The sequence below is a fragment of the Centruroides vittatus genome, unplaced genomic scaffold, assembly GCF_030686945.1.
Source record: "Centruroides vittatus isolate TY-2023 unplaced genomic scaffold, ASM3068694v2 contig_364, whole genome shotgun sequence".
Lineage (NCBI taxonomy): Eukaryota > Metazoa > Arthropoda > Arachnida > Scorpiones > Buthidae > Centruroides > Centruroides vittatus.
The window spans coordinates 5,141,470-5,263,365 of record NW_027122188.1 but is presented as its reverse complement, the minus strand read 5'-3'; the positions used below and the strand labels follow the sequence as shown (position 1 = coordinate 5,263,365).

General features: G+C 27.6%; 1 protein-coding gene across 3 annotated transcripts; it reads left to right on the top strand.

The window, feature by feature from the left end:
* The first annotated feature begins 2,870 nt into the window (after positions 1-2,870).
* On the top strand, positions 2,871-108,947 carry LOC136975146 (transient-receptor-potential-like protein). Of its 3 annotated transcripts, none has more exons than XM_067270171.1 (12): positions 2,871-3,295; positions 81,727-82,513; positions 84,433-84,675; positions 86,935-87,146; positions 87,212-87,345; positions 87,428-87,923; positions 92,299-92,494; positions 93,931-94,143; positions 94,365-94,412; positions 94,672-94,740; positions 105,039-105,154; positions 107,182-108,947. In XM_067270171.1, exons 2-12 carry the CDS (start codon positions 81,797-81,799, stop codon positions 107,570-107,572), a joined length of 2,835 nt encoding a protein of 944 aa, XP_067126272.1. In that variant the 5' UTR covers positions 2,871-3,295; positions 81,727-81,796; the 3' UTR covers positions 107,573-108,947. The 3 variants fall into 3 exon arrangements, with proteins under 3 accessions (XP_067126272.1, XP_067126274.1, XP_067126273.1); XM_067270173.1 differs by lacking the exon at positions 2,871-3,295 and adding an exon at positions 26,819-26,878; XM_067270172.1 differs by lacking the exon at positions 2,871-3,295 and adding an exon at positions 79,165-79,279.
* The last annotated feature ends 12,949 nt before the right edge of the window (positions 108,948-121,896 follow it).

Sequence of the window (121,896 nt, the reverse complement as noted above, 5' to 3'; positions counted from 1 at the left end):
CAAGTGTATAAGAAAAATTAGGCTGTATAAATTAAGCTTTTTTGGTAAAGAAAGTTAGTTTTTCTATGTAATTTGATTATACTGGTACCTTAAAATATAGCAGAAATTTAAGTATGACATGGAAACAATAAAGAAGAGGTTAATCTCATAAATATAGCAAATCTTAATTATTATATAACTTACACTACTTTTGGTGGCAATGTCTTGGGGGCATTGCTTCTATTTCAATAACAAGTGTGGCGATGAAAGTGAAATTTTAATGAAAAAGGAGCCATATCGCGGTCGAAGATGACGTGTTATGTGATGGCAGGATATACGTCACACAGTAATGGTTTATTTCGTGTTTAAATAACAGTTATTCCATGATTGAATGCAGTAAATGTGATTGCCTATAAACAATAATTTGCTAGACAATAAATTGAGAAAATACAATATATAATTTCCCATATTCTTTAAGAGTCTGAGGACTCTCTGGATGTCCTATTTTGTGTGTTTTTTTTTTTTTCCAAGACTCTTTGTTGAAAGAAGTGATAGTAATTAAAGCTTAGGGTTTTAGTTTAGATAGTGGACTCCTCAACTGAGTATTTTAATCAATAAAGATAGAAGGGAGTAGAGGATAAAGGTATTGTCCTTTAAGTGTTATACGTCTATCGAGAAAAGTATAACAACAGCCAATTTTGCTTTTATATTCCTATAAATTTTATATTATAACTTAGAAAAATGAATTGTAACCGTATGAATTTAAAAATTTCATTTATTTATTTCATACATAAGAACTTAATTTATAAATCTTTCTCAAAATAATTTCATTCAGAACATTTTTAAAACATGTATCTTGTAATAAATATATATTAAAGAATTTATATTTTGGTTATAATATATTTTGTATGGTGTAACGAGACCGGTGGCTCGTTATAGTTTAATGGGGCCCAGGCAAATTTGAATCAGAGGGCCCCATGTGTACTATGCAGTATTGACTTCAGGCATTTTCCTTCGAGGAAATTTTTGGGGAGAATGAAGGTGGGATATCGGTAAACAGATGAATACGTGGAAAAGGTGCACATTCGACGTGCATAAAAATACAAAATGAAGCATAAAATTTAACGTGTAACACCAAGAAAACGTCTAAATTGGCACTGAATATTGCCGAATTCTTATAGAGAAGATCGTTTCAAATAGAAAATAAGTTTTGTGGACTTCTATTGGATAGAAAACGGCCAGACTATTAAACCATTACTTAGAGTTTAATATATTATTTTTGAATTGTGCACTGTTTTGACTATAACCATAGACGATTGCTCAAATCAAAAATAAAATCATATAGACCAGTTATAAATTTTATATAATGAATTTTTATAATTCCCGTATGAATTGTCGGTGATATAAAATATATAAAGGTTTAAAATATTTAATTATGCTTTAAAATCCAAGATCATTTGAGAATTATTAAAGGCAGACTTTATACAAAAATTATATAAAAATTTTAATCCGATTACCTTTCGTCTTTGATAAGAAATTTATGAAAATAAACCGAATAATTTCGTACGATTCTTATTCAAGTATTTTTCACTATTTTGGAATTCGAATCGATTCTTATATTCAATGATTTACATTGAAAATGTGATTAATTCTTAAAGTATATTTTTAAAACAGGAAATCACGAGAGAAAAGAAGATTTAAGACATTCGGTAGAATTAATTGCCAACAAGCAGGTTTTTAATTTAAAATCCTTAATCCTGAAAGGATCAATAAAAGGGTAGGGAACTTTACTAAAAATATGCAAATTACCAATTACTAACCAATGTATAAATTTACATACGATACATATTTTTATATTTACTATATTTTGCTATTAACAAAACCAAGATAACGTCGAAAAAATTGTTAATTTATACGAAATGAAGCCGAGAGAGAAATATATAAAATTGCATTTAAGTATTTTCGAAGGAAAAGAAAAAAAGAAACACAAAATATTTATTATATTATAAAGATCGAAATAATTGGCTTATTAGATTAATTTGAATCATTTGCATATTTTATTCTCGTATTTAATTCTCTTTTTTCTTATACAAAATATAGAAATGCGAATCTAAATAATGTTATCGTCTCCTCGGACAGTTTTAAGTAATTTAAATATAAAATATTTTCACGTTTTAAATTTAAAACGAGTTATTGGATTTTATTTTCTTTTTTTTCCTTTGAAAAATGTTTAAAGTTATGAATCATACGTACTCTTGTTACAGTTGAACACGAAGTACAGCTTCATATTTTCTAGGTTTTCCTATGAGAAATCCACAAAATTTATCGCATTAGATTGAATAATATGAGAGAAAAATGAATATTTTCTTGGTTTACTCAATTATTTTATTAAAAATTACAATCAGTCCTCTGTTAGTGTGTTTATATTTAGGATATTTATTCATTTAAACGGATATAAAAATAAATAAACACGATTTATGGAAAGGAAAACATTTATCGTATCCGAGTGCATCGATTTAGTTGGTTGAATAAAGTGCTTTTATGGATATAAAAAAAGGGAATTTAAATCTATAAATCGAAAGTTACTGGGAACAGATGTCGTAGGGATAAAAGCCACGAAGATAACACTTTATTCTGGACATAAACCGCGGGAAATCTAACGAGACAACATAATATGTTACGAAGATTTGTATTCGCTAGCGATTGTTAACCGGGTATTGACTTTGGTAAGAATAGAAGTTACGATGCTAAGGGGCGCCACATCATCGCCCTTGGCCTACATTTAACTGGTTGAAGGGATGGAGACATTCCTGGATGTTCTGGCTAACTCCACGGCATCTGATTGGGCGCGATTTTGACGTCACGTAATTCGTCCATTCCAGTCGGCGAAACATTTACCCAGCATCACCAGCAGCATCAGCAGACGAAACGATCGACTGTTCATGAGATGTACAGCTGACGTGAAGATCGGTCCGTGACTGATTAGAAGTGCTCCCATCCAGGCTGGGGCTGTATTGACTGAAAGTATTCCTCTTTGCTTGCGCTAGAGTGCATCGTACAGTTTGAAGTATAGGCATAAGGGAGGTCACGATGTCCCGCTCGGCGGGATCGTCGAGGCTTCCAGAGGTCAGTGACAAAGTAACGGAGAATACCGCAAACAACAACATTGGGCAGGTGAGTGGCCATTCCCCCTAGCAATAGCTGGCGGGGGGGTGTCATTGCCTGCGGATCGAGTAAGTCAAGCGCCTGTCAGGTGGAAGTTATCCCATCGTCACACTCCTGCAGGATAACTTGACTGCGATGATAGTTTCAAACGGTAAGTTCATTAGCATGTAGCATCTCTTCTATCTCGGTAGCTTGCCTACTTTTACTGCTAATTCGTCTTAAAACTTCCAATGGAATAAATTGATTGACAAAACACGTTATTTTAATTAAAAATAAAATAATAATTTTTATTTTTTTTTTATTTTACATTTAGAAAAATGCTAAAAATTTCTTTTTATTAAGAGAAAAGTTGAGAAATCGATAAACGAACATGACAACCTCCCGATGCAAATTAAACAAGGGAAAAAAAACAATAAATAAAGATTATGATAATGATCTTTTCTGACTAAATCGACAGCTAATTATTTAATAGAAAAACTATGGAGGACGAAAAAATAAATAAAAAATAACACCGCTTTCGATTACGTTTTCTGACGACAACCCACTTTAAATTATTCATTATTTCTTCATTTCTAGTCATTTAATTATAGGAAAAAATGTCATTTAAGTTATTACAACTTAAAGAAATTGAAGTTAATTACTCTTATTCTATTTTTCCATATATAAATATATATATATATATATTTTAAAGTAAACATTAAACTTGAAGAAAAATTTCATAAAGAAATATTTATAAAAGGTTTTCATTGAATGTATTTTTTACTTTAAAAATATTAATATTAATTTTATAATTTTAAAGCGTATTTATTTATTTAAAAAAATTAATTTTCCTTTAAACACTTTTAGTTACTTAAACATAGTTTGTAGAGAAAGAAAAACTTTTCAATTAAGTTACTGATGGAGAAAAATCCGGGCATCATCTTTTCTTCTCCGCTTCTTTTTTTCACACAAGATTTAAAAAAAAAGACAACTAATTGAAGCATTTCTTGTGTTTTCCAGTATTTAAATTCCATATTTAATTAAATTTTACCAGATTTATTCTTTAAATTTATATATTTTATATTAATAGTGAGCTTAGAAATTAAGTAAATTAATATATATATATATATATAAATTATATATTTTTCTAATTTAAATATGTGATAGAAACATATAAATGTATAATTTAATGATATATTTCGATAGAAAATGAACATTTATTACAATTAAATTTCATGCTTTATCTTAATTAAGTATGTAATTTTAATATAATTAAAATAACTGGAAATTGGTTGCACATGCAAATAATTACTCTAATGTATTAATGTTTACATACATAAGAATAATTTTAAAACTAAAATTTCATTCTTTTCCAATTGAAATTAATTGCATAATTAAAATTATTAAACACTGCAAGAAAAATATATGATACCAAAAAAAAAAAAATTGAAAAATTTCTAGAAAAAATAACTAATTATACGTTCATTTATATAGGATATTTATGTACTTAAATTTAAAAATTTATCTCTGTAAATTAATTCATAACAATAAAGTATATAAACTTGTTAAGAGGTTAAAGTTTAATTTATAAATTTGTAGAAATGAGCAAAATTTTCACACTGTTTTGACGTATAGTACGTATCATCATTTATCAAATTAAGTTGAGAATAGGAAGAATGTCATTATGCAGTAATTCCTACGAAAGAGCTGCGAAATGTTACACGCATCATTAATAATTAAATATGTTAATATCCCATTTCCATCCTTCATGGCATATAAAAAAAATTATGGTAATAATAATAATAATAATAAATAATCATATCTGCGATATCTTGTAACTGAAACTTAACAAATATGTAAAAGTCAAAGTGTTACAGAGACATTTGATTAATTCCATGGTAGAGATTTACAAGGAAAAAAAAGAAATTAGTTTTATTGACGTATTTTATTCGTTGATATTTGTGGACGTTATTAAAAGATGCCAGATGAAATCTTCCCAAGAGAACAAGGTATCTGTTAACAGAAGGATAGTTTATATCTTGGATAAGCTTCCACTTTATCTTTTCTTGACATATTTTTCTTATAGTTTCAAATCGGACACCTCTTTTTTTACAGAAAAGAGTGGTGATTCATTTTCCGAAGGGATGATTTTAATATAAATCTTTCCTTTGAAAAACTTTTAAATTTAAGTTGCAGTTTGTCTCGTGTTCATTTATTACAAAACACAAGGCGCCCTGTCAATTATATACTACTATTTTTAACTTAATTTATCAGGATTAGTAGTGATAAATACCTTATTTGTTAGGTATTGTTAGCTTAGGCCATTTATACATTGTTTTGACGTTCATTTACTGACCTTTATTGACATTATGTTATACGAGATTGAATAGGTCATTAAGTTTGTTTGATTTTCTTCCTCTCACCCGACCCATCAATAATGATGTTTCTCCTATTCTACCGAACAATATGATTTATTATTGGAAAGAAGATACGTCTCGATGAACAATCATCGGACTTTTCTATTATAGATTGCAAAAATTGATAGATGATCATAGTTTGTTTTATTTTTTTCTGTTTTTGTAAACCCTCATACACTGTATATTGTTTTGTATTCGACATATTTCGAAATTTATCAACATTTATTTTGGCTTAGAATTTCGTTCTCTAAGCAATTGTCTTGTACTCGTCTATTCAAAACACGAACAAAATTCGATCTCTTTCGATTTTTTGGTGTAATAAATGCTTTATTTTTGCATAAAGTATATTTTTCCATCCTGTAAGGGAGTAAGTAATGAAATAAAACATAAAATTCTTCAATTTACTATCTGACAGTTTAAATAAATAAAATTGAAAAATTGGAAAAAATCTTGTGACACCGTTTCCAGAGAACTGTCACCTACTTTCGATTCAGTTATTTTCTTGCTTTCTCTTTTATCAGATTTCTTGCTGAGATTCACTTAGAGATAATGAATAACGAGTAAAATTCTGTAGATTATTTATTATCGTTTCTACCACAGTAAAATACCCTTTGATTTATTTTAATGGTACGTATGTAGATAGATCCATCCGCGAGAACGGATGAAAGAACAGTTAAAGATAGGAGTGACGAAATGAATAAGAAATAATCTTAAGTTGAAAGCACTAATACCATAAACAAACCAATACAATTCTTCTGGAGATAAAATGTATTAAATCTCGAAGAATTTCCCAAGAGAAGATGCCGCTGGGATCTTTTGAGGAAGTTGATCAAAGAGTATTGAAGGTGACGAAAAGCATTCGGGAGAAGGAGCGGAGAGGAGGGACAGGAAGGAGACAACACTGTTTAAAATCGATGCAAGTACGCATTGATATTTCCATGTTTCGTGGCTTTGAGTGATATGATCTCTTGAAAGTTTGTCACATTTGTATAACCGATCTATATCTGAGTTAAAAGAATTTTTTTCTCTCTGTTACATATATGCCACGAAAGGGGAAAAATGATGCTTTTAAATTTACTTTCATACGAGAAAATGAATCAAAATTAATATTTGTATATGCGTAAGAAACTAGATTTAAATGTATTTTAACATTAATCTTTTACGTAGATTTTTCTATATTTATTAGCTATTTTTATGAAGTAACTAGTTAATAAAAATTTTAAAAAAAGACACTTTTATATTATGTTTAAGGTAAGTAATAATTTAAATTTTAAACGTGTCAAATGAGGTAATTTTACGAGCCTAAACTTTATGCTGTTTGTAAAATCCAAGTATCTTCATGTCTTAATAAAATTGAAACTTGTTTTGATTTAGTTCTTATATGTACTGTACACCGTTGAAAGAATATATTGATGTTGGATATGGTTCTCGGTATGTATGCTTAGTACTGAATTCCAAATATTGTCGTAACAGTATTTGATCTTGTTTTCATACCGATATAAGAAATTAAATTAAAATCGTTCGCTTCAATATTGCAACTGTAGCTATCGATGTTGACAGAGATAGTGTTTCGACTTAACGGTAGAATGAGGTAAGAAAAAAAGTAGGTTATGGTAAGTTCTGTAGCGTATCTTTTACCTTGTTATCTACACGACACATTCACCAAAGTAGATCTCGAATTAACAGAAGTTAATGAATTTTACTTTATTTTTATTAAGAAAAAAAAATTAAGCAATTAATTTACATAGAAACAAAAGGGATTAGAGAAAGGTAAGTGCACAGACACGTGAAATCAAACCTAAATGAATTTTGTTGTAAAGAAAATGAGATATTTCTTTCGTTAATTTATATTTACATTTCTTAAACTATAATCGCATCCTTTTTTCCTCTTAAATTAAGGAGAAAAATAAAGAAAAAACAACGCAACAAGTATAAGAAATGAGTTAGTACAGGCGATACTGCGTGAATTAGTAATGAGAATGGCAAGTAAACGAATTTTTTAAATAGTTTATATTCGTAGTTTAGAACGAGCATTTTCCTAATGATATAACGTAAAGATAATTACTTCAATGTCTGGCATATAAATGTATCGAGTCTACGAATAGTTAATATTCCGAAATATCCTGGCGAATCAGTGTTCATTAAAGATTCCGATAGCTTACTGCTGACTTAATGTTCTCTATTCAATTATCAATAATAACTTCAAAATTCTCGTGTAGTTTATGACAAAGAATTTATTTCAATAATTTCACATTTATTTTTTTATGAATTCGATATTTTATTATTACTCTAAAAACGAATACTTACGAGTTTCAGTGTCAAGGAGTAATCTTGGTTAATGTATTTTAAAAAATCGATTGCTTCTTCTTTGATCCTCAATAGAAACATCATCAGATTTAGTACGAAAGTTAATGTTTCGTTGGAATTAACTACGTATTCAACTATCCCGAAGTAAGTTAATGGAAATTTTTTTTTTTAAAAGTTCTGATAATCTAGTTTTCACTCACTTTAAAGCATTGTAAGAAATAATTAGATTTTCTTAACTTTTAAACTGCTCAGTGTTCACGAAGTTTCGACTGTTCCATTGATCTGAAATCGTAAATAATAATCAAATTTTTTTAATATAAATGAACTCTTAATTAATGACTAAATGATAATATACTTGCCAAGAAATCTGAAGCCACAAGCTTCCATTATTTATTAATTGATTTTCCTACTTTAATGAATTCTTCAATTAGATTGAATTTCATACTGTTTGTATTGATGGAACACTTCTTGAAGCGAAGGACAATGAATAAAATAAAATATTATTTTATATAACTTAATTAGATATTATTTATAAAATTGATAATTTATACAAGCAAAATTAATAAAATTTTCTGTACAAAATATATTTATTTCATTAAGAAAACGAATAGCTATTTAATTATTGCTGTTAGAAATTAAGTCTGTTTGATTTCTGGAGGCAATATTAAATAATTACTTATGTTAGTAATAAACACAATTCCAAGTAATAAAGGTAATTTGATAATTAATAATTAAATAACGTGTTTGAGTTGTGGATATTTTACTATATGTATCTAATTCTGTAAAACATATGGAGTTTTCTATAATTAAATCTAGTTAGATTTGTTTTTTAGAACTAAATTTATTATCTTTCAATAGTTTTACTTATAAATTATAATGGTAGAACGAGATTAATAGAACAGACATTGAATTTTTGAAGAAAATTTGGAGCAACCCGAAAAAAAGTGCGTTAAAAAAATATATTTTATAAGAAAATTTAAAAAAAAAAAGAGAATCTTACAGGCTGTCCTTCAATCTCGGGAATGGAAGTAATGATAAATGCTGCAATGATAATCATATGAGAAGAATGCTACTATATTCTGCGACAGCTTGCAGGCGCATTAATGATTTATTATGGCCGTGCAAAGGCAATTATGACCGTCTAATGTCGCATTTGTATCGATGATGAATCTTATAACCTTGAAACCGACAGACATTGTGACGTGCGACTGTATAGAAAGTTTTCCATTCTCCTTAATATAACGAAACTAATTTTTTTTTTTTTTATTTCTTAAAGTCAGAGTATTAATGAAAACTCCACTTGATCAATATCATTATTTTTATTTAAATATAATTTATCTTCTCTTTTACTCCATAAAAATTCATACTTGGTAAAAAAAACTATTTCGCAGAAATAATGCAGAATTTCGGTTGTAAATGAAGAAGATTCTGATGATAACTGACTGCTTATGTCTTTAGCCATTGTCAAGTTATTTTCGTTGAAGCAAAATTTGAAATATTACCTTATCTACTTCAGTTTCATCTCTTGCACAGCCCGTCATATGGTTTTTATCTTCTGAGCTTAAAAATTATGAGTGACATTTTCAAATCCAAAATTCTCTTTATCTGGTTTTCAGACGAAAGTTAGAAAGGGGTAATATGTATTACCGAATAGTATCAAGATGTTACAACATTGGTTCGACTTAACCGTTAAGAATTCCAAATGTTTCGGAATTCATTTCTGTTTATCTGATAATGTCTGAAAGTTATCTTCGCATATTTATTATTTATTTTTTTTATCATTTATCTCGACGAATTTTTACATTGTTTTGCGCTTATAATTCTATATGAAATTTCTAATTTTAATTTAAAATTAGAAGAAATTTTTAAATTAAAATTTTATTTTTTAACAAATAATTTATATATGTGTAATGATTATAAAACACAGAACTTAAATCAAATAATTTAGAACAATATTATTCAAGAAATAATGTATAATTTCGCATTAAAATTCGCTCTAAATATAAGATCATAATAGAAATTATTTGTTTAGCTTGTTAATAATGAATGTATACAGCTTCCAATTTGATTACGTATGATAAATTATTAAGAAAAACATAATTTGATTTTTGATGTAAAATATTGATTAAAATAATAATAATAATAACAATAATAATATAAGTGATGCACTAATATTTATTACATTAGCTTAGCATTTACCTAATGAATTTTTGAAAACCTTTTTCAGAAATAAAATCTGATATAAATTAAATAAATGAATTGTATTTTTACTGGTATTTTACTCAATTTGAATACTAAGTACTTCTTTAACCACATTTAAACAGTAAATATCTTTCATTAAATAATTTAAGAGAAATAATTCCAATTTAATTTGGATAGAATGGATAACGATATAAAATTCTTAATTTATTTTAATTTACATAACATTATTTTTGCTAATGGAGAATTAAGTAAATAATTTAGTATTTTCCTTTAAAAATTGAATAATTAGACAGAATTTTGAGAATCGATTTTCAAAGATTATTTTTAAAAAACCCTGTCTTAAACCGATCTTATCAGTTTATGAAATGAAAATAATGGTTTATAATACAAAACTGAGAGTAAATTATTAATTTAATTTCATAAATTGATATGAGAGGCATAAGAAATGAACACGGTGATATACTCTCAATATTGGAATTAATATGTAACAGACAATACTAAGGCTGACATAATTAATTAGATTAGACATCACATATGTCAATAGTTTGATCTTGATTATCTTTTAGTTTAAAACAATTTAGCAATGTATGTCGTGAAAGATGATCATTTATATAATTACTTTATAAGGTATTGAATACCAATTCTTCTAAATATTAGTTTAGATAGAGTAGTGTTGGATAAATTGTGAATTAATATGATCCATACGTCGACAGTTTCATAAGGTAAACTTATTAATCATCTGCATCAAAATTATATTACACTTATACTAAAGATGAGAAAATTGGGTCACTAATATATCTGGCATTTAATAAATATATAAAGACTAGTTGCGTATGCCCGACGTTACTCGGTTTTTAAAAGGGTGGAAGATTGGCGAAGTTGATTGGGAGAGGGTAGTCTTAGTAAATAAAATGCACACAAAAAATTGACTAAAGTTAACAGAGAGTGAGACCCCGACATATTTTTCCCATAGACTTACTATTGTACCTTTGTTCCTACACCACACCAGAATGATTGCACCTTTCTCAAATATCACTTCAACGGCATCATCTACAGGATAAGAGCTTTAATTTGATACCTGAACCGTACTTTTAGCCTCAGCCGTCTATCCAAACTAAGTCGGACAAATTGAAACTCTCTTTCAATTAATATATAGATTTCTATGATATTATTCACTAATTATTTTTTAACTATTCGATTATTCTGTATTCCACATGGTTTGAACAAACGATTGAATTTTTACAATGGTTATGTCTGAATGTAGAAATTTGACTCGATCAAAATGTCAGAAATTAACGAGTAATCGATTTTAAATCCTCTAATATTGTATTACAATGAGACCATTGAGTTACTAAGTATTAAAAAATATTATAATATTAGAAGTATGTTGTGCTGTATTATATGAAAGTATGATGAATATACCGTCGAATTTTCCAATAACGATCACTCATAACAACGGCAAGCCCTAAAAGGTGGCCATTTTTCAGGAACAACGTTTCTTTTTGAAATTCATACAGAATAACCACCAAACATCGGCCATTTTTATGTTCTCGTCAGTGGCCGTTGTTCAGAGGTTTGACTTTATTAGAATGTGTGGAAATAAAAAGTCTTTGAATGAGAAAACAGATATTTTTAGAAAAACATAGATATAAACCGAAGAAAATGTACAAAACGTAAATTTAATAAAGTGTCCTAAATTTCCTTCCATTTACTCTTATTTATTGTCGTGTGTTAAGAATATTAGTTTGCAATTTGTGAAAAACTTTAAAAAAACTTTATTAATTACAGTTATATAAGCTCTGGGCTTCCATCAGATTAAAATAATCCATAAAAAGCAGTGCAAACTCATCAGAAAATTGTCTTATATAAAGATCTAGAAATGCCAAAAATAACTCTATATAAAGTATATACAAAGGAATTGCGAGTTTCGATAATTTCTAAAATGATAGAGAAGAAAAGATGAATATTCAGAAATCCATAATGATGAATACCCAGAATGTCCCCAGACGAAATATCAATCAAAATAAATTTCAAACCAATATTGATTTAGAAGCAATTACCATAATGACGATTGATGGAAAAAATGGAAATTGATGAAATTATACTTTCATAAATGGAAAAAAATTGAAATTGATGAAATTATATTCGCCACTTCCCCATTTCTATTAGCTTACGTATAAGGCAGAGACCCTATTTTAAATTCAAAAGGACTTATTTTGCTAGTGTTGTCTTCTATGCAATTTGTCAAGATGATGCATTGCAGTTATTAACGAAACTCTTGTAGATACAAGAGAAAAGAAACTTCTATTTGCAACTTAATATACCGCTTCGTAGATTAATATAACAATTGTTATGAAATTTTAAAATATTTATGAAGGAATGTTCAATTAGAAGAAAAATAAAGAAATTTTAAAAAATTTTAATGTAATAAATACCCAAATTCCAAGGATAATTATATGATTAGTATTATCAAAGAATGGAATAGGAGTAAAAGTTAATTAGCGTGACTTAGACAACCTTTCTGAAATGCTAATTTATTTTATTTGTTATTTTAAAATGTTTATATATAAGGAAATAATGTTTTAAATATAAAAGAATGCTGGCAATTGGATTCAGTTTGATATAAAAATAAGAGAATATCGCGAAGTATTCTTCTGCATTGGCGTATATGGTTTCAAATGATGACATTACAAATGTTGTTGATGGAAGCTTTTCGATAGTTTCTTACTATTTTTTCTTCTTCTTTTACACAAACCACTAAACTATCACGTAATTCTGGATTAGTTCCAACGCAGTTATTTTATAAATGTGCGCTCGTTTAATATATACACGGATTTAAATAATGTAAAACGTCAAAAAAGTTTAAAATAGAAATGAATATAAGATAAATAAATTAAATAACAATGGGATAAGATAATTAAGTATACTAAATGAAAAATTTCTTATTTGTTCTTTATGGCTATGAACTGGATTTCATGTAACAAAAAATGCATTTTGTACGAAAACTTTAACAAAAGTATTTAAGAAACTTTATTTATTTATTTTTAACTTTCATTAAAAGAAATAAATATAAAATTGTTTTATCTATTAATATAGATTTATTATATAAAATGAGCAAAAATTATTGTGGCATTGTCACAATGCCGGGCTATCCTCTGACAATTTTCTCCTTGTCGGTGTTAGATAGATGACCGGCACGACTCTACTGTTAAAGGAAAAGTAAAATGTACAGGAGCAAGCCACTACTAATTTGAGATGGAGAGCATATATTTTAAATTAAATTAATTAAAAATTGCAGCTTGGAATTTGGAATTGTGACGATGTCACAATAAATAATTGCTCGTTTAGACGTAGATTTATATAAATAAGTTCAAAATTAATATTAATCGAAATTATTTTTTGTATGAAAATTGAAAATGAACTAATTAAAATTCAGATTACATTTAATGTATTTACCCAATAATATGCACGGAACAGCGTGATGAGAATTATTCCAATTATAGTATTGTTAGTGAGTTCACGGAATTTACCAACCAATAGGACGACGTGTCTGTTTTCAAAACAAGAGAATAAATTCGACATTTTATCCACGACAGGGAATACAATAACGAATTCCGTGTCCATTCATTTTCAAACATATTTTTCCTCTTTATAATAAAATACATAAAAATTAATGGTGTGGCACGATAATAAAAACTTTAAATTATACCTTTTAGTAGGCTATTAATTAATGATTATTAATTAATGATATGAATTATAATTTAATTAAAAACAAATTTAATATCAAACAGTTTATTTTCAAGGTCTTGGAATAAGAAATTCTTAATATGGGTCAGAATTATCATGTAAACATTCATATTTTGGAAGATCTAGTGTAGGATTGTGTATTTTATACTTGGTCCTCCAAGATCCAGGTGCGGAGGCCCTTTTTAAGAGGCCTAGAGCAGAGCATTAAGAATGATCAGGGCCCTAAATCTTCTAAACGAGGGCCCAATTCGAGTGCACAAATCGCATACACACCTTTAATATTGGTGCCAATTCTTTCATAATTAATTCGTACGATAAAATAATCATTGAAATCTTTTTAATTGTTTAATGTGATTTTATATAATTTAATAAGAAACTGGATCAAAGTCTTCCCATATACAACTTAAAGCGGTTAGAATGCTGCCGTTAAATGTCTAATTATGTGAATTTTCGTATTATAGACGATAACTAAGTTAGAGGTCGGCACTTAACTTTAGTCGAACGATACAAGATGGAATAATTGGAATGATAATGACTCAATGAATAGAAATGAATTGACGGAACAATTGAAGCAGATTGAATTCTTATTGAAAACTGCTAATGCCTTAGGACATTTAGCTATAAACTCTCTAAACAACAACTTTGACAATGTACGATGCGGTGGACGTGCCAATTTATTACACAAAAGGGAATATGAAGTATCAATCATATTATACGAGATGAAATTTTAAGGTTTGATGAGTTATTAATGAATAAAATGCAGACATATATTAAACAAATCAAGGAGAATTATATTATTAATTTTAATATACAGGATAGTAAATGGTTAGTAAATTAAGACATTTATTTTGAGATTACGTATATAATTATATTCAATTTTTATATATACAGCGAGCAATTATTTATTGTGACATCGTCACAATTCCGGGCTGCAATTTTTAATCATGTTTTTAATTTATGTAATTTAAAATATATGCTCTCCACCTCAAATTAGTAGTGACTTGCCCCTGTAAATCATACTTTTCCTTTAACAACAGAGTCGTGCCGGTCATCTATCTAACATTTTTCAGGGGAAAATTTTTGAATTAAAATCACGTGAGTTCAGATCTCAACCGGAAGTTCGTATATAGTTTATTAGGGCTACTGCTCCTAAGCTTTCCATATCTGGTTTGGTCTAGCACTGTTCTTGGAAATTAAGGAAGGACAGACAGATAGATAACAGGGGCAATTTACAGCTCTGCAATTTGAAAAAATTGCAGCCCAATAGTAATAAATTAACTATAAAATACCATAAAAAATATACCACAAACCATATTTAATCTACTGTTCACTTACTTTTTATTCACCCCTGTACCCGCAGCATTATTTAATCAGATTCAAATGTAATTTTCTTCAATTTTTCGAATAAAAAGTTTTCTTTTAACGTGTATTTAATTTTAATATACTGACAATAATATTTTATATAATTTTATTTAAAAAGCATTGATCTTAAATTTAAAAAAAATCGCTATTTTGTAAAAGTAGAAAAACAAAGACTAGCCAAGTATTAATATCGAAATGTGTTTAGTTATCCATGAAAACTTACAAGAAAAGAGAATATTTAAATACACAAATCGTTAGGAATAGCGGAAAAGGATGATATATGTAAGTACAGCAAGAGTAATGCGTTGGAATAGGAAAGCGTGGAAACTGATGCTACACCATGTTACAGAGCTAAAGGTTAATTTAGTCTAGTACATTCTCTCTGTCAAATGGGTAAAGAGGAAGTATGATGATATGGATATATGCATATATGCACGATTTGGGCATTCGTTAAAATGGCATTTCCAGTTTAATGATCGCATCCTACTGGCTACATTTGCATACCTTAGAAGAATGATTGAAACTATAATATAGGTAACATCTGCTCACTGGCATATAATCATCGACAAATTCTAATTTAGTTTATTTTTCTAGAACCACAATCGTATTTTCTATATGTTTAATTTTATACCCTGGAGAATAATATTCTCTGCATCATTTGAGTAAGTTAAAGTGCTTTCTAAGCTATTTTTCCAGTTTAATATTAAAAATAAAGCTGCGAATTGTATCACCGCATACACAGTTTATAGATACAAATAAAACAGAAAAAATGAATAAAAATTGACCAAATATACTGGAATATATCGTAAACATCTTGAAGAAATCAGTAAAGTTTAATATTGCTGGAAAATGTAATGAAAAATGCCAGTCTTGAGAACAAGAAAATAGTTCATGTAGAAAGTAAAACATAAATTAATTAGTAAAATATTGATAGTAGCTATAAAAATTACATGATTTTGTATCCGAAGAATGAAATATATAAAGATTTTACTTTTGACAAATTTATTAAAATGTACTTTAAATACCGACTTAGATCAAGCAATATTCAAAATAAGATTATCTGTAAAAAAATTAATAATAAAATATTAATAGAATGAAAAACAACCTTGAAACAGGAATCATTTTAATAATATTTTATCAAGATTCCTGGAAGAAAATCGATTGCAATATATAATTTTATTCGAAAAATCCTCCGATATTAAATCAGATACAATCATATATCAGTAAAACTAGAATTCGATGCAAAATTTTTAAGATCCGAAGAATAAACATTATCGATAGATATATTCAACTTATACTTCCGTTCGGTATTTGAATATAAAATTGCAATTTATTCTTAAGATTTCCACCGATTGTTACAAGAGAATTTCAAAATGCTTTCCCAACTGAAAATATCCTCCGAGTAAACAGAGAATAACAAAGTAGTGAGCAATTGTCTTGTATCAACATCAATACATTACATGGAAATGGTAAGACTTGTCAGCAACAAACGGGAGTAATTTTGGCTGAATGCTCGATTTTGTATAAGAGTGGATTTCGACATTACATAAAGTAAGCAGAAAACGTTTCATTTTTTATAATTTATCCGGAAATATTCTTTTTACTATTGATTCCCTCTTCGCTTGTAATGTATTCTGCAAGGTAAATATATAAAAAAAAAGAATAGACTTCACAGAAACGTTGTTTACGTAAACAAAAAAAGAATTTTTAAACTTTTCACTAAAAAGTATAAAGTTAAATACCGGATAAACTGCTACTTGTATGACAGATTCGCATAGATTTCTTTAGAATAAATCATTTTTTTTTTATTTTACGTTTCTAGACGACTAAACTTCTTCATACAAATTCATTTTAATAAAAGTTTCCGAAAGAATTTAAAGAGAGATATATTAAGAGAGAGAGGGAGAAGATTGATGATAAAGTTTCTCAATCATACGAAGAACACTTTGGAAATGTGTAATGTCAATAGGCGTTTCCGTTTATTTTCAACGGAGACAGAAGGACGAAGAAGAAAATGCGCGTGTCTCTCTTAAACGAGATGGCTTCTGGCAACTTTCGATGTTTGCTGACAAGAGACAAGCGGAATTTAATTTTTGCTTTAGCTGTCGATATACCTTACATCCTATCCATTTTTCACTCACCTTATATACAGCTGGCGGTAGGACCGGACACCGAATCTCCATCATCGATAAAAGATTTGAAGTACTCGATGATCCATTGGAAATACACGGTGCTCTCCTGTTGTGCCTCCAGCTTGCTCTTCGCACAAATTTCAAAAAAGTCAAAATATTTACACCTTTACAAATAATTTTCGTCTTAAAAATTCTTTTAAATAAATGATTTTCTTATAACAAAATGAAATTATTATATAAACAAACAAACTTAACCTTAATTTATTATATTTTTTTCATTATAAAAATTTATTCTACTTCACATATTCGAAAATTTACAGAATTTTGTAAACATTTTCATTAAAAAAAACACTTTACAGTAACAAATTGTTAGCATTACTTTATAAAAATAAAATAAAAATAATATTAATCCTGCAAGAATTTCTGTACAGAAGAAGAAATACTTTAAAGCCTAAACTAAACATAAAGAGAATAAAATGAAGGTGGCATAGAACATAATGCCAGCTATTGTGTTAACAATTGTGTGAAATAAAACTTATTCAGCTATTTTAAAAAGGAGTATGATCATAAAAGTTGGAGAAAAATCTTCTACATCAAAAAAATAAAAGACAGAAGTAGAATGAGAAGTTAATACCCTTCCAAGTATAGTGATTTGATCTAACCAGTAGACCGTATCTTCTTTCGTTTCCTATATGCATTCTGCATCTTTTGTGTAAGAGAGAAACTAATCCACTAGTATTAATTATTCTTGAAAATGTTCAAAGTCGATTACGATTCCTTTTTTTTTTTCTTTTAAAATATGCAGAATTGTGATAGATAAAATGATTGTTAAAGTAAAAAACAAGTATATTATTTCACCCGATTCTTATAAAAATGATAATTTAAATAAATCTGATTAATGTATATTCCTATTCATTTATATATGAATTAATAATTAATTGTAATTTATTTTTATGTAGGTGAAAAAGCTTTATTATTTTAATATTAAAAATATATTGAGTAGATATTTTTATTATTTATTTATTGCAAAAATTATTGTCACATCGTCACAATGCCGGGCTGCAATTCTTAATCATATTTTAAACTTATTTAATTTAAAATATATGCTCTCGATCTCAAATTAGTACTGTCTTGCTCCTGCATATCATACTTTACCTGACAACAGTAAAGGTCATCTACGTAACTCAGTTCTGGGGAAAATTTTTGAGTTGAAATCACATGACTTCTATTCTAGAACGGAAGTTTCTATATAGTGAATCGGGGCCTCCTGCCCCCAGGCCTTCTATATCTAGTCTCGTATTTCATCTATCTAACATAGTTGTCGAGATTAAGGAAGGACAGACATGCTGACAGACACAGATGGACCACAGTGGGAATTTATAAGTCTACAATTTTTTTCAAATTGCAACCCAATAAATCGTAGTAAAGATAGGACTTTATATTATCGAACGAAAGAGTAATTTATTTTTATATGACATTTATTAAATTATTGGGCTACAATCTGAAAAAATTGTAGACCTATAAATTCCCAATGTTGTTTGTCTGTCTTTCCTTAATCTCGGGAACGGAATTAGATACATAAAATCCGAGATTAGATATGGAAACCTTAGGGGAAGTAGGTCTCGATTAACTATAAACAAAGTATCAATGAAAACCGAAGTCATGATTTTAAATTAAATAAATTAAGAAAAATATGATTAAAAATTGCAGCCCGGTATTGCGACGATGTCACAATAAATAATTGCACACTTCGATTGCGATTGATAATTTAAAAATATTTCAAATTCAATAAGATTAAACGTACGAGAATTTATTATCATTATACAGTAAATAAGAACATAATTAAATTACATAACAGGTATTGTAATTGTAATTTTATTATACTACTAATTTAATCAGTTGGCAGGAGTATCGTTACTTAATTTGGTTAGTTTTTATAATAAAAATAAAAATAATAATAAAAGAAAAGGTTATAGCATCAACAGGAATTTTTCGGATCAATTTTTCTGACTGTAAATCGATAATTTCTACCTGATATTATACCGCCCTAAGAAAAAGGTTGAAGCATTGGGGATCCGCCTTCGACCACATTTGATTAATGTTCCCAACAGAACATATTGAGACTAATACGTCAAGAGCAATAAGTGGATATCGTTCACACCTGAAATTTGACCCGTGATACACGCATACCCTCAATTACTAAATATAGGAAAAGTAATAATTATTAAATTATTCTGATATTATTCCGCACGTAAATGAATAAATCCGGCATTATTCGTTTTTTAAAATAAATATAGTAGTTATCGATTCCTTTCTCGGATTTTTTGATTGTATAAAACAAACTTAAAATTCGATAAAGAATGGTACCGTATAGTTGCACATAGTCTCGTCTACTGCATAAATCTATATTTTATTTATTCCTTTGGCACCGTATGATGTGAAAGGAGAAAATGTAAACAAATGTTCTAAGAGTAAAATACGTTTAGATTTTTGTTTTATTTATTTTAAATATAATCGAAAAACTTGAAAAATTCGTAAACTCCCCGCTGTGTTACAATTATATTTCATTCCTTAATGGTCCGGTTTAGATCATTAAAGATTCTTCTCCATTATAAAGCCATTGGAATCAAAACGATCCATTAGTTTATACAAGAAAATCGATATTTAGAGATTCTCGCTTATTTTTAATCCTTGGTAATTGTTTATGAAAATTTTATCTAATAAAGCATTTCGAGCGAATAAAAAATGTGTTTCTATTAAGTTTATTGAATAACAATATCAGCGTGAAAGAGAATTAATGATTTAATCAATTAAAAGTAGAATGTAACAAAGTTTCGATAGCAATTTCTTTGATATATTCTCTAATAGATTTTTTTGAATATACTCCAAAATCTGATGACAGCAGAGTCTGATTAATTTTATATCGATTTTTAGCCCAAACACTTTGATCTACGACCGCATCAAACAGTATAAGTGATTCATATCCAGTAAATTTTTCTTAAGAAATGAAATTTACTTAATTTCTAAAGAACTCATTTATGTTTTTTCCCCCTAAATAAACTAATTGACAAAAGTTTCCATTATATTATTTTCACGCCTTATCTCGTTACCCAACTCTTTTCTCTTAATCCAAACTATTAGCGAAGTTGTAAATGCCTTGAATGTTTAATTTAAAACTTGAATATCTTACAACTAGTTTCATTTATTTACTGTATTTACACTAGAATTTCTTTAAATATTCTAAATTTAAACATGCCAAAAATTGAGTAAATACGATTGGAAAACATTTAAATAAGATCTCATAATTGTCTTAGAAACTGGCTTTCCCCATAAATAAATAAATATACAACTAGTTTTTCAAGAAGGCATTAATTCTAATAAATGCGAATGGAAGTGCCTATTCTCTAAATGGTTTCAGGAAAATGGATGATATCCCAAAGTAGTAAGCAGGAAATGAATGAATGACGCGATTAGAAAATACTACAATTGTTTCTTTTTCTGTGTATATTCCCCTCTTAAAATATTCCTTGTTTCTTAAGAGGAAGAATAATTTACATTTTATCCAAATTTCTACCATATTTGCCATAATTTAAACAATTTATTGAGCTCGAAAATGATTACAGGTGTGTTTTAAAACTTCTATACTATATTATATCTTCTATATTTAATAATAATAATTATTATTATTATAAAGAAATTAATATCTTTTCTAAAAGTTAAATTTAATATTTATCGATTTAACAAAGTAAAATTTCACCTTAATTTACAGTCTAAACGAATTTAAATTAAAAAGTGAGTGGAGATTAAGAAGCAAACGAAACGAATAATAGAAAAATTATTTTAAAAATAATTAATTCCTTTAGAATATATCAAAACGCAAATATCAATTTATAAATATTAGAAAAGTATTGAAAAGGGACGTAAGTATTATTATAATGGAGAAGTATACAGTAATATGAATCATTCAACAGCCATATATTAATGACATTCAGCAAAATGTGCATATGACGTCTCAAAAGTAATTACATTTGTAGATGGAATTAATGAGATTAATCAAACTAGTTGAGAACACAAATGCAATTGTATAGCTAAACAATTCGGTAGTTAAATCGGTGACAATTAATGATACTCGTAATTAAAAACAATTATAGAATTAGAGAATATTAAATGTATACTGTATATGACACAAACTGCAAATGAATTAAATCCTGATTGGAGATAGAGGAGCTCTTAACGATAAATATGCGACATTGTCGGGTTTTTAAGTAACTTGGAGAGCGAATATCTATCAAATGTTCTCTGCAAATATAATCGGATAATATGCTCGTAACGAACGAAGTAGACATTAAGCTTTGGCTTTCCATACATCCATGAAACGATAAAAGTCGTCTTGGGACATTTCTCGTCCTGACTTCTTATCAGGTGTCTCCAGTTCCGCATCTTTCTCTCTTCTGATTCTATCCCCTGGTACTCTCAATTCGGTTAGAAAAATGTGTAAAGTAAAAATGTACTGGGTTTGTCAGTATGTCATGCTCGGATATCCTGTTTTATCTCCGGAATTGATGCACGTTTCTACTTCCTTCCCCCTTCAATCCCTTTGTCTACGTTATCTTAAAAGAAAACTTTAAAATAATTTTATTCCGCAGAGTACGACCAACTTTTTTAAACGTTTTATTGGTAAGATAAAAAGATTTTCTAAAAATAAATGTTATTTATTTTTTTTCCCTTCCCCTCTTTCTTCTTACGCTGCTTCTTGTCCATTCCCCCCTCTTCCAACGTCATAAATATTACACCGCAGAATTTAAAAATTTAAAATAACATATATTTTTTTAAATCGTTATAAAAACAAGTAAATTTAAATTCAGAAATTCTTCGAATATATTTTCTTCTATTTTAAATATTGTATATTTATAATAATAATAAGTAGAAGCGCGCTTAAATCAATATTTATACCTTAAAAAAATTCTATAAAAATAAAAATTTAGAATCAATTAAAATTATTTAAGTATAAAAATAAAGAATTTAAAATATTCTGTACTTACAAAACTTGTTAGGTGTACTATTTTATGCGTACAAACCTTGTTCGTTTGATTAATGAGTTTACCCTTTAAAAAAATATTTGTTCAGATGGATGAGATGGAAAGAAATTGTTTTACTTCTTTTCTCATCAATTTTAAGTTTGTTTTTTTATGCAGTGGAATAAAACTTAAGATTTCGTGTCATTTATAAAATTAATAATAATTAAAAAAATATATAAAGTTGACATCGTTTCATCCCTTGCCGATTCCTCGCCACGTTCTATCCCCCTTTTGAATTTATTGATATTGATTGAGTGGGATATTAAGAGTTTATAGGAGATAAGCTTTACGAAGATTTTTATTTATATAGAAATAAATGACGTGAAACATCGGGCTCAAGTTATAAACAAGACCCCGATCTCTCGATAACCGTAACACATGTAGCGTGGAAAAGCGTGACGTACGGCGATAATCTGGAATCGTGACGTGATGTATCAATGATACGATCTAGAAAAATATCCCGGATAAGAGATTATTATCATTATTATTAAATATGACAAATAGATATTATTTTTTAAAAATGTATAATTTATTATTCGATGGTTTTTGTAAAAACTTTTTTGTTTATTTTTTATTATTATTATTTTTTCCTCATCCCTCTCTTTCTTTTTTATGATTACGATCTTTTATATTTTATTGCTCATTTCAAGGCGAAAAATAATTTTATAGCTGATAACTTGCGAACGATTATGAAGACTTTTCTTTTTTATGACTGGTATATTATGAATATTTTCTCTCCTGTTATTGGTATATAAAAGTCGAATTCGGTTTCTTTGTAGCCGAAGTCATTAGTAAGAAAAATATGCCAAACTATAAAATAAAATATGCTATATTTCTTGCAGCGGGAGAAAGATATTGAAGCGATTTATTAAAAGTTTAAATATAAATATCAATTTTTCTGTCGAGATTTTTAATGAAACTGATACAGTAATGTTGGTAATTTCTTCCGTATCGCGAATTATATTGCTGAATAGTCGTTAAAATTAGTAATAATCAAATGTAATGACTATTCAAGCGCACTTCAGTGTATAAACCCGCTAGCAATTCTATTTTTCTCTTAATTTTGTTTATTATATCTTCTCGTATAGGAAGCGATGTTATCCTTACATAAAGAATCGCAAATGACTACAGTAATATAACACCGAGAGTTGTTAGAGGAAGGAAGATTAGGAATTATGGAAGGGAAATAAAAAGGTTCTTATGTACGGTTTAATTCTCGTAAAAGACCTAGGAGGTTTTTAGGATAATTGGCTAGTATAACCAGTATAAACACCTGTATACTGGTTATACAAGGGTAAATATAACTACATTATTAATCTATCGAATTTAAAATATGATATAGGTTTATCTTATATATTTAGAAGGAAATTATCTGTATATACGGTAATAATTTTTCTGTTATAAATGCCTTTCTTAAAGGTTATAAGTTATTAATTTTATACTCTGACGATATAATTATAACTTTATTTAATCATAAAACAGTGTTATAGTGAAGTGTAGAAGCTGTAAAATACAGAAAAATAGATTTAAAAAGTCAGTTTTTTTTATCTAATTCGAATTTAAAAATTATATCAATAGTTTAATGTATTTATTTACGAAATAAATATGAACTTATCATCTTTCGAAGTAGAAATTTCATAAAATAATACGCTTATTTATTATTTTCGAAGCCTTCTAACTTAAAATTGAGATAAAATTTACATTTATAGAAAGAAATACTGTATAAAGAAAGATGAAGATCTTGAAATGGTATGATTATCATCACGAAATTTAATTCTTGCAAAACAAAAATAAGAAAACTTTCTTTTGGATAAATCAAACATTTACTTCGAAAATTACTTTAAACAAATTACCTTTTGTCACGTTATATATATATATATATATATATATATATATATATTATATATATATATATAATTTTATCGCAAAATACTAAAAACAGTCACGCTATATTCAGAATTTTTATACAAATTCTTCCTTATTGTTTAAGATTTAATTAATTTATTGGTAGAACATATCAACCTTATATCTTCTTAAACAAACCTAATAAAATATTTAAACGTGTAATGTATATTAAAAACATTAATTTATATAATTAATGCTTTTTTAATTATTAATTTTTACTGCATTAAATTCATTTTAAAATAATATATTTAGACATAAACTTATGTCAGATATAAAGTTGTGAGCGGTATCGATTCAATAAAATGATTTAGAAAAGAAGAAAAAATTATGAATTTAATTGAAAAAATATATATATACATTTACTGAAAATATACTACTTTTGAGAACAAGAAAGTTATTTTATTTTTTTTAATTTTAAATAAAAATGAAAAATTCAACTTTCGATAGAAATAAGTACAATTTTAAAGAAGAGAATGGTTGGAAAAATTGGAGAGAAAACATCTGGAATATACTTGGTTGACTATGTGCAGGAAGCATTTCATCACATACCACATGACCTTCAAAATTCGATCACGACATCTGTCTGACAAAGCTCCCGAAGTAAGTTTATAATCTTTCGGTGAAATGTTGAAAATTCTTCTATTTATAACTAACGTTTATACCAAGAGATTTCCAAATAATTACTACACTTAAATAATTAATTACACTTTTCTAAATACGCATGGTTTCGACGATAGAAGAGGAATTAATCTATACAAACCCCAGCTCTAGATAAACCAGCTTAAATTTTAAATAATTTAAAATATATGACATTCGTATCACGCCTTTACGTATATTATAATTCAGAAATCTTCACTCTTCTCCCCCCCACAAAAAAAAAAAATATTGTTTAAAAATAAATGCCCTTTGGTGGTAGGATGAACAAAAGACGAATGATAATCGAAAGATGCTAAATCGAACATTCAGTCAGTTTAAAAATTGATTTAGATAGTAGTTATAATGGATTCTAATAACATTACGTTACTAGATTCTAAATATATATTTGAATTTTCACTTTATAAATCGAAGTAATTTATGGCCTTGTAATGCAATGTTATAAGGCTAAATCTGAGTCGTAATATATCCATTATAATTCTGGCTTTTTTAATGGCGATTTTTGTAATTTTTCCCCCTCTTTTAAATTACCGAATCGGCAACTTTATCGGTGTTAAATGTATTAGTGTTCGTCATTCGGTTGAGTTATCCATTACACCAATTAAAATTCTCAGATAATTCTCAAAGCCAATGTTTTCTCTAACTTAATTTTTGAAGATTTGCTTTAATAATCGGTTAATTAAAACTGGAGGAATCAATTCATTGATTTAATAATAAGAGGGGAAGAGGGGGAAGAGAGACAATCTTAGGATAGTTAAAAATCTGCAACCATTAGAACATAATTCGCCAACAATTTGGCAAAGTTAGAAAGTTTCTTTCAATAACGGATCGAAGTGAGGAGGAAACATTAAAAAAAACAAATTAAAAAAAATAAAATAAAAGATTTTGTTGGAATCTTTCAATCAATCATTGGTTTTATAAGGAAAGCTTTTCGATATTTACTCAACTTCCAAGTATCAATAAAAGTTTCTTTAATGTTAAACTATTCGGAGTTATACGCTTGGAGCGAGGAGAAATGAATCGCTCCTTGTTTTTTTTAATATCGATTTTAATTACGATTATATCGAAAATATATTAAATATATCACTTTTTCGATATCTACATTGTTATATTTAAACAAATTAATAATTTAAAACATTTATTAAGCATTTATCATCGCGTTGTTGGCAATATCCATGCGGCAATCATTACACAGATTAACCAATAAAATTCGTTTTTATAACTTTATATACGAATTAAACGTGTAATTTATACCATAATTTACATCCCTTACTTTATAAAATGAGTTTATTCGAGTAAAATAAGCGGATAATTTGATAAATTTATCGCTTTTCTATGGCTTGGATGAGTTGTATTATTTTAAACAAAACAGTTAATTTACGAGGAAACCTTTATATAGATTTAACATTTGTTTTGATGTATTATCATAACAGTAAAAATAAATTATCATAATATTTATTTGAAGTGGTGTTAAAGAAAATAATGATTTAACAAAATCCAGAGTACCGTTTCGAATTTTTTTCCTCCCTCCTCTTCGATAAAATAACGCGTAAAGTGAAGCGTGTTAATTATTTATGGAACGAAAACAAATAAATAAATATATATAATGGAGTAAGACTAAACAAGTCGATCAGAAATGCCAAAACAAAGATTTATTTACGAAATTCCTTTTTGCTCTTTTATGTTTTGAAACCTCTGGCGTATCTAAACCATTTAGTTTTCTGCACCTGGATAGACAGTGCGGATACGTCACAACAAAAACACGTGACGCAACGCAAAATTACGTCAGTTTTAGCTAGTCTAGGTTTAGAGTTGAACATTAACACTTCCTTCTATGGATATTCTCCCACCCACAGCCAAATTTTAAACGCCATTAAGTTTTTTTTTTTTTTTTGTTTTCTTCTTTCGATACTCTACTTTTAACTATTTAATAATGCAATAGGAAAAATAGGTGAGTAGTCGCTTTATTATCTTTATATTTTCGTCCGAAATTTGAGTTCGAGCATTACGAAAATTGTGCAGCTTACTGAGTATAGGTGCCACGTTCAACCCGAAAGTATTTAAATTTAGTTTTACTGTGTTTATATTGTTAAATAATGGAGAAAATTCAAAGTTTTAACGAGCAATTATTTATTGTAACACCATCATTTATCCGTGTAAATTTCTGAATTGAAACCACGTGACTTCCGGTAAAGAAGGGAAGTTCTTATACATTTAATCGGGGCTTTCTTCCACTAATCTTTCTATATCTGGTTTCGAATTACATCTATCTAATACCCTTCTCGAGATTAAGGAAGGACAGACAAACAGACGGACGGACGAAAGTGGGAATTTATAGGTCTCTAATCTTTTCAAATTGCAGCCCAATTAAAGGCGAGGATAAATTATTTGAAATTTAGAGAAACATGACATCAGCAGAAAGCGGAGACAAAGTGTCATTCCGAATTGCACACGCAGCCATTTTGATTGTAGAAAAAAAGGAGAAAGTGTTTCGACTTCAAAGTGTAAACCGCAGAATCTTGCTGATTGTGATAAACAGTAATCTATTACTCGCTGTCTACTCGTTTCTCCATTATCATCCTTGAATCTGGTGATAATGAAGATATCCGATTGTTAACGCTTAAGTGGCTTGATAATTACGTATTAAGGCATTAATGGGCCCAAATTATACAATACTTAACTCATTACCGGTCTCACTCCCGTAGTGTCAATATAAAATAAATGAAAGCCATGCATTATCATAAACATTAACTTATTCCGACACGGAATTTATTAAAGATTATTATTTAATTAAGAAGTTGAAATTGCATTTTAAAGTATAAAGTTCATCACTCGCAAGTTTGAAATTAACTTTAACTGTAAAGATAACTACAAGATAATAATTTAAGCGCTGCTGACAATCATTTATTGTTACGAATTTTGTTAATATAGTAAATTATCTATTAAATTTTCACTCATATATTCATTAATTATAGATTTTCTGGACTTATAGTTACTAAATGAATCACAAAGTTCGTCGAATGTTACGTAATTATAGCTAAATTTAGAAGATGAAACAAGATCATCCGGCTTAATATGAGTAGGAGGAGATTTTTATCTTTACTTCGGAGTATTTTTATAAAAATTTCGAACTCAGTCGGAATAAATGATGGCGGAGGATGGACTAAAATGTTTAAAGTAATCAGACCACGACACTATTTGGAATTTTTCAAAGATGACACGAGAAAAATGTGTTTAATTTGAGTAAGTTGATACGAACAATACTCCACATCTCTCGTTCTCTTGTGGATAATTCTCTTTAATTTTCTTACACCGCGTCAAAACGCGGTACACAATTTTAATAGTAATATTCTAAATTAATCTACTTTCTTTCTTTTCGTAAAATGTTATTTTTATGTAAATATTCTTTCGTATTAATCAACAACTTAGATAAATTTACATTTTATATGATTCTTTTTTTTTTCTTTTTAAATTAAATTTTAATCTTTAAACCATTTAATTTTGTACGCATTATTATACTTCGTGATCTGTAATGAATTGCATTTGAAACAGTTTAATTTTAGTTTAAAAATTATTCAAAATAAAATTCAAAACAGGATGAAATGTTGCTTTCTTTAATGCAATTTTTAATATTTAAGATGTTTACTGGTTCCTTCTTAAATTAACTTTACATTTCCATGTTTTCAAGCTATTGTGTCGCTTCTGAAAAGTTAAATTTTGATTCGAAATATATTAAAATTTCACTTTTACAACCGAAATTTCCATAGTTTGAGGTGTTGCATTGATCCAATAACATAAAAAAAAAATGATAGAAAAGTAAAACTTTGAGCCTTTGTGATCAGAATAGAACAATAAAAAGCTTCCAGAATATCATTATCTTTGCAAATTTATTCTCGCAGATTAAATTAAAATGCAGATTTTCTAATAGAAAGTATAAACAAAATAAATTTAGCAGTTATTTTTTATTGTTCTTTCAGGCTCACGAAGTTCATTCGAAACAAGTTCATTTGTATAATTAATTTTTAATTTGTTTAAAATTTTGGCAATCTTAGATATAATTTAGGAACGATTTAGGAAATTCTGTTACGTTAGTAATGCAAATTATCATCGGATTGATTTTATTCTTGACATCGATTTGTGCTCCATTTTCGAAATTCTATGCGAACCTCGAAGCTTAATCTTGATTGTATTCTGTCCATTCTCGTAAGAGTGAATTAGATTCTATATAAAAAGTAACTAGAAAGTCTCTATCAGCTCATCGATTAACTCGGAACTTAATCATCCATCTCTCCTTTTATCCAATCAATTGGCTATTCATAAGTGCATCAACGACGAGAGAACATTTTACTATTATTTGCTAACAAGGAAGTGATATAATTAAGTTCTTCGTCACAAAAGAAGATTTTGTAAGTTTTATCACCGTAAATAAGTTTTTTCCCTCCAATTTCTTACGTTGATTTATTATTACTTGCGACATTAAATTATAAATAAAACTCTATTTAAGATAAAACATAGGAAAATTCCGTCTTAAATTACTTATTCTACGTCAAAAACAATTGTAATTTTGGCATATATACGCTTTTATTTTACTAATAAAGAAGTCTTTCGTGTATATTTATATAATTTTTTTTTACTTAAAAATCCACAAAAACTTGTTTTATAAATAAATATAAGTGCCGTTTTCTTTCGGACATATAAACAGCTTCTGCTGGAGTAAATTAAATTTTATAAAATAAATATTTTTGCCATTTCTTTCTATACGATACTCAACTTTTAGTATTGGTGTTTTATTAAAAAAAAATAGAAAATTGCCTTTTTTAAAGTATTTAGAATTAGCACACCGTTTGGTGTTATTCGAAAGACTTTTCTAATACAGGCGTGGCAAACCGGTAGAACTATAAAAAAGGCATTTTCTAAGACGGTGTTGACGTGAGCAGCTGGACAACTGCCAAGTATTGAGATGAAGAACAGAAGACACACCTGAGTATACGAAATCATTCTTACCTCCACCATTATATAAACAGCAACGTAACTTGCTTTAGTTCTATCATTGGGTAGAGGATTCGTGATGATTGATTTTTACTTCATGAAGAACACACTTAATTACATCAGGTATGAAACATTTAAAAGAATTTCTGGGTATTTTATAACAATCGTAGATCATTTCTCATTGCCAAATGAGAATTATGCCGTTAATCCAATTTCTCGATGAGAAATTTAACAAGTGAATTTCTCTTCTAATCAATTTACTCGATACAAACGAATTTTTTACATATTATTTTAGTATTATTTCGAGGGGTTAGAAATTATCAAATCGTAGAATAACTCTAGAAATTGATTTTAAACGCGGAGATAAAAAATAAAAAAAAAGAAAGTCAATATTTATTTACATTAAATTTCTGAGGCGAAGTTAAGTAAATAAATATTAAATATGTTATTTTTATGATTCGAAAGTAAAAAAAAGGAGTTTATTTTCTAAAAGAATTCGCATTTTTCAAATAAATAAAACAATTCATCCGCTTTATTTCCCATTGGATTTTTATGAAACTAACTTTAACATTGTATAAATTAATTGGAAAGTCAATTTTTATATACAATCTTTTAAAAATGATAAAAATATTTTTTTAATTTCCATTAAGAAAGCATTAAACTATTATTATTATTTATTTTATAGGCGAGAGAGCAATTTTTATTTTGAATTTTACCAATCTCCTGACTGATTCTCTATGTATCTACCGTGAATAAAATTCAATATCAGTGAAAATGCTAATTTTATAAACCTTAATTTTAGCTTAATATTGTTTGCTTGCTCGTTTAATATATATATATAGGCTATATTTTTAAAATTAAGTAAGTAATAAAGTTTATTGTAATAGGCTATACCTGTTATAAAGGGGGAGAATCAGTTGATACCAACATAGTTGATTTTGTTATTTGATAACATAAGATGTCAATATATTGCAATTAACATTGATATATATTTTTAATATTGTAAAACATATATAATTGAGATCTTATATCATATTACATAACTATAAAAATTTTTCAAATTATATAAATTATTATCAATTACAATTTTTACCACGTAAAAAACACTTAGTATTTTCATTGTTGATATTGTTCGTCGCATGGATATTGTATCTATTTCGTAACACTAGTCTCACACTATAAAACGAAACTTATAATTTTTGGGAAGAAACCCTACATCTAGGATAGCACCAATTGGAGAGATAATTATTATTATTGAATTATCTTCTTTTTGTTAAGTCTTGGATAGATGGAGAAATTTAATGGTAAAAAACAAATTCTTAAAATATATCTGTTGCTAAATAATTGTCCTGAAATTATATTATACCACACAAGATTTTGACAGATAACAATTTTAAGATAGGCAGAATTCGGGAGAAATATATCAATTATGAACCTGATATAATGACTTCGGTGGAATAGTTGATATTTTTTTTTTAATTTCCCGACTTAGAAAAAAAAGGTTAATGTTACCTTAGGTGCCAAGATGGCGGCTCGTCTCTGATTCCAGCAAGAAAAACAGCGGGACGCACGTTCTCCTAACTAACCTAACCTATTCTAATAAATTAACTATAATTATTAGCAACCAAATTATTAGAATAGGTTAGGTTAGGTTAGGTTAGAACGTGCGTCCCGCTGTTTTCTTGCTGGAATCAGAGACGAGCCGTCATCTTGGCACCTAAGGTAACATTAACCGAAAAACTTTAATAAGGAATATCATAAGGAATAAGTGTAGATCAAATCTGATCCAATTTTTCTATTACCATAGTTTTAGCATTTAAACATTCAAACTAACTATCATTTCTTCTTTCCAGTCATAATCAGATCTATGATGTCGATCAATTCCTTCTCGAAAAATCACTCAATTGGATTACTTTATCTAGATTAATATCATATGTATATTTTACGTTGTCTTTAATATAATAATCATCTTTTATAATAATTCTATTCCCATCATGTTTTTCTTCTCTGATTATTGCTAATAATTTTTTTCACCTCATTCTAGATCTCATGCATAAATCCGAAGTAAGTATTATTTTTTCCTTCACTTTATTATTGAAGTCGTCTTTCTTTTCCCAGAATTCTTTAATAAATCGGATTTCTATCATATAAGGAACCTAATAATATTTTCACTATAGGTTTGATTTCACTGTTGGTTAATCTAACCAATCCTTCTATGAGACTATTAGTTATTCCAAAGTCCTTTTTTATAAACTGATTAATTTCTTTTACACGATCAGTCGAGTTGAACGGAAGATTTATAAACTATAGTATTATTATTATTTCTCAAGTTAACTAGTTGGTCTATTTCGAATTCTAACATACCTTTTAATTGGCAATTATTATTGGATATTTCCTCTAATTCTTCTAGTTTTTGGGGTAATTTTGAGAATTCTCCATAAAAATATTTATTTTCTTCTTTCGAAGCAATGACTTCTGTTTTTAATTCCTTGTAGTTCCATATGAAGCAGTGAAAACTTATCTTGAATTAGCTCGTATATTGATTTCAATGTAAACTGTGACTCTTCCTGAACCTTGGCCCTAAATCTCTTGAAGTTTCGAAGTAATCGTAAATTTTCGTAGCTCTCGAGGTCACAGGACAATTTTTATTAAAAACATCCTCTAATTTATAATAATCTTCACTAGTTGTATCGCTCAATTCCCTTTCTTTAAGATTAATCTTGCGAGGTCTGCCTCGCCCCCTTACTTTATCTAGATTAATATCATATGTATATTTTATTTTGTCTTTAATATTCTTTTATTTATAAGTCTTTGCATATCTCCTTGACTCATTTGTTGTGGAGATCGAGGGAAAGGGTCTGGATTGGACTCAATCCCAGCAATTATTAATAAACACATAATTAAAATCAAGAAAGGTCTATTCACAAATATCCACTTCTTTAAAATTGTCATATTTCGGCTTCTTATGGCTTTCCAATTCACTCAAAACACAGTTATCAAGCTTCACTAAAAGTTCACCCGTCCAGCGGCTAGTATTTTTTTTAAATTAAATGTAACGCAGATTTAAAATTTTAATATAAAACTTTCATTAAATTGATAGTTTACCCTTTTTTATATTATGAAATTTAAGTTATAAACAGAATTTGATAAAATATTTTTATATTCAAATAATATATGTCTTTAGTAGGAAACATTAAATTAAATTTTTATATTTTCATTTTATATAAATTTATTTTATTATTTTTTTCGCAGAAGTACATGAATTTTATAATTTCTTTAAAGAAATTTAATTATATTTTCGAATTTTTTTTTAATAGTATTAAATATAATGATTTTAAGGTAATTTAAAAGAAAAAAAAAATTGTTTCATTCGGAGTAAATCAATTTGTTATAATGCCATTTTGAAAGTTCGATTATTGAATTATTTTTAATTGGAAAACTAATTTATTTTAATTAAAATAATCGTAGAAGATGAATTATTACTCAAGATACTGCTTGTGTTTTATAAAATTAATTTTTAAAATATCGAAAAATTCATTTACAATTTATTATTAGAGGAAAAATAAAGAGATTAGCATACTTTCTTTAACAAAATTATATAAATTATTCTAAGAACTTTTAACGATTTTCTAGTTATTACACGATATAAATTCATTTATTTATCAAAACTGTAATTCTTCATTAAAAATATATCATCAAAATGTAGTTACGTTGGCCTTAGTGCTTTAATTAATGATTTATTATTAAATTAATCAAGTCTAAGTGGCACATTTATGTTAGATCGGTCGATAAGATTGTTCAATTCCACCTATCAACAATAATTAACATTTATGCAAATATTAATTTATGCAGCGTTAAAATGAAACATGTAAAGGACAACATTTAGGAAAGGATCCAAAATATTATAACTTTGTCACTTTTGTCTCCTGTCACTTTTTGGCATTCTCATTACACGTTCTTATTACCGTGTGCCAAGTGAAAATTGTATTTTTCTCACCTCCTTTCAACGAAACGTGATATTGAAGAAGTTGCTAAAGTGTGAACTCGAAATATAATTCTGATAATACAAAACTTATAGCTGTTGTGTAGACTGAGGTAATGTAAAAAGCGAAAAAAAGATATATATATTTTAAGGAAACGAGGAAATTTCGTTTATTTTGAAATCGGATAGATCCTATTTGATTGAATTTATCAACGTTTCTTATATAAACGATTTATTATAAGAAATACGCTTGACGTATTAACAATTATACGCGACTCATTTCTTGTATTTGCATGTTTACCGCTGTAAATTTTTTATTTTAAAATTATTTTTCTCACTCAGAATCTTATATTTCTATGATTCGATCGTAGTAATTTATTACTATAATTTTTCATACTTTTTATTTTATTTTTTTATTTTAAAAAAAGAGAAAAAAATTGGATATTTTTGTCTACTTGTTAATAAGAGAACGGTCATTTTTATCCAGAAAAAATAGACTATTCGATAACAATTTTTCACTTAATTATGGAGAAAAAATAATTAATCATTTATATAAAGTGTAAATTATAATCTTTAAATACTAATTTACAGTTTTTTAAAATTATTTTTATCGATAATTTCAATTTATATAGTGACGTTTAATTTTTATTTCTTTGTAATTTTAAAAGTGTATTAAATTACATTTACATTTTTTTTCCTATTCTAAAAGCTTCTAAAATCTAATAAATAAGTATTTTTAAATGATAAAAATGTACGCTTAATTAATAATTATTTATCAAGTAAACCCGATAAACGTAATTTTTTTTTCTTAAATCTAATGAAAGCAGAAAAACAAATATAATTTGCAATCTTTTTAAAGTTTTTTTCCTTTAAATTTTAATATTTTCTAAATTTTATTAACTTATAAAAAATATGCCTATAATTATATAAAATGAAGGAAAGAATAAAGATAAATATTTATTCCGCGCCGTTAAAGAAACACGCTCATTAAAAGTAATTCTATACAGAAAAATATTTATTAAAATATATAAAATTTATCAACGTAACAATATTGAATTACTTTAACTGTTTTCCTTTTAAATATTTAATATTTTACCCCCGTAATTCTCCAATTTTATTTATTTATTTTCCCCCATTTCTAATACTTTCAAGACACAGAAGAATAAAAATTGAACATTGATGCAGAGTTTTTATATTAGATAAAGAACAAAAGTGTCAGAGGAAAATATAGAATTTTCATTGAAAATTATTGAAGTATCTTTAATATATTACTTAAAATTTTTTTTATTTTAGAAGATATATAATAAATAAATTACTACATTGCTTCATTTAAAATTTCCAGGTTATTTATAGGATTATAAAAAAAAAAATCTTAACGAGTATAAACAAAGGATAATCGATATTAAAATGATAAATATATGTTTAAAATTTATAATTATTAATAAGACAAGATCTTACAAGATTACTAGAAAATAAATTTTAAACGATACAACGAGACTAATTGATTTGTATGAAAAATATTATTACTCATGATAGAATTTTACGACGGAATTATTCTTCGAGTAAACGACATTTGCATAAATTCGATTTTACTATTATATAAGGATTATTTAATTAAAATTTATAAATGTTTACGAAACGCATTAATTATCTTCGTTCTCACGTGATAAATTTATTGAGTAATAAACTTACCTGCTTCTATTCTTTCATCTTATTCATGTTTTTACGATATGAACTCTTATTCAGTAATAAAATTACATTTTATTCTAATTAGTTTTACTTTAAAAATTCCCCGTTTTCTCCTCTTCTTTTATTATAAAACTTTTTCTAAATATTTCATTTTATCGTATCATTTCTCTATTAAAATTATTCTTTGCATCGCTGAACGTCGCTTTAAATTATCATTGCTCTTCTGTTACGAGAAAAATAGGTAAAAAAATAAATAAATAAAACGTAACAGTATTATTAATATACTTAATTAATAGGCAAAAGTACAGTACGTGACAACGAATATGGAATTTATATGACGTAAACTTAATTCGTCAAAGGTTTTAGTTAATGTGTATTTGAAATTTAAACTTTATCGAAAGCTTCTGTTAACAAGATACATCAAATATAGACTTATTAAAGGTTTCGGTTAACGAGTGTTTCAAATTTAAACTACAAACGTATTATTATGTTAATATAACTAGCGAAGTTGTTCTCGCTGCATAATTTACATAGCATAAATGCTAAATTTACGAATTTAATTATCATATCCCCACAAATGTTGCAATTATCGATTCAGATTCTTCGCAATTGTAAACGGTCAAAACTGGCATCCCATCTGGTTCCAAAAATGCTAGATGTGCGAGAAATTTGGAGACGGGATAGGCCAAAGAAATGTAGTAACGTAACATTCTTAGAAAACCATAGCTGTGTACAACTTAATGTTATCTACTGGAAAATGTTTGCAGGCCTGACATGAAAGGCGATTGGACGACACGAGACGAAGATTTCTTAAATGTACTGTACCGCTACGCCGTTAATATTCTAACACCTCTACTAGGGGTGACCGACTATCATATGATATGTCTCCACAGACCGGAATGTCCATCGCAATACAGGCGGAATTGAAACGGTCGCTAGTAAAACCTGTGAACACTGGTGGTCAGTCGGTCGTGGGTTCGCAAACAACGGGCTGGCAACATAGTTTTCTGGGATTTTCACGGGTCTAACAGCTAAGTAGGGACCAGTTTCCCATAAAAGTTCTCCAGGGAGGCATTTTCCCTTTGACAGATCGCCCACGTATTGATGCCTTATTCCATCAATCTGAGAAGCTCGCGGTGGTCTTCTACACTAACTGGTCATCCGTTCCCAAACAGAATCGGGACTCTGCCAAAGACTATACGTTGCCAGTCCGTAGTAGTCATGCTTTTCTGTCGCCACACCACTGCAAACAAAGCCAACTTTGTTGAGGTGGTAATGACAGAATACGCAGCAGTCGCCATGCGTGAGAATTTTCCCGTGATATTGCCTGCCAATGGCACAAGAATAAGGGCTTTGTAGAGAGTCTTCCACTTGTCTCTGGATGTGGACAAATAGCCAACACAGTTGTAGGCGTTCGTACTTGTTTCACGATTGGACGATCACTTCTCTTGATGGTCTGTCTGAGTCGTCCAGGATCTGCCCACCGTGTATGTGCCCTCTGACGTATCCACTGTCTCTACCATGGCGGAAAATTCGGCGAAAAGACCATCCTATTTTCCTCAGCCTGATGATGAAAGTTTTCTTTAACTCTGTCAGAGAAATTATCTTTGACTACGCGTATAGGCATACCAGGCTTTCGAAAAAACTCTATAAACAACAAGTACACTGAAAATTCTGAACACAGTGAGCCTGCGCCAGCCTTAATAGGATAATGGGGTAGCGATTTTAAGGCATTCTGGTAGAATTTTCTGGCGTACAATAGGACCACAACTGTAATCATTTACAAACCTATCTGAAATATAGCTGTATGTCTTTTGTAATAATCGGAAATTTCAATCCTGGTGAGTATCTTGAATGTATATGAATATATCTTCTATATTTTCGATTTAATTCAAATTTTTTAAGTTGATTGCTCATATTTAAGTTCTTGTAACTTCTTATTGATTAAAACGAAAACGATTTCATTAATTTTATAGAATTAGAATTAATTTTAAAAATTGATAGAAACAGCAAAGTTAGAAAAATTATGATTTTGTCAACATAAGAAGCAAAGACTACAGATCTCGAAAGCAGATGTTTTTGACAGGGAAAGTTCTTATTCTGTATATAAAAAAAAGTCAATCATTTTTATTTCTACGCAAAAAACTCGGATTTTATTGTTTATGAAAATAATAAATTTGTTTAACTCTAAACATTTTGCATTTGGGCAAACACAAAATAGGTAAATACATTTATATTTTATGAAATTATTTGCGTTAAAAACTTTGTCGTATTCAGAGTTTAACGAATTTCAAACTGTAGAATGGCCATTCCTTTTGCTCTTTTACTATTTTAACTTCGTAAATATTAATTATATTTATTAAATAGTACTAAATAAAAAGTACTAAAATTTCTAATTTATTTTCTTTTATGCTTTTTCCCTAATCCTTCAGAATTATATTAAAAAAATTTATAGAACTTTAAATTAAGAATTTATTATATAATGTGCTTTAATTTATAATTATTTATTATATTTACTTCTTATGTATCTCGTATTGCCTATAAAATTATATAGGAAATATATCCCGATCTCGTTAATCATTTATTACTATCCTCCAATTACAATTGCATTGATGAAGGGTAATTAAGATTTGGACTAAATTACTCGTACCAATTCTGCCAAACTACATACTTATACGTTATTTTATATAGAGTAGACTTTACACTTTACTACCGCCTCTGGCCACACTCTATTATTGAATCTTACATTAAGTGTAATCATTACTCTCGAATGAATACACTAAATAAATGTTAAGCAATATAGAACCAATTTCATATAATTATCTTTATAAATTATGATTTCGTAAACTATTGTTATATAAACTCTTTAAAATTAGTTGCTATATTAACATAATTAAAAGCAATATGAGCCTATAAATATTAAAAACAACATGTCAGGTAGATTTAATGAATCGAAAGCGGGTACTAAATTCGCCATTCTTGATGTCGAGCCAAAATGATGGCTCCTCGTGTTTCTCTAGAATCTCAAGAGATTTATTTTCAGTTTAGAATTCCCCCATTAGAGTTTAAATCAAAACGCTGTTCTACTAAAACAAGCGTAGTGTAATGCATACACACTCATAATAACTGCAAACTGGTTAACTGATGATGAATTATAAGAGGAGAAAGACAAGAGGAAGCCGTTAGAGTACTTTAAATTGTTTAATAATTGGGTTTTTGAGCTTAAATTAATGCCACTTTCAAAAGTCCCATTAACGAAATTTTAGTTTGACTAACTTAATTTAAAACATTAATAAAATTCAATGCCAAACACTTTCTCTCTTATTCGGCATAATAAACTGTAAATACTGTATATAAAATTCATACTCTGTTTAAGTTTATATGTAAGAAGAATTGTAGATCTTGTAGAAGAAAAAAAAGGATAGAATAAATGAAATAGAGCAAACTGTAAAGGACACATTTTCTATTTTCGAATTGACATAATGACAAATGTTCTAAGTCGAATAAACAAAAGAATTTAATGGAACATAAGCGAAAAGACGTAACAATACTGCTTATCAGAAATAGCAATACAATGCAAGCCATAATTGCTAACAAAATAGATAAAGAAGGAGGAAAATATTGTTCATTAAATCCCAAAAACGGTCAAGTACGCTTAATGAAATCAAGCAAATCGCTTAGTAAGCTCTTAATTTAATGATGGGAGTTTTCTCATTTCTGTTTAGATCACACGTTGTCACAAAGGCCAACTTGATTATTTCTCATTATTCGAGTTTATATTCTATTGTTTTTTTTACAATTTTTAGTCATTAAACGTTGCTCACTTAAGTTTTATCATTTATTAAAGTTCATAAATAAATATTAATTTCTTATTCTTTTCAGATTGCTATCGTATATGTAATTTAATTTATTCACTTATCCTGCTAAAGATGTGATAATTTCCTTGTGGAAATGTAAAATACCAAATATTTGGATGAATATTAATAATATAATTACGGTAATTATTTAAATTATTTATCTGTAATTGGAAACAAAACAAAAATCTCGAGAATTGTTACTGATAAGACAGGAACATAGAGGAACGAGGGGACAAAGTTGTATGTGTTTTTTTTATATATCTCAGCACTACGTGGACCATTCATTTTGAAATTTTGCAGGAATATTTTTACATACGGAGCACATACTATTACATTTTTGAATTATAATTCACAGAGTTTAGGGTTCGAGTGCTTGGAAAATCGTGCAAGACCCTGATAATACTGTATTATAATATTACTTACCAGAGAGAAAATATTAGGCTTATTATTATAGATATTTATAATAATAAGATAATTTATTCAGTTAATATTCGGTTTGGTTCTGTTTTCTTGGCTCCTATATTTAATAGTTTGGAAAACTTATTTTATGCTTTACTATATTAATACTTGTAATTTATAAGTATTAATGTATTAAAATATTAAATAACAGAGCCTAGATCGAATTTGATGTGGGTCCTATTACAGATTCATCAATTACATTCCTGAAAAGTAAAGTTTAATAGTAATTTTTTTTTTACGCGCGTTTAACAAGCAACGTCAGCAAGAAGAATGGCGAATTTTTTCCTCCAAGTTTTTATTCTTTTATTGCAAAGAATGGAAGAGAAATATAAAATATTCATATTTATCTAAATTTAAATATAAATCGAATTTATGTTCTGATATCTTCTTATTGTATTGAGATTGGTGAAAGATATTGGTACGGTCTTTGTTATTATTTCAAAAATTTTGGATCGTGATACAAAACATCTATTGAATACTCGATCTATTAATAGAAAATATAATTTTTTGAAGTACATTTCTCAGAGAAATTTTTAAAAAAAGTCTTTGGCATGTCACAATCTCCGCATATACGCATATGCTTCTGTACAGTACTACATCAATTATAATTTGTACTTTAATACGTGAGTCCCTTTAGAATTATTTTAAATATTATAAAGGTTAGAATCATTTGTTTTTATTTTATTTAATAAATATTTATATAATTATATTAGCAAAATAAGCTTGAAAAGTATGTACTGTAATGCTCTAGGAACAGTTGACTTATAATTCTCATTTACTTATTTATTTTTTTAATGTAATTTCAGCACCTTTTTGTATAATTGACTTAAAGTGTTTCTATTAAAAATTCATATATTTGTTTATTTCTGTGTGGATACAAATTAAACGCTTCTTTATTTTTCTTTTAATTATATTTGCCCCTTTTATAATTAGGAGGGAGATATCTCATTCTATCTTAACAATAAGTATTGTGAAGTAAATGTAATATATTTTTATTATAAAAATATTTCAGTAATTGCTATCAAAACAAATTTTATTATTGAATTTTCTTACTTTATAAGCAGCCTACGCAAAGTTTTCTATATTTTTTCCAAAATATTTATCAATTTTTTCTTTAAATAAATAAATCTTTTAGTATAATCAGCGCTAGACTTAGACTTCTCATGGCTCTAATCTGTAAAACGTAACAGGCCCTACACAAAATAATGATTTATGTAATGTGAGGTATAGCTATTTCACTTATTTAATCTATCCAATTCGACTACGGCTAAAAGTTTTGACTCTATGGATACTAAGAGGGCCTTTTGATCATACTCATCATGGGCTCGGCCAGGCCCCACGATGAGGCAGTCGTAGCGAGGGGCGAGGTCCGAAAAATCCCGGAAAGATCACCCATGAAAAAATTTTTGGGGTTTCTCGACCTCCCGGATTCAACCCCGGGTCCTCAGAGCGGTAGGATGAGACAGTGGCGCGTTATAGCTCATAGCGCCCAGGAAAATTTGAATTAGGGTGTTCCATGTACCGTACAGGATCGGCTTCTGACATCACGCTTTGGGGAAATGTTTTCTTATGAAAGATTGGTTTGGGACCCCCGTTAGTGGAGGTTTCAGTCAATTGCCATTTTGCCCATACGATAATGCACCACTGGGTTGAGGCCTTATTAGCATCAATTTACCGCTCCGAATTCTAGAATTGTAGTTGAAAATTACTTACTTCATTCATTCATTAGAAATATACAGATTATTTCTTAAAACTATTGTTTTCATGAAGTGAATAACTCTAAAAATGATTAAAGAACGGAAGATTTATTGTAAAATATTCGAGAGAATATTTTTTGTTGTCGAGATTGATGCAGATTTTCATTTACAATAAGCGATTAAATGTATTGGGAGAGAAATTTACCTCATATATAACATTCCGTTGTTTATATGTTGCGGTCGTAAAATATAAGTTTTCATCGCGACATGACGTATTAATACGATAAAAAAGTAATGTTCAGATGGGACATCTCATAACTGCCTTTTGTGATCGTAAATCCCTTATATTTGAAGGTCAGGAAAAAAACTCAGATTGATTCTCACTATGATATAATCATAACTAGTTTATAGCATACGACGAAAGGATTCTTTTGTCCAATAAAATTAAATCATACAAGTTTGCGATAAAATATAATTTTTAAATAATAGATTTAACATGCACAAAAAATTCTATACTAAATTTTACTCTCTTATACTTTTAAGTAGAAAAACGTCGTGAAAATTTATATTATTTAAAGCATAAAATTAATTATAAAGAAGAAACGTACGATATTCATACGATAAAGTAGGAGAAAGTGTGACGTAACTGCGATTATCTATTGTTCTTATCACTGTATACTGTAGTGAAGATAACAATAAGATTCTCTACTGGTTTCCAGATCTACGTCATTATATCTGATCGGCTTTTGGATAGTTTATACTCCTCTTAAGTCTGTAGCCAGAGGTGGATTTATAGGAACAAAGTGGTTATAAATCTAAAAAGCATACAAAACTCATCGATTGAATACGACATGAATTTATTTCAGAAATACATCATACGCATACATCATTCTCTTTCCATAGTTTGTTTTTTGGTATTCGAATCAAGAAAAAATTCCGAATACACCTGTAAAATTCGTATAACAAATGTCTATTTTTACTTTCGATATCAATTGTAATTATGATTAAGTGGAGGGTAGGGAAAGCTGGATATTGATATAAATGGAATTTGCTCATTTGTTTCAATAATATCTAAAATTAAAACTTGATAAATGATCTTACTAGAAGGATTGCTAATTACATTAACAAATAGAAAGAAATTTTATTTAAATTCTTTCGAGAATTTTAAATTGGATACTCTTAAATTTCATTCTATTGATATGAAAAATTCGTCGATACGAGTTAACAATTGTAATTTTTTAATTAAATTTATTACTTGGTGTCACTTAATTTACATATTCATATAAATTAATAAATTTAAATATTCTTTTACAGTTTAATTATTTCAACAAAATAGATAAATACATTTTTTTCGAATTGTTTACAGTTACACATTAAATTATTTTAGTTTACTGTAATAAATATTAGAGACGAATGCTTGAATATTGTAGCGGCGATAGTTTAAGTCCTTTCGTATAGTTTACTTGATTACCACATTAAATGCGCTGCCAAACACATTAAACATTAAAAAAAAGATGTATACAATGCAATAAAAACTTCATATGTTAACGTACTGTACACTCTCTTTGGCAATAATGTCCAGAAGAATTGTCACCTTACACGCTTGTTAAGTCGTGTAACGTACGGCGCAATAAACTTGCAGAAATAAATAAAACATTCAGAATATAAACATTTCTTTTAGAAAATTGTTAAATTTTCAACAATACGTTAATTATAACAAGTGTTAAAAGTTAACATCCCACTTTGTATTTAGTATCGAATTACACGTAGAGTTTAGTGATCGATAGGCAAACACGTTCATCTTCTAATACAACATATTTGAATTTAGTAATATCATAAACTTATGATATTAAATTCTTTACAATCTATGAATTTTTCTATGTTTTGTACGTTCTGAAGCATAAAATAATATTTTAAACTACATGTTTACTAGCCTAACCATAAAACACGAGTGTTGTATTCTAAAATGGCGTTGGAATTTCTCTCGTGAAAGATGAATATTAAAATTTCCTTTGTAGAAGATTTAAAGTTTTGATTAAGTTTAAAGTGAGCTAAAATTTTCTATAAACTTAGCAGAAAATTAAATGAATTTTAATGCTTATTTTTACTTAAATACGGTAACGTATAAGAAATAGATTATGAACTCTTGTAAAATTTATTAATATAGCTTATAGAGAAGATGTTACCTAAGTATAATAATTTATGAAGAAATTACGAGAGAAAAACTTAAGTAAAATATTACTACAAGTAGTCGTTGTCGTCTAGAATATTAAATTTTGATTAAAAAATAAAGTACATACACTTAGTTATTCCTGTTTCCTGAACCATTCGTCATCGTAGCAATCATTTTATGCTCCATATATTATTTTTATTAAAGAGAATTATTATTTTTCTACTTAATATTCTTATCTAAATTATTCTATAGTTTATATATTTATTTACCTTATACTCCATAAGTGAGAGAGAAATTTATTATTGTTCTGAAATGTAAATTTAAACTAATTTCTTCACACAAACTATAAAATTGTTGAATTTAAAATCACTTAGATTTTTCCTTCTTATTTTTCTAATGTTATTTTTATTACAGTAATACCAATTTTACGGTAAAAAGCTGCTAAAATGGCAATAAATTGGTTCGAGACGTCAACATTTGTTAAATTACTAATGGAAATGATCGTTCAATATCTAAACTGTTCTACTTTTCTCTAAAAATAAATATTAATGCTGCTTGACTGCTGCCCGGAGATATCGAAATTCTAGTTAGAATATTAACACGAATCCGAGTTAAACTGTAATTATTTTTAAAAAATGAAAAGAATAAATTCAATTATGTCGTTGGAGACACAAATTCGAGATACAATTAAACACGTTAGAAGGAATGACAGAAATTAGCGCTGATTGCAGCCTTGGGGAATCAATCGAAGCGAGAATAAAGAGTAAAAAAACAAAATTTTGTATAAAAGAGTTTCTGTTTTATAATTATTATTTATGTTTTTTTGATAGAAAAGTTTTGATACCTACAAATTAATTTATTTTTAAATATAATCTGTCGAAGAATTTAACAAATAGTTATAAATATCAATAAGAATTGTAAATAGATTAAGAGAAATTCTTAGTGATGTAAACAATTCAATAAAAGACTCACGTATGGTTTTGTTGAAATATTTTATATGTAATCTTCGAAAATAATATATATCATAATAGAAAGTTATAAATAACGAGCAATTATTTATTGTAACATTGTCATAATGCCGGGTTGCAATATTTTATCATATGTTTAACTAATTTAATTTCTAATATATGCTTTCCATCTTAAATTACTACTGTAGTCTTGCCCCTGTACATCATGCTTTTCCATTAGCAACGAAGTCGTGCCGGTCATCTATCTAGCTCCTTTCAGGGGAAAATGTTTGAATTGAAATCATGTAACTTTCCGATCTATATCGGAAATTCATATATAGTTAATCGGGCCTTCTGCCCCTAAAGTTTCCATAAAATTAATTTTATCGAAATAATAAATGGAAGACTACTTAATATATCTTTAAGGAAGTCTTTAATAGGACTTCCATAAAGACTTAGTAAGTATGAAGTCCTATTAAGTAGTCTTCAATTTATTATTTTTCTCAATTTATTCGATTTACAACTATAAAAACTGTTAAAGAATTGCGATTTTCTTCAAGTTCATTAAAATTTATTAATTAAATGTAAGTAATACTTTTTTACGCTATTATTATTTATCCTGCCGATAAATTATGTAGATAATCTTCATAGAATCGCAAACAGAATGCCAACCTACAGGCCAAACAGAAGAGACAAAGGTCTCTCCAAGAAATTGTGGAAGGACCTATTGCCCCAAAGACAAAACAGGTCAAACAGCCTATCCCCTGCAGTTAATGATGATTACTTATCCAGATTATGGACTTGGTATAGATTACCTTTTTTTTCACTTACTTTAATGGAAACTCATTCGCAAATTCTTTTACTACATCATTATATATTAAATTAATTTTCAAAAATCCTCATTAGCAATCTATCTCGGAACAATATCAGCCTTCTAACGCTCGGTATCAGTTCAAAATCAAATATTCTATCCTATTTACAGTTGAAGGAAAAAAGTGAAAAAGTGCCATAAAAAAAGAAACTGCAAACAGTTTAAATTTCCAGAGATCATTCGCAAGATATACTCAACCGAAAATGCGAGTGACAAGTATTTTGTTCCAGTTGATTCAGCAATAATGCCTTAAATATTTAACTTTAGTTTTATTATATTTTGAGTACACAAAAATCCTAAGTAAAACTGAAATACGTGTATTTCTTTTTTACATTATCGTTCTCCGACTATTTAACTTTATTGCATTTACAGTAATTTCTTAAATCGACGCTCTTCAAATAATGTTTCCAAAGGAAAAAAAACAAGGCAAATACTTCTAACAATATTTCTAAATTGTTTCACGTGAATTCTTGTAAATACTTCATTTTCATTGTTCACAATAATAGATTACGTACGCGAATTATATTCCTATTTACTTTTGCAGATACGTTATTATACTACATTTTGACTGAATTTTTTAGTGAATTTGGGGCATTAAAGATGATTTCAAATTTTCGTGTGTAATTAAACACGAATGCATATTGCATATAAAAATAAATTCAAATTATTCAGTCGTTCTGTCAAGAAATATTCGGAAAGTTATCATTTATTTTTAGTTTAAATAAGTTCTTTTTTTAAATTAATTCTTTGAAGTAATTGCATCAATCCACTTTTTAACTTAATTATTATAAATTTCTTTTTTAGGTAAATAAAGAAAATTCAATTTTACAACTCAAAGAACTTTTTAAAATATGATTATTTGGTAATATTAATTTTAAAATTGATCGGTTTTTAAACTTATGAAAATAATTTAGAAAAAAAATATATATATATTTTTTCTTTATTTCATCAGAACAAATAGATTTTTCCACTTTTATTCTTGATGTAATTTTTTTAATATCTGTTTCTATCGAATCGCGTGTAAAAACAACTTGTACTTTAATCGACTTTTCAATCTTAGAAGAAAAAAATAATTGTGCAAAGTAAAAAATAAAAATTTTATGAGCAAAATTAATAAATATAAATGATGAATTACTAAAGAAAAAAAGACTGTAGACGTGTGATTTTTTAAAGCAAATATATTTCAAAATATAAAAAAAGCTTTAATGTGTTTAACTTGGAGGGAACATAAAATAAAAATTTTTGATTATTTTAACGATAAATATCGACGTAATTTCTTATATATAATTAACTTTTCCACTCTTTCCGCCATGTGGGCACTAAAAGGGCCCTTTTCAGACGTATAGTTGGTTCTTCCAGGTTCACAATGAGAGGGAGGAGGCCCAACGTATGAGGAACGAACAACCCTAGGAAAATTCATTATAAATCATTTTATTCGTCTATTAATTATTATAATTTCTCAAAGCACAGACTTGCGATACTAATTATTACTTATAATTACGATAAACTTACGAGTATTTAAATTGGATGCAAACGAAGCCAGTTTCAATTTTTACGAAATTTGCGCTTTAATTAATCATTCTTGATGTAAACAATAATTTTTATAAGCTTATTCTCCGTTTAACTAAATAAATTTTATAACGAGGTCTCCATTATAACGAGAGGTTGCCTTCGTTATAAAAATTCACTGACAATAAACGTCGAGAGACCAATTACCGTATAACTTAGTCGAAATGCAGGCGTGATTCTTAGGACAAATCGGAATTCGGGCAAACATTGTAAGAAAATCAGTAGAAAACGAAGCATAAAATATAGATAACGAGACATAAGGGAACGGAAAGGTCAGTCTAACCAATCATAAATACTTCTGGAATCGACAGATGGTTTCCGAGACACTGACGTGGGGCTCGAATAGCTCGATAATAATAGTGAAGTGACAAACGAGTAAAGATGCACGCTCTCAAAAGTAAAAGACATCTCTGCCATGAGTAAATCCAAGACGAAATTAAAGTATATGTTATTGTATTTCATAGTTGCGGGGAATTTAGAGTTAAAACCAGCAAAAAAATGTAATTTTTAAACATATTTTTAATTTATTTAATTTAAAATATATGCTCTCCATCTCAAATTAGTAGTGGCTTGCCCCTGTACATCATACTTTTCCCGAAAACAACAGAGTCATGGCAGTCATCTACGTGGGAAAAAATTTTGAATTGAAACCACGTAATTTCCTATTTAGACCGGGAATTAATATACAGTTAATTGGGGCCTCCTACCCATTAGCTTGTCATATCCGGTCTTAGCTTTCATATATCTAACACCATTCTTGCGATTAAGAAAGAACAGACGGGCAGACGGCGATAGTGGGAATTTATAGGTCTACATTTTTTTTTCAAATTGCAGCCCATTAAACCCATTAGATTAAAAAATGAATGCTGTTCGTTAGATGTTAATAAAAGTTAATAAAATAATACATAATATGTAAACTAAAACTCCTTATAAATATTACATAAATATTAATTTCTAGACAATATTTTTCATTTTATTTATCTTTTCTTAAGTAAATCTTTCGTGAACTTTTGTGTAAAGCGTAACATCTTTCTAACTTCCTGCACGAAAACTGAAAACACTCGCTATATATTTTTCAGTTGTCTTGAATGGGAAAACAAACAAGCAGCTACCGTAACAACAAAATCTCTTAAACAAGCAATACTTTAAGATTTTATTTTCCTCAGAAAAGGATCCAAAACATGAATAATCTTTAAATAAACCGATGCAAAATATAAGATAAATTTCAAAGCCGATTTCTATACTGCTTTATAATTTTATTTTCTGAACATATTTCTTATAAAAAAACCTGCAATTCGAAAAATATTGTAGAGCTATAAATTCTCACCGTAGTCTAGCTGACTGTCTGTCTGTCTTTCCTTAATCTCGAGAATGCAGTTAGATAGATGAACACCGAGACAACAATTGGGAAGCGTATGAGCAGGAGGCACTGATTAACTATAAATAATCTTTCGGTATAGATCAGAAATTACGTTATTTCAATTCAAAATTTTCTCATGGAAGAAATTAAATAACCGGCATGACTTTTACTAACAGGAAAAGTGGGATGTATAGGGGAAAACCCTACTAATTTGAAGTGGAGAGCATATATTTTAAATATTTAATGAGTTTTATTATTATTATAAATTGGGGAATGTTTTCCTTGCCTTATGGCATTACCCTTTAATGTAAATAAACATTGAAAGTTTTATTTTATATTATATTTAATTATATATTCGTAATTTTAATTTTAAAATTCTTCTAATTACTCGAATTTGATGATTCTTTATATAAAAATGTAACTAAATTAAACAGAATATGAATTTTTCATTATTAAAATTTTTATTCTTTTTTTTCTAATCATTTCAGTTTTCTGCAAAAAATTGATAAATTAATTGCAAAAATTTAATTAAATGCACTGTAACTAATTTCGGAAATAATTATAAAATGAATAAAATTAAGACGTGAAATTATTCTGTTTATTCAACCGAAATAATTATTTTTACACGTGAGGTCTTTATAAAAAAAAAATAAAAAATAAATATAGAATAGTTTTTTTCCTTACATCGAAGCAAATTTCTTCGGTTTTTGACTAGACAAATATTTACTTTTATCATGTGCTCCTATTGATTTGAATGAAGAGATGCGTTATAGGACTATGGTGCATTTGATAAATATGTATTGAATCTGCTTCTATAACACTCGATAAGTATCAATCATCGATCAGTTTCCGCTATTTTATTTCAAATATTTTATATATACAATTTCTAGTTATTAACTGCATTAATCTACTTTTTACCTCCTTTAGAATTTCATGAATCTTTCTTTTCCTTTTAGTCTATTTCACCCCCTTCAGAATACTTATTTTTAATTCATACTTCTCATAAATGTATTTCTTTTAAAGAAATCTTTCTAATGTTATTGATACATGCAACAAGATTTCGTAAGTATGTTTAGTTATTTTACAAAGTAACATCTGGTGATAAATGATAAATAAAAGTTCTGATTTTTCCAAGCAATTTTTTTCTTTTATTCCAGTGAAAAATCAGAAAGAATTGCCTAAAATAAGTTTTTAAAATGTGATCAAATTTAATACCATTTAAAAGAATTTTGACAGTAAAAGTTGGAAATTTATAAGTATTTAAACTTATTAAATTTTAATTTATCTTTATTATTAATGAGATTTTACTTAAATTATTATAATATTGTCTTTATTTTTTTAAAAAATAAAATAATAATTGTTATACAGGACCACGCTCTCTAACAAGTTATAAACAAACTATAGTGAAACCTCGATTTAACACCACACTTTCTTATGAAACTGGAATTAAATCGAGGGTGGCGTTAAACCGAATCAACTCAGAATACTATCGAGGTCTATATATGACCCGAGAGCTTAAAAATTACACGACTTGATGATAAAAATATCGTTTATAATGCAAAATAATACATTTAGCAATTCACAGATAGTGACGAGTTCTCTATTTACTGTCATATTTATGGAAGACACGTTTACAAGTATTTATTAGAACTACTTAAGCGGGTGTTATATCGAGATTTCACTGTATACCAATAAATAATTCAAATATATAAAATGATATACAGTAATTTAATTATAAACAGTAGCGGATTATGTCCCTTCGAGGCCCTAGGCTCAAGACAATAAAATTGTCAATTTATGAGTTATGTCACTGTTCACGCCGAGGTGAGAAATTTAATTTATAAATTAATATACGATTTTTATACTTTAAAAAATAATAATTTTATCGATTTTACGACGCACTTAACTTATACTTTAAATAAATTTTTCTCTAAGTTATCGAACAAATAAATCAACCCATGTAAAATATTCTACTTAAAGTCTCAGTTAAAAGCATCAGTATCTTAAACTTCTCTAAAATGTTTAAATATTCATTATATCAAAAATGATTTAAGGGAAGAAAAAATAAGTTTAAACTGAAGTTAACCTAGAATATTTAACGCATTAATGCTGGAAGCGAAAAGTGAAACCGATAGAAACTTTATATTTTTCGAAAGAAAGAGATGTTTTCTCGTAACATCTTCCAGTTTTGGAGGACAAAAGTGTGGCCGACATCAACAAAATCCAAGTTTGGAAACAGGTGGCGTGAAATCTGGTTAAAGAAAGAAAAAAAGAAGAAAAAAGAAGAAGAATAAATGGGGTTGTCTACAGTCAGACTTCACGAGATATTGATTAATGAGGCGATAATCACTAAATAAATGGTCTAGGTAATGAATGGTTAACCCGAAAATTTTCTAACGAAGAATAAATTTTTTTTTAAATGAAACTTTCTAATTATTTCTTAAGAAAGATTTGTTACGGTTGATGTTATTTAGAAAATTAACGAAGAAGGATCGTCTTTGTCTACTTACAAACGAAGGAAATTCAAAAAAAGGTATATTTAATAAATTCAAATTAATACAATTTTCGTGATAAAAAGTCCTTTATTAATTTTAATTAGTATTAAAAGCCCTTAAATTAGTAAATAATAAGAGGGATAGAATAGATTAGAAGTAACATTCTTATTGTTTTATCGCCTAAAGTGATGTAATATTTTGGTTTTCAGCCATAATTTTCATTAATTAATAGTTATTTGAATAATATTTACATGAATTAATTTTTAATTTTCTTGAAATTTTGTTTACTTTTTAATATTTATTAAAATTAGAAAACAATTCGTAAAAGAATTTGAAAAACTTCTGTAAATTCTTAATATTCAATTCACTTTTTAATGCTGTAAATGACCATTAAACATAAATTATATATTATAAATGTTAATTATTGGTAATTTAAATTGTAAATACCCTATTTAATTAATTAAATTTCGCGTAATATTACGAAATTAAGTAAATTTTTTTATAACATTTCTGTCGTAAAAATCCTAAAACTTTACGAGATTTATCATTATAAATATGGTTATTACTTAGAAAGTCCATATTCTGGCTTTAGTTTTATTATATTATTTTATAAAGTAAAACGGTGGCACCGATACAGATCATAACTTTTGTTACATATTACTTTTAACGACTGTACGTCGCGACATCCCACATTATTCACAACACTCCAAGAAAGAAAATTTCTAATATAAGTTAATAACTTCGTTAGTGACGTGAGATAGAACGGGATGACCTTAATTGAATTAATCATATACGCGGAATAAAATAACTCATCCCCATTCATAAATATTTGTCGATTTTATTAATAACTTTTGCAAAAGTTCTGAATAGAACCTTGAAAGTGATGCTGAAGATCATTTATGTTGTCCGGATGATAAGTTATCCTGCCATAAGTTCGATCAGATCAGTAAATTTCTTTCAAGTATCCAGCTTGAAACATGAAATTATTTTACACCCCCCTCCAAAAAATATAGGAAAAAAAAAATCCTTTTCTAGAGTCAGATCCAAATCCTATCCTTGCCAAATTTTTAGTGTATTAACTTTAAAAAATTCGAAATAAAATAATAATAATAATAGAATTTAAATATATGTATTTGGAGTTTTCATTTAGAGAAGAAAGAAATTAAATTTTTAACATACGTTTGTGGAATATATCAGTGGAAACTCATTAAATATAATGCAATTTAAAGTTTTAAGAGAGTTATCTCATCATTTTGCTCACACTATTCCTTACACGTTAAATTATACCAGAGAATATTGTGAACGGAGCTTTACCAATAAGATGCCGTTGTCTGCCATTATGCAGTAATGTACGTGAGTGTTTTATTGAGATATCCGATGATTATTAGCAACGGTAGAGAAGAGGATACATTAATACTCCCGCGTAGTAAATGTTCTACTCAAATTTACAAGTTTTAAATATCAAAATATTAAATATTCTTTTTTAATAAAATTTTACTGAGTTATCATTATTCATTCTGATAAAGTAGCTACATTTTTTTGAAGAATATCTGTTTACTGAAACGACTAAAGTTGGGAGCGAATTGCATTTCCGACATAGAAACATTTACTTTATAAAGCTGAAAACTTTGTAAAGATTTGTATATAAAAGTTGAATTTTTGAAGTAAAAATAAGAATAAATAAAAAAACACTTTCTTCGACTTGAATACTACCAATATCTGGTAAAAACGTGAAAGGAATATAGCACGTACAGAAGTATGTACAGCACTTTGTAAGCTTTTAGGAGGGAGGAATGACGCTCACAAAACCAACTTAATTTTCTCCATTAGTTGTGTTCGTTACATTGTTCGGTGCCATTATCTAGTAGTAATTTTAGTATAAATATATGCAATAACTCAAATAATTTTCTAATGGCTAATAAGCATATTATTATACCCGTGAATTATTGGCTAATTTGAAAATTTCGATAGTTATTAAGACAAATGAAGAAGATAAGGTTTTCCCACCAAATTTTCTCTGGCAATAAATTTTTATTTGTATCGATCTCTTACGGGAAAAGTTTCGAGTCAATTAAATAAAGTGTTTCCGCTTTTTCTTTTGAGATTTCCGGATTTATATGAATTAGTAACCCTCCGTAGATTTGAAAGTAAATTTAAAAAGTTTTATTAATTTTGCTGTGATTAAAAGCTTAATAAATTTAATTTTAGAATTTTTACATTTTTCTTAATAATATAATTAATTAAAAATATATTTAAAAATTATATAAATACTTTAATTACGTATTTTATTACATTTAATTCGTTTCCGTAGAGTTTACATTTAAATTATTTTGTCCAATTGTCTGATGTTTACCTATCCACTCTACATTGTCGTATCACATACTCACGCAATGTCAAACACCGTTACTGTTAAAAGAAATAAAAATAAGAAACGTTTCCACTCTATCTTAATTCCATTTCCGGAGAATCTTTTCCATTTAATATTTCAAGATCTATCCGGAAGAGCGTCAAGTTTTATAGGTCTGCAAATACTCGATCGATTTATTCAAACTCTTTCCCCAGAACAATACTTTGCAACAATTTTAATTATGTTTTCGTCTTGTTAATTCTAGTTTATCTAAGTTGTTTATTCAAGAATTTTTTGTTAGGGTTGCAATTTGAAAAAATTGTAGACCTATAAATTCCCACTATCGTCCGTCTGCTTGTCTGTCCTTTCTTAATCTCAAGAACGCTGATAGATAGATAAAAGCTAAGACCAGATATGGAAAGCTTAGGGGAAGAGGCCACGATCAACTATATATCAACTTCCGCTCTAGATCGGAAATTATGTGATTTCAATTCAAAAAGTTTCTTCTGTATGGAGTTATATATGGCAGTGTTGTTATCAGGAAAAGTATGTTGTATAGGGGCAAAACATCACTAATTTGAGATGGAGAGCATATATTTTAAATTAAATAAATAAAGAATATGATTTAAAAAATTGTAGACCGGCATTGTGATCATCTCATAATAATTTTTGCTCGTTATATTTTCGTTCCATAAGCAATGTACAGCACGATGTATTTGTATAATGTATTAATATATTACATCTTTTCCTCATTGATAAATAATTAATAAATATTCAAATAATTAAATGTTTTAGGTAAAGAACAGAATTAAAGAGGTACAGAACATTGAAAACTACGTGTGTTTATATATAAACTATATCTAGCCATTGAAAATTTACTTTAGAGAAAGAAAATTTCCTCGTAATTTTCTTAAAAATTGAAACTCGGTTAGACTTATTGCTGGCCGGGCGTGCAATATACGGTGACAATTCTATAAAGATATATCCGCTGGAGTCAGACTTTTTTTTTTATTTATTTACGAGAGTTGAATTTCCTATAGAGGAAACAATAAGGAAAGGTTTTTAATAGGAACATTTCTGTATCAGAAACGATAAAAGCTGTCAACGGTAAGCTTCATCACGATAACTAATATCGAACTGCCTATCGTAGGTATCCGACTTTACACCTCGGGCTGAAAGATAGACTACACCAATAGAGAATTGAGAATATTAGAAAGTCTTTGTTCGATTTTTTCCGGTTCAGTGTATTTTTTCTTTATGTTTGATTATTTTCTTTTGTTTTAGAAACAAAGAGATTGATCAAAAGGTTTTCCTTGTTTTTTCCTAACCTGTTTATCTGCTAAAATTAACAGGTTTTGCGAATTTTGAAGAAACGAATTCGCGTGTTTTTATATTATACAAATTTAATAAATTTTGCGAAGATCTATACCAATATATACACATAAACATATATTTAAAAAGAACCTCTCTTTCTATTAGTTTTATTACAAATCAAATTATCTACAGTTTGGTCATTTGCATAAATTAGATTTGGCCAGGCATGTTTTTTTAATCAGACAAAACAGATTTACAAGGTCATTTCAATGAAAAGATGGAGGCGATGTTAGAGATTTTTCGTATCATGTTTATCGATTTAAAGGTAAAAAAGATAATGGCTGCAATTTACTACAAAGATCCCGAATTGTAGTTTGTGATTCAATACATAATATCTCGAAGTGAATGGATCGAACTATACTTGTCATTTCAATGGATTTATTTGAGAGTAAATATAGCATATGTCTACCGAACGTAGATATGATAAAATAGAACTAACAAAGTTACATAGAAATCAAATTATGTGAAAAGAAGAAACATTTGAAAATATTACTGAAGGTATTAAATTTTTCTATTACTAGATTCTGAATAAAATCAATGAACTACAAAATACTTTTATAATTTTATTCTTTCGTAGAATTTTTTTGAAATAAGTAATTAAAAAAAAATATATATATATATATATTAATTTCGTGCAATAAACTTTAAAATTCTATATTATTTTCTAGAAACATCGTTTAAAATTACTTCTTTCAGTTGAATCTTATGTACGAATCATCAATTACGAAATTATGTATGAAACTACTTGATATTCTACGAAATAGTGAGATAATTCTCAAGCGTTTTTTTGCATTAATCGATCGATAAAACTTTTGGAAATTAGTTAAACGAGAAGCTAATAATAAAAAAAGAAAGAAAGAAAACAAAACTGGAATTACAAAAAGTAAGCAGTGAGATGATTGTTTTTGGTCCATAGATGGTATCGCAAGGTAATAGCCGAATTACATTTACAATTGTCTTCTTTATGTCATCACTTATCTTCATAAATCTAGAAAAACTGGCACAAATGTGATTTGATGACTAAGATAGGATGAATCCTAATAATCTGAAAATAAGATATTATTATAAATAATAATATCAAAATTGAAGAAACTCGCGGATTAAAGTCTCCATGTTCTTTGTTTATCACAAATCTTTATCATTGTTATTAAATTAAAACTAGAAAAGACATTAATATAATTATCAAGATAATAATTAAAAAAAAATTTAATTGTCCATAGAGAAAATTAAAATCAACTCCCGCATTGTAAGGAATGATAGTATTAGCCTAAATAAATCCCAAAGGGAAATGTAATTTAAAACGTGTTAAATAAGGCATTATTTATGAATTACGACGTTAAGATTCGACATTGAAAATCATCGTTTTATTTAAAATTCAATTTTCTAAGAACAGATTTTTCTCCAATCATTATTGAATGCTTAAACACGTGAAAGTGAATTTGGCCTTTATCCAGAATTTCTACAAAGTTTAAAAAACGAAAACTCTCGAAACTACGAGAGACATTAAGAACAGGTGCGAGTTCTGTTAATTGTGTCATAGGAAAGAATTCTGTACACAGTAACTTCTCGGAAACTCTATTAAGTAAATGATTCTTGATGAAGTAACCTATAAGTAACTCTTATACAGTTCATTATATAAATTTACTTAGCTTTGGCATCGGATAAAAATCCCTTTGGCAAATCTCCATAATCCTATTTTGCTGTTTGTCTTGCTTTAATGAAGTGTTACAATTTATTTCTTATACAAATATTCCAACGTCTTTCTCCCTGTAAAATTACAAGTAATTATAAATAACATTGTTCCCTTACGAGATATTTTCTAATAAAGTTAGTGAATGCACTCATATATAATTATTTCTGAACGGTTTCAGCTGGAAAAAAAAGAAAAACATAAGTTTCATTGAATTATTTTAAAATCTCTTGTCCAGTTATGACACAAAGAAGTAAAACCAGATCAAAGACATAAGATTCATGTCCCGTGCCAATAATTTTATTTTATTTTATTTTATTCAAGAATTTTCTTTACGGTTAAACAACTTTGATTCATTTTTTTTCAAAATTTATGAGACGGCAGCCATATTTGCAATTCTTTATTATATAAACAGTTAATAAATACAAATAGTGACGATGTAATTAAGATTTTACTACGGTCCCTAATGATTTTTATTTTTCTATTTCATATTCGAAAAATCATTAAATTTATTTTTCTTTCAATGAATTATACATTATTTTTTCCTCTATTTTTTTCCTGTGTGTGTGTTCGACGATCTGTCCGATTCTTTCTGAAGAAACTGTTTTATTTATTGAGTAGGATGGCTGTAATTAAACTATATTGAGTAAAATCATCAATCTTGTGAACCAGAAAATTGAGACAAGAAGTCAATGATTTTCTCATTACAAAATTCCTTAAGTTACAAGCCGTAGAGTTAAAATGAATTACTCAATCAAGACTCTGTGTAAAAGTTATAAACCTCATAACTGTATTAAGTGTTGAGAATGTCGCATAAATCTTATAAAAATATCGTTAATATAAAAATTTTAAATTATGTTTTTAACTCTTTTTATCCTTATTTTATTCTGTTTGCACAATAAATCATTTCGCAATTTCCTATTTAAAGTACTAAAACTCGAAAGTTTTATTAAATTTTCAGAATTTACCTTTCTTTTTCTTCTCGAAAAGAAAAGTCAATTCGCCAGTAAATAATAATAATAATAATAATAATAATATTGTTATTTAACAAAAATAAATTTTATTTAGTTCTTAAGACATCAACAGAAAAGTCCAAGATAAATATTTTGTTTAAATAAACAATTGTAAGAAATTATTGAATTAAATTTAATATTATTTTTGCTTTTTTTTGTAAAAAATAAATTTAGAAAAATTATAATTAAATTAATTTCACGTACATTTTTTTAAGTTTTTATTAAAGGAATTGTCTGCAAGAGAATAAATATTTTAAGATTCTCCTGACAAATTTTTAAATACGTAGAATAATTGAAAAGGCTGCGAGAGTAAATTGCGTTTTTAAAAATCTATGGTGTCTATTCACATAATTTAATACTTTTCTTGAATAAAGTTGATTTAGAAAGATAATTGAATTCTCAAATTAAATTTTCATTTCAATGCTTTCTCTAAATAGGATATTTAACATTTCTAGTGAAAAATTACCTTTAGCATCTTGTGTATTCGGGAATTAGAATTTGGTATGCATTTCTCCACCTGTTTCTTTTCCTATTCAAATTTTCCAATTGCAACCGAGAGCCGGACATATTACATTAATGCTGTCAACATCTCTCCACTCTAAAAGACAATTTCCTTTCTCTAATGCTCTCTGATGCTCTCTGATTACAACCTGCCAGGTGGAAGAGGTCGAAAGTTATCATTAAGATCTAAATGAAAGCTGTACGTTAATTTTAAATTCATTAATCTCTGTGGAGTTTTACTTTCCCATTAGTGATATCAAATTCATCTAAAACTCATAAAACGTACCATTATCCGCAAATAAATTATTTAAATAAAAATCAAATCCGAGTCGATTCGATTTGAAAATAAAACCGATAAAAGTTTACAAGTAAATAGATCATTCGTTATATCTTTGAAAGAAGAGGTAAAAAAATCACACAGTAAATGCGGTAGGTGATATCTTGAACGATGTATTTTGTATGTTACGTTTACGATTTTGCAGTGTGATGTATTATCCAAGTTTTATAAACATGTCAAGATATGTTTATGCATACCTTTCAGCTGCTTCCATCGGTTATTTATGAGTTGTTTTTTTTGCTAAATCTTTCGATATATGCAGAATTATTCAAAATTTTAATTAATAAATTATGATGTATTTAAATTAAATTCAACTGCTTATATTTTTAAAGCGAAATTTTTGTTTTCGCTTTTCCTTTCTTAATAAATGATGTTTGATGTAAAACTATAAATTATTTAGAAATTGTGTTCTGTCAGATTAACTTCGTTGCATATTTAACAGAAGTTTTTCTGTTATAAACTATCGTGTCCTTATCTTTACGATAGCCATAAAGATTGCGAGTAGGAAATTTTCCTATAGAAAAACTTATAAATAAAAATAAATATTCAAAATGTGAAATCCATGCCTTTGGTAGAGATAGCGATGCGGAGAATAGAAGTTTTCTCAATTTTTGAGGATCTTTCACTGCACACACTTCATTCAATCATTGCAGTAGTAATCACGATTCTTTTTCTTCAGCTCCAGTAGACTATTCTCCTGAAACATTGGCAATCGATCATCCTCGATTTTCAAGAAAACTTGATAAATTCTAGGTCCAAATTACTTGTGAATCCAACATTTCTTTCATTAACTAAAATCAAAACATTTTAAATCACAACTTTTTGGTTTATGAGATAATTTTTTCTTAATTAATTTGGTGTAAGCAATCAATTATACACGCAAATTTTTTCGTAAAAGTAGTTTAAAATCATATAAAATAATAGTTCTTAATGTATTTATGTTCATTTATTTTTAAACTTGAGTAATTCACAATAATACTAAATGTGTTTTTAACATTAAAATACTTCAAAATATAAAAATTGAACGTTTTCTTTGCTTAAGTCGAATTACCAAATAAAAATTGTGATCAAACTTGAAGGTGAATATAGCTTCTTTGCTTTAATCCTTCTGTCAACTTCTTTTTAAACTTGAGAGAACAAATAAAACATAAGAGAATGTCAAATTTCTTTCAGTTTTGTTGTTGAAAATAACCAGCTACTATCAAATTATATATATAAGAAAAATAGCAACATAATTCTAATAAAATTCCATTTTTGTATTTCCACACTCCATTAAAAAATTATTAATACACGAATTATTCGGCATGAAGATGCAAGAAGTACAACAGAAAAAAAATATATATATTTAACTTATTGAAGAATATCACACATTTCTTCGTCTTCTTATCTATAAATTTGGTATTGTTATCCGGTATTTTAGTTGGTATGTGTTTCCATAAAAGATAAATGGCTTGTAATGATAGTGTTAGTCTATTAAGTGATGATATCGTACAAAAAAAAACCTTGAAAAGAAAATTGGCGTTAATGCATATAAAATAAACACCTAGACGTAAATCGAATCGATAGAAACCAGTAGCCACAAACTATATACAGAAAATAAAACATGTGACTGATCAATTATAAGTCATAAAAGGATGAAACAGGCTCATCTATACAATATCTGTTCTTCTTATCTCTGTAATCCTTATTTCATGATGTAATTACATTTCCTGCAATTCTTGCACTTACAAACCCAACTTAATTCGTTTAATATCTTGATTGTAGTGCTTGTGTTTTATTTGTTCAATTAGTATTAGTGTTTATTGATAAATAAATATAATTACTATTTAAAGAAATACAAAATATAGGAAACAATTGATAGGAAAGTAGATAGTTATCAATTAAATTATGCATCGATAATCAATCTTTTAAATCTTATACAAAATTCGAGTTAACATCTGTGTAAATTTGTTTTAAAATCCAATAAATGGATTTTAATCCAACAAATTTGCATTTGATCGTTACTTTTCTGAATACATTTCTCGACATTAGCAATATATCTCAATTTATCATAATTCACACGTAAGTCTCCCGAAGAAGAAAAATGGTTTGGATTCAAAAGTATAAGGCTTTATTAAAACTTCCAGAAACAAATATCTTTTCTTACAAATTTTATTGTTTAATAAATTTATTCTAGATTATAATGTAAGATATTCGAAAGGGATATTTTAAGAATTAGTAAAATAATAAATTGAATTTTTATAACAAGAAAACTATTTGAAAAGAAATAAATTTGTATTTAAATAGGTTTTAAAATCTACGTGATAAGAGATATTTTGAATTAAACCTTACAGGAAATCCTTTTGTCACGTTTGGTTTATTTTTCACGTCACGCTCACAACGTGTTCCTGCAGCAACAGATAAGTTGTCATTGCAGATATTTTTTTCCAAAAAAATAAAGGTACCAAAACTGTTGAAAATTAATCACGACTTTTAAAAATCTAGTTGAATTTCAATATAAAACATGTATTAGATACATCCAATTTCCTTCGTGGTTTATGTTAAATACTAACTTCCAATAAATTTGTTTTAATTCTCTAAAGAGATGCTTACTTACACAGCAAAAATATGAATATCAATAAATTTTAGAGCGTTAAAAAATTTATTCATAAATTATGTACAAGGAGCTCGTAAAAAATAAAAATTAAACTAAAAAAAATCGATACGAAATAATACAAAAATTAAGATGTATGCAATTACGAATCTCATAAAATCGTAGAAAATGAGATTTATTAATATACGAAATAATATTTAATAAATAAAATCTTTTGCATGTTATTGTATGAAAAACAAAGAAAAATACACAAATTGAAGAAAGAAATCCAAGACATTAAAAGGTGAAAAACTAGCAGAGAAGATGATGTTACACTAGAGATACTAAAAGCTGTTGGGATAAGAGTGGCAAGAGTATTGTTGCAATTATTCAAGAGATAAGACACTCCAAAACAAGAATAGCAACTTAAGAAATATTCAAAACAAAAAATAATACCAACAAAATAAAATATATTGTTAAACATTGTTAAAATTAAAACGTGACAATTTAATAATTCATTAATTTATAAAGAATAGTTTAAATCAAATTATATTATTTGCGGCTTTAAAAATGAAGTGGTTTTTTTTATTATTTATTTTCTTTTCATTCAAAAGTGAATAATAACGTGAAGTATGTACGTAATTTCTATGTTTATTCGTTTACTTTTAAATCTAAAATATGTTTACTCAATATTTTTTCAGCTTTTAAGTGTTTTAAAGTTTAATTTAATATATATATATATACATAAGCTCTCGTGCATTTTTGTCCGATCAATTTTCTTTTCGAAATCTTTATAAATTTCGAATCCTTTATATAAATTTTTTTTCCTCAATCCATTATCGAGATCAAAGCCTTGAGGACATTCAAATTTTCCATGGAAATTTCCCAAGAGAGTAGCTCACTATAAGAGTAAATTTTAATTCCCAAAAGCAAAGCCACATTCATATTTCTATGCATTTTTATATAGATATATATATATTTATCATTGTCAAATTTTATATCGAGTTTTGTAATATTGAAAATTTATATAGAAACGTAAAAATAAGATTTCTATTGAATTAGATGGAAGATTAATTTGATTATTTCATACTGTACATAAAATGTGTCTCGTATATTTTATATTACAAAAAAAATCTCAGAAGTTCAAAATAAATTCTTCCTATATTTCAACAACAGTAATAATTTGTAGTTTAATGTAACGTATATATTTCCAATTTTTCGTGGATTTAATATAAACAACTATAAAAAAAAATAATAATAAAGTTTACTTTAGAATCGATAAATTTAATATTTATTTGTACTTTTCTTTTAACAAGCTGTAGGATTTCATTAATCTTAACTAATTGGAGCCAGAATCTGTTCGGATTAGCGAGAGTGATATATGGTTTTTCAATGTAATACAGTTGGATGTGTCTGTTGTATTGCATCAGGGTGACTGACACCATTCAGTTTTTTGAGAATTGACAAACTCTGTTCACGTATGTGGGTGTTTTCAACCTTTTACCGTGAGTAGGTGTATGACAGTTACATAAAGAAGAAGACAGGAGACGACTTTTTGCTTTCTATTCCATACAAATTTTAAATTTATTTTGAAGATTTGTAAACATCGCTTATTCTGGTCAATATGAGATAAGCGCGATAATCACGTATTTGGTACGGGGAGGGCAAGATTTTTTTTTTGTAATTAATTGGAATTTCGGATTATCAGCGTTCGGATTAACGAGGCCCTACTGTATTTTTTTCATTATTTGAAATTTTAATGCAAGGTTGCTTACTTTAAAAATATGATGTTTGCATATTTCTATATTGTGTAAAAACCGAGTTTCGTACCCGAAAAATCTGAAAATATTTATTTAAAAATATTAATATGCAATACAAATCATGTTAAATAACATAATTTATATGAGTAATAAATATAATAAACCGTACGTTATTTTATTCATTTACAATGCTAAGGATAATTAGTAGAGACGAGTGAATATCACTCACTATTCTCGAATATTAGCAGGTACAATAATTGAATTCTCGAACATAGTTAATACTTTTATTTAATATTTATCATAATTTTTTTTTGTACTTTTATATATTAATAAAGTAAAACTAGAGTAAAAAGAAAAAATATTTTACAAAATTTTAAGAAATGAAAATTCAAATTTTTCATAGTAGTGTACGTTTTTGTAGTACACTTAACTTAAATACAATAGATTAATCAATGATTATCGTAACAAATTAAACCAGAGATGCTGTAGACAGGTTGCAATTTTGGGAATTTTCCTCAGAATGGGGACTTTTCGAGCCAACTGAAAAGAAATGAGGAAATTATGTGGGGAATTTTATATTCTCGAATGAAAAATTGGGGAATATATAATTTTTTTATTTAACGACAATTTAACTTATTATTATTATGATTAAAAATTAATTGTTTTTAAACTTTTCTATTTCTATTGTTAGCTTGCCTAAATGGAGAAAATTCCTATTAAGCTTGTTAAAATACAGTTTTATTTTATAACAAAATCTTAAAAAAGGAAGAAATATGATAAAATTGACTTTCTTTTTCTTAATTCTGCTCATTTATTGCATATATCTGTTTGGTTTTTTTTTATAAAATAAAAATTTTTAACCGAAAGAGTGTTATTAAAATGCTCAGATATAGTAATTGCCTTCGTATTTTAAAGGCATTATAATTGCTTGGTTAAATCCTTTGTTTACAGTATTAGCGTTTATTGTAAAATTTTAAAATTAATAACTAATTTATAAGTAATAATTCTCTTATTAAAATAAATTAATTAGAATTGTTTCTTTGGTTATTTAAATTTGAATATGCAAACTTTTATCGAAAAGTTAAGAATTTTTATATTCTTGCAGTATATTAATGCATGCGAACACAACTAAATAAATACTGTGTTTGGTTTATAATATATACTGTATAGTACATAAGAGTAAAAAATAATGTGACAATCGTATTTAGAATTTAAAATGAAATAAACTGAAAATACAGTTCTATCTATGTTTTTCCTTCTTCAAACTATAGTAGCTTATACAATATTAAGTATAGTACGGTGCGTGTATGGTACATATGGCGTGCAATTACAAGTATTTGTAGTATTCGAAATGGTCTTATGAATGGGATATTCGAGATATGGAATACTCGAATACTTTCTAGTATTCGCGATCTCAAATATTGCATTTATAAAAAGGAAATTCGAATGCTACGAATACCTCCAATATCGTTTCATACGTACAGTCACAGTGACGGATCCGGAAGTACCCAAAGGAGATGCCTAACTCAAAAATTAAAAATACTTAATTAATAACATCTTAAGTCAAATACGAGCAAATATTTATTGTGGCATTGGTCTGCAATTTTTAATTAATTTAGTTTAAAATATATACTTTCCACCTCAAATTAGTAGGCTCTTCCCCTATACGTCATACTTTTCCTGTCAGTAATAGAGTCATGCCGGTCTCTAACTCCTTTCATGGAAAACATTTTGAATTGACATAACGTGACTTTAGTTCTATACCGGAGGTTTTCATATAGTGAATCAGGGCAATTTCCTCCTAAGGTTTCCATATATGGTTTCGGATTTCATCTATCTAATTCCGTTCTTGAGATTAAGGAACGACAGACGGAAGAACGGTGATAATTAATAGGTCTATAATTTTTTAAATTTTTTTTACTTTAATTTTACTTGTTTTATCTATTTGAATACATTAATAAAGTTAATGTACAGTACAATACATATTAAATAAATTATTTTCTTAATAATTTATTTAAGTTAATTAAGCTTACTGACTATTCGAGATCTGGTTAATATTTGAAATTCGAGAAAAGTGATATTCTGTTATCTTAATAATTAATACATGTATACAATGGTATAGTTCTTTTACATAAAGAATATTTGTATATATTATACTAAACTTAAAATAATCTTATCTTATAGAATCTCACACAAATCTTATTGGAAATGGGGCCTGATGGATTTGGTTGAATCTTTGAAATTTTCTAGTTCTAGTGATTCCAATCAAAAGTCTCCGTACGCACAAAGTAAAAAAATGGACAGTTTTTGAGTTATCGAGCATCCAAGATGCAAAATCAGCCTAATTGGTACATCTGTTGTGATGCCCTAAATTTTCGTTTCAAAATATAAAATTGTATGTTCCAACAGAGTTCCTTTTCAACTGTTATCAAGCTTGACATCGCTTGTGTGAAGAGTACCCATGCGCTCATAGTAGATACAGTGCGCTGTATCTACTAGAGCGGCATGAACCCAAACGGCACGAGTTTGATTCTCGCCGTACTGTATAATGAACGATTTCCAGATAATGTGCAGAACATTATTAACGTTTGAAAACATGTCATCGTGAAACGAAAAAAATTAAAGGCTTCAAAACTAGATGCCGTATGTAGACATTTATCATTGAGGGAGCGTGGAGTACTTGGAGGCTAATTTTGTCGACAGATATATATGGCTGATACCGATAGTTCGTACAAAGTGTCAGTAAAGGAGACTGACTCTTCTCCCATTTCTCATGCCCCTTCTTTACACTGCTGTATATCTCTTAATTCCGAAAAATATGTATATATTAATTTGTTTTTATGTTTTTTTTTTTTGGTGGCGTGACTTGGAAAATTTCGCTGAATAATAGGCAGACACTGGGAGGAGAAGACGTCACAACTCTCCTCTCAGTAACTTCTCTCCGGTTTAAAACATATATTACGTTGTTTTGCATCTTGAATGCTCAGTAATTCAAAAACTGTCTATTTTGTTGACTTTGTGTCTATGGTTGATCACTAGAATTACAAAAATATTAAAGATTCAGCCAAATCCACCAGAACCTATTTCCCATAAGTTATTTACGAGTCCTTCATCTATTTATATTTCATTTTACAGGTTTTACTTCCTTTTACAGGTTTTATTTTATACTCATTTTACATCCTTTTACAGGTTTTACTTTTTACATAAAAAAATGTAAAAAGTAAAATCTGTAAAAGGATTATTATAAATAAACTTCTAGCTTACTTAAATAGAACATATCTACAAAAGAATGATATTAATAACTTAGACTTTTACATTTAGACCTAAATAATAACTATTCAATTACTAGAATGATATAAAATTGTAATAACATCATAAGAAGAGTTATGTAGATAGAGAGGTAAAGAGATATATTATTACTTTAGTAAATTACAAAGTTACTTTATACAGAATGACGTACCTGTCGAAGAAGCAAAGAAATTCTGTTGGTTTGAAAGCTTTAGACACAAATTTTATCATTAAATTGAATAATAAATACATAATAAATAAATAAAATCTGGCTACATCAATACAATAAATCTTATTAATACATTAATCATAGTAAACTAATAATTAAAAAAGAATAATAGTTAAACAATTTTTATATAATTTGTAAATTTTACATCGAAAGTGATTATAAAAATCTGTTTGAAGAGTTCAAAATACTAAATTTTACCAAGAAAATACGAAAAACATTTACTATTTATAGGCTTTATATTAATTAATTGTCCAGAACACTGGACAAATTAGTTACCCTGTTTCCATCCCAATTTCTAGAAAATAATATATCATTATAACCAACAAATAATCTTCCATAAAGTACGATGTATTGCGAGTTGAAAAAATATCAATGTCGTTACCCTAATGCTGTTTAAAAATGTATCTTCGGGAATTTTTAGTGATTGTTTAAAATTTTAATGTTATATGATATGATATGAATCCCAATTTAAAGGATTAGTAAATAATGTAAAAAAAAAAGACCCAGAAGTGTGATATGAGTGTGACACAAATTTGAAAGAAAAAATTGTGGAAAACACTGAAGAGGGGCTTAAAGATAAAATAAGCCCGAAATGCATATGTAACCTGTATCTTCAATAAAGGATGTTCCTGACCTAAAGGTTGTAAGATAGTCTACCTGAATTCTTCTATTTTTCGGATTAAAGAAACATACATTTGTAGAAAAAAAACTGTAATGTTCAACCATTTAGATAAATTGATGTGAAACAATACTTTCAATCTTCCAGGAAATATTTTATAAATTGATTTTTTATCTATTGAAAAACCTTTATAGATATTGGATTTAAAAATACTTTGATCTCTTACCTATATAATATTTTATATGATCGCATTGTTTAGTATTGTAAGGAATTGAAACTTGTATAATTATATCAGATTTACAAACGTTATTTTAAATATTTCTAAACGAATAAATTCTCAAAATTTACTTTACATGGAAAAAATTATGGAAAATATTTTTTGGAATTAATACGTAAAATATTAATTACTCTATAATATAAGAAAAATTATTTATGGACTCAAAAATCCATATAAAATACAGCTTTATGAATAAAAAAAAATTTTTTTTGTTGAATAACTACCAGCTTAAAAATATAATTTATATATGTTTATAGCTTGTCAAGTATTAAAGCAATATTGAAAGTGCATTAAATAAAGTATATTTAACCATCTGTTATCAAAAAAGCTTAAAGATCAGTCGATAAGTTAATGGATTGATCTTCGTAATTCGATCATTACGAAGAGGATCGAATATATTTCATGAGACAATTTTGTCAATGCGTTTTCAGCTCTTAGCTTCCACTAGTTTTTCGTGATCGTTTGAAACATTTTAAACCTGTCCATATCATTTTCCATAAATTAAATCATGGATTATGAAATAAATTCAATCGCTCCTGTAGAGATGAGTAACGTCACGAATAAAACTTTCTTGAGTCAGAACAAGAAAATATGAAAATCAAACGTTGTATTTTAGTGAAAAATTCCTTCTACAACATTTCTTAATTTATTTTAATATTTAATTTTAATTAATAAGTAAATGCAATGGATGTACGACGTATAAATTAATATTCAAAGTGAAAGCGGAATTAGAAGAAACCAATTTAACTGCAAATGAGAAATTATAATATTTTTCTATGTATTAATCTTAAATTAAAGAATTGAATAGCAAAATTCTTTGTAATTAATTAATGTTATGATTGTTTAGTATGAAGCTATGTCAGAGAGGAATGCAAATAGGGAAGATATATGAAGTTAAAGAGTATTGAAGAGATTCCTTCTATTAATATCTACTACATAAATTATGTAGTAGAAATTTATTGAGATGCATTTAATATGAACGTATGGCTAAAAATATACAAAATTTTCTTAATAAAGTAAACTAAATTTTTTTTCTTATGAATGCTGAATATTGAATGTTAAAAATACTGTAGAGTTGAATTTGATTATTTAGGAAAAAGTAGTAGAAAAAGTATTGTACTGTAGTACATATGTGAATTCGATTTCTTCTATTTGCTATACATTTTTGAAAGCGAAACACCATTAAAATCACGAAAAATATTCACTTTCTCTCTATTTTATTATAGTTTTATTTTATTTGTAGTTTAATTAGTATAATACTTTAAGTATAGTTTATATTTTTCAATATTTATACTAATAACGTTTTAATTATTTATTTTAATTTTCGAAGCGATCGTTGATCAAAAATGGCTTTCTAAGATGCAATATTCCTCTTATATGAATAAATAATTTTATATATAAACCCTTATTACTTAAATTGAATATTTTATAACGCCAAATAACGTTTCAGCTTATAAAAGAAGTGGAAATTTTAAAATATTTAATAAACACTTAAATAATTATACATCAAAATTAAAGAGCATTTTATCATGAAAAATTGATCAAAGAGATCAATTTTTTTTAAATTTTTCACGTTTAAAAGTCATGTTAAGTAAACCTATTATAAAATTTTACAAGAAAACATTAAGAGAAGTTTAGCAAACCTTTCAAAAAAAAATTTTTTTTATACATTTTTTAATGCCCAGATTTTCTTTACTTCAGATTTATTTTCTCTTTTATGACTTTTAACGCAAATAAGGAGAATATCATAACTAGACAAAAACGATCATAAAACAGACTTTAAATCGAATTGAGATTACGTAATAAATTTTAATTTAATTTAATATTTTTAAATAATTAAAGTAAAAGTAGCATGAAGTTAAAAAGTAGATAATGAGTATAGAAGCAAAGTATTGTATCTGTAAGAGTTAACAGTTCGGAGCAGGTAAAATGAGAATTTATTGGTGGGATTTAGAGTAAGAATTAATTGAGGAGAAATCGATAAGAACGACGAAATTTCTACAATAAGAAATTAAATTTACTAACTTTAGAAAGTTTATTATGTGTATAATAGTCTGATTATAAAAATAATAAAATAATTATTTTCGTTTCACACACGAAATATTCTAATAAGTAGACTAATTTTGCAGGCAGATAATTATAAACAATAAATTGAGAACTTTTCCTTATTTTTTTTTAAATACAAATCTTTGATATAATTTAGTTATAATTAATTTTATATAAATCTCAATACAATTTCTACATATTTAATAATAATAATGTAACAAAAAATTTTATTACGGACTTTAAATGCAACAATTTATAATGATACAATATGAGCTAAAACTCTGTCAATAGTCGTATTATAAAATTCTTTAAATATTAAAATAGGATAATGTAAAATATAAAATTTGTAAAGATAGATGAAGGCCGAAGAAATACACATTTCCTAATAAATTTTATTCGGTGCATTTATATATTAATTTTGTTAAATTCTTAATTTTATAATTTTCAGAAAAAATGAAATAATAAATACTAATTTTTTTTCAATTTACAGAATTCATTTTGTAAAATAGTATATTAAAAAAACAGAAAATGAATTAAATACAATAATTATTAATGAGCAATTATTTTATTGTGATTCATAATGCCGGGCTGAAATTTTTAATCGTAGTTTTTAATTTATTTCATTTATAATATGTGCTCTCCATTTTCAAATTACCATTATCTTGCCCCTGTACATCATACTTTTCCTGTTAGCAATCGAGTCTTGCCAGTCATCTATCAACTGCTTTCAGGGGAAGTTTTGAATTGAAGTAACGTGACTTCAGGTTTGCATTTGAACTATCTATATAGTTAATCGGGATGTCTCACCTCTGGGGTTTTCATATCTGGTTTCTGATTTCATCAATATAACTCCATTCTCGAGATTAAGGAAAGGCAGTCGGACGGATGGACAACAGTAGACAACAATTTTATTCAAATTGTAACCCAATAATCTATTTTTTAAAAGTAAAACTAAGTTATATATGTCACTTTTTTAGAAGTAAAAGTATTATTTAATACAGTAAAACTCCTCAATTTGAACATTCGAATAGTCTACATATCTTTTCTAATTTAAATTCTTTTAATTGAAGATGGTAAGTATCTGCAACATAATGAAAAAACGGAAAAATTTTAACATTTTTAAATACTTTTTAAGCTTTCGTGTGATAGAAAGGATGATACAATACTTAATTTATATTTTATTATCTACAGTAGTTAATGTAATGCTTATAGTCTTCCTCATCATGTTCAGGACATTTCTCTATGTCGAATTCAGTACATTCTTGTGAAACAACTAGTGTCGAATTTAGAAAGGTTTACTATATAAAGCAGTGATGAGCAACCTTTTCTGGATGTGGACTGCGAATAAACTTCATAGACTTCCAGAAACTGCATATATTTTTCTTACTGAGTTGCAGGCTTCTGAGAGTACAGATATATTTGATATTTTAGTATATAGTATACTAGAGGTTAATATTAATATATGCTAATGATATACAAACTAATAATATAAACGGTAGTTTATTTTCACCTTTTCACTATTTAAGTTTAATTTGAATGTTCTTTATCAGGAATATCAATTTAATTAATGCTGCATAATGGCACGAGACAGAAAACAAGACAATCAAATGGTGTTGACAAAGCCCTCAAATACTCGAATTATAGAAAGTATTAGAGGTTCGAGACCTCGAATATTGTATTGATAAACAGACTAGATCTGAAACTAAAGTATATTGGTACTCAGCAAACTTAAAGTCTACAACTCCGTAATAAAAAAATGGCATGCAGGACGACCCGCAAGACTCCTATGAAATTCACTTGTAGCCCGCTTCAAGTGAAGGCTTCTCGTTACTAGTTTAACACATGAATAGTAATTTCGTTAGATAAATTAGCGATTAATGTATTTAAAAACTTAGTAAGTCGAACTGCCTTAACTCAGAGCTGTACAGATCCTGGACATAGTATATAATTCCAAATATAGTGAAACCTTGTTAAATCGAGATTAAAGGGGGTGAAAGAATCTCAATTTCGAGTTAATTTCGAGTTAAGGAGTTTAACACTCGATTTTCTCAAAATTTTCTGTGCCCGTAAATACCCCGTCATCAAGCCGTTTTTCAAGAATCTGTTCTCTGAGTTGTGTACAGTTTATTGATCATTTGAGTGCATTGTCAAGAAGATTCCTTGTGTCCCAGACCAAGTCAGAACGCCTGTAACATACTGTATCAGTGAAAGGATGTCGACGCAAGATTGTAATGGTATGGTATTGTGTTTGGCTTGAAACCGTAATGTCTGTTTATCTTAATCGCCTTAATTTACACGGAATGTAAGAGAAAATGAAGATACAAATCATAGGGTGGAAGGTACAAGTTAAAAGAATTAAAAGTACCGATAATTTCGATTTAACGAGACAGTATTATATGGAAAATCATATATACTATATTGTGCTTGGGTACACAGTTCGATTTAGCGCCACTTCGAATTAACGCAATTCCACTTAGTGAGATTTAACTGCATTTTAAGAACGTTTCCATACTTAAAACTAAATTTATCTCAATATTTAAGTATAAGTTATTTTAAAAACTCTTTAAGGATGTGCAGAGATTTTCAAAATTAATCATGCGTTTGATTGAGTCAAATTTTTCTCATTAACTATCAAATTTATAAATGCCTTTTATGTAATTTAGGGTTCATATTTCGTAAAGTAGTTTTACTGAATTTTAACTCAAAAATTGCTATTTTCGCATCTAAAATGCAATAAAAATACTATAAATGGATAAAAAAACAAAAACTCTTTAATACATTATAGATAAAGTTTCGAATTAATATTTTCAAGAGCCTAAAATTTGTATTTTTGAATATAAAATTTCCTGCGTTAAAATTGCTTAAGAAATTTGAATAATGTATTTCACTGTTATAAAATTCAAAATATTTAGCTGATTTAGCTTTATTGTCGAGTGATTCTCTCTCTAAAACAAAGTTACACTGTAAGAAATGTAAGAAAGAAGCGAACAGACAAACTAGAAAATTTACGATATCATTGTTTTACTACTGTTGTAACTCTTTCAAGTAATAAAATTCAGATTTGTCCATTCGTTCGTAAAGTCACTTTTCAAACACACTTTGATTTTATGCACAAATAACTTTTCATAATTTAATAGTTTCTGCGGTTCCTTTTATTAAAAATTCTATTAATCGCTATATTTTTCATTATTTTAATAAGAAATTCAAGAAGAAATTGCAATTATAGATTTGCTTAATTAAATGAAATGTGTATTTCTCCGAAGAGATAAAAAAAAGAAAGAAAAATCCTTCGAAAGTTTATAAAACTTTACCAGATGCTTCGGATGATAATCTAATTTAGTTTTTACATTACTTTTCTAGATTGGAATATATATATATATATATATATATATATATATAATATATATTTGTAGTGTAAGTAAACTTTAGTATTATATCGTAAACTTGATGGAATTCGCCATTTTGAAAAATAAGTCCAAAATCAAATAATGCAATTACCGAATAAAGAAATATAATTCGAATTTTAACATTAGCAAGATATATCGTTTTTACTAACCGAAACAAATAAACTGCTATTAGACAGACCAAACAATTTACTACAAACGAAAAGGAAGCCTAAAAACAACAAACCGGAGCAAATCTTGTTACTTCAAGATGGCCACGGAAGCCATACATATAATCAAAGAAGGGAAAATGTTCTGTTTATCTTAACATTTTCATCATTTCTTTTTTCCTTTGGCATCGCATCCACATTTTCCCTTCCTATTATTATTATTTTTTCCTTATTGAATGTTAGGTTATTGTCGAAAAATAGCGGAAATATTTTTGAGAATAGGTGATTTAGGTCAAAGAAGATTGGTTTCATTTTGTTTATGGTTGGAGTTTGATCTCGTTAAAGATGATCGAATGCCTGTCCACCTAATCGTTCTCTTCTTATACAGGAAATTTATTACTTTCCTTTCAGTAAATGATTAACTATTAATGAGTAAAATTGTGTATAAAATTATTTCCCAAATATTTTGAAATATATTTTTCTTTGTGGCATAGAATAACCAAAGGTACTAAGGCAATGATCGATCGTTGTTGTCTAGTTCCATTTTCATAATCGATTATTGTTACCTAATTTGTGTTTGTATACAAATATTATTTGGGTCTCTTAAAATATAGGAAATCTTTCCAATATTTATTTAACTTTACGGTTTGTTAGTTTAATGATGCTTTTTGATTTTATGGAAAAAAGTTCTGATATACGTTTATTGGAAATTCCTTCCGTTTATCTTTGTGTATAACTTTAAGATACGTTTTATTTAAAAATTATTGTAATTTATTCATAAAATGCATAAATATTTTATCATCAAATAGTTAGATATATATATATAGGTTGATAAGCGATAACATATTTTTATCAGAGAAAATCTTTCTTATTGGAATATTTTAGAGAAAACAAGTCAGGTCCTATATTGTTTTATTTAGTTATGTTTGCCAAAATTTAAATGTGCTATCTGGCAGAAAGCCGATTCTATATACATAAGAAATGTTTACCAAGTTTATCTTTTTGCTCTCAAAAGATTGTATATTGGCATCTATAGGCAAAAGTTTGAAGGAGTTTTCGAAAAAATCAACGAACTGAGATAAAACAAACATTGAATTTTGTGCCTGTCAATTTATTTTCGCAGATTAATCTGCGTAGAAAAAGCTATATTCCATAAGACATTATTTATTTAAGACAAATTGTGTTTTATCATCGTTTACAGACTGACACAATCCGTCCGACCGCCCGTCTATCTTCGCTTTGTAAATCAGTTTAGTGTGAATAAAATTGCTAACAAAATTCGAAATATGAACATAAAGATATAAAGAAATTTTACTTTTCTATTATTTATTCATTATTCATTTATTATTTATTTATACTACGCCATTTATTTATAACTTATAAGTAAACTAATGCCATCTCATCTAATTAAATTCTTTTTATTTAATCATAAAGTTTCTTTTATTACAAATATACATATATATATATATATATATATATATATATATAGATCATAAATAACCAAATTAAAAACAGAAAAAATGAAATATAATCTTAAAAATTTATTCCCAAGATTAAAATTAATATAAAAATACATAAAAAATGTATAATTTTAAAGTTGAATTTAAAAAAGATTTAAATATTATGAAAGTAAAGAAAAATCGATTTCCATTCTTTCCTTTCATATTTTTATCCACTAGCTCTTAACCTGATAAAACAAAAATCTATCGTTTTTAATTGTTTAAAACTATTATTTGTAATAAAAATTTATTTGTAAATTATACTTATTATTATCTTCTTACTGTATGTAAATAATGAAATACATATATGTATGTGTGTAATATAACACACAGCTATATAATTAATACATATATACTGTAATATAAAATATACTGTAATAATTATATATATATAATTATTAAAAAAATGTTATTCGAATTTAAAATCTGAAATGTGTTTAATTGACAGTTTTCCATTTTTATTGCTAAGGAGCAATATAATTAAACAGGGAATTTTAACTAGTAACTAATTAATCTACTCTAGAAACTATCGATAATAATTACGGAATAATAAGAGCTTTATTAATTACGCGTGTGAAATTAAACTGATAAAAATAAAACAATACTTTTAGAAGACATTTGCAATTTTTACCTTTTTAAAGAATAGAAATTTCTCGCTGGAGGTTGTTATTTTGTACAAATAAAAATGCTGCGAATAAAAATTATTTTAAAAATTAATATTAGATTATTTATTATTATATATTATCTTTAAAGCGTTTTAAATAATTTACTAAAATGTTTTTGTTAAAAGAAAATGGTTAAACATATGAATAAATATGAGCATATACCAAAAACTTTGTGAAGAATTTATATATATATTTTTTCTTTTTATGATTCGAGATAAGAAAGGAAATGATCATAGCGTAATATAAATAGTAAATAGAGATAATAACAATCAATTTTCATCGCTAAAGGGCATTCTTCCCGCCTCCTCCAAAATAAAAATTGGAATGAATAAATATTAAATTAGAACTCTACGTATTCTTCCTAAAAACCATTACACTTTTCAAAATAAATGAAAATTAATAGGGTTTTTCTATATATTATCGTTATATTTATTTTAATTCTTATAAAATTACAATTGAAATTGTTATAAGTGCCCCTTTTTTATCGTAAATTATATATATATATATATATAGTTAATTGTATTTAAAGTGAGAGAAAGATATAAAATTAATGTACGAGAATTATGTGCCGTAATAACTTCTCGAAATTTCTTTGTTGGCCAAGTAATACTTTTCTTATTAAATCTAATATATTCTCATTTTATATTTAGAATCCGAATATATTAAAATTCTATATTTAAAGATCTTGTAATTAACAATGGAAAATTTATGAACCACTGTACTAAATTTTGTAGCCATTTTTCTTATATGTATGAAAATAAATTACAGTTATTTAAATAAGGATTTTATATACATACTTATTTGTATTCTGAGTTACAGTTTTGATTTATTATACAGTAATATTTATTTATATTCGGATGCACTGCTTCTTCTAACAGCATTGAGTCTTATATCACCTTTAATATCACTTATATTTTGTCAAATATTCTTTTAAAACGAATAAAAAAAAAACTTATAATAGCTATTTTGATATTATTTTTTAGAATATATTTTTTCTAGTGTTTACATTCTTTCAGTAAATTTCCTTTTTTAACACATGCAATCTATTTAAATATAAACTTGAGGTAAAAATAGATTTTCGTTGCTCTATTAAATATCATATTTTATGAGCACGAAGATGTAAATTTAAAAAATAAATTAAATTTCAAGTGTTCTATATAATAGATGAATATAATTTATACCTTTAATACGGTAATTTAACTGCTCGTCTATGGTAAGTAAAATATATGTATGTAAGCTTATAAACACAAACATAAACTATACATACGATCTATGAATATAACAATATTAGTTGTAATTATAAACAAATGGATTAATATAGCTAATAGCTGTTTATCAAGAATGATCTTTAGTAATTGTTGGCTTGTTATAAAAATCAATATTGTAATAATATCGCGCTGTATCAGTTTAGCAATAAATATCAATACTTAGTTTAAGTTTTATAGTATTTCATCCATTTAATGTGTTTTTTTAAAAGTATTAACCATTTAAAATTATAATTAAAGTTAGCTTTTTTAGTGTTTGTGGGTTGTAAAGAATTAAAATTAAATAGATTTATTTATTTAATAGGATACTTAAGCTGCTATTTAAAACTCTACTAGCAAAAATGCTTATAATAAAATACGCCGAACTCCCGATTATCCGTTCTAATTAGTGTACGGACGTGCACGGAAAACACGGATAATCGAGAGTTGCAAACATTAATGATAAATAATGCTAACTCATCCTTTGTTCGCATAATAAATGCTGTACATTCGAGTACATTATATTAAGCTAACGTCTTAATTCTTTTAAGAAAATTTAAACTTGAAAATAATTAATAATTACATACAGGATTAATTAATATTTATTAATGACATTTTTTTAAATATTGAAAGACGAGAAGCATTTTAAAAAAAATTCGTTTAAAATATTACTAATTTCTCAATATATCAATAAAATTTAACATATTCCTATTATAATACGCGATAAATAATTTATAAGTATTTATTGATCAATACAATCCGCAACGATATTTATGTTAATAGTGAAATCTTCATATTTCTGCATCTATTTACAAGAACCAGTCGAAATGGAGAAGAAAAATAATTTTCGATTTCATTAATATTTCATCGCGCAAAAAGAGATCTTGCTTCCATTTTAAAACTGAAAAATCAAGTAAGTTCTTTTTTTCGAGATGGATTTTAGTGCGAGAAACATAAATAACACGTAAGAAGGTATCCATCAGTCACTGTATATTGCTTGAAAGAAGTGTTTCAGAAAGACCTGAATGGAATGTTATGGTTTTTCTGGGATCCATCAACCGCAAACAAAATTGCATCTGCCAAGCAAGCTTGTAACTGGAAAACTTGAAGTGAAACGTCAAATCGATTGAACATAGCCCAACACAAAGAGTAATGCAAGAGTTTATAAATATTTATTCATCGAAACAGATCCTTTCAAAATTCCAACTTTAAAGATTACCTTTAGTAGATTGTGTAGAAAAAATATGCAAACTAATGATCTGATTTTTTTTCTTTTTTTCCATGTTCGGGATGGGCAGTATTCCAAACAACTGCTCACTGAGGTAATTAATCATGAAGTTTTGTCTTTTCTGATCAGTGATGATGAATTCTTACCCCTTTTGACTTAATTACACTGTAGAATGAATATTATCGAAGATCAAGTTGTTGACTACAATTTACATAACCAATTGAACTGTATTTTGTTTTTATCTTCCTGAAATTCCAATAAGACTGATCATAAATCAAATTTGTAACTTGGATTCATTTACCGTTTGACATTTGCATAGTGTTGCATTTTTTGATATAAAACAATTTCTCTAAACGTAAACGATGATTTGAGCAAATTGTTAATATTAACTGTAGGAATCGTTCACTAATAAAAGATTAAAAAAAAACAATTATAATTTAATTTGTTAAAGCGTTATAATTTGTGTATCGAACAAAAGAAGGGTGCCATTTTTTATATGATTTTGTAACGTTTTTAAATGATAAAGTATTTAATTAAGATAACTAGTCTTAGTCTTAATAACATTTAACTGATTTTTGTGTTACCTCGTATATTTATAAGTCTAATATTATGAAATTTGGTAGATTGTTTTATTGATTTTACACAGGAATAGCCACAATTTGGTACAAACATAGTAATTAGTTCTGACAGGATATTGGTGAAAAATGGCATTACTAAAGCAACCTGTTGGCAATAATTTATTTATTACTTCCTTCATTAGTTTTGCTACTGTTTTGTTTATTTTATATAAATATTTTATATTATTAAAAATCTTTTCAAATATAATACATATCAAGTGCGATTTATATAATAAAATTAATTTGAAGGAAGAAAAATTTCGATAATATTTTCTAATTTCGTTTCACTAACTAATTCGGTTTAAATTGTAATTTGACGCCTTGTTACGCTAAGAAATCGAAGATTTGTAATTGAAAAATCAAGAAAATTTCAAATATCCATTACTTTCACAGTTATTTTAATAGATTTTGTAAATTAGAGTTACTTCAGCTAAGACGATCAGATTTTAAATATATATATTCGTCTTATTCTTTATGTTTTATTAGCACAATAGATATGAGGCAAAAATTCAAAACGAAATTAATGTTAATAGTAATTACCGGTAAAACAAATGTAAAATAAATAATTAGAATTAAATTCGATGTATATAATAATCAATTTTGTAATTGAATTGTTGGAATTATAACGAGCGATAAAAGAATGAAATTCTTTCACTAGTAATCGAAACTACTGTAGTTTATTATGCAAAATAATTTTAAGCGTAACATAAAAAAACTTTACACCAATCAAATATGGTAATTTAATTTAAAATTTCATATTTTGAGAAATACGAAATTTCATCAACCGTATCGTAACATTTTTCAATCTAGATTTTACTTCACTCGGCACTAAAATCATTTTTAGCAAACGTTTTCTTCTGCATAATACTTAAGAGATCTTTTGACGTGTAACATAGAAAACACATTTACTTTAAAAGCAATTATTTCATAAAGTTTTACTCTTTTCTTTTTTTTTAAAAAAAAAAAAAAAATAAAATATAGCATGTTTGTCCTGAGTTAATTTTCTTTCCTAGATATATGAATAGAAAGAAGGGAAACGAAAATTGAAGAAATATATATAATATATATATATATATATATATTATAAATTAATTACGTTGCAAAAATAATCACTTTTCTAATTTATGCGATTATATTTAATATAAATTTGGAATTTAGAAAACGTCTTCTATTGTTACTGTAGATGTTAGCGAAGTTCACATGTAAGGTTTTGGCTTTGTCTGTCGAGCTAATCTAATTTTATAGTCTTGACAGTATCGTTGCTGCTTTAACAGCTGACAAAGCACACAAAATTGGATTGTGAACCGAAACTGCCGCACCAACATTCTTTATGTTAATTTCCATGAAGACAATTCGTGAAAGTATACTATGACTGAAATGTTTAGCCTTTAAAAGTCAACTGAAGGTAAGTGCACAATTGCTAAAAGCAATTAAGAATTGATTGCTGTTTTCTTTAAAGCAAATAAAATTTTGCTTTAAACCAAACAACTTTCTCTATTGTTTATGTAAAAGAAAAAAAAAAAAGATATAATGTATATATTCAGAAACGCAAGGAAAAACAAGAAATTTTATTGTAGAATTTACTTAATTTTCCCAGTTAAATACGCAATTTTAAAGTAATTTTAATGTAAAATAAAAAAAAACTAGAAATCATTATATGATTATTTATTTTTCTTTATAAATAAAAAGCATTCATTGAAATGCTAATGAGAGTTCCTTCACATTTACGTTAATTGTGTTAGATATTTAAGAGTAAATATTCGTATTCTAAATATGCCATTATAAAAGAATAAATTTATCATCTTTTCTTGGATCTGAAAAAAATTGATTCGCAAATTTAAAACTAACTTATTATAGGTTTTCAAATGGAATAAATAATTGAAATTTTCTCGCTTAAAAGAAAAATCAATAAAAATTTGGACTTTCTTCCAATAAAATTTTTATAAATTACATAAAAGTTCACCTTCCTTAAAGAGTTAACACCTAAATACGCGCTTCTTTCTTCGTTATTTTGAAGTGTCGTGTCGAAAAAATGATGTGAAAAGAGATAGAGATATAAATAGAACGAGAATAACTGCAGTCTTCAGTAAAATATTTTTTTAAAAAATTACGTGGGAATAAAAATTAAAGTAAAAGTTTTCAATTTTATAAAACTCGTTCAAATGGGTCGCTTGTAATAACTGTCATTTCTTATGCCAACAAACAGTTCAACATACTTCCTGTATAACAATATAATTTTTTAAAGTTTTTATTTCTATCTTATACTTGAATCGATCGAATAAAATTATAAAAAGGTCATTCTCTTCTGCCCCAAATATAAATCCATTTAGAAGTTCCTTATGCTCCGTGTCCTAAATATCCAACTTTATAAATGTACTGTACATAGGCCTATCTATTAAATTTTCTACGGTGTTAATTTTCAATTTAGTTCTAATTACATAATGTGAGTACGAAAGACTTTTTTTCAGAATTTATATAAATAGTATTGGATTAATTCGGAAAAGTTTCAACAGATTTAACGATGGCGAGTAGAAAAATTAGATTACGAAAGGCATCATTTTATGAGTACATAAGAATTGTTTTCTTTCTTCTTCATTTTATTTCTGTGTCATTATATCCAATATTTTCGAGCTATCGTCGTTTCTGACAACAACCATTTAGTGTTCAATGTTCCATTCTGCAACTTTCGTATTTCTTTCTACCATTTACTGTAATCTAATCAGTGCGGCTGTATCTTTTCCATTTTTTATTTTTACCTTTTCTCAATTTTTCAGTTTCGACTCGGTTGTCCTTCAGTGTCCTATTTTTTAATATATTTTTTCCATTCGATTTTTCGGTTCTGTTTATCCGAAAAGAAAATTTCTTTACAAATAACCAAAACTAAACATACGAATTTCTAATTACGTACTGTACGTCGCCTTGATTTTTTTTATAATGCACATTTTTACATACTTTTTTTAAAAAATGAGATAAATTTTTTCCTATTCTGCGACGTAAAGAGAGAAATTTCAACAGAAAGAATTAGAAAGGAATTTATATAATTGCAACAACTAAACACGTCAATCTGCATCTAATTTAAATTTCCTAAAGTGAAAATCCTCTCTACTGAATCGGAACATACATACTATATTTCACATGGAAAACAGGAACTTAATATGTACATAATTAAAAGAATCGTTTTCTCTTTCAATTTAGCTTTTTTGTTTTTTTTTCCTAAAAAGTCTTTAATTAAACATAACACATTTTATATTAAATTGTAAATAAATATTATAAAACGTCATTAGTTGTTTCTAGAAATTTTTAATTATTTTCCTTTTATATTGTAAGAATTACATAATTAATAAAGATCTAAATATCAATCTAATAAATGAATCACACATGCTGTATATATTATTTATTATTTAGAAATTTTAAGTTGAAGAACTATACTGTTGTAGTTAATTACAATTCTTTAAAAAAAACTTTCATTGATAAATTGCAAATATTTTTTTAGAATTTTCTAGATATAATTTAATGCAAATCAATTTAATCCATTTAATTAACTCAATAACCGAATAAAAGAAATGAATTTGACTAAATATCGTTGGAAACGAACTGCGGCGGAAAACGTTTATTGGACAGGAAAATTGCTTAGTTTGAAGGAAAATTAATTAATTCGTTTTTAAAAAATAAATCAACTAGTTTAATTTCATTAAACAAATGTAAAACTGATGAAAGTTAAATAAAAGAAAAGTAGAATATTAGAAGTTTAATTGAACAGATTTCATCTTTAAGATTGTTTTCTTAATTTCCGACGTAAAATAGCAAAATATTTATATAATGAGGTTTGTTCAATTTTTTAAATCTTTTCAGATAAACTAAGATTCACTACGACTATCCAATTCACACTCCATATTGACTCGAGCCGGACAAAACCTCTACAATGATGTCCTCCGCGTTAAATGTCGAAACCCAAATCGCAAACATGGTTAAACAAGATCCGAGATTTCTGACAAGTAGTAATCGCTATCGCATACCCATCCCACTAGAGCCCTTAAAGGACGGACCATCCATGGATCCTAAAGAGAGAACATTCTTAGAAGCAGCTGAAAGGGGAGACAAACACACGATGATCAGGTGCCTTCAACCACCGAATCCGGTGAATGTGAATTGCACTAACATTTTGGGTCGTAGTGCTATTCAAATAGCAGTCGACAACGAAAATGTTGAAATTGTTGAACTGTTGTTGCAACAGGAGAACGTGAAGATAGGAGACGCCCTCCTGTATGCTATTCGTGAGGGTGTTTATAAGATTGTAGAGATGCTTATTAATCATCCGAGTATCACGAGTGAAATGTTGGCAAACGATTGGGCGAAAACCAGACAACCAGGGGAAGAGAGTTCCGATTATTGTCCTGACATATCTCCTGTTATATTGGCTGCTCATTGTAACCAATTCGAAATTCTTCAGCTTCTCCTGTCACGTGGGGCCACCATAGATAATCCCCATCCCCTGTCTTGTGGATGTCAGAAATGTCAAGAAGGCATGCATACGGATAGTTTGCGTTATTCTCTAAGACGAATTCATACTTATCGAGCATTGGCTAGCCCCGCCTGGATGTCCCTCACTAGCGAAGATCCAATCCTTACAGCTTTTAGGGTAAGCTATCTGATGCTTATTTTAAATTATTTTATCCACATTTAAAAAATTTAATCATTTAATTAGTATTAATTAATAGTTTAATAATTACTGTATATATATAAACTACACCGAAGAGCACGCTATTCATTTAACTTTTTTTAATAAAATTCTTTTAATATTTTATATTTATTTTCTAATTAAAAAAAAAAATAAATGGAATAAAAATTGTTTACATCAAAGTGTTTAGAGAAAAAATATGATTCTCATTATCCACAACTCCGATTTAAAAGGAATATAGATGGACGTGAGCAATTAATTAATAGTTAGTTAATAAAAATAATTTTTAGGTTTTAATTTAGGCATAGAAAATATTTATCACACGATTTACTAAATCTATTTTAAAATTTTTAACAAGAAATAACCTAATAAATAAATTTCCTAAATAAACCCAAAGAAAGGAAACAAACGTAAAGACAAGACCTAAACACATTCTTTTCTTTTCAAGTGGAACCAAGTACATGTCCATCAGGTTAATGCCAAGTGTATTTAATGGACATTGCTAAATTCTCTTGTCCCATATATTACTTCAATTAATTCTGAAACAATTGATTTTAGTTATGCATTCATTATAAAAATAATTTACGAGAAAATTTAACTATTATTCATTTATTAAATTCCACGTTCAATTTTTCTTAATTTAAAAAAAAAAATTAAATTAAATTTATTTTACTAGATGTAAATATAATAAAATCAGTTTATACGTAAATATATTAACCTTTAATACAGAATTATAGATTAGTGTTCGATTTTATTAGTTATTTTGATACATGAAAACTAATTGCTTTTAATATTAAAATCATTTTTATTAAATAAGAATAATACAAAAATTTGGAAATTTTAATTTTTGAATGATTACAGAAAAAGCGAAATAAAATCTAGAACATAAACAAATCGATTTAACAAAAAAAAAATAAATAAATAAATAAATTAACATTCGGAGAATCTCAGCCACTTGATTTAGTTATTTAAACTGACCCACTTTACTCCTTAACACTTACTTCAATTATTACTGTAGAAGTTAGTTTGAGCTTAACCATCCATGTTATAATCCATTTCGGTCTAGTTACTGGAACCAGTCCTTAATGATGATGATCAATATACTAAACTGCTTTTAATTTGTAAATCAAGCACTACCGGTCGAAAAGATATTTATCTAGATTAAATATAAATCCTAAATTACACAAATGGTTATCGAGAAAACTTAGTTTAACATATTTATAATTTAGTATTCTTGTTTTTCTAATAGTGGCGCGTTATCCTGTGGGAAAAAAAGAGCAATTTGGTTGGGGCCCCCGATGGTGGGGTGGGGACCCCAACCAAATCTTTTGTAAGAAAATATTTCCCCCAAAATAAGTTATCCGAAGAAAAATGTACACGTGGCTCCCTAATTCAAATACTCCTGGGCCCCACGAAGCACTGTTTTCTAACGTAAAAAACCGAAACGTTATGTAAACAAATTAGTGTTTTTTATGATGATGATGATATTAATTATTCTTCTGCGAATAATTTTGGATTATTATTCAATAAACACACGGCAGTTAGATTTAATTGTCACGCTAGTTTAATTGCATATAATTCATCATCGCTAAAATGCGCATATTTTATAACTTTGTTTAAAGCAAAATTTTCGTATTTTATATACAAAATAAAAAGAAAATAAAATTTCATTTAAGCAGAAAGCATTAGAATTTTCCGTTCTTTTTTTATGTGGAATTAAGACGTTTAATGCAATAAACATTTTCCGATAGAGTCGCGTAGTTTAATTATTTATACATTTTAATATTTCTATGGATGGAATGCTACAATTTTTCATTTTTAAAATTAATTATATCGATTTAGCAATATAATAACACAATATTTGCAAAATATTCTTTCAGTTATCTTGGGAACTGGAGCATCTGGCACAGCGGGAGAACGAATTTAAGGAAATTTATCTGGAACTCAGTAATCAGTGTAAAAAATATTCTTGCGATTTGTTAGATCTTTGTAGAAGTACCGAAGAAGTTATCGCTGTGCTTAACAAGAAAACCGATTCGGACTCAGAGGACGAAAATGAAGAAGATCCAGAGAAACTTACCCTATCGAGATTAAAGCTTGCCCTTAAATACGAACAGAAACAGGTAATGCAATAGTAATAAAAGCTGTAACTAATACTATTTCGTTGAACCAAGAATTGGCATTTGATCAACTGGCAGTGGAAGTTGGTCGCTCGAATCCAAATTCTTGACAACTTTTTCTAATTATTTAACAGAAAACTTTAAATATACTGCTTCAACAATTTATATTATCTATAGAATTAATTTCAAGTTTTCAAAACCAGAATTCCATAAAGAATGATGAGAACATCCATTATTATTATTTTTGGCACTTTAACCGCATTTATATTCTTATTTTATAAATTAACTTTTAATTTTTATAATCTATTTATCAATAACTCATTAATTAAATTTCTTTTATAATCTGTCTGATAATTAAAACTTTCCAAATATTAGGTAATGCGTTACACTTTATCAAAATACATATAAAATTAGCTTAGCGTAATGCGGGGGAAATCAAAATTAAGTTCCATTTTTATAAAAATACAATTAAAACTCGAGTAGCAAATGAGAATATTTTTACCAGATGTTCAAAATAGCATCTTGCACTTGACACAACGAGAATGACAAGTAAAGGGATGATCTTATTTCCGTTGTCACAGCAATCATACCATCATATAACATTTCGTACTCAAACGATATTAAAGAGAAACAGCGCAATATCTCATCGCTGGTGACAACCGAGCCAAAACAATAGTCCTTATTAAACTTAAAAAAAAAATTGTCGTTAAATTACATTTTTTATTGCTTTCTTTATTCGATCGCTATACATAATTAGCAAAATCGTAGAACTTGTATATGAACTTTGCAAAAGCCATCAAGAGTAATTAATCACATTTAGAAATCACACAGAGGAAATATATATATATATATATATAAGGAGAGAAGAAAAGGACCACCAACTAATGACCTACAACTAAGAGAAATATAAGGAAACAAAAAACTGTCGCCAGAACGACGAGTTGACAAAATACAATAAAAAAAAAATCTGCAATAACGAATGTTTATTGCGATGTCCTTGTTACTGTGTTTTGTGCAAAATTGGCTCAGTGTCAGACATTGTTCCAGATTTTCCAATATTGTTGACGATATACGTGATGTCTTACATTTAAAAACATAAACTTTGAAACAGAGCAAAGAAAAAAAAATCAATTGCTAAATGTGTTATAAACCGTTCTGCGAAAAAGGATAACCGACAAATTTTTTTAACCGCTTCCTCCTAATTTTCTTTGAAAATGACTTTGCAGACTTCAATGACTGATATAGAAATGCGAAATTACAAAAGTCGGTATCTTATTTTATAATTTTAGTCTTACTCTAATGACTTAAAAATGGAGTAAACGATAAACCGCTGCTGTTAATGATACAAAAATATGAAAATTAAGACAATGAAATTGCAATCAAATCTGTTTCCAACGTTTTAATATATGATGAGAAAATAATCATTGCTTCGCTCCATACAAATTTCATAACGAAATATTTTTAATATAAACTTCTTTAATTATAAAAGTACTTTGATTTTTTTTCTATGTGAAAGAATTATGACACACGTAATTTTATTGAATTTTAAACAAAAATTTAATTATAAAAAAAAACAGAATGACTTATAAATCGAATTATTTCTCAAAGTATATAAAAAAACCAGATAAATAAAGAGAATTACCGATTACTGTTGCACATTTTTCTAGAACATATGTCTGAAGAAAGAATAAATATTTTATGAATCAAGTAATATGGAATATCAAATGAATTATAGCTCGTACTTACATCTCGTAAAGTATAGAATTACCAGCGATAAAAATGAAGCTGCTACCAAGTTCCTGTAAATTCCAAAGAAAATTTATAGACATCCTTTTGTCTCTAGTCATTGTACGCTTTCAATTTCAAATGCCGAATTTCATGAAGTAAGAAAAGAAAAAAAAAGAAGCTGTAACTTAAATATTTATATAATTTATATTTGCAAAAATTATATAAATTCATTTTATCTAAAAATATATGATTTCGCTTCTTGTCATTGTTTACGATTGGAGAAAGTAAGAGAAAAATCAAATTTATTTTCGTAATATTTCTGATAGATTAACTGCAAGACACCCGGAATTTTAACAAGATTTCCCATAATAATTTGAAAGAATGCTTTAGATCTTATTAGAATTATAATTTGTCTCACATTTTTTACAGAAATGTTAGTCAATTCGTCTCAAAAATGATCAAAAAATATATTGTAATTTGTCAAAAAAGATTTTAAATGTAAGAACAGTTTCTTTTGTCCTTTTTTCCGTATAGTTTGTAGCTCATCCCAATTGCCAACAACTACTAACGTCGATTTGGTACGAAGGTCTACCGGTGTGGAGACGTAGGAACTGCGTGATGAAAATCTTGTTATGTTGTGGGTTGATTGCTTGTATGCCTGTCATAGCGCTTTACTACCTCATCTTCCCACGTTCGAAACTGGGAAAGGTTATCCGATCACCATTTATGAAGTTTATTTACCACAGGTTTGTTACTATAATTTCATCTCTTAAAAAATCGTTCATTTTTAACAATTAATTAATATTTTCAGTGCCTCTTTTGGATTTTTCCTGCTCCTATTGGTGCTGGCTTCTACTAGAACGGAGGGAACCGAACGAACGTTACAAAACATTCGTGGTCCTTCTCCTTCTTTTGTAGAATGGCTCATTTTTTTCTGGGTAACAGGTGTGAAAATTCTTCAGTTAACTTTTAAGAGATTTTCGAGGGTAGTTACTTATATTACGTAATATTCTCTGTAATTTTATAGGTATGGTGTGGGCAGAGTGCAAGCAATTATGGGAAGAAGGACTCAAAGCGTACGTCCGCCAATGGTGGAATTGGTTGGACTTCATCATGCTGTCTCTCTACCTTGCTACATTTTCACTAAAAGCCGTCGCATATTTCCAAATCCAAAGCGAGAAATACGGTCCTCGAGTACTCGAAAGACCTCGTTGGCCTGACAACGATCCCACCCTCATCGCCGAGGGCGTGTTCGCCGTGGCCAACGTATTTAGTTTCGCAAGAATTATCTACCTATTTCAGACGAACCCTCACCTTGGTCCCCTCCAAATATCACTCGGTTGTATGATAATCGACATTGCCAAGTTTCTCTTCATCTTCTTCCTCGTCCTCACGTCCTTCGCTTGTGGTTTGAACCAGCTGTACTGGTATTACGACTCGAGCACGAAGCACTGTGAGACCAAGGTGATTAAGGGTGAAAACGTTACTTTAAATTGCCAGAGCAATCCCGATTCTTTCATGACGTAAGTATTTTATTAATATATTTAATCTTTTTAATCAAATCGAAATTTAAAAAGTAATATTATTAAGAATAATGCATTTAAACGTCGCTATCATCAGGTTGAAAAATGTCTTCCCGGATGCTATGAAATCAATAAATCGAACAGTTGCACGAGAACAATCAATAATTTAAGAACTTGTTCTCCTTTTAAGGACTCTACGTTCTAAAATTAAACAGATCAGACATTGATCGTTAAACAGTTCAGAGAGGAAAACGGATTTAACATCAACAGGGCGTGGAATCGTAGACCCTTAATAGCTATCTCTGGCGATAATGTCTTTTCCATTATCAAAAAACCTCGGGATGACGCTTAACAACTATATTCTCTAGCTTTTATGACCATATTTCCGGTGGGACCGCTTTTTTTCCACACACGATAAAGTTATTTTAAAGCTAGTTTCTACCTGTAGGCATGAAGCTTATCTAAGTAAAGTCCTTCAGGTGCGATCGCTAATACTCTATAAATGCTAAAATTTTGTAGTCTTTTACGTTTATATTTATTGAAGCGGGAGATTGGTTTCTTTAACTGCTTTCCTTTCGTTCTTATCGCTAAGACTTTACTTCAAATATATTATAAGTTTGATTCTTACGATCTATCCAGGATTTTCCTTCAGAACGAAAGTTAAAAGAACTTTACTCGACTACAAAATATTGCTATTTGAAAAAAATATTACCTAGTCGATATTCTATAATACTTACGTACAATTTTATAACGAGGGAGATTTGCAAAATAATAACCTAAAAAAAATAACGGCATTTATCGTGTTTATCATAACGGATATTAAAAAAACAAATTGATTATTCAACTTGTGAGAAGGAGAACAAAATATTTTTCCAAGCTTATTTTCTCGTTGACGCGTTAATATATAGAAAACTAAACGAAATCCAGCTGACGCCACCGCATCTTGTCAATATTTTATTCTAGTAACAGTAATCATTTTATGTTGTTATTTTGTTCTAAACAATCTTTCTACAAACAAAAAAAAAAAAACCATTTCATCTGTTGCTATTAATGCCAAGGGTAATTCGAGAGAAACTTTTACAACGATGAATAAATTCGCCCAATTTAATCGGTAATATTCGTATCAATTATTAAAATTTAAAATATCTTTCTGAAGTATTAATTAAAAACTAATTTCGATGTTCCAATATGCTTTCTTTGTTTTCCTGTAGAGTTTAACGAATTGCACCCAAACTAAATCCGTTTTACAGAATAATTTCAAGTCTATAAATTCATTTCATCTCTGTAATTTTTCAAAATACTTCTTATTTTACAACAAACCTCTTCTTTATTTCTAGTTACAGATATATAAGATATCCAACTACATTGTTTCCTGTATTGCTTCTTCTGTTTTGTAAAATTGTTTCTCTTGAATTTTCCCATTTTGTTGTTTAACAAAAATGGAAAGCCATTTATTTATCTAGCCAATATCGTACGGTGCCGCATGTTTTTGAACACATTTTTATAAAAATATCATCATAAAACTCTTCAACTTATAAATTTGTTAATTCACCTCTTCTGTTCTTTAATTATGTAAATAATTCTTTCCAATATTAAAATACAGTCTATATATTTAAATATTTAAAAAAAAGAAAATAGATAAAAGGTTTTGTTTACATTAATTTTAAAAGTAATTTATATTTTATCTATTTTAAATACTTAAAAAAGTGATTTATTTTTGTCATTGATTAATTTTTCATAATCTTTTCTTATAACTTAACAGTGGCATCATCTTATACTTTTCGATAAATTATTCTTTAACTTTAAGAGAAAATCATAATATCAATACTACTTAATACTGATAAATTCTTTTTTTTTTTTTATTTTCGCTTCATTATTTTCCATTTTTCTTTTCTTTTACTAGTATAATATAATTACTTCGATGATCAGAGAATGTAGCTTCTATATTTGTATTGATTTGAATTTTCTTTGTGCATTCTGCTTCTGTTCAGATGCACGAGTTGTTGCTAGGCAACAGAGAACAAGTCTACGATCGACAAACTGCACAATGGATTTGGAGGTAGAAAGCTTTTGAGAGCTGTCAAGACAACTTTTCAATCTGAGGAATGACCGACTGACTACAGTCACATTTACTTTGCAGATCGCTCATTGTAAACAGCTTATTCTAAATTTTCTACCATAGAAAACATAATACGCGGGTGTAATTGCTGCGAAATTGCATTTAAATTAAGCGAGAATAATTTCCGTGAAAAATATAAAGATGCAATTAAACGAGCTTAAATTTTCATTTGAGATTTTTGTTTCTTATCTCTGATTATATTCTTAGAATTTCTTGAAATATTTCTTTTAAGTAAACATGCCTGAAATTAAAGCGGCCTGAAATTAAAAATTAAAAAAAAAAAATTATATATTCTTTTGACACGTCTCTTAATTAACTTTTATAAAAAGACTTCTTTTGTAGAAAGTTTTCCTTAATGCAAAATTCGATAGTTTTTGTAGAATTCTCTCTTTTATATTGACGCCATGTCTATGACATAAAAAAATTTTAATCGTTAAATGAATATTGCACTAATTACTCTATTTAAAAGGACTGAAACGAATAATAGGATCATACATATAAATGTATTTGGGTTATTGTGTTGCTAAATTTTTAAATGTCCTCTTGCACTTAATACTTTTATCGTCGTTTATTTATAAAATCGCTTCGATCAGTCGCTTTTAAAATTCTCGGGAATTTTTAAACATTAACTGTAATTCGTAACACAAATGTTTTATTATACTGTTTATTATTCAATTGCCAAATTTTCTGAATTATAGGTAATGAGTTTGTCAAGGAAAATTTAGAAGGTCAAGGACTATAGATTTGGTTTGAGTCCAATTTTGGGCGATATGAACGTTAGCAATAATCATTATTGTAACGAATCCACTGTTAACGTAAGGAACGAGCAATTATTTTTTTGTATTTTAATAATAATTTCTACCGGAATCCTATTTACAATTTCTTTTCGTTTAATCTTTCAGTTCTTTACTTCTTTTGTTTGCTAAATAAATCATTTCTCCAGATGTTATTTAAAAATCAAATGTGATTTACAGTTTCAAATTTTAAAATTTAAATTAAGAAATAAACAATACTGTAGTAAAACTGCATAATATTAACCATAAATTTATTATAGTGTTAAATAACATAGTTGAGTTTTTATTGAGTTAAAATTAAAAATCGATATGAATAAATTTATGGCAGTACTAGTTACGAGATAATTTATTATGAAATTATTTATAGATCTTTACAGTTATAAACTTATGAATGTTTGTTTATTTTAAGCAAAAAACACTGAAAATTTTGTATTTTGGTAACTCATATACATAAACATAAAAATATAATTGTCAGAAAACTTTTCTGATTGGAGTAATCAAGGATAAATGATACTTAAAAAGAAGGACAAATGGCACCATTTGTCCTCGATTACACGAACTTTATCGAACTGTATTTTTTGTTTTTTTTTTTTTATAAATATCAAAGGATAAACCTCAGATATAAGTAAATACGACAATAAAAAATGTAGTCAGCATTAACGGATTTTTATTACAGTATGGATGCTAGTTACATGGCACTACTCTGGTCCCTCTTTGGCGTGATTCCCATCAAAGATGTAGAATCTAGAGAGGACCAAAAGTTTACCAAATGGGTAGGATATTCACTGCTCGGTGCCTACATGATTATGGCTATGACTCTAATGATTAATATGCTCGTTGCCATGATGAGCAGATCATTTGAGGATATCGAGGTAACTTTTTTGTAATATAAAAATACCGTAATAGCAAACTTGTCTCTTTCTTAATAGTAAAAATCATAGATTGTTGCAGATAACGAAGAGAGACAAAATAATATACAAGTTAAATTGTGTGTATACAAATGGTCCAAACATAATGTTATATGACAAGAACAAGATAATTCAATATTGAAAAGTAAATATAAAGTGTAAAACGACTTGACTTTTTTCCTCATTTCTTACTGTGGCAGATATCAAAAACGTGACAAACAAACTAGATAGTTCCAACAATAAGTTTGTTTGGATCAAATCTTTAAATAAAGTAAACATAAAAGATTAATTACCTAAATAAATAATACAAAAAGAAACTGTGTCAATACTTTTTTATGAGAAAATCTCTACATTTTATACTTATTTTTCAATGCTGAATTATCTGGCTTTGGCTGTTATCATTAATTTTAGACCATTCTGTATATCTTCGTATTTTAAAATGAAGACGAGCTCGTTAACCATTTCGGAAATTTCATACATTTTTACAACTTTATAAATTTTTACTTTCTTGTATTTCACTATTCTTGCTTTTCCTTTTCCTCTAACCTTGACAGGATAGGCAATACCTTTGCCACACTCTTCTGGTCCTTATTTGGGATTAGTTCACCTAAGAGCACCGATTTAGTGGAAGACGATGTATTTATAGAGACTGTGGGACAGGGCCTGTTCATGTCCTACCACGTGACAGCCATCGTCGTACTGGTTAATATGCTAATAGCAATGATGACGAAATCGTTCCAGGTTATAGAGGTACGCCCTATCACTGCTATTGATGTACTAGATTTATCGGGTGCGGCCAAATTTGCACATCTAATTAGTGACTAACGCCTTTATTTTCACTATTGACGATATGTGCGTGTGTAATGTCTGCAATTAGCGAGATGTTATGTTCTTCTTTACTCGTATCTGTTACCAATACGATTCTTTTAGTGCGAAGAATTATATTGCTGATTTCACACTGCAATTATATTGTCAGCTGATTAGGAAACAATTTATTTGAAATACGTTGCCAAATAATCCTAGAACGATAAGTAAATGCATGGAGTTTCGTTTATTGGATAATGAAAAAAAATAAGAACTAATCCGAGAACACAAATAAACCAAAAGCTTTTATGAAAGTAGATGTTGGTAGCAGGATAACAGGATCTCCTTCAAAGATAAATGGAGTGTGTCATTTCACAAGCGAATCGATTTAATCGTTTACGAATTACTGATTTGTTATATGACAATAGTTCTGCATGTAGGCTTTCTATTATACTTTAATATATTAAAAAATTGTTTAAATATAATATTTGTTTAAAATTTCTATTAACAATTCTTTTAATTTTTAATACACAATAGACAATTTGATCAATCTTATTCTGTTTAGATAAACTTCCACGCTTATTAATTCACGTAAAGAAAAATGAATTATAATCTTTATTGTAAACAATTTGTGAAAATTAGTAAATATTAATTTATTTTCTAATATTAATTAATTAATTTCGGAATATTTTATAGTGAATGCAGACATTACACATTGCCCTGATTATTCTCTTTGTTGTTCATTAAAAATTCACTATAAAAAAAGAAAAATTAAGACCAAAGATAAATTAATTTTATTTAATCGGAATGATAGATAAGTTTTCTTTAAATTTGCATTTTTAAATTATTTATTTGCATGTTAAAATGATTATTAAGATTGAAAAATGACGGAGAAAACACTTCAGCATGTCACACAGTCTCTATGTGTTCGTAGAAGTATAGAAAGCCTATATGCATTCTACTACTTTCGCTTGTGAAAGACATTTTCTCCTTTATTCGTAAGCTTTTTTTTTTATGTTATAAAATATTAAATTTAAATATATCCATTGTAATTTTTGCATGCATCTGGTTTTAGTTTGATTTATTATTTTAAAAGTTCCGCAGAGCTATTTTTTATTTCCTATTTTATGTTTAACGCAAGAATTTATCATAATTTTAAAATTATTCAAAAATTATAAATTATATTTTTTTTCGAAATTTCTCGTAATTCAAGCATGTCAATTCTGCAACATTCTTTAACTTTTAATATATTTTTCCCCCTTTAGAAATTTATTTTAATAATTATTATATACTTAGCTTTTAAGATTATATAATTATATATATTTTTAATTACGAGGACGATCCGTAATATATTACATTTGGATTTCATTGTCGGAGTATAGGATCATGCAGACAGAGAATGGAAATTTGCCCGATCCAAACTATGGATGGGCTATTTCGATGAAGGGTGCACTCTTCCACCACCTTTCAACATTATCATCAGTCCTAAATCGATATTCTACTTTTTGAAAGGAACGAAACGTCTTCTGATGCTTCTCTGTCCCAGCAGTAAGTCTTGGTTTGGACGCAAGTCTTTCGATAAAGCAAATATTAAAGTGAGTAATTTCTTAAATAACCTGCAAAGAATGTATAACACTGAACAATACTCATTTATCTGAATTATATTTTAACATATACCATTTTATTTTAAGTGTTACTTACCATTTAATATAGAAAATATATTAAAAATAACCTTCCCTTTCCAAATAAAAATGAAAGCTTAAATTATTGAGTACACTTTACTACAGATATTATTAACATGAATATTTATTTCCAGCCCGAAACAATCAATCCAATGTATCTGGGTGACATAGTCACTTCTAAGGTAGGTGCACGCTTTTTATGCGATAACCTTACAAAATTGATAACCCTCTCTCCCATATAACCTCAAGTTGCTTGATGTATGAGTCCCTTTATGGCGATGGACTTTAAACTCTTTGCCATTACGCTGTCACTTTAGGCAATTCTTTACTTCAATATCTTACCTTAATTGATATTACACTTTTCAATTTTATATTAATGATTATATTATTTCAATAAATTTCAAAATTTTCTTTCTACCGACCTCTTATTGTTTTCTTCAGCCTCCAAATCAAAACGGAACAACTCCGCATCTTGGAAATCCTATAACCAGTAGTAAAATAATTTATCAGGTGAGTTTATGTTGCAGCCGCCGTTCAGTTTGTGGGAAGTGTAACAGAGCGTGTGTGACATTTTGTCAAGTAAAATGACAGGTATGGTAATTACAGTAGCAATCTTAATATAGTAATTAGTCAATGACGTGAGAAAGTTTTTAATATAAAAAAATTTCATCCTCACTTGGACGAAGTAACTTTTTTTCTTATATTATTAAAATTTTTATATAAAAACATCGTAAATTTCCAAGTTTAATATTAAGAAAATTGTAAAAGAAAACAAATTTTCAACTACAAAAAATAATTATAATTAAACGTCTTTGAAAAATTTATAATTTCATATTTGACTACTATAAAAAGACAAGGATGTAAGACAAAAATTTTATTGATATAAAGGATACAAATGAATTAATTTAGTATTAATTAAATGATCTAACTACAAAAGATTACTAGATTGAATAGCATTAAAATTTTCAGTAGTAATTGGAAATGGAACAAATTTTGAATTTTAAATTCGTATCGAGTAAATATTTCCATAATCGCGATTTAGAAATTGTATTAATTACAATATAAACATAATGTAAAACAAAACTTTTAGACGTCTTGAAGTTATATTCAATTGATTAATTTGATAAACTTCCATTAAACGAAGATTATCGAGGGGATAAACTCATAAAGTAGTAGTTCTGTTACCTCATTTCATTCCAATCCTGCAAATAATCAGATTAATCCGAAGCAATTAAGATGAGCGATTTAGCATTTGAATCCGCATTCATTTCATTCTATCAACATCAAATAATTTAAATAATCGAAAAGAGTAATCAAAAACGGTTGAACAATGATAAATTATCTTATAGCCTGTATCTTATTTACCTATGATCCTTTAGAAACGAATTAACAAAACATTGAATTAATAATACATAAATAGGATATGATAATTTAATTGTAGATTGCGTTTAAAATATTAAGATATTAATTTGCTACATCGAAAGAGCAATGTTTTAAACATACTCGTCGGCCGGATGTCAGCCTACTACCGTAAGGCTCCGGATTCGAGTCTAATTCAGACCCCATGTATTTATCGCAGGTAATGCGGAACTGGATCTAATTCTCAACGTTTAATTAATGAAAATGTAATGTTAAATTAGAGTTATTTCTTGAAAATATTCAGAAACACGAATTTCTTTATAGTAAAAACATAGGCTTGTACTGTACATTTTGAACTAATTATTTTTCTGATTTATTGATAAAATCATCTGGTTTCACTTTCAGATCAGCTGATGCTTAGCTGAAACGGAAAATAAACTGGGCAGAATTATATAAATTTTCAGTTTTTGTTATTAGTTTCGGTTTTCAGACAAAGTCCATATAATCTTATGTTGGCTTCTCGCATATATTCTTCAAATATAGAGAATTTTTTGTTTGATTTATTATGTTCCGATACTTCAATACCTTATACAAATTCTATTGAAAGATAGCAAAACAAACAAAATAAAAAGACACTATTTAAATGTATAATTTTTATTATTTTAATTTATAGCTGTAGTAGCTACAGCTCAAATGAAGACGACTACTTAATAAAATGAATGTTCAATTTCAAACAAGCGAATGTTTTGAAAATTGTCGGCACATCTAAAATTCACCATTTACATATTAATTAAAACAACTAACTTATGCAATAAAACAATAGAATACAATAGAACTTTGTGATTTTAATATGCATAGATTCGGAAACATTTCAAATAATTGAAAGCCGTAGCTTACACGAGGCACTTATTGAGAGAATAAATGGATTGTTTTCCATAAATTAAGGAACAAAATGAATCTTGAAAAGATTTCTTAATCTTCGTAATGAAAATGGAAGTGTTTAGTATTCACATAGTAAATTTTGATGGTGTTTATTTCCGTAAAAATTATCGTAAGATGATTTCAAATATCCAAATCTAATAGTTTATAAAAATGGTAGTTCGATAACGTTCTTATTTCTTGTTTTGTATAATAAGGGCATTTCGCGTTTATAACGTAACAGTGTGGAGATGTCAAACTTGTGGACTGTTTATAGCTAATAAATGAATTTTTGAAAAGTTTTAGAATGATTAAAATTAAATAAATAAGGGGGTTTGTTGCTTGGTTCTTAGATTCTGAAAGAAATTTCAACAGACGAAAATTTAATAAGAGGAAATCTAACATTACAATCACAGGAACTGGCATTATCTTTTGTAGTTATAATAGTAAATTTTCATTCATTAAATTTCCTAAGTCAACTGTACGAAGAATAATGATAACTTTAATATCGGTTATCTTTTGACATTTAAATAGCAACAAAATCGTTGATACTTCTTTATGTAATACATAAAAATTTATGGTAAGATGACAGCGAATACATTCTTGCAATTCCTCGACGTGGAGTATTCTTAAATTTAACTGTATTATTGTTATCAACTGTATTATTGAGTAATGTAGTTCTGTATTCTTTACACATCAATTCGGATTTGATATTTGAAAGAAATGGGAAAAAATTTATCCGAAAGGGCAAAAGAATCTATTATAACCTAACCATCATCCAAAGAAACTCTTTGATCGATGCCAATGACTTAGACATTTCGTTGGATAGCCAATCTAAACTTATGAATTTTAATTCTTAATTACCTATTGATTGATATTTATATACTTAGCATAGGGATATAAAATCAATCACAATGATTATGTTTTGAGGAACATATTCCTATAGTCTAATTTCTTCTTTAAAACTTAACGTAATCTTAAAAATGCTTTAGTAGAAAAATGAACATTACTTTCAAGATAGATTATAGAGTTAAGAGCATAAACAATTTATATTAATCAGTTTATAATACTATTATAAACATGAGTTACGTTAAGATTAGTAATTTTCGTTTCGTTTCACTATTATAAAGAATAAAAATATAAAATGGCAGATGGATAAAATTAATTCATTAAAATAAATTAATGTTCTAAAAAGACATACTTTATTTCAGTATTTTTATCTCGATATATTTTTAAAACTTCAGTTGTACTATCATTTTCTTGAAAATTGAAAAATATATAAAAAGTTTTTTATATTTAATGTTTAAAATATTGTTCATATCTAATAGATATATATAATAATCTTTATGTATATAGGCCAGTGCGCAGAATTTTTGAAAAGGTAAGGTTTTAAAACAGCGTTATTTTTTTTTCATAACGTAATATACCAGTTTTTACAATATAGGTGTATAGAGCAATTCAATACAGTAAACAAAGGTGAAACTTTGTAACGATAAAATTACGCACGACATCTAGTATACTTTTTATGGAATAAACAGTATCTTTCTAACTTTTTTCTAAAATATTTAAAGTAAAAGCCATTAATCAGTCAATCAGAATTTTTTTTATACATTTAGAGAGTCATAATTACCCGATTCGATCAAATATTTATGATGCCTTCAATTGTAGGTTACTAAGATACTTCATCCTAAATTCGAGTTATTTGATTTTTGAATTTCTTCGTGAATAATAAAGTAAAACGAACAATTATTTATTGTGACATCGTCACAATACAGGACTGAAATTTTTAACTTATTTAATTTAAAATATATGCTATGTTTTTAGTAATGTCTTGTGCCTGTACATTATACTTTTTCTGCTAATAATAGAGTCTGCGGTCATCTAACTCCGTTCTGGAGGAAATTTTTTGAATTGAAATAAAGTGACTTCCGGTACAAACCCGAAATCAGTCGTGGTTCTTGAAGCTTTCCATATCTGATCTTGATTTTCAACTATCTAATTCTATTCTCGAGATAAAGGAAAGACAGATTAACAAGCAGATGCCAGTGGGAATTTATTGGTCTGAAATTTACTAAAAGATACATTTACAAATACAAAGAGAATATACAATAAATATAAATATTTAATTAGTAAAAAAAAATCATAATATTTCACACTGAAAAACTAAAATTAATGAATACAAAATGTTAGACTGAATAAGTCAAAATTTTATGTAGTGTAAAAGTTCCAATTCATTAAAAAATTTATTATTACATATAGAAAGTTATATAAATTTCGTCAGATAAAAGATTTTCTTGTGGAGAATCTATATTGAAAATTTTTTCAAAACTTCACTCTATTTCGAAGAAAATAAAAAAAAAATAAAAATAAAAGTAAATCCGCATTTGATATAACATCTAAGCCAGACAGAAAAACTAAAATGCTAGAATTATTAAAAAAAAACAGTAACTTGTCTTTTAAAGGATTTTTTTTTTTTGTATCAATATAAACGTTCGAAAATAGTAAACTGAAGTTTGTAGATTTGTAGTGTTTCTGTTTAATGTAAAATTGTATCAGAATTTATTGTTTTACATTCTAGAAAGTGTTTTAAATATTTGATGTGAGTTCAGAAAAAAAAGGAAACTAATCTGGAATTATTTAACAATCAACTGAATTTGAAAATGGCTGAAAACTGAAAAATAATAAATATTCATAAATGTTTTAAAAATTTTCTTAATCGAAAATATGCGTTTTATATCTAAATCATACTTAATATCAATTTCTTCTATGGCTAATTTTTATGTATAAATATTTTCAATGGAAAGAGTCCGAAAACAATTTCCAATATTGAAAAAAAATTAATGGTTTCCGGCGAATTAGTCGGCGTAAATCTTTTTAAAGTGTTTCGTTATCGAAACTTAAGAAACTTGGCATCGATAATTAATTCTGATGGAAGAAGGTCAAATATCGAAAGTATAATTATCCATTTTCTGAATGTTATACTCTTAAAAAACAGACAATGTTTCGGACAAACAATCGAATCGAGAGATAAATATTAAAATAATAAAGACCTTTTTTTTAAAGTTAAATAAGTAACGCATAAAATCTGTAAAATAAAAAAATAAAAAAAATCTAAATAACTTGTAAAGCTTTCCGACGTTGGTTCGTAAGTCGTATAAACTTGATTTTTCAACCGAAAATAAAGATGTCCTCGGAGTTTCTTCACAATTGTTAAACGAGAAAAAATTGAAAAAAAAAAAAAAATCAGTCTCTAACTTTTCGCGACACTTGCTCTTTCAATCGACAACTTGTAAGAATCTGAAGCCATCAGAAGTTCAACCGTCAGGATGATATTCCCCTTTATCAACTTGGTTGTTGTCGTTACTTTGTGAAGAAGCTCCAGGAGCGCATTTATATTCGTTTGAAATTTGCATTTAGACGGTTTATAAAATAATTGTAAGTTATTGTTACATTTAGCATGATTTTAAGCAATTAAAAGACATAATAAAATATCAAAAATCATGATTTTAACACAAGGTTAAATTATTTGATGTAAGAACTATATATGAAATATCAAATGGGTTTTAGTGTACAAAATTTCTGCGTTGATATTTCTGAATATAATAAAATTTGGCTATAAGTGTCGGAACATGATTAAAGTTAAATCTATTCAGAAATGCCTAGAGTATTCCATTCAATAACTGATTAAAACTATATAATTAATATTCATGAAACGTCCGGAAAATTTTGGGATTACGTTCTTCATACAAAAGAAAAACAGATGAAATTCTTTCACATAAATATGCTTTCTTTTCAAGTTATAGGCATTTTAGAAAAGAATACTGTAACCAAAAACAAAAATTTTGTTAATTTACATTGTGCTTTACATTTACCTATTTATTCAAATGCTAATACTTAAATAAATAGGTTGTCAACACACCACAGAACATTTATTACTTGGACATATACATATATATTTGAACCCTTCTTATGAATCCAAGTCTCTAAAGCTTGCAAACTTTCAAAAACAGAATAAAAAAAGTGAAAGCGAGAATATTAAATACATATTATACATGTCAAAGGTAAGCTCATTATCTATACTTGACGTGTGTAACGTGCATTAAATGTTCTCTCTACTCTTAAACCAAAAATAAAATAGACCTTTTGGATAAAAATAGTAAATTGTATTGTAAAATGTTTACCATCTGGAGTAACACTTCTACAATATTTGAAATAATCCCTCAAGCAAACAAAAATACATTGATGTTAAAGGTATTAATCCATAAGATATTAATAACACCACAAAAGTTTTCCGGCGATTCTCTACATTTAAATGTTTGATATCAGATAATTTTCTTTCATTTATTTCTAAGATCTGTATTTTAAAGTCGTGTTTATGCAAATATTATATTAGTGTTTCTAACTGATATATGATAAATGCCATTCAATCCATCTTTATAAACAACGTTTGAAAATAATAAATCTCTAAATACTGAACTATACAAAATTAAAGAAAAAATAATGATCGCTTATCTTGATAAATCTATCGCTTTTATAAGCATATTCTGCTATTATGGTAATTTTTATCATCAGACAGTAGAAACAACACTTTGATAGTAGTGACTATTATTACTGTTATATTTTCCTAGTAAAGAATGTAGTTTAAATTTTTTTTGCATTTAATACATTGTTAAATCATATACTAAAATCCTAATACAGTAAACTTATATTTTATAAGTTTAGTATATGATTTAACAATGTATTAAATATAAAATTTCAGAAGTCTTTTCTGTTATAACAGACGTATACTGTAGTACTTTACTTGGTTTATCTAATCACAATTAAGTAATTTAAATACCATTTATTTAAAACCAGTTTTACGTGATGAATAAAATCGAAAAGTTCTTTATCATGTTTTAATATCGCTTCTTCAGCAATATTCTCTCTCTCTCTTTGTATCGATTTTCTCATATTATAGATGTTGCTCGACTTCTCTCCGCACAATATTTCTCAATTTTCAAAATCGCTTATAATAACAACGTTATTTAACCTAACAGATAAAAAGATAAAGATCTTCTTCAAAATTTTGATTAGCTTATGAGAAAATTGTGTTATACCAGAATTAGCCTTGATTACTTTTTCATGATAATATGGTTAAATTACAAGTAATAATTATATATAAAAGTTCGAATATAATTATGTAATCAAACAATAGAAATGTTTTCGTTACCAAGCTTCATAAGCACACTTGATAATTCTGCTGAAATCATTTTCTTTTTGTCCGTGTTTTCGTTAATTATTAAACAATGTCGAAAATAAATACATGTAGAAACCAATGAGATTTGTTTAGGAATCGACATTCGATCGAAACTTTTAAGAGCTTTCTAAGGAAAGAACGTCTCTATCAACCATTTCTAGATTAAATTATAGAATCTGTGATAAGTTAAGGAATTTCAGCTTCGTGGATTTTCACCTTTGTAACTTATTGTTTGAAAAAGGTACAGTACTTATAAATAAGCCTAATTTAATTCGGTTATTAAAAATATATATAAAAAAAAGGATGCAAATATTTTCAAAAATATTGTTTAAGTACGTTCTTTTATATTAGTATGTGGATTAATATATTCTATAATAATATAAAGCTAAAGTTCTTTGGGATAAATTATTATAATTTCTCTGTCCCTTATTAAATTTATTTCTATAGTTTTTATTTCTAGTTTATAACTATGTATATTAAAAGCCACAATGTTATGAAACTTTTTCTCTGATCCTTCATTAACAAGGTATAAAATATAAAATTAATAACTATAAATATTTTATAAAATCTATTATAAAGTACTTTATATAAATTGGATTATTGGATTTGTGTGTATTACACAAAATTTTCGCCATCTTTTTGACATTCGTTCTATTTTTTGTTCAGAAGTGTTCTGCAATGAATGCATCAATAATATATTTCAAACAAAAATTTAAAGTTTTTAAACTCGAATTTCGTAGAAGCAATCTTTCTATAGAAAAAGACTAGTCTATAAATATTAAATAATAATGATATTATTATTATTTTGAAGAGATTTCGATAGCAACTCCTCTAAGTAAGTAGAGGAAACAGTTAAAATATGAAAGTTATATCTAGAGGCAGCAAAATTATTCATAATTTAATTTTTTTTCTGTTATACATATTAATAAGTATCATCGTGAATTTTCATTATGTTGATTTCGATTTTGTGGATTAAGTGAAAATACAAAATTTTATTTAATTTATTTTTTTAAATAAAACGTTTAAATGCCATAATGAACTCAAAATAAACTAAAAGTAACATTTCCCCATTTTATTTTTTGTCAAATAATGTCAAAATAAAGGTATATTGGAGTAATAAGACCAAAAACCCATACAATATTAAGTGTCTTTCAAAATGAATCCAATCCTACATGAATTCATTTTTGTTCTTGCTATAAGAACGCTAGTAAAACAAGACAAACCCTTTTCAAAATAATACAATTTAAAATTTTATAAATATAGAAGAGAATAATGTATAGATTTAAATAAATGTTTGATTAATTAAACTTCTTTATTGTCAGCTATAAAAAAAAAATCAATTGTGACAAATTGCGTTCGATTATCTTTGCTGGATTTGATAGCTTTGCAAGTCCTTACAGAATTATCAGTTCAAGGATTACATTCGGTCCCGATAAGGAAACAAACATTCATTCAAACATTCTCTTAAATTCGTTTGCTCATTCAAAGAGGTTTATACTTTTCCGGCTATTATAACAGAGAGAAAGTATAGCAATCCGGCAAAAATCACTCCCCCCAGATGTTTACGTTTTTGGACTTATGACATCTTGAAACGTCGAGAAATGCAAAAAAAATTCAGGGGTAATTTCTATATGTATAGATGTTAGTAGATACATTCACCTCGCAATACTGGGTAATCGTAATTAAAGTGCTCAATTCAACGCTATCTACAGAGATATTTAGCATCTTAAATGTAACTAAATTTGGTATGGGGACATTTCAGAACGTGCAGAAGATATTTCCGTAAAAAGTCTTAGTACCAAAATGCGCCACTATGGCACTTTTGGCGCTGCAAACAACGAAAAGGCAGTTTGATTGTGTGGACCTTAAAAAGTGGTTAATTTAGACGTCTTGTCACACTGCATGTAAGAAGCTTAACAGAGGAGCCATTGAAAAATACCGAGCATCGTCTTCAGGTTTTACATCTTCAGAATGGAGACCACATTAAAGCAGTATAATCCCCTGAATGGCTCAGGTGTCTATATAATGAGAATATAAATGATATGCTTGTTGCCTTCAGCTTCAAAAATGCCATAGTGGCGAGTTTTGGTACTAATTTTTTTTTCCTTCTTTTTTACGGAAATGTTTTCCGCATGTTCTGAAATGCCACCATATTCCGTGACTTTTGAACTGGTAAATCTTTCTAAACAGAGTTGAAAAGGGGGTACTTAAATTACTAACATAAAGTTACAAATATTAAAACTAGATTTCTTAAATTGTTTAAAAAATTGAGAGATTATTATATGGAATCTAATTTCAAATATAATCTGAAAGATTTAACATTATATTCTTGATAAAATTATTTTAAAAAATATAGAAAATATTTATAAAATGTATTACACTATAATTTATTTGATTCTAATGTATTACCAACTTAACTTTAAGACGTGACCACATTACCACATTATTGATATACTGATCGTTTATTTTACAGTAGTAGAATTTTTTTTTTAAATCTATAATTACTATACCATAAAAATACTCTTACTGAATCAGTTTTTTTATTATTCTAGTCTTTTTTTAAATGTTCAATAAGGTATAACACGATCAATATTTGAGTAAACTATATAATTTTGTATTATCAATTGATTTAAATTAAATCCTCGACAATTTGAAAAAAAATATAAAATATAGAAATATTATCATATATTAATTTTCTTGAAAAACTAATCAGATTTAGATTTAGCGATAGAAAAGCAAATCGTATTAAGAATTCTTAAAAATGTGAATCTGTCACAAAAATGACTAAAATAAACTATTAAATCTAACATAATCGGATTTTCTACTAGTATTTTCTTTTAAAATTATAGATTAGACTTTCTGAGTGTTTTTTCTTGATAAATTTAAATGTTAACGTTATGTAAAATAAGTTTATTAATAAGATAGCAGCTACTTATAATTAATATCTTATAAATAATAAATAAAATTTGATGCAAATATTAAATAATAATTTATAAAACGTTTTAATTCTTTTAATTTAATATTTTCCTAAAGTCAAATTAAAAACATATAATACAAAATGAGTGACTACAAGAAAAAAGATTAAATTGATATTATATCTTACATCATACAAATGTAATAATTATTACATGTATAAATATAAAAAGTATTTATTGATATGCTCACAATATAAAACTGCTTTAAAACTTACCTTCCAAATTATTTTCCATATATCAAAAGAAATATATAACAACACAGATTGCAACGAAAATATATTATTCCATCATATACTAAAATATTTTTTTATATTGTTTAGGAGGTCATGAAGAGACTTGTAAGCCGATACATTCACCAAACCAAGAAACAGCTGAGGCAGGATGGTGTCAACGAAGACGACCTCTTAGAGATAAAACAAGATATTTCTAGTTTGAGGTAATGCATAGAACGATATTTATATATGATATGAGCAAGCCTATTTAATGTCTTCTCAAGTATATTAAATACATCATTAAATATTTACAAACGGTTTTATAATCTACTTAATTATATATTTATATGGATAATAATAAATTTATATTTTTTACTATTAAACCGAATTTTTGAAAAATCTTAATAAAATTTCTCTGGTGACATTCTTGTAACCGTAGTCATAACGTTTTCCTCGATTATTTTCTCTGTATAAAGAAATTTTTATGCGAATAAATATAAATTCTATAAATAAATTATTTAAAAATATATAAATTCAATATATTAGAAACAAATATTTAAGTACGGTCGGATCTAGGCATAACGATTACCGATATGATAAATCCCTCCATAACGATAAGAATTATAGTTCCTTACGCAATTCGTATTAGTTTAATGGAAAACTTCTCCCGATTGAACGATATCTTCTACTTTGATAAATCTCTTTTTAGTGATGGCCTGCATATTTTTAGCGTACTCTTGAAATGCACGATATTTTCCTTTCTGTACAACGAAAATAAGGTAATAAATTAAATTTTAATTAATTTTAATTTGTCGCTCGTTTTTAGAATCGAAATGTCGTACTCTTTCAATATAATGATTCTACCACGAACGTCACCTGCGATAAATAGACATCAGACGAGAGCAGAGTTGCCAGATTTAGCGTGCTTTTGGTGTTTTAGTGCTTAATTTTTTATTTAGCGTTCTCAATTAAGTATCATTTTTTGCTTTCTTTAGCTGAAAATGTTAGCTTTTCGGCGAAATTCTTGATACATTTAACACTAAACGACGGGTGTAACCACTTTTAAATTTTTAGAGCAGTTTAGTGCTTTTATGGCACTTTCTAGGCTCGAAGACATCATTACCAGATTTTTTAACAAAATTATAAATTATATTAAACGTGTACGTTATTGTCAAAAATCGAAATCCTCTAGAACCTGACATTATCAGATAAAGGAAATTGCAACAAAGCCTCTTTTAGTTTTATAATCAGTGTCATTTGCAAGACTGAGACATTCCTGCACCATTTCTGAAGAACTTTGTAGTATTAAACTCATTAACGTAATAAAATTGTGTTAGAAAGTATACAGGGATGTCTTAATGTTACAAATTACACTTATTAAAATAATTACAAAAAGCATTCTCCTTAAGAAATTATATTTTAGAATTAGTTTAGTTTTGCTTTTTTAGTTTTAATTTTACTTAGTTAATCTTTGCCCAGAAACATTAGGTTCTGACTAATTTTAGATTTTGATGTTTAACATATACCATAGAAATAATATGGAATAAAATCACTTAAATCCTGTACTATAGGAGATTAATAATACTATATGTTTTCTGTTTTAATATTGTATAACTTTATAGAAATACAGCAACTTATATTTTAAAGTATTTAAATTATATTTATCTCTTTATATTTCAAATTACCAATAATAAAAATTTCTTTAATAGAATTTTTATCTGTTCAAATTTTAAAAAATACGTAGTAACTATCAATAAACGTATTGAAAATATTATACTTAATCCAGAAAATAAAAATAATGTCATGGTATTTTAAAAATTTAAACATGCCTTTTCTACATCAATATCTATAAACCATTTGGGGACATAAAATTTGATTTAATTGCATTGCTCTTAATCAAAAAGATGAAGTGAAATACGTTTAATTATAGGAATAACTTTCAATTTATTAAAATTATTTTTAATAATCAATGCCCATAAAATTTTACGAATTCCTCTAACCCAATTTAGGTTAATTACCAAAATCTATACTTTCATCAGTATCGTAAAAATAAATTTGTAGAAGACATTTTAAATGTATACAGATTTAAACATTTAACTTAATTGATATTTTCTAGTTTTCTGTGACAATAAATATCCTAAATGAATAGTTTCAGACATTTTATGAAGAAAGAAAATTCATTGATTACGTTATTTTTCGTGCGATGAATAAACGTTAATTTCATTCTTTCTCATTAAGTCTTTTCTTATAGGTACGAACTTCGTGAAGACAGAAAACGTGAAGCTGCTAGAAATACCGGACAAATCGATGGTATTAAACGTGATATAATTCGTTCTTTACGAGGAAATCAAGTGTGGACCGGCCAGATCCCACCTCCACCTCCTATTCCACCTCCAGTGTGCCACAGTCCCAATTTACCCCCTTCAGAACTTCCGAGTCCAGGAAGTGCCGGATTTCTTTCACCACATGAATTGGATTATTTAAAAAGAGATATTATTGCGAGTGTGCGAGAAGAATTACGTAATATGATGCGTGAACTTCAACAGCATCTAAGGCCTCCGTCGGCTGCATCTCTTGGTCCGACTGCACCTCCTCCAATGAACTCTGAACTGTATCACACTCACCTATATACCGAACTCTGACGAGTGGTGTGATCTTGTATATATATATTGTCTTTTTTATAAATGCTGCAAGCTATTTACTGTATATAAGATACTCAACTAGGATCGATTGCTGGTTGTATGGGAACAGCTGGAGGTGACAAAGCAATATAATTTGTCAGTACTGTAGATTCAGTAGTCTGCAACATGCCCGTCTTCCAGAATCTTGACAGTTTTACCGCCTCGATGTTCTTTTCCTCGTTTTGAAATAAAAGCGATATTTCTTAATGTCATAATTGTTTTAAATAGAGGAAATATAAAACAGGCGAGTAAATGCCAAATTTTATAGATGGTAACTTGTCTCTGTTGTAACATTGATTTCTATTAAAAGAAATATCGTTATTTCATTCTCATCCCAACAGCAATAATGCCGACAAGTCTTATACTTGCGAATATCTCCCAAGATGAGACGACAAATCGACGTCCAATTGTGGAGAAGTATAATTTTCTATGCAACTTCTATTTACAAGTGAGAAGTTATAGAACCTCAAATATATCTTTGCACTGTAGATACGAAATTCCGACTTTTACTTGCACTGTATTGATGCCCTTGGAAAAACAATGTGAATGAAAATAGCATTAGTTTCAACATCTATAAACCAGATTGTATATACATATATATACAACAATAAAAATATATATGTATAATATATATATATATAAAATAATACATATTTTTAATGGACTGCCAATTCCTGCCCGGTGTTGTATCACCGTATTTAAGATGGGATACGATATGTGCCTGTTTGCAAAAATTCGAGCTAGAAATAATATTTCTAGAACTGAAAGCAACCTATATTCTCGTAAAGGAAGCTGGAACGACTGTGATGATAGAACAAGTGTAAAAATATGTCGATCGATTATTTTTTCCATTTGTTAGAAAAAGCTTTCGATGTGTTAAGTTTTCTCATAGAAATAATTATTTATTTATTCATCAGAAGAATATTTACAAACGAATTGAAATAGTTTAAAAATAAATATTAACAAGTTAAATTAAAAAGAAAAAAAAAATACGATTCCTTTCCCTAGGAAGTTGTTTCAGAAACTTGTTCTTTCTTTAGGTACAAATAAAATATATAAACGAGTTACATATATAAGCTTAGATTCTATGAAATAATAAATTATATTTGTTTTCATAATGTTTCTGTTTATTCCTCGTTTAGAATCACATCTTCAACAAATGATTCAATGAAATGTAGTAATTGTGTATGAAACACTGTCATTCTTTCATTAAACTATTAAAATAAAATATAAAACTAATAATAAATTAAAGAAATATTAAAATAAATATTTTAAATATAATTCTAAAACAAATCGATTTGCCTAGATATTCGGAAGGATCGCATATTAAATGCTGTACAGGATTTATCTGAAGTGCTGAATAAACTGAAAAATAAATAAAATTTTTATAAATATTTAAAAATTTTTTAATCTGTTTTATTTTAACAAATAAGCAATACGTATTTCATGAATTTTAAAACAAGAAAAACTGCTGTAACAATATAATTTTGCAACCTGAAATGACAAATGCTTTCACGCAATCTGCATCTTCAGGTGTTTCTGACATTTTCTTTATTCAAACTTTATTAACTTTAGCGCGTTGTTTTATTCATTCGTAATTATATTTATTTGTTTGGAAGAAAATATTACAGTAAAAATTAAAGTACTTTTCTGAATTTTTTATTTTTAAATTATAAAATTACAAAAATTAAAAAATATATATGTATTATTTATTTATGAAATAGTCAAAGTATACCCTTTACTATGAAATTTATTTTAAATGAACTTATATTTTTTTTATTTTTTGTCTCTGTTGTTACAAAATTAGTAAGATACTTTTTATTTTGAAATTTAATCCTATAAACATTGAAATAATTTATCATTTTAATAATCTTATTAAATACGGGTGGAAAAACTGATACATGTCTTTAAATAAACTAATTTGATTTATACTTTAATAAAAATAAAAATTGATTTTACTTGACGTCGCACTTTTTATCAAAAGACTTCAGATTTTTAGAGAAATTTAGTGAAATTTGACCTATATTTTTGTCCTCATTCGATGCTTTAAAAACTATATACAGTAGTAAAAATATTTAGATAAGTACGCTATATTAATACTAAAACTTTAACGATTTAAACGTTGAAAATATTTTAAAATATTTATAAATATTAATATACTTGTACATATGCAAATTATAATTTCATAAATTATGCAGCAAAAAAGTAAAAAAAACACGAATAAATATGATCTATTAATTATTATTTAATTAATTAATATACACTATTGTTTTAATTAAGAAAATAAATTAATAAATAATTAATTAAATAAATCTAATAAATTAAATATTTTATAAAACATCCAAAAAAAAACGTCTAAAATTCTTATTATAAAATATATATATATTTTTAATCAACTAATTAAATTAAATACAATACTGTTAATTAATTAATAAATAATATGATAAACAATGCTTTACAATAAAAATCTTATATGATTTTTTTACAGTTTATTTCGTGTAATTACAGATATAAGAATATAATTAATATTCTTATTTTTCTACCTACTTCGATTTACTATTGAGAATTATTATGTTTATATTAAGAATATATAAATTATATTTTTACTCAATAAATGTAATACAGTATTTTTAAACATAATATATTTTCTTCCAACAATTCAATAATCAGAAGTAAATCACTTTAATCCATTTTGATATTTCTGAATCAAATTTGTCACCAAGGTCATACATAAAATTACTTTTAAATATTTTAAGTGTAATGTTATAGGGTTATAGAGTTTGATATAATTATTCTGTTATTTCTAATGGTAACAATTCTAGTTGATGAGAATCGATGATGCAGCATTAACAAAATAAAAATGAATCTCGTTATAGTTGTTTCATGATTCTTCGTGAGTTAACAAAATCAATAATTCCTATTTAGATGTAAATTAATTTTATCTCATTTGTTAGAATTTTTTCTAATTAAGGAAGTAATTCATCGATCATTTTTTTTTTTAAATTTTTCATTTCTTTAGCTAATTCTAGAAACTGTAAACAACAAACAGCTAGTGAACTTTCGTTATCTCCAATATTACCGGATGAGTAATAAAAGATCGAAGGGTTTCTTCATTCAAACAATCAGAGATAAACTGTTGCCTATCGTGCATTTTAATCAAATTCTATTGCAAAGCAGATAAGATTATAGTAACACGTTATCTAGTTAAAGGCATTTTGAATAGGAATATTCCTTAACTCATTCTTCTGCCATTAAAAATTAATTGATTGCCTAAAATTTTAGCATGATTGATTACTACAATTGAATTTTCTTGAGATTCCAATATTTACTAGATTATTTTTTTTTTATAATAAAAGCGTATACATAATAGTATAAATCTACTTGATCAATTGTAAATTTGTTCATTCTTTAGATTAAGTAATTTATCAAATGAAGAAAATGGCTAAATCGACATAATGGTCGTAAGAGATAAGATAATATTAATAGTCATTTATTATTAATTGTTCCTATTCTTGAAATACAACAGAAAAAATATCTTTGCATTATATGCGGTATACTTCATTTTTTGTTTTTGTAAATACTCTATTATTGGAGTTTTATTGAAGTCGTTACTGAATTAAACATTTAAATAACATTCTTAAATCTATGTCTATAAATATAGCTTTTAAATAATTTCAAATTTTTTAAGTATTAAAATATGTAGCTTTCATAATGTTCTTGCAATAGCATTATCATAAGCTTAACCGAAATTTAAACCAGGCAACTTGAAAAGTTAAATGTTTTAATAGGAAATTTTAAAATGCTGTAAATTTTGATACTAAAAGCTTTGTTCATTAATAAGTTTAAATAACCAAATTTTTCAGCAAAAAAAAAAAAAAATTATATGTATTTCCGTGAATCTCTTGTCACGAAAATCGATCTCTAATATTCTGTCACCAATTCTACTTGAATTCCACTTAATGATAATCAAAACAATCTAGAAATTCATAAAAGAAAGTCACGTTTCGTCTTCAATAACAAGTCCTTTTCGATCAGACACGTTTTAAGATTTTAATGAAGTAAAATTACTATATGCTATAATAAGAAGTCTTTACTTTGTTTTGATACACGCGGAAATAATACCGAGCTTAATGTATATAATTTTGTTAAAATTAATTATGATGAAGCGGCAAATATTTATGAATTTGATACAGTAAATTCAACTCATAATACATCAAAGTTAAAGTTAATAACACCACATCTTGATGTGGAAATAACATTTCTTACACTTTCAATGGCAGGAGAAAACAAAAACGAATTCGAATTTACTATATTAAATAATTAAATATTCGATTATAGTTAATTTAATTTTCAATAAAAATTACCCATTTATTTATTTAAAATGAATGGAATAAATTGAAATCTTTCGCCTTATACAGACTGTACGAGTTTGTTGAATAAGGAAATCAATAAGAAGACGATAGTAAATAAATAATATAGAAACCAAAGGAGACAGTTAAAAAAAAAACAAAAGCTATCGATATTTTACTTCGTTATTATACTTAAAATTAATATTCAAAACAGAATATAACAAGCTATTAAGATAATGTTGCAATTTATACAAGTCATAAACTCGAATTTTACTTTCTGTTTTCATTTATTACAAGTATATTTTTCTTAAACAAAAATGATATTATATTTTAACATTAATTATATTTCAAAAGTAAGCATTTACAGAATTAAAACGTATCAAGAAAACTTTAAGGTTTGTGTACAGTAATCCCTCCATTTATGCGAATTTTCGCTTTAACGCGACTTAAAAATTCTCAAATTTTAAATAATCAACTTTATGAAAATAAATGTTAGTTACATTAAAAAGTGTGTATTTTGTTTACAGTAACATCTTGTACAGACATATATTTAAAAAAATTTAAAAAAAACTTTAGTTGAAACTTTATACCCAATAAGAGCAAAATATTGTATTTGAGAATATGGAACAAATCCTTGTTTTAAACAACTTTCCATGACTCCATTTACGCAAGTAATTGGTTACATGAAAACCGCATAAATGGTTTTCATTTTACGTAATATGGATTTTGACCAAATGAATTTTTAATCATCTAGTAATGCAAACAATTATATTTTTATCTTTCTATGTTGTAAACTATACTTTTTCATGGAAAAAAGGTTCGTATAAAGGGTGGCCCAGACCACCAATACACCCCTTTTAAAATGAAGGGAAGTGAGTTTCATCAAAAATCCTTAAAATTTTGATAAGGAATTCGCTCTATCAAAATGGTGACATTTTCGACTTCGGAAACTGACCAGAAGTGGGCTATCCAGGCCGGAAGTAGAATTTTTAAATGGAACATGTTTTTTTTTTTTAAATTTAAATTCGGATTATACTCGAAAAGATAAGAAAATTTTGTTTCATTTTTCTGAAAATGCCTCCATTGACCATAAAAGATCTTGAAGGTGTGTTGCTCGAAGAAAAATAATACTGTGAGAATAAAATATCTTACGTTAAAAATATTTTTATTAACATACTGTACTGCCGATGTAGTCAAAACATAATAATAAAAAAATTGGCACAATAATCATATGAAATTGTCGATGAGCTAACAAAAATTGTTACTACTGATAGTATTTTTATTTGTTTAAACACTTCTGGCGTAACCTACTTGGCGCTGATTTTAACTGTTGTTTGATCAAAATGTTCAAACTGATCACTGTTCTAATCAATACAAGCATCTACTCTTCTTGCAAGGGAATTTGTTGCTCAAACATGACTACATATCACTAACACACCTTTGATAGGTATATAGTCTAATTGAAAATGTAAACACAAGCGTAATGTTTGCGTTTGTTAACACTGAATATTCAGCAAACTAAAAAATATTGTGATGAAACGGATTGTATTATATAATAACGTTTCACCAAGAAAAGTTCATCACACTTTTAAGATTATTTTATGGTCAATGAAGGCGTGTTTGGAAAAAATGTTTGAGACCAAACTATCTTTTGTTTTCTGTTTAATCCGAATTTAAATTTAAAATATACCGTGTTCCATTTTTTTCAAAAATTCGACTTTTGGCCTGGATAGTTCACTTCTGACCAGTTCTGAAGTTAAAAATATCACCATTTGATAGAGCGTAGTTAATTTTTTTTTTAATGAAAGACTTCCTTCGCTTTAAAAAAGGCACACAGGTGATCTGTGTCATCCTGTATATGTACATTATTTTGTTAATAAAAATAAACATTACACACGTACTTATATCAATTTTTGTTAAAATTAAATTATATCAGTTTTCATAATATTGTTGTAGAAAAAATCTTAACGAGCTATAACAATAAAACTATTTTAGATAAAATATTTATTTTTTATGCAAAATTAAAAATTAAATTCAACTTATCCATATAAAGCGATGTGAAAATAATTGATATAAAATAATAAAACGAATTTAATATATCATATTTACAAAATTTTGGTAATTATTTAATTTTTAATTTATTTTATGACTCATTCTAAGCTATATAAAAACAAAGAAGAATATACGAAATATTAGTTTTAATACGTAATTCTAGATATGAATATATACGTAACAGAATAAATTTAAATCTTAATTACTTGCGTGCAATTCCCTCTAAAAATCGTACTTTTTAATATGTAACAAAAACATTATTGTTACAGCATATTAAGATTCTTATCGGTATGAAAGAGAACTTTACCCACTTTGTGCTTATGACATATATCGCTCAATAGAGAAATCAATATAATGTAGACTGCTTTTTTGAAGATAAAATTATTTCCTGTTAAATTTATACATTCAATTAGCATAATTTTAATAAACTAATACTGAAAATGTAATCTCTGAAATACATAAACCAAATATCTATTTAGAGAACGAAATCGATATTTAGACAATAGCAACAATATACAGTATAAACTAGTGAAATGAGAATCTAAGTCTATGTATTGTTATTGTTTCTATCTGTATTCCTACACACAGAATTAAAATGTATGTAAATCATTTTATCTTCAGATTTTTTCTAAGATATTTAATAGGGAATCTATTGAATATTTTCTAATCTTATAAAAAAATAAAAATAAAAATAAAAAGAAAAAGCTTATTTTATTTTATTACCGCATCTAATAGTATATAGTGAACAGTTTAATAATTCAATCAAGTATTCAATTACTGCATAAAAATAATTTTAAATTAATTTATAATTTAAAAAAAACTATTTGTTTTTAAGCAACAGAAAATTCAATTTTAAATTCCATAAATATTAGAATATTACTTTCAAAATTTATTGATAATTTAAAATTTATATTTTATTTTCAATTGTAATATATTAATAACTATTAAAATAAGATGTATATTTTTGTGTATATATATATATATAAAGTAGTCCGGTATATATATATATATATATACCGGACTACTCAAAGCATAGCCACCCAAACATCTAGAAACTTCCCAACAATGTGACATGTGTTCAATATTGCAGCTTTCTGTAATGCCATGTATATGTTCTTATTGAGGTTTAATGTTTCTAGACTTTTGTGTAGTGTATGTGGTATAACACCAGTAGAAAAGAGGACAACAGGTACTGTACAATAAATACCCTTATCCATCCTCCACATCTGTCTTCTTTCTTGAGCGAGTGGAGTATGTCAGATGAAGATAATGTTGTGAAAACAAGTTATATAACTGTTATCTGTATGCTGTCCTGTCTGTTTCGAATTTTGTGGTGGTGAATAAGTGCGGATGATAAACGCGTTCATTTCTGATGTCCATTTCATTCATTGGGGTGGTTTGCCTGCATTAGTGGTCTGTGACTGAATTGTCTCAGAAACACCAAAAGTAGGCTGGCTTCCCACAACTGATGTGGGCATTACAGTAGCCATACTTGGACCAGTGCTGTTTTCACCACTGGTGGTCAAAGGAGACTGACAAATTTTTTGAACGTGAGCCTCTGCCTAACTCACGAGCGCGAACCTTGTTAACCCGGTATTACACTTGGATCGTGTTACTATCATCGTTAGATCTCCACAGATGTGGGTTCAGTCACTCTTGGCTTCATTTCTTCCTACAGACTTCAATGGCATGGGTGACCTTACCAGGAGCAATGTTCCAGCTGACATAGCTTTGTGGTTCATCAGAATTACTGAGCTCTCTCACCACAGCAAAGTCGTAACTGGCGACAAAGTAATTATTATTATTATTATGTTGGGTTAAGTGAGATATACTCGGTTAACACCGGTGGCTGTGTACTATGCCGGACCAAAGTCGAGGCATAGTAACCAAAACAGAAATTAAAGTGTATCAGTGTGTGTGTCTGTATTCAAGAATTTTCTCACAATATGACATGTATTCAATATAGTGGCCTTCTGTAGCGTGATGTATGTGTTTCTATTCAATTGTAATGTGCCCAGGCTTTTGTGTAGTGTGTGTTGTATGACACCTGTAGAGGAGAGAACAACAGGTACAATAAGCACCCTATTCATCTTCCACAGATGCCTTATTTCCTGGGCGAGTTCTGTATACTTGTTAATTTTTTCAGTGCATGCGTTTTGTATATTGTGATTGTTTGGAATGGATATGTCTATAATGTATGTGATTTTATTGTGTTTGTCAATGAGTGTGATGTCTGGTCTGTTGTGGTAAATTGTTTTATCTGTCATTATGGCTCTGTCGTAGTACATTTTGTGCGTGTTGTTTTCCAATACTGTCTGTGGAATGTACTTGTAGTATGGCTCGTGGATGTCTAATAATTTGTTTCTTTGCAAGCTCTTGGTGTATTATATTTGCTACTTGATTATGTCTGTATAAATAATCTGTCTGTGCCAAGAGCTTGCAACCAGAAGGTGATGTTGTTGTATAGTTTCTGGCATGATGTGACATTTTCTGCATGTGTCATTTGTGAGTGTTGCAATCTTTGAATGTGTGTTTTCTGTAGTTTTTAGTATTTATGACCTGATCCTGTATGGCGATCATGAATCCTTCCGTCTCCCCAAAGAGGCATCCCCGAGCTAACCAGCTGTTTGACGCAGTTTTGTCAACAAAATCCTGGGCCAGATCATAAGGATGCCTGCCATGGAGTGCTTTTCGTGCCCACGATTGCTTAATGGTGTCTATGCTTTTTATATGTTGTGTTGTGTCCATATGATGTGAGTGTAAGATTAATGGTGTGTTATTCGAGTCTGCTAGAGTTACTGCTTTATGTAATTGTGATGCTTCTTGTTTTTTGTAGAAAAACTCTCACAGTGACTGTATTTGTTTGTAGTGAAGGATAACTATGTCAATCAGGCCCCGTCCGCCATCTTTACGTGGAAGGGTTAATCTTTCTGTGGCGGATTTAGGATGATGTTGTTTATGCTTAGTAAGTGTTGTTCTTGTTTTCCTTTGGAGTTGCTCAAGATCTGTGTGAGTCCAATGTATAACTCCAAAAGAATATGTGAGTACTGGGATGACATATGTGTTTATTGCTTTAACTGTGTGTTTTGCATTTAACTGTGTTCTGAGAATAGCATTTAACCTACTTTGGTATTCTTTAATTAATCTTTGCTTTATTTGTGTATGTTCTGTTAGTTTGGCCTGTTGGAATCCTAAATACTTATAGAACTCGCCCTCTTCCATGGATTCAAAAACGTCTCCATTTCCAAGTGCAAAATCTTCTTTCTTCAGGATTCCTTTTTCTATGTGAACTGTTTTGCATTTATCTAGGCCAAATTCCATTTGTATGTCCTTGGTGTATGAATGTGTGATTTGTAGGAGTTGATGAAGTTGTTTTCGTGTGGATGCATAAAGTTTTATGTCATCCATGTACATGAGATGTGAGTGCTTGCCGTAGAATGACTGAAATCTATGAGTAACTGTTCTTTGCATCCCTTGTGATTTCTACGGCAACCTTTTTGTTGTTCTGTTAGAATGTCGTGTTCTTCAATATGTTTGTATATTTTGTTTGCGATACAGGATGTCAATAATTTGTAAAGTGTTAGGAAGACATGTAATTGGTCTGTATTGTGTGGGGTCTGTGGTATTGTTGTTTTTAGGTTTCATGTAGGTGATGCCCTGAGTAAGAAAATTTGGCATGTCTTGTGGATTGATGATAGATGTGTGTTAGGTGTTTAGCTAGTTCCTGGTGCAGTGATGTGAACTTTTTATACCAGAAATTGTGAATGTTGTCTACACCAGGTGTCTTCCAGTTGTGTGCTCTGTTAACAGTGTATTGGAAATCATGTATGTTTATTTCAGCACAGGGCATAGTTGGTATGTTGTGCAAGTTTCTGTTCTCCTCCTCGATCCAGCCTGCATCAGCATTGTGCGTGACAGCACTGGACCAAAGAGAAGACCAATATGTTGTGAGTTCTTCTTCTGTTGGTGTGCCACTGTGCTGTGTATCAGTGTTTGCATTGTTATTAATTTGTCTGTAAAAGAGTTTTTCATTGTTTGTAAATAATTTATTTTGTTGTTTTCGTAGTGTACATGTTTTGTATCGTTTGAGTCTACGTGCTTTGGCAGCAAGTTTTCTGTTTTAGTGTATCAATGTATTCTGTAATGTGTGTGTTGTGATGTTCGTGTTTTGTATGTGTTTTTATTTTCTTGAAAATGTTTTTGAGCTGTTTCTTTAATTTGGGTGTTATGTTGCTTTTAGCGTATTGTGTCAGCCTGCCTAATTGCTGTCTAATGTCATTTATTTGTGTTTCTATTCTTCTCTGCCAGGCAGGCTTATGATAGAATTGTGTTTTCTGTGTATCTGTCTGTGATTGTACTTTCAGTCCATGGTGTGTCATACTGTGACTGCCCCAGCATAAACTAATGTATTAATGTCTGATAGTGTAGATTTTGAATGAATGTAGTATGGTAATAAGTGAGTGTTTACATAATTTAGTGTTTTTTCCTAGTTCCTTTGACATGTTGATTTTTGGTATTCGTGGTCTGTGTGTAGGATCTGTGCCTGTATGTATATTTAGTGAGTGTTTCCTGAAATATAAGTGAGAGCGTATTAACTAAATCCATATCTATGTTATCAGTGATGGATGAGGAAGTGTCTGTAGTATCAATAGTGGTAGTTGTTGTGTGTGTGCTGTTAGTCAGTGCTTGTTGCTAGATTATCCTGACAGGTTACGTGACCTTCATTAATGTTAGATGTTTCTGTCTGTTGATGTATTTGATCAGCAACCTGTTGTTTGATATGTTCAAGTGTTGTTTGTGGGATAAGATTGTTGTGTATAATTGTTCTTTTTTGATCAACAACCCTTTGTTCAGTGACAGTGAGGTGAGGATATTGTTGTGTGAATTTATGGTGTAGTTGTTGTCTGTACGCTGTCATGTTTGTTTTGAGTTTTGTGATCGTGTAGTAAGTACGGATGATAAACTCATTCATTTCTACGTCCATTTCATCCGTTGGCGTGGTTTTCCAGCCTTTGTGGTCTGTGGATGCATTGCCACAGAAACACCAAGGCTGGGTTGGTTCCTCACATCTGTTGAGGGCATTGCAGTAGCCATGCTTGGGCCGGTGCTGCTTTCGCCACCGGTAACCAGGGGAGACTGTGGCCTATTTTTCGAACGTGAGCCTCTGCCTAACCCACGAACGCGGACCTTGTTAACCCGGGCGACGTCCGAGCCGGTATCACATTTAGATCTGGTCACTACCATGATACGTATCTCCACAGAATGTGGGTGTGTGGTCACTCTTAGCTTCATTTCTCCCCATAGACCTTACTGGCATGGGTGTCCCTACCAGGAGCTTGTGCTCCAGCCTGCATTGCCCTATGGATCAGTAAAATTACTGGGCTCTCCCACCACGACCAGGTGGTGACCATGGGAGAGTTATTATTATTATTATTATTATTAAAGCCATATCCTGAAAATTCTTTATGAATAATATTGTATAACAATATAATCGCTATGTTAAAAATTGTATTTATTACTATGTAAATATCATTTTCCTTCTTAGCACGAACAGTTTTTTAATAAAAATAATTAACTAATTTAAATTTTATTGATTTTCACCATTAAAAATTATTACAATATCTGATTTCGTGAGTCTTAAAATTAACTCTAGATATTCAAAATTGGTTTTATGAAAATACGGAAGATAAGCTTAATGTCAAATTTTTTTGATCGGATAGTCGAGATAGTTAATACGTTAGTCTATCTCTCTGGGGAACCACGGATCGAATTTGAGCGACCAACCTCAGGAATTTTTGGGGTTGTCTGCTTCTGATACATTAGGCTCTGTCCTTCGCCACCCGGCTGCTTCATTTCCTGGCGAAACCTACAATGGGCCTGAATAAAAGCTCTCGTGAAGCACTCACGAGATGAAAGTTAAAACATAAAATTAATTAATTAATTAATTAAATAAAATTTCGAGTCAATCATTTTTCTTGAGATCATTTCTGGAATATTTGATTTACTAAATCAGCTAATTAAAATTCAAAACTTTAATTTAATTAACGAAGATTAAATTTTTATGTTTAGTTAATCTACTAGAATATTAATTCACTTATATACAGTATATTCCATTTCAAAGTATATTAAAATTAAATATATAAAATAAAAGAGAGATGATTTAAATTATAAATCTCATTACATAGAGACTGAAGTTTAATTTAAAATTTTGAAAAATATTTAAAATTGAAATCATTAAACAATGCGAATAAATAAAAATATTGAAAATGTTGCATTATAGCAGAGCATTCGATTATCCGAAATAATTGGGGTGGACAATTTTGAATAACTTATTACACTTGATAGGGAAAGAATAAGAAGATAAATACAGAGCCTTAAATAAAGTAAAAAATTAATTTAACTTCTAGTACAATAGTAAAAAAGATTAAATTAAGGTATAGAAATTTAATATATGCGATTGAGAAGAAATAATTAAAAAAAATCGTATAATTTATTATAAATAAGCACTAGTCTTTCGTGCAATCTACAATGTGTTAACTAAACCTTAAATTCGTGATAAAAAAATTACATAACAGTAAAATTAATATTAAGTACAGCATTCATGTGAAAATTATTTATTACAACTTTTTGAAAAAAGTCACTTATTTTGCTTCGTTTTATATAGTCTTTCCTTTTAATTCTGTTAAATCCTGGCTTGCTTGATTGTAATGAGAGTTGAAAAATCTACTTTAGGTTGCATTTCTAATCGTGCCAACGATATCAAATGCTTCACTGTGCATAGGAATAGTGAAACATTTGATGGATTAGAATCCGTGATTCGTTAATCGGGCTCTTCTATTTGTATTGTAGTAAATAAAACTTAACAATAGTATTGATAACGAGATGGTTCAAAAGCGGGTCGACAGAAGATAGCCGACAATCATTATTAAATAAAAACTTCTTAATTTCTGAAATTAGTACGCTTTGAAGTCGGTTTCGTTTAATCGATTTTTCAGATAACGACGATCTACTGTATTTTTTCCAAATTTTACTATTTAATATTTTTTTTTTATTTAACAAAATTTCCAGTAATTTTATTACAGTAGAGAGTCGTTAATCCAAACCCCGGTTATCCGAACGCTTTCCAGTCGGATTGTGTCGTGCTGAATCGAACGTTTTTGATACTAGATTTACTTCTAAAGTATAATTTTTATGTTTTTATATTCTTCAATATATTTATTTTGTTTGTACAAAATAAAGAAATAATTTTTAACGATACAATAACCTCGATTATTATTATGAAAATTTCCGTTAGGCTTAAAATCGACGAAAATCCAACACGAAGCGACACGCAACGGAGAAAAATTTGAACATCGGACGGGTTAATATATTTTTCGTACATAATCGGTTATCCGAACAACCCCAGTCCCCAATTGATTCAGATTAACGACTCTTTACTGGTACTTAAAATCTTTCTCAATCTTTAAAAATTTTTAAAATAATTTCGATGCTGTATATTTGCAATTGGAAGATCACACATATTATGTAAATTTAAAAATGTAATCTTATTATATTTGTTTATACCTGTTTAAGAGTACTTTTTCTGACGGAATAGAAAAAAGGAAGTTGAATAATTTTCTTTTTCGGGTATAAGCAGGGGCGTAATTCAGCCAAGCAACCCGAGATATCTTTTGGTGAAGGTTCTGTGAGTGAGCACACCACCAGGCATTGGTTCAAAAACTTTCATTTTGGCAATACAAATCTCAAAAATCAGAACTGAAGATCGTCGAATCAAAACATCACTTGATTGTCCGGGAATTCGCGGAAAGGTTGAACGTATTGGACATTATTGAACCATTTTCGACATTTAAGGTTGTTAGGAAAAGTCAAGGAGCTCGACAAGTG

Bases quoted from the DNA above. Each gene is read 5' to 3' on its own strand.
- LOC136975146 (XM_067270171.1), top strand. From the start codon at position 81,797: ATGATGTCCTCCGCGTTAAATGTCGAAACCCAAATCGCAAACATGGTT. The intron at 87,147-87,211 runs GTTTGTTACTAT...TAATATTTTCAG, and splicing joins ATGAAGTTTATTTACCACAG to TGCCTCTTTTGGATTTTTCC. The intron at 105,155-107,181 runs GTAATGCATAGA...CTTTTCTTATAG, and splicing joins CAAGATATTTCTAGTTTGAG to GTACGAACTTCGTGAAGACA.